At 40.3% G+C, this 143466-nt stretch overlaps 7 protein-coding genes, 3 long non-coding RNA genes and 1 pseudogene across 17 annotated transcripts in view; 7 read left to right on the forward strand and 4 right to left on the reverse strand.

The window, feature by feature from the left end:
- Nucleotides 1–1704: 1704 nt before the first annotated feature.
- samsn1b (SAM domain, SH3 domain and nuclear localisation signals 1b) lies at nt 1705–26220 on the forward strand. Of its 4 annotated transcripts, none has more exons than XM_082550206.1 (15): nt 1705–1981; nt 13758–13892; nt 14055–14098; nt 14188–14228; nt 14345–14425; nt 14769–14845; nt 18591–18708; nt 18789–19177; nt 22613–22690; nt 22817–22942; nt 24318–24450; nt 24697–24848; nt 25147–25335; nt 25443–25593; nt 25914–26220. In XM_082550206.1, exons 2-15 carry the CDS (start codon nt 13776–13778, stop codon nt 26102–26104), a joined length of 1887 nt encoding a protein of 628 aa, XP_082406332.1. In that variant the 5' UTR covers nt 1705–1981; nt 13758–13775; the 3' UTR covers nt 26105–26220. The 4 variants fall into 4 exon arrangements, with proteins under 4 accessions (XP_082406332.1, XP_082406330.1, XP_082406331.1 ...); XM_082550204.1 differs by lacking the exon at nt 1705–1981 and adding an exon at nt 12612–12858; XM_082550205.1 differs by lacking the exon at nt 1705–1981 and adding an exon at nt 12612–12858 and having other exon boundaries at nt 18792–19177.
- Nucleotides 26221–26619: 399 nt separating this feature from the next.
- Nucleotides 26620–60963, reverse strand: gdpd5a (glycerophosphodiester phosphodiesterase domain containing 5a). 4 transcript variants are annotated; one of them, XM_082550200.1, is made up of 17 exons: nt 60497–60963; nt 50843–51016; nt 40435–40538; nt 39978–40071; nt 39839–39898; nt 39649–39747; nt 38718–38811; nt 38293–38438; nt 34902–34984; nt 34522–34672; nt 34010–34240; nt 33566–33711; nt 32469–32616; nt 32034–32116; nt 30612–30626; nt 29084–29196; nt 26620–28359 (listed from the first exon to the last, which is right to left on the reverse strand). In XM_082550200.1, exons 2-17 carry the CDS (start codon nt 50957–50959, stop codon nt 28268–28270), a joined length of 1776 nt encoding a protein of 591 aa, XP_082406326.1. In that variant the 5' UTR covers nt 50960–51016; nt 60497–60963; the 3' UTR covers nt 26620–28267. The 4 variants fall into 4 exon arrangements, with proteins under 4 accessions (XP_082406326.1, XP_082406327.1, XP_082406328.1 ...); XM_082550201.1 differs by having other exon boundaries at nt 34019–34240; nt 60497–60962; XM_082550202.1 differs by lacking the exon at nt 30612–30626.
- A 3263-nt stretch (nt 60964–64226) lies between these two features.
- On the forward strand, nt 64227–67884 carry serpinh1a (serpin peptidase inhibitor, clade H (heat shock protein 47), member 1a). The gene is made up of 5 exons (XM_082548079.1): nt 64227–64437; nt 65276–65899; nt 65987–66085; nt 66960–67192; nt 67273–67884. Exons 2-5 carry the CDS (start codon nt 65302–65304, stop codon nt 67573–67575), a joined length of 1233 nt encoding a protein of 410 aa, XP_082404205.1. The 5' UTR covers nt 64227–64437; nt 65276–65301; the 3' UTR covers nt 67576–67884.
- Nucleotides 67885–69347: 1463 nt separating this feature from the next.
- Nucleotides 69348–78561, forward strand: acer3 (alkaline ceramidase 3). Its single transcript, XM_082548777.1, has 11 exons — nt 69348–69566; nt 71520–71630; nt 71790–71842; nt 71980–72032; nt 72279–72360; nt 72459–72494; nt 74757–74815; nt 74946–75047; nt 75356–75460; nt 75543–75588; nt 75702–78561. The coding sequence occupies exons 1-11, from the start codon at nt 69464–69466 to the stop codon at nt 75753–75755; spliced, it is 804 nt and encodes a 267-aa protein (XP_082404903.1). The 5' UTR covers nt 69348–69463; the 3' UTR covers nt 75756–78561.
- A 12365-nt stretch (nt 78562–90926) lies between these two features.
- Nucleotides 90927–97867, forward strand: LOC309716102 (matrix metalloproteinase-18-like; annotated as a pseudogene). Its single transcript, XR_014280704.1, has 9 exons — nt 90927–91058; nt 93087–93352; nt 93736–93884; nt 93997–94122; nt 94471–94632; nt 95673–96060; nt 96170–96329; nt 97255–97355; nt 97728–97867. The product of XR_014280704.1 is annotated as a matrix metalloproteinase-18-like (transcript).
- A 2564-nt stretch (nt 97868–100431) lies between these two features.
- Nucleotides 100432–103411, forward strand: LOC309715185 (collagenase 3-like). Its single transcript, XM_082548081.1, has 10 exons — nt 100432–100659; nt 100823–101070; nt 101159–101307; nt 101463–101591; nt 101702–101863; nt 101993–102116; nt 102208–102341; nt 102445–102604; nt 102713–102816; nt 102990–103411. The coding sequence occupies exons 1-10, from the start codon at nt 100561–100563 to the stop codon at nt 103097–103099; spliced, it is 1419 nt and encodes a 472-aa protein (XP_082404207.1). The 5' UTR covers nt 100432–100560; the 3' UTR covers nt 103100–103411.
- On the reverse strand, nt 103002–104378 carry LOC309715186. Its single transcript, XR_014279162.1, has 2 exons — nt 103725–104378; nt 103002–103114 (listed from the first exon to the last, which is right to left on the reverse strand). It is a non-coding gene; the product is annotated as an uncharacterized lncRNA (long non-coding RNA).
- An 11248-nt stretch (nt 104379–115626) lies between these two features.
- On the forward strand, nt 115627–118536 carry LOC309714988 (collagenase 3-like). The gene is made up of 10 exons (XM_082547757.1): nt 115627–115784; nt 115948–116195; nt 116284–116432; nt 116588–116716; nt 116827–116988; nt 117118–117241; nt 117333–117466; nt 117570–117729; nt 117838–117941; nt 118115–118536. Exons 1-10 carry the CDS (start codon nt 115686–115688, stop codon nt 118222–118224), a joined length of 1419 nt encoding a protein of 472 aa, XP_082403883.1. The 5' UTR covers nt 115627–115685; the 3' UTR covers nt 118225–118536.
- On the reverse strand, nt 118127–119417 carry LOC309714989. The gene is made up of 2 exons (XR_014279116.1): nt 118850–119417; nt 118127–118239 (listed from the first exon to the last, which is right to left on the reverse strand). It is a non-coding gene; the product is annotated as an uncharacterized lncRNA (long non-coding RNA).
- Nucleotides 119418–126596: 7179 nt separating this feature from the next.
- On the reverse strand, nt 126597–136711 carry LOC309716409. The gene is made up of 2 exons (XR_014279424.1): nt 134995–136711; nt 126597–127339 (listed from the first exon to the last, which is right to left on the reverse strand). It is a non-coding gene; the product is annotated as an uncharacterized lncRNA (long non-coding RNA).
- A 6556-nt stretch (nt 136712–143267) lies between these two features.
- Nucleotides 143268–143466, forward strand: part of LOC309716413 (collagenase 3-like) — a 2910-nt gene continuing 2711 nt past the window's right edge. The window contains exon 1 of the mRNA XM_082550211.1: nt 143268–143425. Coding sequence (XP_082406337.1) covers nt 143327–143425 — 99 coding nt within the window. The 5' untranslated portion in view covers nt 143268–143326. The remainder of the gene's footprint in view (nt 143426–143466) is intronic.

The following is a 143466-nucleotide window of genomic DNA, read 5'->3' on the forward strand; positions in this document are numbered from 1 at the left end:
AAACTACAACTTGGTTTCTTCATAAAAGCATAAACATGTAAAAGGTTCCTGTTTGTCTTCTACTGGTTCTTTAGCTAGGCAGCATGGTGGTTAGCACTGTTGCCGCACAGCAAGAAGGTCCTGAGTTCAATTCCACCATCAGGCCGGGGTCTTTCTGTGTGGAGTTTGCATGTTCTCCCCGTGTTTGCGTGGGTTCCCTCCCACGCAAACACCTTTGTCATCTTACAGCCATAACTGCTTTTATGGCTCTCACAGACGCACAGTGTAGGTAATTAGCCCTGCTGTCACCATATAAAGGCCCTGCATGACCCCTGGGTCACTCTGGATCAAGGGTCACTTTAGGGCTAACAGTATGAGTGGTGAGCAAACATCAAGTGTCCACCTAATTTCACACTGTATGGATGTCTTAGGTCTGCTGTACCTCATTATATTTTTCTCAGTGTATCTCTCAGTTTACTGTCCTACAGTGACACGATGAATTATGTAAAAGAGCAGTAAACAGCGATCTTAAGAGAGCCGGAGAGGAGTTCTGGCTGCCCTCTCCTCTGCTCGAATACTGTAAGGTTGATGGGTGAACGTGGCCCCAGGGACGCGAGCCAATAGATGGTGATGGGCTTACTGAGAGTGACATTTAAGATAGAAATGACATCAAGTACGGTACTGCTGTGCCCTGCGGCAAGCCACCACATGGAGACAATGTCAGCGTGATCTGACTTAGCCCCAAAATGCTATGGACTCCCACCCCCTGTGATGCCGTGAACACACCCACACACACACACACACATGCACATTTCTCTTACACATGTCAGCTGCTTCTCATGTCAAGTGACACTTAACAAGATGTGCCACCTTCCAGATGTGTATGTGCCGCTCTCCCCTTGAGGCGGATTTAGCTGCATGATATTTACATGAAGTATGCTTTTTGGGCTTTTTTCTTATATTTGTTATTTTTTAAATATTTGGAGCATTAAAGTAAAGCTCAGACTGTTGTGTTTAACAGCACATACGCGACCGCTGTATTCAGCTAAACTTAAGCTAAATAGGCTGAGTATGAGCAGAGGTGTTACTGTAACAGCCGTGCTCAGGAAAACAGATTTTATATCATGTGAGATCAAAACGGCAGGAAATGAGTTACAGTTGTCGGGGTGAATAGCTGCATCACCGGGTAAGCTTGGAGTATCAGCAAACCACAAAATCCAATTATCTTATTCATACGTGACACAACGACCTTTGACCTAACATTCAAATGGTCCATTTCTGCAGAACTCGCAGCGCCACGGGAGGCGGGAGAAATTGTTTTGCCTTGTGCCGAAAGCTTATCTTGAACAGGGGTTACATTTTGTAAGAGATCTGTTTTGTGTCCTATATAAGTCATCAGAACTACAACTCCCAAGGAGAATAGAGATCAGATAGGGAGGTCCGGCATCAAGGACAGGGAAGCCATTTAAAGGTGACATTTCAGTCAACCCAGCAGATGCTGCCAATCTGTCATAGCTGGGCTCTATCTCCTGCTCTCATTTTGCATCCCTATCTCGTCCTCTCTGCCTCTCGCTGTCTCTGCATTACTTTTTCTTTTTTTTGCCACTGTTCTTCTGCTTTCCTCCTCTTTCTCATTTTGCTCCCCCTCCACCTCTCCCTCCTTCCGCCATCCCCCGCTCTGCTGATGAGGCAGCAGGGAGGAAGCGGCGTAATAAAAGGAAGCGCTAATGAAAGGTTGAGCGAGGTCAGCAAACTCGCATACCTTTGCCAGGCAAAGGGATGAGAGGTCATTTATTCCAAGGGGAACAGAGTGTTTCGCTTTTTGGCTGTGGGGTGTTGAAAGTTCAAAAGGTCACAATAAAGAGCACAAGGTCGTAGCCTCTGGGCTGCGATTCTATGCGTCCTGGGGTCAGAGGTCGGCGCAGGAATGCCGGGAAAACCAGAAGCTGTGAGCCGGGTCAGAGCTGTGGTCTCCATTCCCCGTTTGGATGAACATGTCTGAGTGAGTGAGAACTGAACTCGGTGTTATTCTTGCAAGTGGAGATCAAACTTTACCTACAGCAGCAGCAGGTTTAGGCTGAAGGTGTAACTGGGATTTAATCTTTAATAATTACACACAGTAGAAGGTATATTATGGGAATTGATGGATCACATTATATTTAATCTGTCAAAAGAAGAATTACAGTGTTTAATTAAACCTTTCAGGATTAACTGTTGCTGCATTGGATAAAATTTATGCAGTTAATATAAGATCCCTCGACAGCCATTCTTACAAGATTCTAGTGGGTTGCATAACTTATTGCAAGACCAAGGCTATTCAATAATTCAGAAAACATGTAAAAGGTTTAAGATAGTGGACAATAAAGTAGATAGATACACTCCTCAGATGTTCTCTGAACATCACTTATAACAGCAGAAGGCTGTGAGATCCATCTCGCTGAGACGGGCTCAAAGCTGCAGTGGAATGAGTAGGTGTGATACTGCCACCTGCAGGAGCAACATGAAACAGCCAGGGTGGTGCCAGCTTTGTTACACACTGTACCAGTGAGCTCTACAGAACATTACTTTTCTAGGAGAGTTTAATGTGGTGACACAAAACAAGAAGGCTGCAGCAGAGTGACTGAAAATGTGAATCGCGGTGATTTAACGTGTTAATTAGACCCTGCTTTCAGATGTAGATCTCTCTGTTCTCGCTATAAGAAAACCCAGACACCAAACTGCTCCTTATTCACTCAGCTACAGTCAATAATGGCTAAAATGTTACATTTAACACTTATAACTGCTGATAGATTGTGCTCTAAAACCCAGAGGCTGATCTCAAATCTGTGCTCGAGCCTCATCCGGACAGAAAAAAACAACAAAGGCTATTTTTGTCATTGCTGATTATTAGGTTGGAAGATTCAAGGATTAAAGCTACTGAGGTTGGGAATTTTTGAAGTTGCATTCCCAACTTGTTCCACTAGAGGGCAATACACAAATATTCAACATGAGATGAAAATGGCTAAAAGCTGCATTTTGATGTGTTTAGGCTTTAATATTCATATAAGAGTCCATATAAAACAACATCAAAGCATTACAAATCATAGCTCACACCATTGTGCAAAAATAGTAACACTATACAAGAACAGCTTAAAAAAAGTTGTTGTTTCTCACTCTCTGGGCAGTATTTCTGTTTATGGGAAGAATATTGTATTCAGTAAACTTGATTTTGTTTTCTTTGTTCTTTATAAATGTACTTTAATAAGTTTATAGTGCCGTACAAATCAGATAAGTGTAGCATGACAGATGTTTGCTTTGAATACACAAACTTTATGCAGGAGTAGGTAATGGATAATAGCTTTGTAAATACCTGAACATGAATAACTTCAAGCTCATTATATAATATTATACTACAGTATCTTTCTAACTAACCAGGCAGCTCATTCTCTTTTTCTTGACAATACTTTTTTAAAGACAGAACACATTTTGTGTCAGCTTGAAAAGAAAGGCAGATGAGATCAGAGGTCAAATGTGATATTTAAAATTCCCACATATACCAGCATCATTTTCTAAATGTTGCCAATACAAACAAAAGCAGTAGAATTTTAAACATAGTTTTAAAGATAAAAGACATTTTATGAAAGTTTGACCTTTTTCAACCTCAAAGAAGAGGTCAGAGGTCCAAAGTAAGGCGATATTTAGAATCCCCATATATCATCCCTTATATGTTGTCAATACAAACAATGGCTATAAGAGACATAGTTTTAACATAGCTGTATATAGGATTATTAAATCAGATCAATCTATTGGCCCTGAAGGAGAGGTCAGAGGTCAAATGTTACATGATATTTTAAATCTTTATAAGCTACTATACGCCAGATTTTAATTGATTGTTAACATGATCCCACTCTACACCCTTACGAGGTTTTCTCGGAATTTATTCTAAACTTTTTACGTTATCATTTTTACAGACAGAAAGAATAACATGTGTACAAACATAACCTCCTTTCTGGAGGTAATAAATCTAATATAAAGGTCAAATGAAAAAGTCATGAAGATTAAAAAAATGTTTGTTTGTAAATACAGATTTTTAGCAATCAGATAGAAAATCTCTATTATGCAGTAATATTTGGTTTTGATACGATACAATTTAATTTCAGTTACACCAACAATTCATCAGACATTTGGAGAGGTGCTCATTTACGTCGCTGTACTCAGTAAACTTTGTGATTCTATTTTGTTTACTGACTCAATTCCAAAACTTTGGGACACTGAAAAAACAAACAAACAAAAAGAAAAAAAACAGAATGTAATGATTTGCAAATCTTATAACTTTTTTTTTTTTGTAATAGAACACAGAAAACACATCCGATGTCAAAACTAGCAAGTTTTAAAACTTTGAATTTGATGGCAGCAGCTCACCTCAGAAAACTGTGTTTACCACTGTGGCCATAAACATCTGGGAACTGGTTAGTTGCTGGAGTTTGGGGACAGTCTTCTCTGATAGAGGATTCTTGCAGTCCTGCGACTTTTATGTCATCTATTTTATTTCATGACACAGCAAATGTTTCACCTGGTCACAGGTCAGAGAGGTAAAGTACAAAGTTCAACACGGCTTATCTGATCTGATCTCAGAGTGCTGAGACTCTGCAACATCACCAAGAGAACTTCAACATTAGATGAGCCCCTTTGAACAAACACTTGGTGACAATGGAGAGGAAGAAATTCCAGACTTCTTTTTAACAGGAGCTCTAGCAGAATCTGAGAGGGGCAGTCATCTGCCTCAGCTGGCTGGTAAGTCAGGAGAAAGAGAAGAGAATAAAAAAGCAAGGCAAGGCAAGTTTATTTGTATAGCACAATTCAACAACAAGGTGATTCAAAGTGCTTTACAGAGACATTAGAAACAAGAACAAATAAAAGGCATGATTTAAAATTGATTAAAACAAGCAAACAAACAAACAAACAAACAAACAAACAAACATACAAAACAGTTTATAAAATCAAAAATCAAAACAGATAAAATCAGAACAGTAGATAAAATCAGTAGTTAAATGTAAGTTTTGAAATTTAAGCTTAAAGTGTGGATTTGGTGCTTTATTCAAATGCAGCTGAGAACAGGTGAGTCTTCAACCTGGATTTAAATAAACTGAGTGTTTCAGCTGATCTGAGGCTTTCTGGGAGTTTGTTCCAGATATAAGGAGCATAAAAGCTGAATGCAGCAAAATAGATCAGTGACACAGTTTAAATTCAAGACTCTAAACCACGATTTCTACACCAAATGTCCTTCTGCCTGTGGCAGGTGTTCTGTAGCAAGCATCCAAATCCAGGTGCAAGGCACATGTTGTAATCTGCGCATGCTACAGAAACCAGATTGTTGCTGAATGGGTGCTCCCAGGTGTGAGTGTGTTCAACTGGGTGAGTGTGAAGTAGGATGGAAAACAGCTTTCATGCTCACTGAGCTGACCCTTACAACAGCAAGGAAAAAGTGAGGAATATATCTGTGTGTGTGTGTGTGTGTGTGTGTGTGTGTGTGTGTGTGTGTGTGTGTACATGTTTAGACATCTTTGTGAGGACAGAAAATTGGCATGGTATTATACTTATGGGGACAAAATGCCGTCCCCATAAGTTTGAAGGCTTTTTTGAGGCTCAAAATGTGATTTTAGTTTTAGGGGTATAACTAGGTTATGGTTAGGTTATGGTAGATAATATGGTTAGGATTAGGCATTCATTTTTGATGGTTTCTAACCAGGCTTTCATTAACGTGATCCAGCGAGGAGTACCGTGCTTCTTCCCTTTAAATAGTGGCAGGCAAATGAGGTACAGGTGAACATCATCCTTCTCAGGTGTGTAGGCCAAAGGCAGGAACCCGTAACGAGTTCCGCCCAGGCGACAGGGGGAGAGAGAAAAACACAAACAAACCCTGCTGCCAGTGTGGGCCAGCCAGAGAGACACGGGACCGTGATATTATAAACAGTTTGCGAGAGCCTGAGTGGCAGAATGAGGAAAGAGCACTGAGATTTAAACCATGCAGAATGGATGCTGATTGGCTTGGAGAAGGTGGGCAAGGCAATTATTGCACTAGAGCAATGAGTGTGGGAAAGTTGAAGTAATGTGAAGAATACACTAACAGAAAAAAATCCAGGAACACCCAGCTTACACATAAGCTTCATTAAAAGCAGGACACAATACAGGTGTGTAAATAAGAGGGAAACAGTTATACAGTTAAACAGCAGTAACAATAAAGATGTAGTGAGGGCAGACGATTTTAACCCTGGTGAAGGAGAAGGTTTGGAGACGGTGGTGCTGACAAAAAAGACAGGACGCTGACCTGAACATGTTCTGCTCTTCATTGAGAGTGACAGAGATGGGCAAGATTAGAAACTAGTACTTCAGAGGGACAGCTCAGGTTGAGCAGTTTGGAGAAAGAGTTAGAGAGGCGAGGCTGAGGTGGTTTGGACATGTGCAGAGAAGAGAAAGTCAATATATTGGAAAAAAGATGCTGAGTATGGAGACACGAGACAGGAGGAAGACAGGAAGACTACAGAGAAGATTCATGGATGTAGTGAAGGAGGACATGCAGAAGCTTGGTGTGAAAGAAGATGATGCTGGGCATCAGGAAAAGCCATTATTATCTGTATAAAATAAATGGTTTTAAAATGTAAATGTTCTACAAGATTCTTCAGTATTCTTTCTGAAAAGAGAACAAACTGTGAGTAGCATCGTTGTTTCTTATTAGCAGAGAAATATTGTCCTCATTTTCTGACCTAATTTTCAGCCCAGCCCCGATCACAGCAACATGAAAGCTCTTCTTTATCTCTGGATGAGAGACAAAAAGACAGCAGGGTAGGAGAAGTCGCAGACAACTGTACCGTGGAGCAACGGGGGACGGGGCTTTAAATCCAGACATCAGTAGTAATTGTAACAACGTCATTGTTAGAAGCTGATTCACCTGCAGAGAATGAGACCAACCTCAAGATCTGAAACGATGTTTATCCTCAGAATAGATGAGAAGGAGTGACAGGAATAAGAGGTTTATATTTAAGGATTTATGGGATTTGTCAGAGTGAAGCATAGTTATTTTGCAAGTGGCACAGTTATGAAAATAGGTTCATGCCAGTGAAGCTCCCCCGTCTCATACAGTATGATAAACTACTGAAATTATGCTTTTTTCCTCCTGATTTTCTTTCTCTTCGACATTTCTAATTCATTCGTTTTCACCTTTTTTGTATTTCTGTTCTGTTAAATGGAGCCCTGTTCCATTCAAAATCACAGAAATATTTTTAGAAAAGTAAAAGTAGTAGTGTTGTAGAAAAAAAATACATATTCCTGGCTGGTTGATACAGTCCTGTGAAAAACAAAGTGTATACCCAATGATTCAGTAACACGTAAAACCACCTTTACCAGCAACTTGGAGTAATCCCTTTCTGTATGACTTTATCTATTCATATTAATTTTTTTCTATGTTATTTTCAGGCATTCGTTTATTTACAGCTCTCTTAAGATCCTGCCACAGCATTTTAATTGGATTGAGGTCTGCACTGGGCCAGTGCGACACCTTCTTTCTTTTCTTTTTTTATAGATTCGGTCCTCTGCTTGGGATAATTGTCCCAAACATGAGCCAGTTTGGCTTTAGCTGTCAGACAGATGGCCTTACATTTGACTCTAAAATATTTTGGTATGAAGAGGAATTCATGGTGACTGCAAGATGCCCAGGTCCTGTGTGTCATGTGAGGGCTGTGTGCAGGCAGGAGTGGTAGAAAGGAGGACCCAATGTGCAGACTAGGGATGGGTATCGTTTAGGTTTTATCCGATACCAGTACCAAACCGGTACTTTTGAAACGGTGCCGGTGCTCAAACGGTGCTCAAACCGGTGCTTAAAGAATGGAGAACACAAAATTGGTCCAAAAACCTCTCATGTTCAGCTGGTTTTTTGTAAAAAGATAACAATGTTAGCCTTTTCTGCAGCTATGGGGCATATATGGTATCACTCTTGGCTGGAAGCAGTGCTTAAACAATGGAAAAAACACAAACTTTGTCCTAAACCTCTCATGTTTAACTGTTTTCCACTTTTTCTTTGGTCATTTTAGCCTTTTTAGCCAGGGTGAAGGGAGTATCTGCCATCAAACAAGAAGACAGCCGCATGTAGCTATGATGATGTTTGCTAGTTCACCTTACATGCATTAATGTAATAACGTGGTTAGCCTACTCAACGTAAATTAGCTACTCACGCAGAGAAGAACGGCTGCTGCTGCATCATCATCCTCATCATTTCTGCTACACTGGCAGGGCTAGGGGCCAGGACTCTCCTCTTCGTGTTTTTGGGGGATGTTGCATAACAGCCAACCCACCCGCAGTAGATGTGCTCGGTGTGAGGTCTCACAGCAAGCTGTCAAATACGGCGCATTTCTGGGCTTTTAAAAAAACGCTATGCGTCGCCAGGTGTTTCATCGGATTCGAGGTGTTACCTCCTTTGACAGTATCACAGTATCAGCTTAAAGCACTTGCAGGCTGCTGAGTTTGCATCTTTTGCTGTGAAGTACAGCCAGACTTTTGACCGCTTCGCCTTGGACATTTTTAATCTGTAGCTCTGCTCTAACAGAACGTACGTACCTGGCCCCGCCTACTATCCTCGGAAACGTAAAATGATTGGCTAGAATCTAAAGTGTATCACAGCTCAGGAAAAAAAAGCACCGAAATGTGCGCTGCTTTTCGGTCTGGTTACTACCGTTTATGTCAGAACCGGTGCCATCATGGCACCGGACACCGGTACCCATCCCTAGTGCAGACACTTGGAGGCAAAAACATGAACTGAAAACAACTTTAATGCTGAACTCAAATATAACCAAACTGAGAATACAAATAAACTTACACAGGCAGACAGAACATACAGCATAGGATGAGGGTAGATCGCAACACGGACAGAGGAAAACACAGGGCTTCAATACACAGAGGGAGCAGTCAGGGAATGAGAGACAGGAGGGAAACAAATGGGACAAATCAGGCCTAACAAGACAAGGGAGGCAAAACCAGATACTTTAACATAGGACACAGACTTTCAAAGTAAAACAGGAAACAGAACACAGAGACGCGGACTTGACAAGGGGATACAGCAGACAGGGGAGACAGAGCAACTAAGGAACACAGACAGAAACCAGAAGGCAGAAAAGAAACCAAAAGACTAGAAATGATAAATAATGGCCAAATCAAAGTTCAACAATAATGACAACTCGAAACTCTGGGGCGACGACCCAGGTTTCCTAACTCTGTGGCTACAAGAACACATTATTATTCCTTTACCGTTATGTTTAATACTGTATATGAGGTGTTTTTTGTTGTTGTTGTTGTTGTTGTTGATTTTTTTTGCCAAATATCCCTCTGTACTTTATGGCCAAACATCTCCACTTTGGTCTGTCCAAAGAACACTGTTCAGAAGACAAATCAAACTTTGCACACCTTAGATATGTAATTAGTTTTACATAGGCCTGTATAGAGTCCTGTGAAAAGTGTCTTTTTCACTTGCCTGTATATGACTGTAAATATGCATCAGCACTGTTGTTTAAGGTGGCACTGTTTTGCGTGAGGCCATTCCTACAGATTTATATCTCCAAGGTCCAGGCAGTAAACACACTCTATACTGGAACAACTCTGTATTCAAACATGCTGCCAGACTGTAGTCTCTCCATCAGTCTCCATTTCTGATTGCTGCCAGCTTGCCCTGCTCCACTCTGTTATGCTGCACTTCTTCAGCATCAGCATCTCTCTCAAACTTCTGCCTTCACATTCTATCTCTGCACACACTTGCCTTTCCCAGTTCTCAGTCATCAGCCAAGTCATCACGTGTGGTTTCCTCTTGTCTGCTGGCAATCCACAGCCCTTTCAGTAGAAATCAATAATAAATCAGTTAGGTCTTTCTCCTCTGTGACGGTATTTTCATGCACCTGGGTTCACCTGTTTGTGTGTGTAGGTGTAATCCAGGCCTGATGTGTCTGTCTATTCCATTTCTTCCAAATGTATTAAGAAAGTGAAAAAAAAAATCTTTAATGAACCCTCACTTATATTCCGTATCATAGCTCAATTATCTGGAAAATGACTTAGTCTAGTGTCTAATTTGTGAAGACAGCAGTACCTTTGATTTATCACATACTTGTGTAATATGCTTTGCAGCTATTTAATTTGCAGTGAACAGCATTAGGCCTGTTTGGGTTTTATTGAAGTCCAAGCTGTTTTATTATAGACCGATTTCATTCAGTGACACTGTGAGAAAGAAGAAGAGCTGCAGTGATATTTGTCAGTTTTGGGGGTCTTTGAAAAAAAAGAACTGTTAGCTGAGAGCAGTGAGCGAGTGCCCACCAGATGATAGATTAGCAAAAGAAGACTGAGTGTTTTTTGATATTCAGAGGGGAAGTAGTGCATTTTCCACCAGCCTGGTAAGAAACACCACTTTCACTAATATTTCTTTTCACCACGTCACCAGGTGATGGCACAGACAGAAAGACAAACTGCAAAAGTTATACTAATACTGTTAGTTAAGGACATACAATGAAACAACAAAGTACAAAAGTAACCCGGGAAAAGAAATAAAATAATTTTAAAAAACAATCAAAATTTAAAAATCACTTTAGTGACAGGAAGCAAATGCAAGAGGAAAGAAAAGTGTCAAAGTCTGTGACCCCGTGATTTCAGTTGGTTTTGATCTCTTATGTTATATTTTGAAGATAATGTGGAGTTTGGGATTATTAGTCATTGAATTTAAATTTAGTCTGTTTCACCCAGGCCTTCTGTGCTAGTTGTTATGTATTTCTCATCCGCTCGTTTTATGTTGTCAAGCCTGTGTTGTCATGTCTACGTCTCTCCATGTTTCCTGTTTTATTTTGAAAGTCTTGTGCTTCTTTGTTCAAGTTTTACTCCCATCATTTGTTTCATTTGTTTCAGCTGTTTCCCAACGTGTTTCCACTTCCCCTGTGTGTATTGAGTCTGTGTGTTTCATTCAGTCTTTGGCTACGTTCACTCTGCAGGTCTTAATGCTCAACTCCGATTTTTTGATCAAATCCGATTTTTTTGTCTGCTCGTTCACACTACAAATAAAATGCGACAGCAAACGCGCTCTAGTGTGAACGCTCAAAGCGGCCGCATGCGCAAAAGAAGACGTCACACACAACGCGCTCTGTTTAGACCCAGAGCAAACAGTATTGTTTGACCGATGGCCCTTAATATAAAGACTTCGGACTTTACGTTTCCCAATTTTTGCTTTAAGTTATTTTGTTATTTACATAATAATGTAAATAACCTAATAATGATCCTTATTGCTGTTTTAGAGGAGCGCTGCTTCAAAGGATAGCTGCAGATTTCTGTCAGAATCTGCAGATTATACAGTACAAATAAAATGTTCACATTCTCCAACGTTGTCTTCCCAACAGTTTCACTGACATCTACACTGGATGGCCAGGAAGCGTTCACGATGTCTTCTCCGGCGCTGATAATTGGCGTCTGTCTTGTGTCAGTGACGTAAAAGACGGATTTAATGCGACTTGACCATCAAACAGCAGTCGCTTTCTAAAACATCGGATATGTATCGGATTCAGGACCACATACGAAAGTGACCCAGATCGGATTTGAAAATATTGGATTTGTGCCGTTCACACTGTCACACCATGATCGGATAGATGGGTCGCAAAGGGTCAAAAAAATCGGATTTGATGCGCTTTCACCTGCAGTGTGAACGTAGCCATTGTCAGGCTGTCTGTGTTCTTCCCTTCATATCATGTCAAGTTTCAGGTAATTCATGATTCTGTTCAGGTCATGTTCATGTTTATTCTCATAGTTTCCCGCATGCACCTGTTATGAATCATGTTCATGTTTTTGTCACAGTTATCATAGTTGAGTTTTTCCAGTTTAGGTTCTAGTTTAGTTGTCGCCCCGCTCGCCTTTGCTTTGTTTATGTACTCTTGTTATCAGCCACAACAAACGGCTCACTTTTTGTTCTAGTCACGTTTCACGCCCTGTTTTTGGTCTGCATTTGAGTCTAGTATTCTCTCCACAAAGAATCAGCTCCTGCTGATTGTGACAAAAAGCAAAGCTGTTGTTTGGTTTTACCAAAATCTGCTGTATTTATTTGCTTATTTATGTATTGTTACATAAGTAGCATATTAAAAATCTCTGATGGGCAAATGACAACAAACTGGACTGAAATTTCACAGACACACACAGCTCCCAGTATTGCACATGTGCGCTTCCATAAAAAATGCCATATTTCTGATGTCTATGAGAGTAAGTAGTTTCTCATTGTCTAATAAACAGAGTACAATAAAATCAAAATAAAATTGTAGCTGCGTACTTGAGTAACACAAGGTTAAAGTATTACCTAAGTGATTATCATCTGTGTAAAGCATGCTTGACTTCAGCATGTGTGCAGACATAAAGACACATTTGATAATGCGATAAATCCTGATATTCTCCCTGAATTACATCCAAAACACTTTTTAACTGAGTAAAAAAGGTCACTGGAAGTTTAACCTCACTCAGCGATTACATAATCTCCATGAAGTCATTATCATAATCATTTTAGACACGAGCAAAACAAAGGCAGCCTGTGTGGTTTATTGTCTTCTTGCTATAGGTGTCCTGATGCTTTCTGAGGCCAGCGTTGGACAGCAACGGCTCACTGCATCTATTGGATTAGGTGAGGGATTTGACTCTAGGAATAGGCCACAGGCTGGAGACAGCACAGGGGCTGCGTGAGCCTTTGCATCACGGGGGTGTGGTAGGGTGCTTGTGTGGGTTTGAGATGGAGGATGGCGCGTGAAAGTGCGCTTACGTGACCCGGAGGCTAAGCCTGTCTCCACTTGGTTTCGTTGTCTTCGACCCAGACCATCAGCCATGAACCTGTTCTGCTTCACACTGGTAAGATTCATCTTTTGAACTGCTCTAAACTTGAGGTTAGCCTGTGAGGAGACACTTAAAGGAACTGGTGAACAGAGGAAAGTCATGGTACTCTTATGGGAGACACTGCTGATGTTATTATTGTTGACAGGTCTCTCTGCGGGATGAGACAATACAGCAAACAACTTTCCTCCAAGATTCGTTCCGATTTCTTTGATGCAGTCTTTTTCTTCTTTACTATCCTTCTATTTCCTGCATTTTGTGCATTTTGTTGGATAAATGATTCCATTATTACAACAGCGTTAGAGAATTGATTATCATATCAACAGATGAGCTTATAGTTGGTCTTGATGTTTCATATAAAATAAATATTAATATTAAGGAGCAGGGAAATCATCATGTGTCAAATTTTATTTGTTGTTGGAAGTGAGACCTTCATGAGTGGGAACATTATATGGTGTAGCTGATCTCACACACCGAGGGGGCAGTAACTCTATCTGTAGATGACTTTTTTCAAATGTTGTATTATCTTATTATAATGAATGATTAGTGCGTATATGTCTGCATATATCCTATTGTTGCCTTAACAGGTGGGTCAGTCTGAACTAAACAGACATCAGCACACAGGGAGCAGCTGTTTGATTTTCCAATATAATATTTTCATTTCATCATCTCTCTGGGAATGTAATGTCGTGTTCCCCATTTATTTATTTTTATTTTTTAAGTGAGCCCGTACATAACTTAACGGCCACCAACATTTGTATCCACGACTGAATTTTGTTTGAATTAATACGAGTGGTTTTTGCATAGCCTGTAGCAAAAATGCTACTGATTATGAACTTGTCCTGATTATTATTAAAGTTCTTAGGTGGGTCAAATACTACAGTACTTAACAACATGCGTGCTGGCTTTCTGTTTAGGAGGGCTCCACAGAAAGCATGTATGAACCAGCAAACAACCAAAAGCTCAAGGAAGTCCTGCCCAAGTACCACTGCAGTCCTGTTCTTCTGAGGCGCAATGCTGACTGGGGCGGCTCAGATCCTTCAATTACTTCCGTAAGTCTGCTGCCTCTGAGCTTTTATAGACGTAATCAAATACTCAAACGTTCACTGTTACATTTAACTTATAAACACACAATGCAAAACACATGGAATAAGTGTGTTCACAATTTTTGTGCACATTTGCTTACTAAAAGTTGTGTTCTTTGTTTTACCAAGAACCGACCCCTGGGAAAGATGAAGTTTAAAAGAGAGAGCAAAAGGTGAGTTTTACATATATTTTTATTATCATCTTGAGTTTATCTCAATTTTCAATTTCATTCAGGCAATAATTATTTACTTGTGATTTTAGATCATGCGTGCCAAAATCAGCCTTGGACAATGAAATGTTAGGTTGGTGCAAAAGGATCACGTCTCAGATGTTCACATTTCTATTTCTAATCGTAGCTGTACCTTTCTATACGGCTACAATGTGACAGCTTCTTCCCTCTCCACCCCGTGTGTTGCAGAAACAGACATTCATCATACCTGCTGGTTGTCATGTGGTGACAAGAAGGACTTGTTTCATCAAATGAAAGTCCAAGAAAAAGGTACAAAAAAAGAAAAAAAAATATGTATATATGTGTGTGTGTGTGTGTGTGTGTGTGTGTGTGTGTGTGTGTGTGTGTGTGTGTGTGTGTGCACATCGCCTAAAACATAGCACTTAGCAGAAACCAGAAGTCCAGTGAGGTTTACCAAACAGCTGATGCATTACAGGAGAATTTACCACTGGCAGCAATGGCTGGGGTAAAATAGCAAAGTAAGGAGAATCAGCTCCTCTTCGATATGTATGATGAAAAGCAATTTGTTAAACTGCATTACTCACTTGATTGTTGGACTTCATACAAATTAAGGTGAATAAATTATTATGCAATATGTGGATTGATCCTGCAGAGATGTGTGACAGCAGCAAACTGACAACAGAAGACAAAGTGAAGGATGTGAGGTCTGACAGGACACAGACTACTCAGGTACAACCACATCACTTTACAGCACATTTATGATGAGTATAAGACAAAAGCCATGAAAACACAACTCTGTAGTCTCTCTATAATGATTACATTTTGAAATGGAGCCAGAGCACACAGGGCAGTACGTTGTATAATAGGGACTCTCACACTCGTCTTCTGATAAGGAGGCAATCACTTTAGCACCACAAATGATAGTTATTTGCAAAGCCGTGCAGATGGCAGAGTTAAAGGTCTCGTAATCCTGTACCCACATGGATGCGAGTGCCAGACAGGCTTACAAATACCTGGCATTCCTGGATGTTTGTGCACTTGCCATGTGTGCATGTGAGCAAAACGACTGTGCATGTTTATCCTTGCTCACGATCCACGCTCTGCTTATGTAACCAAGGAAAAAGGGGGATTCGATAAAAACAGTGTCAAGTACCAATAAAGATATAAGAATATAATACATCTGTCAGATAATAATTAAATTATAACAAAAGATACGCTTCGTAGGTTCGGATGGAGGTAAGAACTCAACATCTCAAAAAAATCTCTGAGAGGTCAAATGTATGTCAACCAAATCAGATACAGAGTCCACTGTAATCTGCTCTGTAATCTTTAATCTCCTTTATAAGGACCTTTTATATCTTCCCCGAGGTCTTTAGAACACCTGAATTTGATACCGTTTACCGCATTTCATGCCAGCTGCTGATAAAGTAGTGGAGCATGGAACATTGCTAACATCACAGAAAAAACAAATACACAATGAGGCAGCATATGCATCAAAAGAGACCTGTGTACACCACGGCTACACTTTTTGAATGATATAACTGGAACGTAGGCAGGAAATGCTCGGATCTTTTACTTTAGCAGTTGTTCCAGTGGTTACCAACCTATGGAGTTTTTGTCCCTTCAGTGCTTTAAGTGACTGTAACTGCAACATGACAAAGTAGTCTTTAGATTTAATTAATCCAGAAGATTGTAACACCTTATAATAAAGATCCCCACCTATGAGCACGTACCTGGTGACAGAAGGAAGGAAACACTCCCTTTGAACAGGAAGAAACCTCCGGCAGAACCAGGCTCAGGCAGATGACCCCCAACCAGTCATCTTTATAAACCAGTTGTAAATTTACAATATCATCCAAATAATACCTTACATTTTGTGTAATTAGTACCAGTAAAAAATATACACATATTTATAACGGTTATTAAAGAGTGTCACCCCGAGGTTTAATGGGACAAAGTCTAATCGATCGTGGCTCAAGAGTTGGGAGTTCGCCTTGTAATCGGAAGGTTGCCGGTTCGAGCCCCGGCTTGGACAGTCTCGGTCGTTGTGTCCTTGGGCAAGACACTTCACCCGTTGCCTACTGGTGGTGGTCAGAGGGCCCGGTGGCGCCAGTGTCCGGCAGCCTCGCCTCTGTCAGTGCGCCCCAGGGTGGCTGTGGCTACAACGTAGCTGCCATCACCAGTGTGTGAATGTGTGTGTGAATGGGTGGATGACTGGATATGTAAAGCGCTTTGGGGTCCTTAGGGACTAGTAAAGCGCTATATAAATACAGGCCATTTACCATTTAATGAATGAGCCTCAGTTAGATCTCACTTTCACATAAGCAGTAGCGAGTCAAAATATCACATTTTGCAAAAATTGAAAACCTGGAAACGGGACATGCAGTTGGTGCAGTCACACCTGCACACTAGTCTGACCAGCTCTGACTGTTTTTTCCTTGTTTTGGGCAGATGTGAGGAAGCAGCAGTTTGGCTGCGGTATAAAATGAGCATACCAAGATCACTGGAATGATCTCAAGCCCTGTAGTTGTTTGTGGGAATGAGATGTAGCCTCAAACTGAATGTCAGGTGTACCAGCAATTCAATGCAAAAAAGGTGCTTTATGATGTCGCTTTCATTTGGAGGAACAGTAGTGGTTTATGGTACAGTAGGTTTCTAGACATATTCCACGATGCAGCTGGTAGTGTTTCTACAAACTAGAAACACTACCAGCCACGCTGTCATGTCTTATAATCATAGTGCTGGGGAACAGCTGAGAAAATCCTGAGGCTGTCAGGAAAGCCAGGCAGGTGGGACCCATTGATCCAGTGTAGAGATATGATATATATTACCTATATGTGCTATAAATATAGTTGACTAAACTGTATATAGTGGATTCAAATCAAAGCTGTACTGAAACAAATTACAATGTGGGCCACAGATTTTAATCTTCTTAGTATGATTCGAAAATTAACATGAATAGGTTCGGCAGCAGTCGTTTAGCATGAAGTAAATCATTGTTAAACATCCATCCATCCATCCATCCAGCCATCTTCATCCGCTTTATCCGGGGCCGGGTCGCGGGGGCAGCAGCCTAAGCAAAGAGGCCCAGACCTCCCTCTCCCCAGCCACCTCCTCCAGCTTATCCGGGGGAATACCAAGGCGTTCCCAGGCCAGCCGAGAGATATAATCTCTCCAGCGTGTCCTGGGTCTGCCCCGGGGCCTCCTCCCGGTGGGACATGCCTGGAACACCTCACCCAGGAGGCGCCCAGGGGGCATCCTTGTCAGATGCCCGAACCACCTCAGCTGGCTCCTTTCGATGTGGAGCAGCAGCTGCTCTACTCTGAGCCCCTCCCGGATGGCCGAACTTCTCACCCTATCTCTAAGGGAGAGGCCAGCCACCCTTCGGAGGAAGCTCATTTCTGCCGCTTGTATCCGCGATCTCGTTCTTTCGGTCACTACCCACAGCTCGTGGCCATAGGTGAGGGTAGGGACGTAGATCGACCGGTAAATTGAGAGCTTCGCTTTTACACTCAGCTCCCTCTTCACCACGACGGACCGGTGCAGCGTCCGCATTACTGCAGCTGCAGCCCCAATCCGTCTGTCGATCTCCGGCTCCCTTCTCCCATCACTCGAGAACAAGACCCCGAGATACTTGAACTCCTCCACTTGGGGCAGGAACTCATCCCCGACCCGGAGTGGGCACTCCACCCTTTTCCGGCTGAGAACCATGGCCTCAGATTTGGAGGTGCTGATCCTCATTCCCGCTGCTTCACACTCGGCTGCGAACCGCTCCAGTGCGAGCTGGAGGCCCTCACCCGATGAAGCCAACAGAACCACATCGTCTGCAAAAATCAGAGATGAGATTCTGAGGCCACCAAAGCGAAAGCCCTCCGCCACTTGGCTGCACCTAGAAATCCTGTCCATAAAAATTATGAACAGAACCGGAGACAAAGGGCAGCCCTGGCGGAGCCCATCACCCACCGGGAACGAGTCCGACTTATTGCCGGCAATGCGAACCAAGCTCTTGCAACGGTTATATAGGGATCGAATGGCCCGTAGCAATGGGCCAGACACCCCATATTCCCGCAACACCTCCCACAGGACACCCCGAGGGACACGGTCGAATGCCTTCTCCAAGTCCACAAAACACATGTAGACTGGTTGGGCAAACTCCCATGCACCCTCAAGTATCCTGGAGAGGATAAAGAGCTGGTCCAGTGTTCCGCGACCAGGACGAAAACCGCATTGTTCCTCCTGTATCCGAGGTTCGACCAACGGACGAACTCTCCTTTCCAGCACCCTGGCATAGACTTTATGTTAAACATAGAAAGTATTATACTTTACTGGCAGTAAGGTGGAAGACCTCATAAAACTAAAAACCCTATTACTCTAGTATTTAGTGTTGTTCTATCTGTTCTGGAGACATGGTTGGTGTTGAATATTTGTACACTGCACTGAATGTATGCATTTGTTTTTATTTGCTTTAATCTAGGAGAGTAAGACATCAGCTGATGCATCGGAATCAATAAAAACTACAGCAAGACTAAGGAAATTACAAAATTTTGTGCAAGCAAGAAGTGGAAAGGGAAAGAGCACATCTAAGAGTAACGGTGAGCTACTCGTGAGGATGCTTTCCAGTTTTTCAATGAATCTGTTTATAATACATGCAATATCTGGTGATCTCATGTAGCAGATGCAGAAATTGTGAGCAACAACAACTCAGTCCTAACCTGCATCGGCCGGAGGAGGAAGACTGAGAGGAGGCTCTCCAAAACTGCTCCGCTGCCACAGCAGCTGTTACAGCAACACGCCAGGAATCTCCATAAAGATCCAGAGGAGGATGAAGCTTGGAGCACAAGGGTTGGAAATTACCTGTGGAGCCCTTTTGACTATCCACAGACTTTCTTCTCTCAGACTTGCTACCAACCTCGACATGGACTTTGTGAGCTGCCACAGACCACAGAATGGGATCGTTTTGAGACCCTCGTACACTGGACAGAGCTGGATAGAAAACAGTCGGGTCTGTCTCCTCCCCAAATGATCCGCTCCATCACAGATTTGCATCTCTACCAAAACACTGTAAGTTATAACCTTGTCATTATTACCATCCATCAGTGAAGCTTCTAAGCAAATGAGAGAAAACAAAGCTGTAAATCAGGAACTAACAACATTTGATTGGGAGTATCTGTGATATGGGCCAGGATATTACGGCTCGTAGTCAAATGCCATGTCCTAAATTATATACTATCATATCCAGACCATAATTTACACAATGAACATCAACTTGCATTTAATAAGACTTGAAACTTGACCAAAAGCTCTTTAGGAAAGTCTAGAGTAATTTATCCAATTCAATGCAACACTTTAGAAGGTCGGCTTATTTACCTCCTGGCAACTCGTTAGCTGAGAACATTGGTGCATCATTAACTTTATTAATAATTTGTAATAATTGTTAACTTAAAGCATAATGGTTTTTTTTTTAAATTAAATCCATAAAAATAACAACAAGTTGTGTTTTAAAGTCCTTATACCAGATTATTTGGGAGCATATGGTATAATAAAGCAGTTTCCCTGTTCCATTACTTTATGCTAAACTAACTAGTAGCTTACAGTGGTACAAGTATTTACCAGACTGGCAGAATTTTTTTTATCAAATGTAATTTTCCCCAAATGATTATGAATTTAAATCTCTTTTTCTTTTTTATATTTTTGGAAACCCCCCAAATCCCCATAATTGTGATGTCCTTACCTGGATGATTGAGCATGCATCAAGATACACTGATGGAGTTATGTCTTCCTGTCAGCCAATGAAGCTTTCTGTTTGAATGAGCAAACCAATCCAAGATACCTACTTCCTCCTCCCAGCTCTCCTAAGTATCATTATTCTGTGCTTTGCAGGGCTCGCCATCAGTGTTGCCAACTTAGCGACTTTGTCGCTATATTTAGCGAGTTTTCAGACCCCTTAGCGACTTTTTTTCTAAAGAAAGTCGCTAAAAAAGACATGAAAGCTCGTAACGCAGTCAGTTCTTCTTTTACTCTTATGCTGTTTTGTGGATCACAAGGTTTAAAACTACTTATAAACACACACACAAAGTAACTCCACCAGAGTGCCTATTTCGGGTCACTTGCTGGTCCAAGCCCAGGTAAAGGAGCAGGGTTGGAATTGTGACATTAAAAAAAACAATAATTGCTAAAAGAAATTTAATTTGTAGTTCTAAATAAACTCTAAATGCATTTAGGACGTTTTTTACTCACTTTATGTCTCTTCCACGATGTTATTTCTCTCTCCAACAACATAGGTTACAATTAGATTAGCATTATCAATTATGCAAATTAGGCGATGACATCATTTGGCAACTTCTAGCGACTTTTAGGACAACCAATAGCGATTTTCCTTACTGAGGAGTTGGCAACACTGCTCACCGTTCTAAATGTGCTTCAGGGCTCTTTTGGGAACATTTAAGCTAACTGAACTGTAACTGAAATTAGCGCTTAGCACTTGTGTTTCATCATTGTTTTAATGAAATCAGGAGGTTTTTAAGTACTGGTTTTAATTTCCAGCCTCAGTTATCATTAATGTTTCGTTAGCTCTTCAAAACATCATAATCATAATTTTTAAAATAAATCAATAATGGACTGTTTCTATGAAGGGATTCCACACAGTGTTGAAAGTGGCTGGTTCAGAATGTAATGTTTACACATTTAGGCTACATCCACACGTACCCGGGTATTTTTGAAAACGCAGATTTTTCTATGCGTTTGCACCTTTCGTCCACTTAAACGGCGTTTTTGGTCACTGAAAACTGAGATTTTTAAAAACTCCAGCCAGGGTGGATATTTTTGAAAACTCCGTTTTTGCATTTACGTGTGGATGAGAAAAACGCAGAAAACGCAGCGTCAAAGGTGTGCGCATTTTTTGACGTCACACAGTGCGCCACGTTATTGTTTCGGTGAAATGAATTTCTACAATACTGTTACTGTTAATTCTACTCTCTGCAGTGTTTAAATGCTTACATATACACACACAGTTACTGTCCCTCCACACATACGACTCGGTTCTGCTTCTATGCCCCAGCTTTGTTTACTTTTTCCCACCGAGGCTTCTAAACTTCTTATTGGCCAACATTTCTGCACGGTTAGGAATATATCGCCACCTGCTGCTTTGGCATGTTCATAGCAGTGTTTTCCTTCATTTCTGCCTTTATGTGTGGACGGGATTATTTTTTAAAACGAAAACAGAAAATCTCTGTTTTCAAAAATACCCGTGTACGTGTGGACATAGCCTAAGTTTGTAATCAGGAAAAAGCTGCACTGCATTGTGGGTAGGGTAGATTTGCCATTTGACTCCCACTGAAGCCTAAACCTGCAAATCTTGCTGCTATTTTGATTTCCACAATTCATTTTTGTTGTTGTTAATGTGCATGTTGTGATTGATGTGATAGTAGCATTACATACAATTTTATCAGTAGTGTACACTGAAACGCTTAATTTCACAATATCAAAGTAATATTATCACTCTGCAGTTTATACAGTCTGTTGTCATTTAAGTAAACCTAATCTATTCTAATACTGCAAGATATTAGCCTGTGCTCGTTTTAGACATCGACTGTGTAGACTTAATTTGTCCGTATAATTTGGCAACTTAGTGGAGTTTTTTGAACAGCTTCAACTTGCATCCAGACTTACAAACACTCTCAGATATCTTTCAGTTCCCTCTGTGCCAACACCAAAAATCTATAATGGTAAATGACACATTCATTGAAGACTCGAGATCGTGATGCAATCAAGTAACTAGTAATGAATTATTTTTAAAGTCTACCACACAGCACCTCAGGCTGTGACAGTAACCACAAATCTTGTTCAGTGGCTTCAGCCTACATTTAAATTATCAAGTGGTTCTTTAGAATTGAGTTAGAGTGACTCTCGAGACTACAGCAATATAATTTTGCCAATGTGGCCAAATTACTGACTGAAATCAGACTCAACATCATACATCAGAGCACATAGTTCAGAGAGCAGTACTGATGAAGCAGCAGGACGGTCAGGAGAGGCAGATATTTACTTTTCAGAAACATCTGCCTTATTATACTTGTTTCCTGTATGTGGTATTAAGAGGTGCTTATCCAACCACTCAGTGCATGACAGCGAGGGCTCAGTTTACGTCCTTGTTGGGAAATTAGCCAACACACACTGTAACAGATTTCTGAGAGCAGCACCGAATTACTGCTAAGCTGATGCTAATGGGCAACCTGTATAAGAAAGGATGCTTTGCTTCATGCTTCACCAGCTTCAGTGACACTTTAGAAAATATATGCAGCTGATCAAAAATAAGCACATGTAATTAATAACTTGTAAAATGTATATTTAAGAAACTCCAACCACAACAAAAATAGCATTTCTGCAAGCTGTGTAGCTTCCAGGGTTTAGCCTAATTCAGAACACAGGTTTTATATTGTTGGTGTTCATGTTGCCCACCAGAAAACACACATTTTAATCTGTCTTTTATTCAAACAGTTGACCAGATTTGAGAGATTTGAAGCCTTAAGACAGCACTCGCCTTTAATGAAACCACAGGATAATGAAAGTTGTCTGGTAAGAGAGCCCAGCCTCCTCGTCCTGCCAGCTCGTTCGTCTACGGATTCAAACTTTCTTTCTTAAATGTTTATTTTCAGGAGCTGTGTTGGATCCTTCTGTTTACAGTGTGCTTTGTTATTCAAGCGAACGCGGGAGCAGAACGGTGAGCTGACCACATCGAGAGTGCGGAGGACAGAGCTGGAACATCTATCTCAGAGTGACAGGAAACACATCGAGGACTCACCAGAGGGAACACAAACTATCATCTCTGTAAGTCATGCATCTGCAAATGTTGTGTTAATGCAGAAATTTGTTCATGGCTTCATGTAATGAAATAACAAACAATAGTAGGAGAGGGACCAAAATGATCTAGTTATCCAGGCTCAGCTGTGAAACACATCTTCACACTCCAATATGAAAATAATTTTTCTGTTTAAATGCATTAAATGACATCCTATCATCAGCTAGCATTACTAACATTTTCAGCTCAGTATGATTGGACAATGCTGGGCCAGGTTAGCCTTCTGAGGGAACTTAAATTCTTGTTAGCGCCCCAGAATTTTTCTTTGCATTGATCATAGACACACGATGAATGCATAGTGATCAGTACTTATAGGTAGTTTCTTTAGGATTACCTTCACAGCACTTATTTAACTGACCAAAACTCAGGACAGTGTGAAAGAGAATTGTAGATTTGCACATGTTGGGAGCCAGATACTTATAAGACGTATATTTGGAGGTGTAAAGATGAGGCTTTGTCCCCACTGTCAAGCATTATGCTGTGTTTGGCTGCCAGTAGTACAGGTATAATGCACAAAGTAAATGAAATAATAAAGGACAAGGAGTACCTCAAAATTTTTCAACTTCACCACAAATTGCAGCTACATGGTTGAAACTTGACACAACTGGGTTTTCTAACAGACAGTGATCCCAAACTCACATCAGAACTGGTTAAAGGCTAAAGTTAAGCTTCTGCAATGACTTTCCCCAAGCCCCGACCACAACCTCAAATATCCAGCCAAATTATTTCAGACGCTTGTTGATGGCTACCAAAAGCATCTGGTGGAACTTGCTAAAGGTTACTAACTGACTATTAGTGGGGTTGTATGGATATGTATTTTTGACCATGTGTATTAAGATAAAATCCCCCAAAATGTACACTTGTGTACCCAATTCTTGTTGTTTTTTTAATCATTTTGACATGTATGCAGTACAACCATTGCACCCTGTAAAAAGTGCAGTTTAAAGAAATCACTTAAAGATGATGTGCAGTATACAGTTTAGCCAAACTCATTTAGATTTCAGACTAAGAGAAGCAGGATGTTAAAAGCTGAGCACAGGAAGTTGGGGATTAAGCTCACCGCACAGCTCCTGGACTTCTGCTATAAAAAGCAAAGCAGTGTTTGCAGGATTAGGTATTTTGCTTGCCAGAGGAGCTGACGTGTCTGGGATACTGAGCTGTTCAGTCACATGAGGAATCAAACACAGCAGCCTAGGGCCCTGACTCAGCTTTCTGCTTGGTTAGCTTTGTCTTTTATTTATCCTAAAATTCCTGTGGCACAAAATCGACAGAGAACATGACAGAGAACCAAAAGCATATACTGCATTGGAGATAACAACACGAATGAATGTTTTTACTGTGCAGAGCAGAGACATGCAGAAAGGTGAAGCAGAGAAGACGGATGCTGACCATGGGAGACCAATTACTAAAGCGCACCATAGGTCCAGTGTCTCTCTGGAAAGCCTCTACAGCCTCAACAGCAGACAAAGCTCCTCAAGTAAGCACCTCTGGGCACAGACCCAAGCACATCCTTCACACCACAACCCAATGAATTATGCAATCCTTGTGTTCTGAGTATCCTATTACCCCTCTTCTGATGCACTAATTTGTCCAGCTACACTGACCGCTGACATATCAAAAACAGAATCCCCATCTCACACTTGTGCTGCTGTGTTACTGAAATGTGGATGAGCATTTTAATTCTGCTGCCCTTTGCTGAAGCCTCTTGTGTTCTGTTTCCCAGGTGGAGTCACCAGTGGGTCAGACTATTCCAGTAACAGAAACAGTCTGAAGCTAGAGGACGATCTGCTATGCACAAGACAGTTTTGTGGCAGAGCCAGAGTCCATACAGAGTATGTGCCAAGTCCATACGACACCGAGTCCCTCAAACTCAAGGTAAACAAGTACGGCAAGCAAATGGAAAATTATTATATTACTATATTATCTTTGATATTTGTGGATTTAAGTTATGACTGATATTCAGATGCTAATTTTAGGGCAATCTCTGCTGGATTTTGAGCCATGCTGGCTACAGTTTTATCACCTTGGTCCTTTCTGAAATATCTCAACAATGATTGGCCCAAAACGTGTACTTGCTCCCTTATCTTTGAGATTAAAGTTTGAATCTTTATCAATGTTCTATACGTACTATTATCTATTAAGAAATGTAATAAAATGGAATGATTTTACTCAGGTGGGAGATGTCATTGACATCATAACCAAGCCTTCCATGGGAATATGGACAGGCATGCTGAATGGGAGAATAGGAAATTTCAAGTTCATCTACGTGGACATACTGAGGAAGGAGAACTTGGAAACACAAATCCACAGAGTGAGACACAAATCAACTGTCCAGGAAGTGCTGAAGCGTCTCAGTCTTGAGGTATTTTGCTCTTATTTGAACTGATTTCAGTGGTAACCCAACCATCCTTCCAACAGGAAGCTGTTCCTTCAGCTTTCTTCTGAACGGTACCATTTTTTCTTTTTCAGGAATATTACACATGTTTGCAGCTGGGTGGTTACCAAACTGTAGACGACTTGATGAGGCTGAGGGAGAATCATCTGATGGAGCTGAATGTGACTGATCCAGAGCACAGGCAGCGTCTGCTCGCTGCTGTCAACTCCCTGCAGCAACTGCGCTGTGAGTAATGAACCCCAGACAAGGTCATTGAAGGACAGATGTGCTATAATAGAACCACAAAGAAATATGCTGGGATGTTTGGATCCAGAAAGGAAAAAGAACAAGACACATTAATCCTTTCCTAGACGAGACTGGAAAGGTACCAAAGTTAAAGAGATTAAAGACAACAGGTCTTTGAGTAGTAGCTCTAAGAATAAAGGAGACAGATAACCTGTTCGATCCTAATTCACAGAAATAAAAGTGACTGAATGATTACCGACTGCTCGTCAATTGAGCTCTGCAGCAGTACGTGCGACCAAGCAGTCTTCTCTACTTTGCAGCTGATTGTCAGTTGGAGAATGAAGCTGATCAAAAGGCCGAGAGCTCCACTGAGAACATGAAGGCAGATGTGAGTAACTGCCCCAGAGACTCTGGCTGCCCCATGCCATCTGACAGCCCTGACAGCATCACAGAGGAAGCAGACCTTCATTTTCTCTCTGACCATGCTTTACCAGCCAACGTGACGGCTTAATAAGAGAAAACTATTCCTTGACATGCTTGTTTTATTTCTTCTGTTGCTGTTGACTTGTTTTTCCCACAGCTGTGAAACATGGAAACATACAATAAAAGGCACACTCTGACCCAATACCTCCGCTATGTGTTGGCTTGATTTCTAAAGTAAGACATTTTATAAACCATTTAATTTTTTTCACCATAGTTACCATTTTTATGGAAATGACTCAGAATCAGAGAGAAACACTCCATGAAATGTGCAAATGGCAAAAACGAACAAACTGAGCGGCTATTGGTCTGTGAATCAAGGTAAACAACTATGTGAAATTTAGCCTGGTAAGTGTATATATGCATGTAAAATGTGCCTTCCTCCTATACTGGTAACTCTAACCAGTAGGCAGCAGAAAACAAATCCAGAATTATCACACGATATTAACGTAATGACTATCATATAAAAATAAAAGTTGCAGTCAAGCACCCAAAACACACGAATGGAAGTTTGTTGTCTCACTCAAGAAGAATCCACAAAACAGATCATTTTTCAAGAATTTCTCACTTTTATTGAACAGTCAACTCACCTGTAGCTAAATCTGTAGTTGTCACTTCAACATTTTGCCCTATTATAAAACTAAGATGAAAATATTCTAACAAAAAGGCAGCCATGTGAAAGTTATAATACTTGATACGTCTAGAAAAAAAACCAATCATGGCGTAACAGAAGAGGCAGAGGCAGATTGGATTAGCAAGGAAACAGGTTTCCACATGTGCCTTATTCTGTCTGTCACACAAGGATAAAATATACAATTTCAAATAAGTCCGAGTCCTCTCAGAGGGGGAATTACAATAGAAACATGTAAAGACCACTCTCCAGTCTGTGTCCTCTTATAAAACCAGAGTAAGGTAAGTGTCGTGGAACAATCCAGCTGTACAGCTTTATAAGTATGAGTGAGACTAATCAGGGATTTTTTTTTCAAATCTTTTCTTTTTTTTAAAAACCAATTTTGACATAACTGGCTAAAATTAAACAAATAAATAAAATAAGAATTCCTTTCTAACTCTGGTACCATAATGTTTTGAGAGCTTTTGCCCATTAATTAACCCCACAGGCACATATCAGCCAATGATAAACTCGTGTTCTATTTTAACTTTTGTAAACAGATTTTAAATACCGTATTTTCTGCACAATAAGGCGCACTTAAAATCCTTTAATTTTCACAAAAATCCACAGTGATCTGGTGCACCTTATGTATGAATTCTGGTTGTGCTTACTAACCCTCGAACTGATTTTATGTGCTGCACAGCGCTCAAAAATCTGTCAAAAAATGTTTTAGTACGACTTTGCTAAGCTACGAAGCCGCACCGCTTGATGGATTGTTGGAACATTACGGCTACCGTAGTCAGGAGCCTCGCGGAGTAATCTGGGTCCTAAACTCCGTCCATTTCAGGTCTCAAAGTCAAATGATCACTGAGAGTTAAAAACTGTCTAAATTCTTTCATCTTTAATAAAATGATCAGCGTTGCTGCTTTACCAGGTGTAACAATTAAGTTTAACATCCAGGCAGTTAGCTTGCTAGCTTCCACCTAAACATGATACAGCATGTTCTGACTGAGAGATTTCTGAAAATTAAACGTACAGCTCTGCTATCACTTCCAACATAAATGAAGACAGAAAACTAAACAGCAGTGACGTTTGTAGGGTTACTGAAGTTGGGCTAGCTTGTTTAACGAATCAATGGTACGGAAGTGGAGGAAGCAAGAAGAATGAGTAAAGTTTGACTTATCTGACTTTTGTTTCGCTTAATGCGCCTTATAATCCGGTGCGCCGTATGGTCCGAAAAATACGGTAATTTAAGCCAAACAAATATCTTCTTAGAACATAAATGTTAATGGCTAACCATATCAGAAGAATTTGGCTGAAACTGGTAATAGTACATAGAACAACTGAGAAAACCCCCAAATACATGATATTAAAACACTCCCAAGTTTGTCATCATGGAGAAATCACTACCCAGTGGACAATTATGATGGAAGATTAAGAAAAGTAAGCAACAGGCCATAAATGGAAAACTTTTAATTGTCAGGACTTAAACGTGATATGTGCTCAGCAGATCAGTACCCTGATGAAAGAAGACGTGTCAGATCTCTGACGTCAAACTCAAGTTTGCAGCTGTGGCTGTTCTGGTCAGCGACTGAGGCCTCCATGAGAATATCTGACGTAGCCATTCTCGGGATACAGAGAAAGTTCCTCTGTACTGCTGAGCCCATTGTTAAGCTCTGGAAATAACAACAACAAACAGGATTCATACACACTGCAAAGTCACCTTCAGTCAGGCCACAGCATGAACACGCATTGGCAAAGCGTGTTAGCTGGATTTGTACTTAATAGGTGTACTAGGGGTGGCAAACTCCAGGCCTCAAAGGCCACTGTCCTGCAGGTTTTAGATCTCACCCTGGGTCAACACACCTGAATCAAATGAGTAGTTCATTACCAGGCCTCTGGAGAACTTCAAGACTTGTTGAGGAGGTCATTTAGCCATTTAAATCAGCTGTGTTGGATCAAAGACACATCTAAAACCTGCAGGACACCGGCTCTTGAGGCCTGGAGTTCCTCACCCCTGGTCTAGAATTAAGTTTAGGTCATCACATATCCAAAGACTTTTGGTCAATATGGGCCAAATTAATACCAACAACAGTATCCACAAACAAAAAGTGTTTTTTTTTTAATCCACCAGGTTCAAAGGCTACGATACAAAAACTCTGAAGTTCATTCTTGGGCTTCTATGAAAATTAAACGAACAGCTTACAAAAACATAGCCCACTTAAACCCAGACAAACAGAGTTACAGCTCATTCTTTTGCTGTTGCTCTTGCCTTGCTATTGAAGGTGTGTTTTCGCATTATAAACAAATCTCTACAGGCTATAATAAAAACAGTGTGTGCCTCCCACAGGAGCTGACTCGATAAGTTGTGATGATGTGCGACTGCTATCTAAGCTTCACCTGAGAATATGAGCTTCTCCTTCATGATGTTGACGTCACGACTGGACCTTCGTGCTACAGCGCTCAGCATGATGTGTTCTGGGTTATAGTTTTGCATCCCGCTCATCCTCCACCTGTTACAGCACACACACAGATAGATTCTTACATCGCATGAAAGGCAGCAACTGCAGCTGTTATCAAGACCAGAGATGGGCAGTAACGCGTTACTGTAATCCGATTACTTTTTTCAAGTAACGAGTAAAGTACGGGATTACTATTGTAGAAACGGTAATTAGATTACCGAAAGAGTGAGTGTAAACACAAAAAAAATATTTTATTTTATGTGCTGGAATGTGCAGAAAATAAGTTAAAAGGTTAAAACTAATAAAACAAGTTTTAAAAAGAGACTTTTCCATTTGATTACATTTTCTATGATGGATTACGCAGAAAAAGTAGAATTGGGCTGAAAGATCTATCGCTTTATTACCTATTCAGGTTGTAAATCGTGTTAGTAACTAAGTAATTAATTACTTTTGAAAATAAGGAATCAGTAAAGTAACGGGATTACTTTTTTGGGGAAGTAATCAGTAATTAGTTACTGATTACTTTTTTCAAGTAACTTGACCAACACTGATCAAGACATCCTTTAATTCAGTAATATTTTTACACATAATATATACACTTAGAATAATTACTGAAGCCCTGCTGAATTTGTAAGTTCGCTCAGTTACAAAGAAATGCACTTGTGTTGGTCTGTGCTCGATCATCCAGGTAAAGAAATCCCACTCTCATCCGAATGTCTTCTTCAGTCAGTCACTCGCACGAGTGATAAGCGTTTCTCTCACTGAAAGCTCCACATCCAGATGAACAGAATCAACTTTTAAAGAAATGAACAGTTTCTAATTTTTATGGCAGTTTTTTTTTTAATTGAGAGAGACAGAATATCAAACAACAATCAAGAAAAAAAAAACACATAAAAGTCATAAATTGACCTGCATGTCACTTAAGTATTTTATCCCCAAGCAAAACAACACTTAGTATTTGGCTGAGAAACCCTTGTTGGCAAGCAAAAGCAGTAAGTTTATTGTAGTTGGAGACTGAAGCCACCCCATGACCGTAATGCGCTTCTTCTTTAGTCACTTGCCTTGGACTTGTTTTTGATGCTGGAAAGACTCATCATCATGACCCATCTTAGTGTTGTGGCTGAGGGAAGGACGTGTGCACACATGTGCACACAGCCAGTCAGTGCGAGCCAAAGCTCCAGATGCGTTGTAGGATGTTTCACTCAGTGATATGTAAATCCATTTATAACTTTCTGTTTTTGATTGCTATTCTCTCTCTCTCCGTTAAAATGAAACTACTACAAAATTAAAGACTGTATTTCTTTGCAAGTGAGCAAATGTACAAATCTAGCAGGGGATCAGTGTAAAAGGCAAGGCAGTGCAGTGAAAGATAGGAAGGGGACCAGCTTTGGGGTGTTGGGCGCAAAAAGCACAAGGAGGACAGACAAGGAGGCAGAAACAAAGGCCAAGGCAGACATAGCAGTTACCTGATCATATGATAGCTGACAGATGCCAGAAGGCAGCAGAGGAAGGTTGCATGCAGATCAGGTAGAGCACAGGACAAAGAAAGAATGTCAGAGGAGAAAGAGAGGACAGTAAGACAGGGAGAGGTTGTAGAAAGGAGAAGAAACATGGAAATACCCAGAGGACAAGGAGAAAAAAGAAAGAAAAGAAAGAGTAGAATGAACAGTCAGTGTCGAAGCAGCAGACCAGACAAAGCCACAGCTCAACTCAAACTCAACCCGGCTGATGTTAACACGGTGAATGCATTCACAACACCGACAAACATTTAGACGCACCGAATCGTTCAGAGGTTTGAATTTTACATTTCAAAACTGCAAAGTAAATGAAGTGATTATTATGAACAACTATACTCCCACACACAACACTGATCTAATGATGTCACATATCCAGTTTACCCAAATGTATGTTTTCTCAGGGCCCTCTACTAATGCCTCTTTAGTTTCATTTCAAACTCTGCACTGCAAATAAAATTGTATTAATCTCCATTTTGGGGGCAGAAAAACCAAAAAAAGCTGTATAATTTTTAACAACCATGAGTCATTTTAGATAGTGACCTTAAAATAAAATAATACTATTATTAAAATAATTCAGTACAGCGGTCCCTCATTTATCGCGGGAGTTACATCCTAAAAATAACCTGCTATAGGTGAAATCCGCGAAGTAGTCAACTTTATTTTTTACAATTATTATAGATGCTTTAAGGCTGGAAAACCTCTCACTACACACTTTATACACTTTTCTCTTTTGTTTAAACTCTCAAAGTTCAAACCTTGTAGAAACATAAGTCCAGTATTATAGAATGAAACCAAAGGCAGGAGCCTCTGACGGTGCAAAACGTTTCATCGGCGTCGTTGTGTTTGATGGGAGAAAACGTACAACATACAGTACAGCACAGAGTCACACTGCTAGCGATTGCAGATGTATGTAAATTTGACAAGCTGACATTCTGTACTGTACAGGAGACACGGCACGAGATTGATTGACAATGGTCTACAGCCAATCAGGATGCAGAACACAATGCGCTGTAAGAAAAAAAAAAAACATGGAAAATTGCACAAAAAAAATATCCGTGAAACAGCAAGGCCACGAAAGGTGAACCGTGTTATAGCGAGGGACCGCTGTATTGGGAATTCTGTACTCCTTTCCCACCCAGTTGTTTCAATCATTCATTTATAGGACTGACAGAATAGCAGTAATATTTCTTGTCCCGTAAATCATCTGCTGTCATCACCCAGACATCTATGTCTTTGTAAAGAACCATTCTTAGGCTGGTATCTCATGTATTATGGAGCATGCATGAGTCACTTGGATGGTATTCATTAAATTATTATTGCGTTATACTGTGTTTAAAGTCCCTGTTCATTACATGTATGTGTTGTACTTACTTCTGAAAAAAGAAAACCCCTATGACTATGGCGACGGACACTAGATCTGAAGTCATCCAGATGAAGTTGTAAGCGCTCTGGCTCTGCAAGACAGGAGAAGAAGAGTAGTTTCTGCTCATTGCCATCAGAGGTCCCCATAAACACTGATGTCTTCTAGAGCAGTGAGTAAGGCTGCAGTTTTCTTCAGATCTGTGCCCTTGTCTTAGATTTTCTCAGACTTTTTTGCCAGGGTCCTTTTGTTCTATAATGTCACAGTGCACCTAAAGCCCACTGCTGGGCTCATATTTCTCTGCGCCTTAGCCCTCAAGTCTTGCTGGGCCATCGTCAGTCTCTGTCCGCTCTCCTGCTGTCCTTTCATCTCGATGTGTGACCTTGTTTGCTTGTGCACTGTGCGTGTGTGTGTTGCATCTATTGAAAGAACGGAGAGCTGTTTACCATGAGCCAGATGGGATAAGGCACCTTTCGGAGGACATGGGGGGCATCAGAAGACACAGAAGGCACCCCACTACACCACAGAATAGAGTAGAGCCAGGGCTCATTCACCGGGTAGACAGTCACACTCACATTATTGGCCAGGTACTCCCTGGGGGAAAGAAAAATACAAGTCAGCACTGAAAAGAGAGAAAGAGAGGTCCACTTCATTTCACCTCTTTACTCCCTTGTCAACATTCACCTCTTATCATTCTGCAGCCACTGGAAAATATTGTGTGCATCGTGAAGCTGACTTTGTTTCATCTAAAGCTGCAACAGAGGTCCCAGAGGAGGGTAGAGCTTGTGTTCAAGGACCATAACAGTGTAATTCTGCAATTAGAAGTGTGCTGGGCTTACTTGGGTATTGTAGCTCATTGACCAGACTTTCCTGTTTTTATAAAACAAGTTTTTGCTAATTCAAAGAAAACTGTCTTTTTTTTCTTAGGTGCTGTGTAGAATCCATCCTCCAAGTTTAACATTGTAGAGCAAATGTAATGCGAAGTAACCAGTGTCTTGGTAGTTGGCAGTTTAACTCTCCTGTTTAATGTGTAGAAGACACAGCACCCAGTAGACTGCAACACTGCTACAGCTGTCAATGAACGGGGCACTAACTCTACCACTTTTTAATGATGACATGAGAGTCTCTGAGGACTGACTCACCTTTGGAGCCAGCTTAACGTTAACCACTAGAGGAAGTTCAGATTTTAGCACTTTTAGGTCATTCTTGGTGTAATTCTTCAGCCCTGGAGCCCTGAGCTTGGTACTGATAAATGTCACTTGAAGCAGCTAACCTGGAGCAGAAATAGTGAGCTTTTTAAATCCAAAACCAGTCAGAAGATATTCCCTTTAGTGTTAACTATATTTAACTGTTTCAGGGATTAGTTCCCCTTTTAAATACACTTTTATCAAGCTACAGAACAAGTTAAGCAAACAATTAGGTTTGTAAATTGTTGTTGTGTTTTTTATTTTGCTTAAAATAACACAAAACGCCTCCTTTGACATGTCTTTAGAGTTCTTCTGAGCCTTTTTTCCTTTGCTTAGTAGCAGCTGCTTGCTCTTACTGTAGCTCTTTGTGGCTAGCCTTGCTGTAGTGGAGGGTCAGACTTGTAATTCCTCTCTGCCTTATCGCTTCCACTGACAGCTTCTCACTTGTGGTCTGGTGAAGCCCTCGCACCCTCCCCCTGTCTGTGTCGGGGGTCCACGTCACCTGGGACAAACACATATCACATGGAAAGACTCAGATCAGATAAAATGTAGTTTTAATTGCTTTGCGAGAAGGTGCTTATTATAATATCATAAGCTGTCATACACTGGTATACAGTATTTAAGGAAAACAATTAAAATATTTGTCACACTTGCTAAGGACGAAAGATTTGTCACAACAATTCACAGAATCAATTCCTCATTGGAATATTTATAATATTTAATATTTAGTGTGTTTAAAGGGGGAACACTACTACAGGCAACAGCTAAATTCATTTAAGGATTATTGTGGAGGGACCTACAGTCCTCACCCTCTTCAGGGGAATCCCCGCTTTCTGCACAGCCCGCAGCGTGTCCATGAACCAGCTGCGGTAGCGTGGGTGCTCTGGTGGAGGTTTGTGAATGTTGAGCAGCGCGGAGCTGTTGGCCTTGGCTGCCAGACGAAGCATTTCCACCAGACTGCAAACCGTCTGGTTGCCTATTCTGCTCCGCTCCTTCGCTGTCAGTGATGCTGCTGTCCAGTAGGGGTCACTCTACAAGCAGAGGAAAGAAACAAGAGCGAGGTAGACACTGAGGTGGAGCATATTTGTTTATCTTTCCACATTATATGCAGCTTATTGTAGCAGTTTGAAATTGGCATTAAATTATGTTTGATAAAATGTTCTAGAAAATTTTTAAAGCGTCTGCAGATTTTAGATCTTAATCCTTTAAATTCTAAAAGGAAAATGAGACACACAGTTTTGCTATTTGAGGGCAAAATTTATTTTAGAGCTGATGGACTTGAGGTGGCTTTAGATGAAGTGGATTTTAGTACCTCCAAAAACCACTGGCCTGCATTGAGAGAGCGTATCTCTGTCCAGTTGAAAAAGGAGGCATCTTCATACTGTCTGGCTGGAAACACCTTAGTGACATCTGTGGTCCGCCTCAGAGTGTGGTCTCGCATGAGGAAGGGAACCCCATCGACACTGGAAGAAGTAAAGCACTTTAAAATTTATAGGAAAACTAAACATAACATAGTTTAAATGAAAAAGCAGCAGCGAAATGTGTTAATAATCACCAAACACTGAAGGGCAACAGATCTGAATCACACATTTCTCTCGTAATTTCCCATTAACTGTAATTATTTCTACCACACAACCTGCGCTTCAGCTACATGCATTAAATGCAAACAAAAGTGAATGTGTGATTTATAACCTTATGGTGACATCAGCCTCCAAGGAGCTGGCACCATGCTGCAGGGCTCTGTTAAAGGACACCACGGTGTTCTCTGGAGCCAGCTAGAGCAAAGAGATCACAGAAAGACTACTGTCAGTCACTTGATGTCAGTCACTGTCAGTCACAAAACACACACCAAGAGGAAATAATAGAATTATAAGAACATTATGTTCGACTTGTGCAAAAGGCTTCCTTCCCTTCAAATTAAAAAAAAACAAACAAAAAAAACAAATTTCCCACGTGTGGGACTAATAAAGGTTATCTTATCTTATCTTAAATCTAGTCATCAAACATTCTTTATGAGCCAAGCAGCTCATTATTTTCACAATCCTATGTTTAAATGTTAATATCACAACTTTCTCACATTCTTCTCATATGTAGAGATAATACTTTTTCTTCACAGGATAAAAACCACAAAGTGCTTCACAATAATATAAAACATAAACATAAAACAGCACAAATCTAATTAAAAGCTAGTCTAAATAAATAAGTCTTAAGATGATGCTTAAAAGAATAAATACAATCCAGGCAACGTAAAGATGGAGGGAGAGAATTCCACAACCTGGGGGCCACTGCTCTAAAAGATCTGTTACCTCTGGTTTTAAAACATGTTCGGGGGACGACCAACAGCCTTTGATTAGATGATCTTAGGCTGCGAGAGGGAGCGTGAGGTTCTAAAACATCAGAAATATAGACAGGAGCGTCACGATTCAAAGCTTTAAAGGTCTGTGTTAAGTGAAAATGAATTCTAAAATGTACTGGAAGCCAGTGTAATGAGCGTAACACTGGTGTAATGTGCTCTCTTTTTCGTGTCTTTATTAAAAGCCTTGCAGGAGCATTCTGGACTGACTGGCAAAGAAAAAGACTGTTACAATAATCTAAACGAGAAGAAATAAAAGCATGAATAATCATTTCTAACTCAGATTTAGACAAAAAAGTTTCCAGTTTGGAGATATTTCTAAGCTGAAAAAGGCAGTTCCTAATTAACTGTTGAGAGTATTGCTCTAGAGACATGGCAGAATCAAAAACAACACCGAGATACCTGAGGCTCATGTGAACAGATGATCCAAGAGAACCAAGATGCTGTTTGATTATAGATATCTGGCTGTCAGGGGCAATAATTAATGTTTCTGACTTCTCAGAGTTCAACTGCAAGTAGTTGTCTCCAAGCCACTGTTTAATGGAAGCTAAACATTTTATTCAAGAAGACAGTTTATGGACTTCCATCGGCTTAAAAGAGCAGTAAAGCTGAATATCAACAGCATAGAAGTGATAAGACACATTAGGGCAGGGGTGGGCAACTCCAGGCCTCGAGGGCTGGTGTCCCTGCAGGTTTTAGATGTGTCCTTGAACCAACACAGCTGATTTAAATGGCTAAATTAGCTCCTGCAGTTCTCCAGAGGCCTGGTAACGAACTAATCATGTGATTCAGGTGTGTTGACCCAAGGTGAGATCTAAAACCTGCAGGACACCGGCCCTCGGGGCCTGGAGTTGCCCACCCCTGCATTAGGGAATTGCCTAATGGTAAGTCCTAGGGGTAACATGTACAGGAGAAAAAGGTCCCAGAACTGAACTGCTGGGTCTGCGCTTCCACAGGCTCCGCTAGTTTAGAGACTTATTCTCGTGAAGGACAAAAACAAGACAGAACATCTTCAACCGGTCTTTTACTTGCTAGTGATGGAAGACTGGTCGGAACCAGGCTCTTGGGGCTCAACGCTCCTCACCTGTCTTTAAACCAGCTTCTTCAAAGAGCAGCCCTCCTCGTAGCCTTTTATTCCCATGACAGTTACAGTTTGCACAACACAAGCACCTCCCCTCATAAAACCCCCCTATGGTTCTAAAAGATAAGGCAGTATGTGTGTGTATGTGTAAGCACCTGTATGCATGTGCAAGAACGTGTGTGTGTATGTGAGAATGTGTGTGTCATAGGTGTGACCTCCTGCTCACCAAAAGGATCATAACAACAGGAAGCTTACAACACAAGAAACAGATCTTTCATATAGGATGTGCCTAAAATGAAGCCTCTTCAGCCTCCCCCAGCTCCAGAGTAGCTGGAGAGGTGGTCAGAGACAAAGGAATGTCTTTGATCCTGCTGCTCGCACTAAGACTTTACAAATTTAAGAAACACAATGACAACATTCAACAAATTGACTCCAACATGAACCCTGTGGGACCCCCCTCAGGTCCTTAGAGTGCGACATAAACTCATTTGCAAAAACACTAAAAGATTTAAGTATGAAATACAAATAACATAACAAATTATAGCGCTCCATGAGCACAAACCGAATCATAGTTTAATAATAGTTCAAAGGCTTTTTGTAAATTTTTGACCAATAAATCATCAAGTAGACATTGAAGACCTTGGAGGATCTAAGCCAAGTTTGAATGGATTGTTACCATGACCCAACTCAAAGTTTTACCAGTATTCATTCAAAGCTTTTCAAGCTATCATGTTTACAGACAGAATGACACGCACACACACAAACGTGATGGAGATAATAACACTGAGATGTACAGTACAGTATGTGGTGTAGTTGAGCTAAACCTGAATCACACACTAATGTTTTTACTGTATTTTGTTTCTATATAAATGATGACAGGCTCAGACATACACCTTGCAAAACTGATACATTATTTAGTCTGTAAACAGTCCTGTGAATTATGAATTGTTAAGGCTGTTTCAAACAGATGTGTGCAAATGGTATGTCAGCAACATTGCCTTGGTTTTACTATGACACCTACACAACACATCATAGTTTAGTTCCATAAATTACATTACAATTGGAGTAAGGGACAGGCAGAAGAAATATAAGAGTTCTTCATTATCATATCAACGCATGCTGTTCGTTACATACGAGGGTTATGTGCAGCAGCACGATCAATGTGAGCGTCCACTTACAGAGAGAGAGATGCATTTTATATTAGTCTGTGTTGATTTATCTAAAACCTACGTGCAGTTTTGGTACACTGCACTGAGGTGAAAGCAAGGCATATCTGTGAATATCACTGTTTGTAGAGCGCGTGTGCCTCGAGAAGGAAAGCAAACACAGCTCTGAACGTCTCTGTGCATCTCTTATCTACCTGCCCAGCTGTGAAATGACAGTATGTTGCTGACGCACTCTCACACTGAGCCTGACACTATCACTTGTGTTCTGTAGCTATACACCGCATTTGTTGTACAGAGTGTACAGAAAAATTCTTGCATCTTCTTCTTTCTGTTTTTTCCTTTCTTTGTTATTACCCAAACAGCTTTGTGGAACCCAGCAAAAACCGAACACTTGGTACTCCTGGCAGCCACGCCTCTCCACAAAGAGCCGATTTGAACAATTAAGTGGATCAGGTAGTAAAGTCTGGCAAAGCCCCAACTTACCATAGGAGCTCCTCTTCGGCCAATGACGCTTGGTCGCGGTTTGAGGCTATGACGGTCCATGATGCAGGGGCAGGTGAATGTGAGCGGTGCCAAACAGAGAGCAAGGAGGACTATAATGTAGATAAACAACACCATCACCTGGATATCTAAGAGAGTGCAAAAAGGGTTGTTAGTGTCATAATGCAACTTTAGCTCATTCCATCTACTCCTAATAACAAACAGTAGTTAGCTTTGTGTGCTTTGATGGGTGGTAAGAGTGCAGGCAGCTGCTTGAATAAGGAAAAACAATCCACTAAAGCAGGGTAAATTAGACAATGACATACGTGTACAGACAAATAATACTGAATGCAACTTTACGTTTCAAATAGGAACATCAAAAGCAATCCCCAACATGATATTTACTTGAAACACAAGGCAGCACTTACTGGATTTCTCTCTGCGGACAACATATCCAGCTACCAGCCAGCTGATAGCTGTCACTGTTACCAGGGCGCCAAGATGCAGGAAAGGTGCTGTGTACTGATAACAAAGCGTAAATGTGAAATGCTGGCCTTAAAAGATGGTTAGTCATTACACAGCATCAGAGCAAAGCTTTGCCACATTGTTATGATAAATACACACACAGTATAATGATTGAACAGGAGAATATATCAAATGTTACGTTCCATAGAACAAATAACTTTGCATTGTAAGGTGAAGGCCCTACAATAACAGAGAGAAAACACCAACAATCAAATGAACACTTACGAGCAAACACTTGGCAACAGTGGGAAGGAAAAACTCCCTTTTAACAGGAAAGAAACCTCCGACAGAACCAGGCTCAGGGGGACTAACTAAATAACAAATAGTAGGGGAGGAGTTGATATGGATTCTAAACACTTGGACAGGACATCTGTAACACACTTGACATCATATCAATGCCTCAAAGTCACCGATCAGAGAACAATTGAGAAGATGTTTATGAAACCTACATGTTTATATTTTTGTAATGAAAGTTATCTGATCCAGAAAACTGCATAGAATTAATTGAGCATATTTGCATATTTGGCCATATTTGACCCACCTCACCCTAACACCACTTGCCTGTAGACCTGGCAGAGCTTGAAACATGAATCCAGTGCAGAGATTTTTTATTTGGAAATTCTTTTTTTTGCAATAATGTTTTTGAAAATGCAGACCTCACCATCCCAGTATAAATTCCAAATAATATATGCTGAAGCAGTTCAACTCAGTTTATTCTTTATTTACAATTGAATTATTTTCATGGAGCATTAAATATATAATTTTAGCCAATTGGATCGGAAAAGTAGAGAATATAATCAACTTTTAGTACAGTGTTGTTAACTGTAGACGAACCTGCAGTGACGCAAGCAGAATGTCCCACTCGTCTCCCCATAAGTCATCGACAAAAATGACACCAGAGATAGTGGTGAGCAGTGTAGCCAGCACCCCCATCTGTGGAGAACAGACACCTCGATGAACCTGACTTTGCTTTGAAAGCATCAGAGGAGCAAATCAATGGCAGGATTGTTTTTTCACACCGTACCTTGTGAACCCAATAGAGATTCAGCTGCTGGCCCAAAGATATGTGGAAAAGTGCTAAGATCTGCAAAAAGAGTAAGATTCGTTAAGTTGTATGTCTTAACTGATCAATGAACAAGTCTGCTAACATTTGCGAGTTTTACCAATAAGAATGTGACGTAGCTGAATCCCACGGTGGTGGAAGCGAGGATGGGCATTGTCTCATCTCTCCATTCTCCAGAACGGTTGTACACCAGCCTGGAATGAGCAGAACGAATGTTGGTGGTATGACTAATTCAGTTTTGTCAAATAGAGTAATTTGCCTTAATTGCACATGACATCGTGACACTCATGATGCTCCCTGTCCAGGATGTGTACATCCTCATCCTTGAAAGTGTCCACGTGGACACTCCTCATCACTGAAAGACTGTGGGATTTACTTACCTGCATGCATCAACCTATTTGTCCGTGGTATTTATTTAAAATACACATGCTGAAGGGGCTTGCTGCCACCCCACTGTGGTAAGGTCACCACTCTGCTGTCCTTGATCAACCATTACCAAACATGCAAGTCTTAAACAGCTTTTCAGCGAAAGTAATATAATGAAAAATACGACTCACCAATTGAAGTCATTAAAATCATTTCGAGCCATCAACCAGAAGTAACCCCAAAAGAGAAGCAGAAGAAAGGAGCTGCACAGGATGACGAACCACGTACACTCCCACTGGAAGAGGACACAAACAGCTGATTGTGGACTATGTGGACATAATTTCTCTTCAATTTGTTCTTTTATTCATTGTTTCTGGGAAACATTTGTAACATTGGTTTTGAAAAGTGCTACACAAATAAATCTGAAGAGTTAAAATTGACAGATGTTTTTCTTTCTAACTATCAAAGTCTTGCTTAGACGAAATCATGTTCATCCAGTCGCCATATATGCAACTCCAAAAGATACTTCTTTTTTATTATTATTAATTTTCAATCTTTTGCATTTTTTGCACACCTTTTTGTGAACCTGAATAGATCTTAAACTAACTAATGGCCCATTTGGAAACTGCAGTGGTTAAAGACATAAGTAGACCCAAATATTTCAGGGTTTCCACAGTAGTAGGAAAAACCCCCCTTTAACAGGAAGAACATCTGGCAGAACCAAGCTCAGCATGGGGCAGCCATCTGCTGTGACCGATTGAGGGTGAGGGGAGGGAGACAGGACAAAGACACACCGTGGACGAGAGCCAGAGATTAAATGCAAATGGTTTATGAGCACATAAAGAGTAAAAAGAGGTGAATGAAGAAGACACACTCATCATGGGAAGCCCCCAGCAGACAAGGCATATTGCAGTGTAACTAAGTGAGGGTTCAGGGTCACCTGATCCAGCACTAACTGTAAGCTTTATCAGAAAGGAACGTTTTAAGCCTAATCTTAATCTACATGCTTGCTGGGGCATGTGGGGCAAAAACAGAGAGGAGAGCCTGAGCAGCCAGTCAAGGACTCTTCCCTTCACTAGTTAACAGGCTAAGGAGCTAATTCCATATAAGGGGAGGTGTAGAGTATGATAGGCCAGTCAACAGATCCTATTGAGCACTGATCAGCTTTGCATCACACCGTGCCTGGACTCACCATTTCCAGTGGCTTATGTAAGAGGTTCAGAGATTATTACATGGGCGTGCAGGTAGAGACCAAATGGCCGCACTAATGAATGTGTTGAGCCATCAGTGAAAAGCCTGTGAAAGGTTTTAGCCAGGGGAAGAGAGGCCATCCATCAGTGAAAATCTTCTTGGCCACAAAAACATGACAGCAAGGCGGAAATATCACAACAGCCAGAGGATCTTTTTAGTTTGTGTAGCAGCTACCGGGATCTTAAAGTAGTGAGCATATAATAAAGAACTATGTGACACTGAGCCAACGTCACATTTACCTCGTGCTCCCGTGGAAACGCAGTCCAAGCTATGAGTCATTGTTATGGAGTCAAAATGATCTCTTTACAAAAATACAGCATCCAAAGCAATATCCAGTCCTCACCTCTATAAAAAACAACCATATATTTGCTGGACAAGGGTTCTAGTTCCTTAATCTACCACCCGCTGTTGGTAGGATTAAGGGGTCACTCATGGGGTCAGAAAAGGGTTGTGACCAGCAGCTGAAGTAATCTCCGGCTGAGAAAAGTCCTTGGTAATGAAAATGGTAATAGAGACAAGCGTGGCAAAATTGCCCTAGGTAAGGGCCTAAGCCAAGTGTACCATCAGTGTACAACAGACAACATATAACAGTATTTTATGTAAAGTTAATGGACAAAGTAATGAAGATGATGGAATTTGTTTTATTTATATGTAAACAAAACTGAACTGAACTGAATAAATAAAATAGAGAGACCTTCTTTGTTATATAGCTTCTATTAAACATATTTCTTTTCATCCACTCTTCCAAAGCCTGGTTGTTGTTTTCACTTTGTAACCTTTAACAAGTCATTCTCATTGTGCAGTTTCAATTTACTTTGAAGTCTAGCTGTCCAGCACATGGTGCTTTCTCCTGAGTGATATATGGCTTTCAAAGATCCCTCCAAGTCTCCATTTAGCACTGCTGGTACCCATCCACTGACAGTGCTTATAGGTCCTGATCTTCTTACTCCACTTGACTTCACAACACCACAAACCTCTGTTTTTAAGGTAATTCATATTGGGAAACCTAAATGTACAACAACATACAAACTAGGTGGAGTGAGAGCTATCGCTTATCGATTGAATGGAATCAAAGTATTGATCTGAGTGGGTCAGATCAGCTCCAAACGAAAGGGTTAAGGAAGGAAATCGAGAAGCAGTTCTTGTGGAAGTGGCAGTGCGGTCATGGGAGTGTTACCTAAACGTTGCAACGCAGCCAGTTAAAGAATGTTAGCTACCGCTCACCGCTCGTCTGCAGGCTTTATTTAAATGGAAAACTTCCACAAAAAAAAAAGCTTTTTGCTAAAAAAAAAGATTTAGAGCAGAAGTTTTTTTGCACTGAATTTTAAAATGAAAACATATTGCATTTATTTACAATTAAAGACACAGAGCAGAAAGTGTGTTACTGTTTTACATCCACAGACACACAAGAAAAGAAGCAGGCAACATGAGGTCAAGTTATGGCAATTTTATTTTTGTATTTCAGTACATGTAGATTAGAGTTTTTAAAAAACAAACAAATGTCACAAGAAGAAGGATGGGGAGAAAGAAAAGTGGAGAGAGGAGGAAGAAACTATTGATCTCCTCAAACTTGATGCTGCTGGGTCAGTTCTTTCTCAGCAGTCTGCTCCAGAATCCCCTCCTGTCCTCGGCTTTCTTTTCTTTTTCTTTTGCCTTCAGTTCATTTAAGGTTTTGTTGAGCTGCTCCTCGGCATCTTTAAATTTTTCTTTCAGCTGCTGTTTGGCCAGTTTCACTTTGTGTTTGAGGAGCTCTTTAGCTTCCTTTTTGTGCTTTCGCATTTCTTTCAGTGCGTCTTTGCAGTCTTTCTTGGTCACCGTCATTTCTTTCTTGAATACCTTCACCTCAATTTTCTCTTCTGCAAGTTCTTCTTGCACTTTCATCAGTTCCTTCTTCATGTTTTCAGTGTGACTCTTTGTATCTTCCATTTCTTTCTTTGCTTCCTGTATTTTAATTTTCTCTTCCTCCAACACTTTTTGAGCTTCCAACAATTCCTTCTTCAAATTTTCAATCTCATTTTCTGCCTCGTGTTTACGTTTTTTCTCCTCTTCAAGTTGTTGCTTCACATGCAGTAATTCCTTCCTTAGTGTTTCAGCTTCAGCCGTTACATTTACAGCTTCTTGTGTTGCCAACTGCATTTTCTTTTTTCCCTCTTCAAAAGCTTCCTGCACCTCCTGTAATTCCTGAATCACATTTCCTGCCTCCTTCTTTGCAGTTTGATATTTATTTTTGGCTTCTTGTGCTGTGCTTTTCTCTTCCTCCAATGCTTTTTGAGCTTCCAACAGTTCTTTCTTCATCTTTTCATTCTCATTTTCTGCCTGTTGTTTTCCCATTTTCTCTCCTTTAAGTTTGAGACCCACATGCAGTAATTCCTGCAATACTACATCAGTTTCAAACTTTGAATCTTTAGCTTCTCCTCTTGATTTTTCTGCCTCTTCTTTTAATTTGACATTTTCAGCCTGTATCATTTGAAGTTCTTCTTGCAGGTTAATCAGCTGTACTGAATTGTGAGGTGAAGCACTCGCCGATCCTCTTCTTGTTCTCCCTCGATTCATTTTGGCCTTTTAAACAAAGGAGCCAACGTTTTGTAGAGGAGTGAAGTGAAGTTTTCGATGTTTTCTTCGTCAACTGTCGTTTGTCCTGCACAGAGATGCTGCTGTAGATGTGTCTCTAGCTGTGTCTGGATACAATGAAACATGCTGGAACTAAGTGCTTGTGTTGCACAGTTCTACTGAACATTCCATTTCATGCATGCTCCGCCCACATGGTCAGGAATGTCAGGTGCTGCATCACCAAATGCTGCTCCCGTTGCCTAGCAATAACAGCTGTTTACTTTTGGGGTCTGGTTCATTATTTAATAAAGAAAACATGTCCAAGTACTGGGTGCTGAGGCTCAGCGCATATTCTAGCCTGCTGTGTGGGTGGGCAGCTAGAAATCACTGGTGGGCAACATGAGTGAGGAGAAAACTGGAGCAGCCAAGCAGGGAGCTGCAGGTTGCTGGTTTGAGTCTCTGTTCAGATGCTGGTGTCTCCTCTCTCTGAGATGTCTGCAAACAGTCCCAGATAAAACAATAAAGATAATAAACAAACACGTGACTAAAATAACAATTATGACTCTGATGTGTTTGATATGTAGCAGGATGGCCTCTATACAGCAGTCGCTGCAAGCATCCACATCGCCACACTCACTTTTCTTTAAGCAGGCGTGCTGGGCTCCTCCTAAGGAAAGTTTGAAACTTCATTTCCTTCATGCTGGTGAACTTTTTACCAAATATTTTCATCAAAGCTTCTCCATCACTGACAGGGATTGTTTGGATCTTCACACTCATCTCCACCAACCCTAAAAAATGAGTCTCACTTTGCTCATATAATGCCAGGAGTGTCTCCATATTCCACAAAAGTCTGTGCAAACATGTAACAGTATCCCATATTCATATGAATATTATTGATATTATAACAAAAGCTGTCACCAACACAATTGTCCCAAGTGCTTTTTTTATTAGTTATTGCAAATGCTTGATTGCAGTTCTTGCTAGATGACAAAACCACTTATTAGGTTTAGAAGGAAATGACTTTTTCTACATGAGGTAAAGTTGGAGCTGTTTCCCCAAACTAAATGAAATCATCATTTAAAAAACTACAATCTGTATTTACTCTGAACATCTGTGTTAACATTTGAAATTGGAAACATGTAAGTGTAACAAACATGTTAAAACATAAGAAATCAGGAAGGGGCATGTATAGGAATTTCTTTTACTTATGTATTAATCACATTATTTTATTGTATGATGCCTTGGTGCCACTGGATTTTAACATGTCTCGCACTCATACAGTAAGACAAATGGTGGGGGTCTAGTAGGGAACTTTAAGATCCCGGTAGCTGCTACACAAACTAAAAAGATCCTCTGGCTGTTGTGATATTTCCGCCTTGCTGTCATGTTTTTGTGGCCAAGAAGATTTTCACTGATGGATGGCCTCTCTTCTCCTGGCTAAAACCTTTCACAGGCTTTTCACTGATGGCTCAACACATTCATTAGTGCGGCCATTTGGTCTTTACCTGCACGCCCATGTAATAATCTCTGAACCTCTTACAGTTGGAAGTTGGAGAAGGTATTTATATACACTACAGACTGGTCTATATCAGACCAGTATGAGCTGAACATAGTCACTGACAATGCAAGGACACATATACCCTCAAAAAAAATTAAAAAAAAAGGAAAACTGAACAATTTGTATACAAATAAAGAACAGGTTTTATTTTTTTCCCCTCAATTTAAAGCAGTTGTTTCATTCTGAGGAGTCAACGATTTTTGGTAAAATGTGAAAAAGTGAGCAAACAAAAAGAAACAGTAAGCAAATTATATAAACTATTATAATTTATTATTCTGATCAAAAGTCAAGAACTCTTTTGGCCAAAGACAGTATAGCAAACTGTAAACATACCACTGACCTTGCTCAATTAAAAGCTACCATTCAATATCAGCTTTTCAGCCAAGTCCAGACACCATCCGGTGTGCATGATTTTGGTAGATTGTTCCAGCTCTGATCACTTACTCTGCGTGCTCTGTAATTTCACCATGAACCTTAAATTTGTACAATTCTTCTCTTACAAACTGACACAAATTTCACGTGGACATCCATTCAGCTACCAAACAGTCTTTAGCCTAAACGTCCCGTTTCCGACATCAAAGGCAACATTAAATCAAACTGAAGGATAAACCGTGGAGGAGTTTCAGCGTCCGCTATAGAGGCAGAAGTGCAAGAGGACATAATGAGACTTCCACAGATGGAGCTTAAAATAGCTAACAGGCTGAAAAATGATCCTTAATGGGATGTCAGCCAGATTAACTCAGATAAGGTTTTTGATTTTTATCATCCAGCACCATCATTTTCAGCTACCAGATACATAGCTATGTTTATTTGTATGTGGCTGTCTGGGCAGGGTAGACCTAATATTTATTCTCATATTAGATGTGGTTTGGTCTCAGGTTCATTAGCTAAATGTTCGGGCGATCGTGGCTCAAGAGTTGGGTGTTCGTCTTGTAATCAGAAGGTTGCCAGTTCGAGCCCCGGCTCAGACAGTCTCGGTCGTTGTGTCCTTGGGCAACACACTTCACCTACCGCCTACTGATGATGGCCAGAGGGGCCGATGGTGCGATATGGCAGCCTCGCCTCTGTCAGTCTGCCCCAGGGCAGCTGTGGCTACAACTGTAGCTGCCTCCACCAGTGTGTGAATTAATAGTGGTATTGTAAAGCGCTTTGAGGGGTCCCAAAAAGCGCTATATAAATGCAATCCACTATTATTAATATGTTAACTGTTCTACTTTTTAACAAACCTTGCTGTATGTTAATGGGCAGGTATGAGAGCTTTTACACTGAAACACAGGCCTTCTGAGGCTAATGAGAACAGAAAGACTCCACCAATATGATTTAATACCTACTATTACATTTTTGCTTCACACACCTTTAACCATGTCAAATTGTAAAACTCAGAGAGCCCATAGTAAAAAAACTAAACAAAACAGAAGTTCATGAATCGAAAGACTGTCTACCAACAAAATACAATCAAAGCGTGTGTAGCAGACTAAGCAGACAGCCTTAAACTTAATAAATTCAAACTTCTCTAGTTATATTCAAGCACAGTGTGTGTCACTACATGAAGCTTTGTAAATGAGACAGAGCGGGGAGAGAGGCAGCTGTGGGCTTGTTTTTTATCCTCTTGCTCAGCACATCATCAGTGCCCGGCTCACACATTCAGTAAATAGACTAATTTATGGGTGAGCCACTGGCTCTTTGTGATAAAGACGACATCCAGCAGCAGGAGCTGTGGCTGCCCAGTGGGTATCCAATACAGCTGGGTGTCTGACTCTGCTCTTCACATTCCAACACTGCACTGATTCTATCACTTGCTTTGCAGTGAAGATTGTTTTCCCCAGTTACTAGGGCTTGGTCTAGAAGTCTCTTAGGAATTCAACTGAAAAGAGTGGAATGACTAATAGATTTATCTTCAACCTTTAGGAATAAAAAACTGTAATTGTAATTGAATTGTAAAGCTGTTACAATATTAGATGGAAATTCCAACAATCACACAACTCCCTGTGAGCAAGCACTTGGTCACAGCTGGGAGAAAAAACTGCTTTCTAACAGAAAGAAACCTCTGGCAAAATCAGGCTCAGAGAGGTGCACCCATCTGAAATGACCTTTTCGAGGTGAGGGGACCAAGATGAGAGCAAATGAAAGGCAAACTATGGGAGAGACAGCCACAGTTTAATCATTGCTAATGATTCAACACAGTCCTGTTGAATAAATATAGAAAGTTAAAAGAGATGAGTGAATGAGAAATACTCAGTGGATCATGGAAAACCCCACAAAAGCCTGTTGCAGTTTAACAAGTAAGCCTGTCATGCCGCTGGATCTTAGTTTAGGGGCGATCGTGGCTCAAGAGTTGGGAGTTCGCTTTGTAATCGGAAGGTTGCCGGTTTGAGCCCCGGCTTGGACAGTCTCAGTCGTTGTGTCCTTGGGCAAGACACTTCACCCGTTGCCTACTGGTGGAGGTCAGGGGCCGATGGTGCCAGTGTCCGGCAGCCTCGCCTCTGTCAGTGCGCCCCAGGGTGGCTGTGGCTACAACGTAGCTGCCATCACCAGTGTGTGAATGTGTGTGTGAATGGGTGGATGACTTGATGTGTAAAGTGCTTTGGGGTCCTTAGGGACTAGTAAAGCGCTATACAAATACAGGCCATTTACCATTTATCTGTGACCCCATGTTTTCTAGTTTTTGGACATTTTAGGTTCTCTTAGGTTCTTGTTTCTGTTCCCTGGATTCAGTCAATGTCTCATGAATGTGTGTCTCATGTTTCCTGTTTAATTTTGATAGTTTCTTGTCCTGTGTTCAGCGTATCCAGTGTTGCTTCCTCACTGTCTCGTTACATCGGATTCGTTTCAGCTGTGTTTCCCTCCTGTTTCCCATCCCCTCGTTATGTGTATTTAGTCCACTGTCTTGTCTTGCTTGTTCTCAAGTCCTCGACATTAGCTGTGTGTTAAAGGGAGTGGTTCATGGTCTCTCGTTTACATCAAGTCATAAGCTCCTTTGTTGGAAGAGTCTTTGTTTCTATTTTATCTTTTGTTTGCTTCTTTTAGTGTTTCTTTGTACTTTGTAGTTCGTTTACACCAGCGGTCCCCAACCCCCGGGCCTCGGACCAGTACCGGTCCGTGAGTCGTTTGGTACCGGGCCGCGAGAGTTGAGGCTCAGGTGTTAAATGTCTGGTTTTCAGGGGTTTTATCGGTTTTCAGCGTTATTTTGTTATCGTTTTTATCGTTAACTTGGTTTTCCTGGGTCTTTTCACGTGTGTTATGAATAAATCTTCTTTTTTTCGGTACCGGTACTAGTTTTATTTTGTTGTATTTATCCGCGACACCTTAAAGGCCGGTCCGTGAAAATATTGTCGGGCATAAACCGGTCCGTGGCACAAAAAAGGTTGGGGACCGCTGGTTTACACAACAAATAAAGCTGCTGCTTTGGGTTCATTTCTTCCCTTTATGAGTTCTGCATTTGGGTCCTACTCTTGCCTGCCACACAGCCAAACCTGACAAAACTGAGTGGAAATGTAAACGATTCCATGAAATACGCCTCCTCACTCTGGACGACACGCTGAGGGACAGCTAACGGGTACAAAGCTACTGGTTTTGGCTACAATGGCTACTGGGGTCAGGCTAGTTACAGGATTATTTGCAGCGGTGTAGACCTGGGTCTCTAATTCACTGAGCCTGGTGTCCAAAGGTACAAACAAACTCCCGTTTGACACACTGAGCAGGAAGATGCCAGTGAGACAAATAAGAATACATGCTAGTTTAAGATTGTGTTAGTTTTTAGTAATATATAACAATGAATAATTATTATCATTTTAAGTGGCAACTAATTCGACATACACCATACTTTGGATGAGAGTGTATGGATTGTACAGTATAATGCACTTGATAATTCATCCATACAAGATATAAGAGTCACTGAGCCTGAAAGATCTTCAGCAGATGCTATTCAGTCTGCATAAAAACTCTATACTGCTTCCATCAGTGTGCTTTTGCACATTTATAGAAAATACACATTATGTATTTGTACGCATGTGGTTTGTATGTACAAACCATGATTTGAACTTCATATTCAAAGAACTTCCTGGAATTTCAAAAAAGAATTACATTGCCTGTAAAGTTGTCAAAAATTATATTGTTTTTTAACAATGACTAATGCCTAAAGATAAAGGGTGATAAGGGTATAAATACAACAGGACCCTAGATGAACATTACATATTAGGCTCCCGTTGTGTAGTCACCTTTTTGACAGCCTGATCTACTTATCTGGCCTTAGAAACCACAACATTGAAAATAGTTCATTTATGCCTGAGGTGTGCTCAGTGTCAGTGCAGCCTAGGCAGGACTGTGTTATGTGATTACCAGTCTGTTATGTGATAATTGGCATATTAGAATAAGGTTACATAAAGGTTTGCACACAGTGTTGCCAACTCCTCAGTAAGGAAAATCGCTATCGGCTGTCCTAAAAGTCGCTAGAAGTCGCCAAATGACGTCATCGCCTAATTTGCATAATTGGTCATGCTAATGGAATTGTAACCTACGCTGTTGGAGAGAGAAATAACATCGTGGAAGAGACATAAAGTGAGTAAAAAACGTCCTAAATGCAGTTTGAATTTATTTAGAACTACAAATTAAATTTCTTTTAGCAATTATTGTTTTTTAATGTCACAATTCCAACCCTGCTCCTTTATCCAGGCCTGGACCGGCAAAAGTGACCCGAAATTGGCACTCTGGTGGAGTTACTTTGTGTGTGTGTGTTTATAAGTAGTTTTAAACCTTGTGATCCACAAAACAGCATAACAGTAAAGGAAGAACTGACTGCGTTATAGTCAGTGCGGAGCAGCGGCTTCGCTCATGCACGATTCATTTGCCGTTTGGATGCACAGGTGTGAACGTCTCCTGCTCTGATAGCAGCTGGGGGAGGACTGTCCTCCGCCTGTGAGCGCTTTGGCACGGGTGAGGTGCCCAAGGCACCACCGCTGCTTGTTGAGAGTAAGAGCGATACGTTTTCACGTCAAAAAGTCGTCATAAATAAGTCTCCAATAATACCAGAAAAAGTCGCCAGATTTTTCGCTAGTCGCTTTTTAGAAAAAAAGTCGCTAAGGGGGTCTGAAAACTCGCTAAATATTGCGACAAAGTCGCTAAGTTGGCAACACTGTTTGCACAAAGGTCATGTTGTTGATAGCACACTTCGAAGACAGCATTTGCAATGTTCTAACTATTATTATAGCATCCATACTTTATGGTTAGAGCTATATTCTTACCCTGGAGCTTTCATCCTGGGAACGCTGGTATCGCTTCCAGCGGCAACCATAGATCCCAGTGACAAAGGAGACAAAGACTTGCTTCTCATAGACCTGTAAGGGTTGGTGCTTCACCATGCTCCTTCAGCCTTAACGTGACACCAGTCTGTTAACATCCCACACAGGACTGGGAACCTGAAGAAGAATAAGAACTGTTACTAAACAAAACAAGCCTTCGAACATTAGCTCAGACTTCACATATGTAATTACCCTTTTCAGCAACATGCCGTGTCATGTCATGTCGCTGAGGTATATTTTCACAAAACAACAAGAAGATGTTGACAGCCCTGCACCCTGTTTGGAGTCACAACACCTGTGAGAGACCGTCAATACACCAGTCAATAGTAAGCCTTGTCTCAAACAGCCATAATAATATGGTGCATGAATTACAGTTGCTGAGTCAGTCTTTACACATGTGAGGATTTATGGTTGTTTAAGAGTGGCAAATAGAACTGAGAAGGCTGGTACCACATGTCTGTGTGGTATAGTCTGAGCCCTTGAACATCTGTAAAAAAAAGAGTCAGAAGGAGACAGCGTGTTGCACTCAACTCACGTCTGGTTCAGAGAACATCTTTCTGCTTTGGTGCTAGCTAAAAATGCTGCCATAGAAAGCACTGTTTTTTAAGGCTCTCGAGGAGTTGGTCTCTTTGTCGCATTTTTCCGGGATTTTTTAATTAGAATTTTCAGATGGTTTCTCCATGGAATAACCTCCATTTACTATAATGAATCAGGTAACCTAAGGTGTGTCAATTCTATCTATAATTAAACCTGGATCCTGGGAATAGGTTTATGTTCTAAGCATGTGATCTTAGGCCCTTTAGGTTTATAAAACACCTAACATTGGTGCTCTAGAGAATGAAATGTCTTCAGATGGTTTGTCACAGCAGAGAGAAAGAAAAATATAAATTTTCCCAGGAGAGCAATAAGTGGTTGTGAAGTAGTACCGGTAAGTCTTTTTTGTAACGATAAAGAGGTAAGTGCTTAAATCTAATAACAAAGTCTCCAAGTGAGCAACTATAAAGTGAATATCTGACGCCCAAACCTTCAAACCAAATACTCAATAAATATCCAAATAATACAGGATTTGGGTCCTAAATGACCCCATTCTTCAAAAGGTGTACAGCCCAATGGATAGGGTCATTCTCCTGCTTTATAAAACAACGAATTCAGTCATTTCAGTGTTAGAAAAGATTCCTAGAAAGTGCGACTGTAGAGCAGAGCCCTCTGCATTCATCAGCTTTATCAGTGGCCTCGCAAAAGACTTACAAGATTCTCACACTGCCTATAAATCTCAAGCCAGATGTCCCACTGATAACTGCTTAACGATAACAAGGGGCTAATGTGGCTAACTGGTAATTGCTAATAGTGGAACAGCTAATGGTGACATGTGCGCTGGTCAGGTCAAAATATATAATTTAACTCCTTAATACTTCGATGTATCTGAATATGGAGCTTCACAGACCTTTTTGTAGTCCTCCTAAGTGTTGCTCAGTGTTATGAATGCAGTTTTATGCTGTTTTTGTCACGGTCCGGGGCAGCGGCCGTGTGGAGAGTGGAAGGAGGACTCAAAACGCAGCACTTATTCAGGTGTGAGGGTGATTTATTGATAATATCAAATATAAAGTGGGGATGGTAAAACAGAACTAAGGATGAACTAACTGGGAGAAACTACACAAAGAAATAGCAAACCTGAGCATGAAGGGAGAACAGCAGGGAGAGCACGCAGGGGATTACACCAGGTATGAACACAGACGACGCGACGAGGAACAGAGGCAAACACACACTATAAGTACACAGAGAGACACTGGGAAATCACACACAGGTGGGAGACACAGCTGGACCTGATTAACCTGACGAGACAGGGGAACACTAACACCAGGGACCAATAGAGGGAGCACAAACCCAAAACCCAGTATCTAAAATCCCAAAACACAAACCATCCCAAAACAGCCCATGAATAATAAAGAGAATAATAACAATAAGGGACACAAACACAAAGTCACTCAGTCATGGGAAGGCAACGGCGGCCGCTCAGGCGAAGGCGGTCCGGGGGCCGGCCGTGCGGAAGGCAACGGCGGCCGCTCAGGCGATGGCGGTCCGGGGGCCGGCCGTGCGGAAGGCAACGGCGGCCGCTCAGGCGATGGCGGTCCGGGGGCCGGCCGTGCGGAAGGCAACGGCGGCCAGTCAGGCGATGATGCAGACACGAAGGCTGGACCAGACGAGGATGCAGACACGAAGGCTGGACCAGACGAGGGTGAAGCCGGGCCGGGCGAGGCTGAAGCAGAAGCTGAAGCTGGGCCAGGCGAGGATGAAGCTGAAGCTGGACCAGGCGAGGATGAAGTTGGACCAGGCGAGGCTGAAGCCGGACCGGGCGAGGCTGAAGCAGAAGCTGAAGCTGGGCCAGGCGAGGATGAAGCTGAAGCTTGACCAGGCGAAGCTGAAGAGGACGCTGAAGCGGACGCTGAAGCGGAGGCTGGACCAGGCGCTGCGGGTGAAGATGAGGATGCTGTGGCCGAGGATGCGGGCACGAAGGCTGGACCAGACGAGGATGAAGCCGGACCAGGCAGGGACGAAGCCGGACCAGGACCGGGCGAGACTGAAGCTGGACCAGACGAGGATGCAGACACGAAGGCTGGACCAGACGAGGCTGAAGCCGGACCGGGCGAGGATGAAGCTGTAGCTGAAGCTGGGCCGGGCGAAGCTGTAGCTGAAGCTGGGCCAGAATCAGGCGAGGATGAAGCTGAGGATGAAACCGGGCCAGGCGTGGATGAGGCCGGGCCAGGCGTGGATGAGGCCGGGCCAGGCGAGGATGAAGCCGGGCCAGGCGAGGATGAAGCCGGGCCAGGCGAGGATGAAGCTGCAGCTGGACCAGGCGAGGATGAAGCCGGGCCAGGCGAGGATGAAACTGAAGCTGGACCAGGCGAGGATGAAGCCGGGCCAGGTGAGGATGCGTCCTCAGGCTGAGGTGTGGCCGTAGCAGGCGGTAGCACTGCCGGTGGTGGTACTGCAGGAGGCGGCGCTGCAGTCACAGGTGGAGAAGCAGCCACAGGTGGAGAAGCAGCCACAGGTGGAGAAGCAGGAGGCTGGACGGGCTCCTCGGGCCCCCCAGCAGGCGAAACAGGAGGCTGGACAGGCTCCTCGGGCCCCCCAGCAGGCGAAACAGGAGGCTGGACAGGCTCCTCGGGCCCCCCAGCAGGCAAAGCAGGAGGCTGGACGGGCTCCTCGGGCCCCCCAGCAGGCGAAACAGGAGGCTGGACAGGCTCCTCGGGCCCCCCAGCAGGCAAAGCAGGAGGCTGGACAGGCTCCTCGGGCCCCCCAGCAGGCAAAGCAGGAGGCTGGACGGGCTCCTCGGGCCCCCCAGCAGGCGAAGCAGGAGGCCGGACCGGGTCCTTGGGCCCCCCAGCGAAAACAGCCGCAGAACCAGCGGGCACGTGGGCCTCCGGCACACACGAAACAAAACCAGTAGGCACGTGGGCCTCCGGCACACACGAAACAAAACCAGTAGGCACATGGGCCTCTGGCACACATGAAACAAAACCAGTAGGCACGTGGGCCTCTGGCGCACGTACGGAGGGCTGCAGCTGCGCAGAGCACTGACCCTGCTCAGGCAGTGACAGCCCGGTGCAGTTCACAGCCGGCATCTTGGCCTCCAGGGGTCCAGAGTAAGCTGAGGGCAGTAACCCAGCCTCTGGGGAAGCCCCGGAGTGAGTAACAGTCACTAATGTTGCCAGCTGTTGAGGAACAGGTCCGTAGCGAAACAGTTTGTCTCCCTGCCCAGAAACAGCGGTGGAAAAACAGTGCGAAAATTGTGGCTCAGCCATTACCGGAACTGTGGGCTGTAGCGATGCTAGCGGTGGTGGTGGCTGAGTGGCTAACCGGAGCGGCGGCAGAACGGGTAATTGAGCCCTTAGGGAGGCTAATGGTTGAGCCACAGACCTGAGAGCTTGTGGCCGGACACAGAACTGAGCCGGAGAATGGTGAGTCCTGGCTCAGAAGGAGCGGCAGAGAAAAAGTCTCTCGGTTTTACAGAGGGTTTGTAGACGGCCACTTGCGAAGGATCCGTTACCACGAAGGTAGGTAAGCTATCTACACTGTCTCTCATCCCGCTCTGAATAGCCCCAGAAAACAGAGTCCCGGAATCTGGGGAAGCCAGAACATGTCGCTTGCTCACCGCCTCAGGCTGCTCGAAAGTAAAAGCAGACGGGGGGTGAAGTCCGAGGTCCAAAAGGAGGAACTCCCGCTCCCACGAACAAAGCGAGCCCAGAAGCCATGGGAGACCGGTCACCAGACGCTGTAGCCGCCTCTCTATAGCGCGCTGGGACGTGCCACCCGGGTTTTCCAGCCACCGGTCGATGAGCTCCTGTGTGGCATCGATGAGATTTTCCCGTAGCTCCCTGGACAGGTTAAGCGCTGCTGGGTCCATGTTGTGGTCGCGTCGTACTGTCACGGTCCGGGGCAGCGGCCGTGTGGAGAGTGGAAGGAGGACTCAAAACGCAGCACTTATTCAGGTGTGAGGGTGATTTATTGATAATATCAAATATAAAGTGGGGATGGTAAAACAGAACTAAGGATGAACTAACTGGGAGAAACTACACAAAGAAATAGCAAACCTGAGCATGAAGGGAGAACAGCAGGGAGAGCACGCAGGGGATTACACCAGGTATGAACACAGACGACGCGACGAGGAACAGAGGCAAACACACACTATAAGTACACAGAGAGACACTGGGAAATCACACACAGGTGGGAGACACAGCTGGACCTGATTAACCTGACGAGACAGGGGAACACTAACACCAGGGACCAATAGAGGGAGCACAAACCCAAAACCCAGTATCTAAAATCCCAAAACACAAACCATCCCAAAACAGCCCATGAATAATAAAGAGAATAATAACAATAAGGGACACAAACACAAAGTCACTCAGTCATGGCCGCAGGACCATGACAGTTTTAGTAATCAGTTGATTTCAACATAGATTTTTTTAGAAGACTACTTTCAAACAAGTCATACTTTTTTATTGTACTTTTGACAGCCACCAAAAAGCTTTGGGCATAATTCTGCCAGGTTAATTAACCAGTCTTCTTGGCAGAATTGGTAGAGTTCATTTAACTGGGGTTCCTGGGATGGAACTAAGTTTTAAACACAGTCCTCTTTTTAACAGAGTTTAAGTGGCTTTAGGAAGAATCCAGAATCTTAATGTTAGCCTTCTTTATCTATTTCAAAACTAGTTTTGAAGTGTGTTTGGGATCATTGTCCCAAACGCAGTTGTGTCTAAGTGTGTGCATTTTGTCTGTCTCCTCTGTAGAAAGCACCAGTACCACTAGCAAGAAAACAGTCCCAGATTATACTGATGCTTCTTTCGTGGTTGGCACACATAGCAACGTAAAACTCAGAGTTCACAGTGGACAGTTACACTGGTGTTCAGACAGTTTCCGGTCCATTGCATGCATAAACTAATTGCTTCTCATCTGAGGAGATGGTTTGGGTCTTTTTCCAGGCCTTAGCAAAGCTATGGCACATCTGAATGTCTTGCACTTATGTATAATTGTCTGTCTGATGGAGCCATTATTTAGAAATGGCTCCGTCAGACCTTCTAAACTTGTGTAGATCTTCACTGAGTTTCTTGGACTTTCCCTTTGCTCTGAGTATTGGTCAGTTCAATAAGTTCAAAAGACCAAAACCAATTTTTTTTATGATGACAAAGAGCATTAACTACTATTAACCAGTAGGTTAATAGGCATTGTGGAGAAATTAAGAGATTAGATTAGAGATTATATTATAGATTCATGCTTTACAGTCATTCCAGGAAAGAGCTGTTCAACAAAGCCGCAAATTACCATGACATTCATGTCCATGATGAGTCTGTGTAAACTTCTCAGCAACTGTATGTGGAGCTGGAGCCAGCATAATACCCCCCCCATTAAACTATACTTGTTGAGTAATGAAAGTGTCTTACGCTAAGGACTGTGAGCTGTGTATTCAGGGCTTCTCAGTGTTTAAGTGTGAATATTTGTCTACCATTTACTGCTAATTTAAAACTATAAACAGTATTTAAAGAGGAAATTGTTCACATATCTCTGTCCTTTTATTGCTGCCTGGCTATTACATGGAAACTCCCAGGCCTGAAGAAGGCTTGCGCTGGCAGATTTCCAGCATTCATAATCTCACCCTGTCCTCAGACAAGGGCCAACTGGAGCTGAAATCACAGTGGGCTTATTCCAGCCAGGTTAGCCTATTGTCTGTCTGCGTCACCATGGTGCTATCATCACAGAGCTGTGGTCATTATGAAGTAAACTAAGGACGGCCTACATCGGTCAGATTCTGGGTGCAGTTTCTCAGTGAGTTCACCCTCCTTTAGAGAGAAAATATTTCCTCATAGTTTTGGACACCATTCAGACACCTCTCACAGTTATCAGGAATATGGGGGAAAATTATATAATAATTTGTAACTGACGTTCAAAAATTTTCCATAACTCCTTGCATTTTATTTATGGTTTAGGGTTTCCACCCATGATGGCTTGGACCTCTGAGGGTTGAAGGACAGAATTACTATACTTTCTCTTCTCATATTCACCCACATACTGTATGTGACATAGGCATAAACGGGGCATAAGGAAATAAAACTTTGCTGGCAAGAAGTGGTGCCTCAGTACGTGCGCTAAAAGGGAAAACTGTTTCTGACACAAGCAGCAGTGATGTGGGAACAGAAAACTAAGCCACGGTGAAAGCAACAAAAACTGCACATCTTCTAATGTCCACTTACAGCTCAGTTATTCAATTCTGCTTTTTTTTTTCTTTTTTTTTTTACAGCTGTCTTCACTAATTCAAGTCACCGCGCTGGGCCTCTCTACTTAGTTTGTGGTGTTGGTGCCATTTGGAACATTTTTAATGTAATTATATAACAAATAATATATCAAAGGGGTTCACTTTGGAAAAGTTAAGTAACCAAAAGTAGTGATTAGTCTGTTACTTAGCACTAATTAGCAGGTACCTTCATCTTATGAATTCAGGTCACGAGCCGTTTGTGATAACTCAGCCCTCCAACATCTTTTTTTTTAAAATTATCAAATAAAAAGAAAAAGAAAAGCTGATAACACCGAGGCTTCAAAACCTGTAATAAAAAAACGTCCCATGTCACAGTCCAACGTTTATAAAGAGTCTATGGGCTGATGTCTGGCTTAAAGCACTGTGGTCTGATATTTCTGACCAAGCTAATCATTGCAAAGAACAAATGCCATGCTCAGCAGAACAAAAGATATCCTAACAGAGCTCCAACAAAAGGTAGAGTCGGTGCAACCAAAGTAAAGTAGCCTGATGACAGACAGAATTGTGAGCATATCACATGCAGTTCACTCTGACACTGCATACGTGGAAACACATTTTCACTCGATTTAAAACAGAGACCAACACTGATGAGCAGCCTCACCTGAATTCTGCTATTACTCTGTTTTCAGGGGTGTTTCACCGTTTGCTTTGACACTTATTGGACAGACTTTTTATTTTATATTTTATGTATTTATCTATTCATCTATTTTTTTTAAACCTAAAAATTGCTGTTTTGTGACACGACACAAGATAAAAGCAGTAATCTCAATAGATATGAAACGTTCAAAGGTCTGGAGCCAGGCAACAGGTAACGTAGTCCCGCAATAATGACTTTAACCATCGTTCAAGGGGAAACAAAAGACAGCTTTGAATACTCCTTCAGTTAAATGTTTGCAGTGAAAGTTTGACTAAAGTTTGAGTAAAAACAGTGTGAACAAGCACACAACAACAGTCCTGACTAGTAAATGTAAATTCTGATGAAACTGCATTGACTCACTACTAGTTATTTTCACTAGTTAAATGATAATTAGGAGTGCAGTGTGGTTTATGACATTGTCTATAGAAAATGGGCTGTAATGAGTCATCAGTATTAGCTCATTACAGCAGCTGCATCCTGCTGATACTTACAGCAGCAGGTGCTGTGCTGCTGGACTCGCTGGTCTAATATGTTATTAAATATTAATGAAACTTCTCTTGTTTCTTTTAACTTCTGTTACATATTACTGTGTGTCACAGTGTGTCCATTGTTTCAGGACAGCACAAGCCTGGAAACGTCTCATTTTAAATCTGTAATGCACCCGGGTCCTTCTATCATCAGCTCTCCTTCTCGCCAGCCTTTCAGATGGCTTTGGGCGAATTTTCTCCCATGCACATTCCCTTCACCTGAGAGGACTTTACTCCTCTCTTTGCTTTGTTGCCAGCTTCTAGAAGTAGCTTGGTTACTTTCTGGAAGCCTGTGAGGCCACAGGTTGTCTGTTGAGTTGGACACATGCGCTCATTGAATAACAATACAATAATCCACTAAATCTCAATCCACCAACTGCCACAGAGCCACTACCATATCTGCCTATTATTAGCCCTTTATCTCGGTCACTGTTTCCTTTTTTTAAGCTTCCATTCTTCACTCCTTCATGAAATTTATATATGCATTCATTAATAATACTCTAATCTTTCAGTGGGTTTTGCCCAAAATAGAATTTCCATTAGTGTCACATACATGTTATGCACTCAAAAGGAGGAGGAGTGGGGCAAGGGCTAGAAACAAAGCCTCTCTGGTAACCAGTGAGCTCTGATCATCAGGTGATCAGAAAAAACATCTTTTAGAGTGAGATCTAGTTCTCCTATCCAAGCAGCACCTGCTAGTCTCACGAGGCAGTCTTTAATTTGTTAAATGTGATTTAAATGTGACAAATAACGGAGGTAATGCTGCAGGATGGCCAGGATACACCGACAGATAAAAACTGATGGTCAGATATGTCTTCCACTCACATTTGGAAGCACAAAGAGAAAGAAACAGGTGCAATTAAAGTTTATGAAGTTCGATAGATGATGATGTTGTAACTTTAAAGCTTCACTTGGGAAGAATTAGCTTAACAGTTTTGTAATTTACAGTCTCACAACATTTACTAAACCTGGTCCAATGGCTTTCAAGAATTCAATTCAATTCAGTATGTAGCCCCAAATCACAACAACAGTCGCCTCACATTCTAAAGTCGCCTTATATTCGAAGGTAAAGACAGCACAACAACACAATTCAATGTTTCATACCTAATTCAATGTCAGTTAGACATGAATCTATTATTTTCACTGTTTATTAATCTGACATTCAGATCATTTAATCATTTTGTCCATGAAAGTCTTTAAAAGGCTATAATACTTCCAGTTCTATTAAAGTAATGCGCCATAACTGGGATGCTGGGCTCAGCATTCAAAGAAAGAAAGTAATTATTCAGTTATCCAAATAGTTTGAAAGTATTCACCTGTGGACTTCTGGCTCTAGCCTGTCAATTCATTACAGTTTACTCGATTAATATCACGCACAGACTGTATGTTCATCTTTAGCTGCCTCATCTGCCATTTATCTGTGCCTATGTCGAAATTACACGAAATTAACATAAGCATGTATTGGAAAAATAGATTATTTGTGGGGGACAAACGGGACAGATCACTCAATTTAGTGTCACCAACTGATCGCACAACAGAAACAAAGCGATGCAAGTGACAGTTCTGAGGAGCAGTCACTTGGCTTACACGACAATAATCCCATAAAGCGCACAAACACTCACCTCGTCTTCACTACAGGCTGTTTTTCACTGGCACTGCTGGAAAAGTCTCAGTCCCTCTGTTAGTTAGTCAGTATTTCCATGGATGCTGACATAACGCCGTCTCTTCGCAGTTTATGGATCCACACAAGACTTTCAGGTTACTTTGAGTGGCAGTGTGAGAGACGCAGCGGCATCAGTGTGTTTTATATCCGGACAAGAGAGCTAATGGAGAAAGGAGAGGGGAAAAAACAACCCTTGTAATAAATGGAAGGCTTGCCTCTGCTTGGATACAGATGCACCTACATTAGCGTTCATAGCAGAGTGAATACTAACTGTAATCCCTGTGACACTCCGTGGGCGGAACTGTGGCCCACACTGCAAGAAACATCCTGTCTCCGCAGTTTTTACACCTGACCAATGCACGGCAGCACCTGTTGAAATGTGGGTTATTTCTTGCAGTGGGGTAACTTCTCTCTCTCTGTCGGGTAAGTGGACCTGAGCAGCACTTTCACTCTGAGTGGGTCTGGAGATCCCGGTCAGTGGATCCCAGTGAGAAATTTGCTGCACATTTTTGGGCAACTGATAGCCCAAAATGCTAATGCTAAAAGCCAAATGTGCTGGATATAAAAATCCTCTTATCTGAACAACAATTAGGTCCATAATCTGTTGGACAAAGTTTTACAGTGTCTGTAGTTTTCCCTCTGTGCATCACTGCTGTGGATTTTAAATGAAACAATCAAGATGCGAATAAAGTTCAGGTTTTCGGTTTTAATTCAAGGGGGTTTACTGAAATAATACCTTATATGTAATATAAATATATAGTGTATGTCTTATATATAAAACACCTTTGGAATTTACATTTTACAAATGAAATAAATCTGAGATTTTTAAATCCACAGTAATGAATTTCATTTTTTATTTCTCTCAAAATTTAAACTGAAAACTATCCAAATAGTCCTTCGTTCCAAGCTGAGAAGGCTTCAGATTGAGTTTTCTTTTAGTGCAGACTTTCCATAAATATGACAAGAAATACTTTGTAATGATGCAAAAATCAAACTATGTAAAAATATTCTCTTCAATAATTTCAGAGGACTTTAAGACTACAAGCTTTAGGATTATTGTTCACAATGTGTGGCTACAAATGTGCATCTTTACTTCTTCTCTGCACACAAAAACAAAGCAAAATGTAACACATTAGAATTTGCTGAGGGCAGAGGGAGATGCAGAAGGGGACGACAAGGTATCTTGAATCAACCAAGATGCACACATTTGGTTACTGGGAGAGATCATCGGACAAAGAGGAAAAATGTGACAGGAATTATCTCACATTTCTCAGGGAGTTGAGGGACATTTGCACATTTAAAGTGTGGGTGGAGATCTCAGGAAAGGAGGCTCAAGATAAGAGCTCATAGTGAGAGAAATGACTTAATTAAACCTCTGCAGGGGAGGGTGCTGAGGTTGCCAAGGAGGGAAGCGTGACATCAGGCTCATGGAAATGTCCACGTTTCCTGGAATTTACCAGACAACAGGGTCAGGGTCGGGCGGCTGCCAGATCTCAGGCTCAAAGGATGACATGCAGGTGCAGAAGTAGGGAGTCATAATCATTCTTGTAATTGTACCATTTTTCCCCATCCCTGCTATTTTACCATTTGTAAAATTCCTGCTAAGACTGACTGTAAAACACACTGATAAAATGAGTTATCAGCAAAAACTAGAAAGTAACACGACATTTGCATCTGCATTACATTTCTCACATCATTCAGTTCCTTTTAAAGCCTTTTGTAAGTTTAAGTGTTCAGAAAAAGCTCTCAGCATAAAGAGACGCATGGAATGAAACACACCAGTACTCCTCTCTCCATTCTCCTTTCAGACTGTTCAAGCAATTGAAACGATTGTTGTAATATGAACATAATTATGTACACTGCCACAGAGGACTATGGCAGCAGTGCCTTACCTCAACACCTGGCAAAGCGGGAGAGGAGATGAGTAAAGTCTTGTAAGAGATCTGGCTATTCCAGGCCCAGCAGTCAGAGATTAACACTTGGCTTTGGATAATTACATAAGATCCCTTTAATCCTTGGCAATTTAGCAGTGGCAATGAAGGTACCTCAGCTAGAACTTCTTTGCACATGAAATGCACGCTCAGGTGCAGCGTTTTTAACCAAATGTTGAGGACGACAAGAACTTTATTGGAATGTGAACAAATGCCATGAGAGGGATTTTGTAAAGCCTGATATTTGTGATGCTTAAAACACACACATGAACACACACAAAAGAAAACCTACTACACGTTTTTGTGAATAGAAATGAATTAACAAAACTGTGCTGAGTAAGTGGTTGTAGTGGCAGTGACAGCAGGAACGCTTAATAAGAGGATTTATTTTCATCTCCTATCTATAACTAGCTCTTTGTTGGCCTCTAGTGGCCATGGAAAGTACAAGGACTGTCAATTTGAAATCTTTCTGCCGCCATTAGTCGTAACACATTCAATCCACAAGCGGAAGGTCACTGGTTTGATTCAAGCCAGAGACACAAATCCCCTTTAGGTTTGCATCAGTAACAGCATCTGGTGTACAACTCTGCCAACTCAGAGTTTTGTCGTTATTATTATTATTATTATTACATTATTATTTCAACAGCTGTAACAAGAGAGTCTCTCAAACACGAGAAAGATACAGTTACTGTTATCCTGTCTTATTTGAATGGTAATAAAAATGATAGTTGCAAGGACTTTCTCAGCTTATGTATTTAAAATAGCAATGTTTTAATGAGAGTGATCTACCTATTGATATGACCGCGTCTCTCTGCAAACCATTCATATCGAAAAACGCTGCCAAGAAAGAACAGCGTGCTGTAAAAGCACAAGGAGAGTGTTATACCGGACGTGCTTCCACTGCTTCTGTAACTTCCTGCTGTCTGATCCACTTCTAAACACAGAAGTGGGAGTGTGAGAGTGCACATGACACGAGGAAGAAGGAAGGATTCATGGGGGAAAAAGCTACTCAGACAGTATGGGGCCTAAATACTGTTTTGACTACTGACACAGCTATCAGAAAGAATCAGATATGGTATTTAGTGAAGCTTGTTGTGAAAATCAGACCATCTCTGCAGATTTAATCTGACGGTATTGTGTACAGAGTTCACCACTTACAGCAATACTAAAGTGCAAACGCCTGCCAAACTACTTTCTGGACAGTCAGTCTTCTTATTGTGTAATATGTACCCGGCAGTTATATCTAGTTAATGTTGATTTTAGTTGCAGTTGTACTGCTTCACAGAACTTCCTGTTGTATTCAGTGGTGTTCTCCACATTCCGCTGCCCAGTGGTCTGTGCGGCTTTCAAATCATGCAACAGAGGAGGAAAGAACAAGATGAGGAAGAGAGAGAAAAAAAGTTGAGGGGGGGCAAATACTGAGATAATTATAAAGACAGTTAATTGCCACTATGGCAAAAACACCTGCGCTGGCAGGCATGTCGTTTTATCGTGAAGAAGAACAGTAATGAAGCTACCACATAAACAGGACTATATTTATGCATACTGGTTTCTTCAGCCAGACGCCTCTCTGTTACTGAAAGTACAACATACATTATGCAGATTTTGTTAATGATTGGGAGGTCTTATACAGTTAGTCACAGGGAGTAACTTTAGTAGAGGTCATGAGATGGTAAGTTGAGTATTTAAGTGTTAACTGTTTGATTACTCTCCGTGAAATAAAGTTTTAGGCTTTAGGACCTGGGAGGGTGAGGATTCTTCACCCACTCATCCACATGGGCGGGACTGGCCTGGAAATCTGATTCCAGGGCAGAGATTTTCATGCTCTGGGGCCTGGGAAATCGTCTCATACACTTCTGTCTTTGCCATCAGATACTTTCACTTAATACCGGTCAGGTCAGTGCTGGGGGGATCTTTTTGTAAGCAGCTTGACGATAAACCTGCCGAGTTATTCAAAGGACCCAATAAGGTAAGATGAATGTGCTCGGAGCACGGGAAGCATGGAGAGGGAGGGAGAGAGTAGAGGGCGTCCATCAACTGGTGGGAAATGTCCAGGCATGTGAAAAGAGGCCAAAAAGTCTGTCTATCTTTAACATGGTTAAAGATTCCTTTACAGCCATGTAGTTCCTCCAAGTAGTGCGAAAGCAAAGCAACTGCTGCACATAACTAGAACTGCATGACAGTCCAGACTTTCAGGGAGTTGGCTACACCTTTTGACCTGATTTAATCTGTAACAAGGGACACCTCTCCTTCTTTTATCTACATGTTTTAAATGCCAGTGTCATTCATACTAAGTCACATGTCCAGAAAAATGAACTGCTTGTGACCTGCTCAATTAGACTGATGTAAACATCTCTGAACTACATCTCTAAGTGGTGATATGCATAAAGCCTGTCCTCCCTAAAGTACACGTTCGCTCTATGTACATGAACTGCTCTAAAAAACGCGTCTTTTGCTGTAGGGGTGTGTCATGCGTCAGTGAGTGGCCACTTTTCCCTCACCACAAGTAACCAATGAGCATCAACCAGACTTAGTCCTCCATTAGAGAATGTTATGTATGTTAAGTTTTTTCCCACTCCCAAGTCATGAACAACTCAAATCTTGCTGACCAATGTTTTGGCTTAGACACAGTGCACCCTGAAGCTGCCTACGTGGCTGTTATACAAGTCATTGCTTGAGGTTTGCACAGAGAGCTGCTTTAAATGGCATGGGCTAAACCACACTTACTAGCCTACCACAGCTTGCATCTTCTAAATCTCAAGAGTAAACCCTAAGTATGTACTGTTTGTCTTCATGTCTTCTCTTAGGTTTTGTCTTTTAGTAACATTACACCATGTGGGCAACAAACCTCGTATCTCTCGTCCTTCTGACAACTGCAGCCTCGGCAGCAACCTCCACATCAAAAGACAAAGTGTTGAGTAACCATGCCACCATCCTGGCTGACAGCACTGCCAATTTGGCTTTCAGTGTCTACCAGAGCATGGTAAAAGACAAAAATGTAGAGAACATTATCATTTCCCCTGTCGTCGTGGCCTCCTCTCTGGGTCTTGTGGCTCTTGGGGGAAAGGCCTCCACTGCCTCTCAGGTAAAAACCATCCTGAATGTAGCTAAAGTTAAAGATGAGCATCTCCACCCCAGTTTGGCTGAGCTGCTCATAGAGTTGAGCGACCCAAAGACTCGCAACATCACCTGGAAGATTAGCAACCGCCTGTATGGACCCAGCTCTGTCACTTTTGTGGAAGACTTTGTCAAAAGCAGCAAAAAGCACTATAATTGTGAGCACTCAAAGATCAATTTCCGAGACAAGAAGAATGCTGTGAACTCCATCAACGAATGGGCAGCCAAGTCTACTGATGGCAAACTGCCTGAGGTGACCAAGAATGTAGAAAAGACTGATGGGGCGATGATCATCAGTGCCATGTTTTTCAAATGTGAGTGGATAAGGCTGTGTATACATGTAGTATTCTATACTGTTCCCTAAAAGACACCTAAAATTAACTGAATGTTTTTTCTCTCAGGTCACTGGGATGAGCAGTTCCATCATAAGATGGTGGATAACCGTGGATTCATGGTGTCACGTAGCTACACTGTTTCAGTACAGATGATGCATCGCACAGGTAGCTGGAGACATTCCTATCAGCTTGTTCAGAAACACAGTTTGAGACTAGGAATGGTAGAACATTTTGGGAAAATCGAAAAGTTACTGCTCCAGAGGATCACAGGGCTTGAAAAAGTAGCACCCGCAAACCCACAAACAATATAACTCCACTCTTTACATGTGCATGTTTCACTAGTGAATGAGGGAGTGACTAGGGACTCATTGCCTTGAATAGAGACATCAAGTCTCTGCCACAAAACTTCTGGTAGAAGGATTTTTAGCTAGCATAGCTAAGCTAGCTTTCTGTTTAGTCTTTATGCCAAATTCAGCTAAAACATAAGTGCAGTGACCTATAAAATCAGTCTTTTTCGAAAAATGTGAAAGTATTTATAGGTACTACCATTACTGATACTACTACAACTTTAAGATCACAACACATGTTAATTAAACATAGATATTGATGAGTAAATCTGATATTTCTCACTACTGTTTACTGGGGAGATGAGTCCAAATAACTGCAATAATGTCTGGGGAAATATTATTATCATACTGTATCTGTAGGTAGGAACTTGATTCACAAAAAAAAAAAAAGATCATAACTCGCTGAATTTTCAACTCACTAGTAAATGGTTTGAGTAGTTACAAATGCCGGGCACAGTAAGATTATTTCTTCCCATTTATACAGAAACAATTTCCAGTATATACTATCTAGGGAGTTTGTAAAAACTGTGGTTAACAGCTGTGCATTTACCGGTTCAATATCCAACATTATGCAAAACTAAATATGAGTAATAAATGTAACACTTTCTTTTTTTGAAAACTGTAACCAGCAGAAATTTTAAGAGACTCTCATGGACAGATTGATGATATTTGTAATTAATTTGTTTCATCAGGTCTCTTTGGCTTCTATGATGACAAAGACAATAAGTTATCTATCCTGAGCATGCCTCTATCTCATAAGAAGTCCACTGTGGTATTCATCATGCCCTACCATGCGGAACCTTTGGATAGACTGGAAAAGATGCTGACCAAGAAGCAGGTGGATAAATGGATTGGTTTGCTACAGGAGACAGCTATAGCTGTGTCTCTGCCCAAAGTCAGCATGGAAGTCAGTCATGATCTGCAGGTAAACAATTTAAGAGTTTGTGCCTTACCACAGAACACTCTTTTACATTGTCACTATAAACATTTCATGTTACTCCTCAGAAACACCTCCAGGAGCTGGGCCTGACCGAGGCTGTGGACAAATCTAAAGCTGACTTTTCCAACATCTCTGGGAAGAAGGACCTCTACTTGTCAAGTGTGTTCCACGCCTCTGCTTTGGAATGGGACACTGATGGAAATGAAATTGATACCAGTATCTTTGGCACAGACAAGCTGAAAAACCCTAAACTGTTCTACGCTGACCACCCCTTTATTTTCCTAGTAAAGGACCAGAAAACAAGCTCCATCTTGTTCATTGGCAGGATGGTCCGACCAAAGGGTGAAAAGATGAGAGATGAACTGTAACCATGTGTGTAAGTTAGATGTTTGGCTGTTATCATGAGTGTAGATTTTATACTGCAGCATGTTGAGAAATGAAGAGTACATCTGATACTATGTAAGAGCACTCTTTTATGTCACATGGCAACAACATTCCATAATACACAACTTAAACATTTGTCTTGTAATTACTGTATGAGGCGATGTGCACATCTTTGAATTTGGGACAGTTGTTAATATTTCAGTGTGTGTGTGTTTGTTTGTATGTTGGCATGTCACATTATGGACTGAATACTTACATTAAGTATGACATATTAAAGTTTTTGTTAAAGCACACTTTGTTTTAATAAAGTAGCAGTAACATCAGAATTTGTGCACGAAAAAGGTTTCTGGTGTCATTAAGTCTTAAAAAATTATGTAAAATGTGCACATCCTACAAGCTTCCTTACCTTTTTGTGTCCACTTGTCTTTGTTTGGAGTCACCCTGAATGCAGTTCGATTTGTGCGCACATGGTTTAGCAAAGCAAAATATGATTGAGCTGTTGTAAATGTCCGGTTTTTGCAATAAAAGTATAAAAAAAAGAACTAGCAGGTTTTATCCTTATTTTAGGATGCTGCCCTTTACTTTGTGACCTAAATAACATCTGGTTTGCTTGTCAAGAGTAGGAATTTGGCCTTAGGCGAGCAGAGTTTTAGTAGGATATAACAACTGGAAAAATCCATTGGAGGTGATCATATAGCGTTTTGGACAGCTCTACCTTCAAAGGGGACGAGACCTGGCTTCTGAATGCACAAACTTAGGATATTTAGACCTCAACTAAATATTTGACAAAATATTCTGGTATAAACACGTGGCTGCTGCTCCAGGACATGGTTATCGTCACATCAGCAATTTCCTAATAACAACTGCTCCAAAACATAAAATTAATGGATGATCCATCATTTGATTGGCTAGAAAACCGGTTAGGTAAGTAAGTAGGGCCTAAGAAAGCATGCAAGAATCAATACTAAAGATAAACACTGTCATTGTCCACAGCACAGCACAGCTCAACACACCACCTAAAGGCCATCTGTATTTATGACACATGCACAAAGAAAAATAACAATTAGACAAAAGACATGTGTTTCCTTTCTGTTGCAGTGTGTGCATGCCATTTTTAATATATTGAACACAGTTCTTTAACATGGATTGCACTGTAGCTTACTTAAAGTCAATGGTGAACGGGTGGTTAATTGCTCTGCCTTTCATATAGAAACACACAGCTATGTAGAGATTTATATAACAGTGGAAGTATCAGTCCCCGCCCCGCCTATTGTTTTATCGTCACTGTACACACTGTTTACATTGTGTTACTGATTTGTTCAGACTGTGTCGTTCAGTGGTTCCTCTTTGCTTGAGCTGTGTGACACATTTCTGTCTAATTGTTGCTGACGTAGTAATAACGTCTTGATACTGTTTATTGTTGCTATGACTTAACATAGTCCACACTTTAATGTGTACGGGAAGAGAACAGCCCACCATGCCAACCCTAACCTTGTTTTGGTAGTAGAATGGTGGGATTGTGTATATTTATGGAGTGAACCAGCAATAGCATTTTGCCATTGCAATCTTTTTTAGGTTACAAGTCTAAAAAGTACTATGATGTTTACATATTTACAAAGAAAATATATAAAATATACACGAAATGTGCACTTATACGTTACATGAAACCTTCGTTTTTAATACCTTCAGGGTGTGCTTTCACTTTTGTGTATTTGTAGTGTGTATTTTCGTGTGTGTTTTTTTTTTAGCAGCAGCTCAACTGGCTCTCGCTATCGCCCTCTCCATCGCGCGTGGAGGAGGGCTCGCGGAGCGCTCGTGCACTGTGATGGGACTACAAATCCGTTAGCGCCTACAGCCTCCTCCTCTTTCATCATGGCTCCCTCGATAGACAGGCAAGGATACTGGGGGCGGCCGACCTCAACACTGGACTGGTGTGAGGAAAATTATGTCGTGTCCTTTTACATCGCGGAATTCTGTAAGTAAAAATCTGCCCGCACCATCATTTACTCTAAAAACGGTGAATTTGGGGGTTAATGAGGCTTTAGACTGGGAGAGTCGTAGTACTTCGCCCCTCTAAGGTAAACATAGGAAGAACTGGTGTAACTGTAATGTAGTGCATATCTATTATTGTGTTATCTCGGCTAATAACATGATTTTCTCCGTGTAGTGTAAACGTTAATCTGTACGGCTACCGGAGCTGTAAGTAAATGAGGAAAAAGATACGCTGTTTACAGCGGATATATTGTCAACCTGTTCTGTGCATCGTAACGCTAGCCAGCACTCGCTACACGTATCGAACAACCTTTAAACCTGTATGCAAAGCAGCTCAGCACAAACGGCTCACTTCATATTATTTCACGTTGCCAGCCATTTGTGTTACAAGTCCGCTGTTGAACGTGTTCTTCCTGTAAGACAGTACGTTAGTCAGTCACGGGCACCACTGGAAACTTGATAAAACATTCCCTTCACATTATCAGGGCGCCTCTCTGCCTTGTCCACCGATAAAAAAAAAAACCTGTTCCTCTGGAACCGTAATCTTAGATTAAACCGCTGTTTCCATCAGTCTTATCAAAAAGCTGTTGTATCAGCAGAAATGACAGGACAAAGGCTTGAACATTAAGGAGACAGTAAAACTCTTCGAAATAATTTACTCTAGCCAAACAAGCGAACAGAAGAATGACCCATTCCTGTGCAGCAAACAAAAATGTTTACCCAGCCTATTAATAGTTCATGGCGACAGTTCGTAACATAAAGTGATACAAATGACTGTCGTCATGTGTGACACAGTGCAAAATCCATGTGTCCAGCAAGTTCATTGTAATACATTGTAACTGTTACAGTACTTCTCCTTTGAAGGGAAAAGGTTCACTTGCTGTTGTCAGCGGTGTTCAGAGTTACTGTATGGTGCAACAGTTGATCCAAAGTTGGCTCAAAGTGATCTTAAGCGTTGCAGTTTGGACTCCTTTGTCATCTGTCTTCCTCTGTCTGACACACATCTGCCTAGCTGCAGGTTTTCTGCTATAGTTTCGTGTGTCCTTTATAGTAGACTGCACTTCTGGTATGGGTAATTTTTATCAGTAACCAAAATCTGCATATTTTGGTGGCTTTAATCAGGAATCTGCAGATAAAGGCATGCTGGTTTCTGGAGATTCTAGTAAGTTAGTTTTCAAACAATGCAATGTCCTGGTAAGTCTGATTGTTTTCCACGCCTCAGTGCATACATAGCCACACCCACAAAGTGCAAGGTTGTGTTCAGAGTTGAGCTCTGTTTTGTCAGGTTCCCTGTGGACTAGATGATGTGCAAGCAGTGCTCCATGCACACGTTAATGACCTATGGGGGGAGGGAGGTTCTCTGCCTGAACAGTGACACCGGTTCAGTCAGAGGACACATTTGTATATCAAGCGTAGTTTTGCTCGGCGTAATTGGTTGAATCATTTGAATCAGAACTGACCACTACAACCCTACTACAGGTCGCCCTCATCTGTCTGTGCCACACTGTAAAACATAGTGGGGAAAACACAGCCTATAAAATTAGGATCTAAAACACAAGATTGTAACATGCTGTGTGAAAAATGTGATTTCAGGTTTGAGTGTATAGGTGTCATATTAATTTGTCAGTAAAGGGGTCGGGTAGTTTTAGTTTTGACTAGCTAAGAAGCAAAAACCCAGATCAGTCTAAATTCAAACTATTTGCATATTTGAACAGTTTAAATAAACGAAACCTAGTGCTATTGCTTCTATATCGTATAATAGAGATTTTATAGCTGTGCACCCTTTGAATTTTATGCTGCAACCGTGGTAATGCGATACCATGCATAACACTCGTTGCGGCCATGTCACGTTTTCTCTGAGCTTTTCAGAGATGTGCAGTTATCTTAAAGGTCATGTCACCCGACTTTCATTTATCTATGCTGTCTTTGCTGACAGGGAACACTGTCAGCAACCTGATCATGATTCTCCCTCCCATTTACGGGGCCATCCAGACATTCCGTGACGGCCTCGAGTCCCGCTACATCTGCTCTTTTCTCGGACTGGCAGGTTGGTGCACTGGCTCTGCATTAATGCTGTGATTGTTGCGAGAACGTGCTTGTGACAGTTATTGAGAGTAGTGGCTCAGTATTTACAGCAAACGCCTCCGGCCGAATGTCCTAACTTTGAATTTTTGTGTCTTGTGTGTACTCTTCCCCCACACCCAAGCTGTTGGTGTTGGTTCCTGGTGCTTCCACATGACGCTGCTGTATGAGATGCAGGTGGGCTGCAAATCTGAACATGTCAGCAAAAGCGGGCATAAACTGAACTCATGAGCATTTGCTACTTGACCAAATGCTTGCTTGTACAGTGATGTAGTAATGCGTGTTTCTTTTCTTTTCTGTCTCGTCATTTGCAGTTACTGGATGAGTTGCCTATGATTTACAGTACCTGCGTTTTTGTCTACTGTATGTAAGTGCCTTCATCTTTTTGGATCAATTGTTGCAGCACTCACCTGAGAACAAATCCAGTATCACTGTAAAATGAACCAGTGAATCCTTTACTGATAACTTGATGCCTTAAAAAAAACCAGCCTGTTTTTGAAGATTTGTTTCTAGATTTCACTTTCATTTTAGCTCAGCTTATATTTGCCCTTTGCCCTTTGGTTCTCTTCTTATCAAGATCAATATAAAAGATAAATATTAATTTGTTTTTCAGATATGAGTGTTTCAAGCAGGAGAAAGGTGTCAGTTTATTTCCTATTGCAATATTATTTATCTTCAGTGTCTCAGTCACTGTGGTGAGTATACATGTTTTCATTACCAGTTTACTCTGAAACTGAACTCAGGAAGAAAGCATTAACGATCGTCCTGTCCCTGTTGACTGTTACTTGTGTAGGTATATTTGCAGTGGAAGGAGCCAGTGTTTCACCAGGTAAGGGAGTGTTTTGCATTATGTTCACCTGACTCATGTTGCTCATTGTTTGCAATTAGGGTGCCTTAGGTCTACTTTGGCTTGTGTAAACACTGAGCTTGCCAATGCGGCATGCAAACTCAGCTTGGTGCATTGTGGGTGTTAAATGTATGGCAGCATTTCACACCAAAGCAGAGGAATTTCAAGTGTACCATTAAGAAAAATGATCCAGAGCCCTGAAAAAGAAACAAACCTTTAACTGTGGCATTAAACACGTCAAACACTTGTTGCCAGGAAAGAGATAAATCTAATACGCCTAACCCTAAAAACCATTAAAGATAAGCATAGCCAAGTATGTAGGGCTGCTGTTAGTGTTTGTCTGTACCTGTTATAGTCTCAGGTAATGTGCTGTGTTACAGCAATAAAGACAATGTGACAAAGTGGCCTTTGTTTAGTCCTTGGAGCTGTATTTGTTTACTAATCACACTGGTCTGTAGTGGTTGTGATAACACTCCCTCTGTTCTAGCATGGTGAGCCAACACATCCATAAACATGCACAGAAACATGATGTCAGTTTAGTTAACAGTTGTGTGCTGCTTAGCTGAAGAATGTTTGCTTTATTTTTAAATCTTACTCAAAAATCTGACAGTGATATACTATTGCTACAACTACCGCTATTGCTAGTAATAGTAATAATAATAAATGGTAATTAACCCAGGCCTGCTACTGGCCCAGTTCCACTGGCAGCCATACACAGCCTCCACCAAATGTAACAGATGATGTAGTATGCTGTGGACTATGAGCTTTTCCTATCTGTCTGGTTTATTTAGTATTTCCAGCCTGATGCTGGCCTCTTTCACTTGCATCAGCATTTCTTTTGACCTCATATTAACCATTCCAGTGAAAACACTTGAACACTTTAAATCAACTTAATTCCTATATCTTTACCTGATACAGCTTGCTAGCCAGTTGTCAATATATTTTTGAGCCTTAGAGTTAAAGTTAAATTTTTGCATCTGAATCACATTAGGCTGTTTTGTTTTTAAATTCCACTGTGGAGGGTAAACAGAGCTCTGTATAACCTCCAACTAGAAAAAATAGAATTAGAATTGTCCAAATACTTATGGACCTAGCTGTATATACTGGTTCCTTTCTTTAGTTATATTCTAATTTGCTACCATATTGTTCCTTTTTATCTGTTGTTAAAAAAGAGCCAAGTCAATAATGCTACAGGTCAAACACAACACAGTCTAACAGGGATTAGTGAGTCCTGAATTATGGGCCTCAATTACCTGTTAGTTACAGTTCTGTCTAAAAGTCTTGAGCCACCCTTAATTTCTTTATATTTTGCTTTCAAGGAACCAGACGTATAACTTTTTGAACTGTTCTTCAGTAATTGTTCTCCAGGCTTTGTGAAGGTCTTTCAAATGTTTAACTTTGTCACCGACTTGTTGTCCCTGACCATTTTCAGGGAAATGTTTCTTTATCAGCTTAACAAAAAATGACCTATGATCATTCAAGTATAAAAAGACACCTGACACCTAAAGAACCTGTTTTAAATTGTATCTTTAGGCACTGTGTTACTAGCAGACTGTTGGAAAAACACAGAAGATGTTCCCATTTGTTTTTCAGTTAAATTAATGAAAAATGCTAAAATTACCTTTTTATGATTGGGTGTGTGACACATTTACAGACTTCTGTTTCCAACAGGCTTTTTCTGCCTTCTGGTGAGCAGCTGTTGCTCAGAGTTAGAGCGGAGGGTCGATCCCTGCACAAAGCTAGTGCAGTGTTAGACCTTTTAATAAATGTGTCCATGCTTTTCACAGCTCAGCTAAAGCCAACATGAAACAGAACTTGAATATGATTATTGGGCTTGGCTAGATTTAGTATTAGAAATCTTTCTGGCTGCATGTTCTTTTTCGATTATAAGGAACTTCTCAGATATGCCACTTCCTGAGCAGAAATAAAACTGCTGACAATTCTGATTAGAAAGCTCAAATGATTTATATCACAAAAGGTTAGCAGTTGGCTACAATGTGCATGAAACACCAGAAAACAAAAATGTTAGATGAAAGGAGATTTTACATGACCAACATCATATGCTAATAAGCTGTGTTATTATTTGTTGTGCACAAGCTCGGGCTGTTTCCATCGGAGGAATTTCCTGTCAGTTGAACTCTGCTGACTCAGTGGAAATGTATAATTACTGAAAGATTGTATCTGTATCCATATCATGCATGATCCAACTCTGTTTCAAATCCAAACACCTGCCCTTGTTTCCAGGTCATGTATGGTGCTCTAGTAGCTTGCCTAGTATTGCGTTCTATCTTCATTGTTACATGGTAAGTTTGCCACAAGGTCCATTAAATAAGAAACATTAACATATCAAAAGACGTGTTATTCATTAATATTCAGTAAGGCAACAACATGCTGAAGGGTGTTTTTTGTTGTTGTTGTTTGATTTTCTTTCAGGGTGTACCCATGGCACAAGCCACTGTTCTACACCTCTTTAGCTATCTTTTTGTTGGGTTTCCTTCTTTGGAACATCGACAATATCTTCTGTGACTCTTTAAGGTGAGTAGTGGAAGTTAAGGTTAATTGTGAAATTCTGAGAACCAAGTTAATTATTCTCCACCTAACAGTTGCAATGGTAAAAGTGTTCACTTCAAAGTCATAAACTGTAACTCCGATGTTACTGCAATCAAACCAACCGACACTGTTTCTCTAAAAAAAAAAATGCATGTTTAGGTTTAAATGTCCATGCAGCTGTTAAATCACGATCTTTGGGTCAATTTCTTATCATTTTTTGTTGTAGTTGATAAAAATGTTTCACTTTGTTAATGTCTCGAGTTGTTGGGTAAACACTTACTTTTGAATCCCAGAGCCAGTAGACAAACACTGCCCCCTGGTGTTGGAGTGGTAACACAGTTCCATGCGTGGTGGCACATATTTACAGGTCTGGGGTCTTACCTACACATACTTTTCAGGTAAGCTTCAGTCACAGGAGATTACAGCTGCAGTGCGGTTTATTGTCCACATGGATTCAAATCAATTGTTCTTGTTTTTTAGTTTGCAGATCAGATCAACCTACCTCAAGTACAGGCCAAAAGTAAAGGTACACCCAACTCTTTGTCTGCAGGATATTGTGTATGTTATGTAGTGTCACGTGTTTGTTTGAATATTTGTTATCTCACTGGTGACCTGTGGCTGTATCTTAACATTGTACAGTTTCTATGTGGAGTGTGGCCCACATTGCACATTGAACCACAGAGGACAAGCTGAATGAAGGAAAGGGGACCAACCGAAGGATTGTGACTGCCAAAGGCAGACATCCTCGGCACCGGGACCTGCCAATGTCACCCTGCAGCTGCTGGGGGGACCCAGCCAGGGGGAGGGTGGGCCCCAAGACACCACCCCAGGGACCCTTCAGCTCTGCACAGTGGGGATTAAGTACAGTATAGCACTGAGATCAGTTCTAAGAAATTATTATTTTTTAATCACCATAATTTATTAGACTAGTTTTTCTGTAATTTTATTGGAGTGTAGTATTTTATTTGGTTATTAATTTTGGATGCAATGAAGTGATCTGTTGAAGTGACTAATGCTTAAAGGGTTTTGGACTTTAGCTTGGGTAGGGTTTGGGAATGGGGTAATGAGTGTCATTAATGCAAAAGTCACATGACATTGCCTTTGTATGTTCAGTCCTGTGAATGTTTAAATCCCCTTCAAATGCATCCCTGTTAGTAGCAAGTATAGATCAGAGTACTTTGCTTATCGGTAGCTGAGAGAACACTACTTACAGCACATCCTGTCCCTAATGTAGTTTCGGGATATGCTTACTACAAATGGAGTAAATGCCAGCTAGAAATCTGATGCGGTGTAGCTCAGATGTCTCAACTCATCATAGTTGTTCACTCATTTGCTTGTTTGTTTTTTAATATTCTAACGTTTTAAGTTACACTGGGAATCAAAACACACGTGTGATGTGTGAGGTATTTTAATAGTTCAGTGCTCGTACAAAACAAAAAAATTATTGACGAAGTTAAGATTTTTCCTGGTGCAAGGCGCAAGACAAATCACTTTCTACATCTCCAGTTTCTCTGAACAGACAGAAAGCTTCCTCTTCCTGCTAAAGCGATACTCTGAACTAATTTGTGCTTTATGAAGAACTACAGCCACCACGGGGGTAGGTGTAGTGGAACCATAATGAGACTACCTCAGGGTTGTTATACAGTACAGGACAGTCATACTTGAAACGTTGATAGTGAAACTAGTTAAAAGTCTGTCAGTAGAACTTTAGTTGTTGAAAGTGAATCAAAGGACCAAGTGAATGACTGGAACATGTCTGAGTTGTTACATCTTTATGAGCTGCGGTGAATGAAGAACTGGACTTGTCCACTTCTGGCTTGCTAAATATCTCCTTCTGCATTAGCTATCCGGTCTTTAAGCTTGAGTCTGAGTCATTAGCCGTGCCTGGGCCCAAACTCCACTGCAGGTCTCAAAGTCACAAGATCACTGCGGCATCAGTGAGAGTTAAAACTGTCTAAATTCTTTCATCTTTAATAAAATAATCAGTGTTGCTGCTTTACCAGGTGTAACAAATAAGTTTAACATCCAGGCATCCATGAAAACAGAATTTATGAAATTTAACAGTTAGAAGTTAGCAGGAAGTTAGCTCGCTAGCTTCCATCTAAATATAATATAGCATGTTCTGAGTGAGGGATTTCAGAAACAAATTAAGACGTACAGCTCTGCTATCACTTTCAACATAAATGAAGACAAAACTAAACAGCAGTGACGTTTGTAGGGTTACTGAAGTTTGGCTAGCTGGTATATAATGATGTGCTACTTGATCGCTAGCGACACAGCTATGTTAGCATAACATAAACAGTAAAGCTAGAGGATAAATCAACTTTTTTCCACTCAATAAAAGTTAACGTGAGGGTTCCCGAAGGTTAGGGACAAATGCAATCTTTTGGCAGGATGCTGTAAACGGACTGAACTTCAGTCAGGAGAACAACTGAGATAAACTTGTTGAGATTAAATAGAACAAGATACAAAGCATTAAAACATGTAAAAAGCACAAAAGCCTTATTAAACGCAGAGTAGTTTGGGCCCAGAAGCAGGATTCATCAGGCCATCACTTAAAGACCGGATAATCCCCTCAATGTTCATTGATCATTATGTTAAAGAACAGTAATATGGCTAAGTGTCCATAGTAATTCTGAGAAAACTTTCAAAGTCCCATCTTTTAAATTATAGCCAAACAATACATTTTATTTAAAAAACAACAACATGACTTTATAATGACGAGGCAAAGTGTGCAAATGCACATCTACAGACGCCTTGTGATACAGTTTCTCATGCAACCACTAGGTGGCTGTAAATTTCCAGCATATTTCAGACATTGCCAAGCTTGTCATTAAGTGTATGAAGAACTACCTATCTGCTCTAGATCTGGCTGTTAGGATCCATGCTTACATTTGTGTGGTGAAATGAAGGGCTTTTTTCTTTCCAATGTTTTTGTTTGGTTACTGTGAAACCATGGAGATGTATGTAAAACTGGAAGATGCACAACACTACAGTAGTGAGAGATTCTTTGGCATTTGCTGTGGCCTCAACTGCTGTGCACTGGATCTTGAGACAACATGTAGTATTTTCATTTTTTTGGTGTTGTTGTCATAATTAAACGCTGTGTCACCAACTCATGCTTGGGTCTAATAAGTACACAGACCCAGTCTCGGAAAAACATTCGCAAGCACAATGTACAAAAGAAAAGTATTACCGTTGTCCACATGCGTGTTTGGAAACATCACTGTATGATATAGCTTGAAAACGTTGCTCATCAGTATGGGTGATCAGGTGTCAAAGAAGGTGCCTTATCGTTTTCCTAGCAGTGTAATCCGAGTTGCCTTGATGTTTGTGATAAACCATTCAGTTTGTGTTCTGCAGTGTGCCCTTCCCCTGATTATTTGCAGTGAAGAAGAGCAAATTCTGCCATGGTTTTTGTTGTACTTTGATCATGTGCCAGTCTTTTACGGTGTCATGTATTGTCAAATAAAAGAAATGTCAAACTTCCATCACCATATACCATGTGGATCGTGAGTATTGTGTGTTATTGGCATGTTGTTAGTCAGTCGGTTGGAGTCATTCAAACCTAGAGTAAAGCAGTAATTTACTGTGACGCATATACACTGGAAAATGTGGTAAATACATCCTCAGGTGAAGAATGCACAGCATATTAAACACTGTCATTAGGACAAAACACAATATGGAAGTACACCCCATTATTCAGTAGCTTGCACAACCACCTTTTGCAGCAATTTATTAACATATTTCAGTGAGGCTGAGTTTTGGACTTTGTCATTGCTACATTTAGGTTTTTTTGTGTTTTGGCTAAGCTTCGCTTGTCACTGTTTGACAACCTTTTTTGACTCTAGAATACTTTGTTATATAGCAGAGATCATGGTGGACTAAAAGACTGCAAGTTGCCCAAATCATGCCCACCCCATGTTTTTCTGTGCTATGTGGTCAGACATCTGATGTAACTTTGCAAACCTAGGCTGTGCCAAAAAGAGGCTTTCTGCTGGCAGCCTTTTCAAACAAGTTATTTTTGATCAGTCTTAGTGTGACATTCTAAACTTTAACATGTCGCTCATGTATTTTTTGACATTCAGTTTCACTTTGTCTGACTTTGGGATAATTTTTTTTCTGTAAAATGAAAGACTTAAAATGAAAACAATTTCCAAAAAAATGTTTGGAAATGACCCTTTCCAGATTAATGAGCACTGAGGGATTTGTTCTCTAAGATCATCACTGGTGTCTTTCCTGCTTGGCATTGTGGTAACACACAGCTGAATGCTTCAGACCAGCAAACTGCCAAAACGTTTGCTTTTGTAGTGCTTGTGATGAGAACCACCTGGCTGGAAGCAGTGCTTAAACAATGGAAAAAACACAAACTTTGTCCAAAAACCTCTCATGTTCAGCTGTTTTCCACTTTTTCTTTGGTCATTTTAGCCTTTTTGGCCAGGGTGAAGGGAGTATCTGCCATCAAACAAGAAGACAGCCGCATGTAGCTATGATGATGTTTGCTAGTTCACCTTACATGCATTAATGTAATAACGTGGTTAGCCTACTCAACGTAAATTACACACAAACAACATTAAGCTAACAACAACAACAACAATCTTTATTTATAGAGCACATTTAAAAGCCTTGGGCATACCAAAGTGCTTTACATAAAACAATAAAAGGTTCAAACATTGATAACGGATAAATAAAAATAACGAGTTATGTTCATAGATAAAAGCTACCAATAAGAATGACTACAGCACATTCCATAATAAAAGACACCAATAGAAAGATAGGAGGGAATTAATACAAGAGGTCAATAGGTCACAGCAACCAAACAAACAAACAAACCAGCAATTAAAAGGTGGAGAAGGCAAGTTTAAAAAGATATGTTTTAAGCTGTGATTTAAAAGAATGAATAGAATCAGATGCCCGGATGCCAATCGGGAGATTGTTCCACAGCACAGGTGCGACAAGAGCAAACGATCGATCACCTCTAGTCTTAAGTCGAGATCTGGGCTGAGCCAGCAGTAACTGTGACGATGACCTTAAAGCCCTAGCAGGAGCATAAGGGTTTAAAAGGTCCTTAAGGTAGCTGGGTGCAGTGTTGTTAGTAATTTTAAAAGTAAACAACAAAATTTTAAATTGAATACGATATTTGACAGGCAACCAGTGCAGATCGGCAAGGACAGAAGTAATGTGGGCAAACTTGCTGGTTTTAGTTAGAATGCGAGCTGCAGCATTCTGAACTGTCTGTAATCTCTGTAAAAGGGAAGAGTGGAGACCACAATGAAGTGAATTACAATAGTCTAGCCTCGACGTTACAAAGGCGTGGATGAGCTTTTCGAGGTCTTTATGCGGGATATAGCGCCTAGCCTTAGAGATAAGACGAAGCTGGTAAAAACTAGATCTGACAACAGCAGACACTTGTTTGTCAAGTGAAAAGGAGCTGTCAAATAAGACACCCAGATTCCTGACAGTATCAGAGAGAGAACAACTAAGAAAACCAAAGGCATCGCGGAGTTTGGCACGAAGGGCATTACTACCAAAAATCATAATCTCGGTTTTCTTCTCATTAAGGATAAGAGAATTCGACAACAACCTCTTCTTGGCCTCAGACATGCATTCTCGGAGGCTATTCAGAGACAGAGCAAGATCGTCGTTTAGCTCAAAATAGAGCTGGATATCATCTGCATAATAGTGATAAGCAATATGGTATTTCTCAAAGATGGCACTTAAAGGAAGCAAATATAATGAGAAAAGGGTAGGGCCCAGCACAGATCCCTGGGGGACACCACAGCAAACAGGTACAGCCGAGGAAGAGGATGTAGCCAGATGTACCGTAGAGAGCCGATTGGAGAGATAGGATTTAAACCAATCCAGGGCAGCGCCCTTGATGCCTACAGTGTGCTCAAGTCTCGCTAATAAGATATTATGGTCAACCATGTCAAATGCCGATGATAGATCCAAAAGCACTAAGACTGAGGGGCGTCCGTTGTCAGCCATTAGTAGGAGATCATTGAAAACACGAAGCAATGCTGATTCTGTGCTGTGATGTTGTTTGAAGGCCGATTGAAATTTATCATTTATATTATTCTCATCAAGGTAGGTCTGCAGTTGGAGTAGAACCACCTTCTCAAGTATTTTAGCCAGAAAGGGAAGCTTAGAAATTGGCCTAAAATTGGCAAAATCACTAAGCTCAAGGTTCCTTTTTTTTAGAACAGGTTGGATTATGGCATGCTTGAGAGCTGAAGGTACATAGCCAGAAAGCAAGGAGAAGTTCAATATGGACAATAAACAAGGTCCAATTACACTGAAACAATCCTTAACAATACGGGATGGGAGAGCATCATGTACACAGTTAGTATTGTTCAATTTATCAATTAGACGCTTCAGAGTGGAGAGAGAAACGGGTTCAAATTGATAAAAAGTGGCCGAACAATCAGGAGTAGACATACAATCAGTCACCAGAGGAAGAGTAGATCTAAGGGATAAAACTTTATCTAAAAAATAGTTTGAGAATTTTCCACAAAGACCCGGGGAAGACAGCAGTGGCATAGAGGGACGGGGGTTCACCACAGAGTTAAAAATTTTAAATAGAATTCGTGGATTATCACCATTAGTGGTAATAATTTTAGAGAGAAAAGCTACTCACACAGAGAAGAACGGCTGCTGCTGCTGCCATCATCATCCGTCATCATTTCTGCTACACTGGCAGGGCTAGGGGCCAGGACGTGTTTTTGGGGGATGTTGCTAACTCCGGGTCCGATAACAGGCAACCCACCCGCAGTAGATGTGCACGGTGTGAGGTCTTGCAGCAAACTATCAAATACGGCGCATTTCTCGGCTTTTAAAAAAACGCTATGTGTCGCCAGGTGTTTCATCAGATTTGAGGTGTTACCTCCTTTGACAGTATCTGGCTGCAAGTGAAGTTAGTTTTTTACACACTTCTTCTGCATTTTGGCTTATTTTTTGTTAAATAATAACTGCATAGTGTAATAGGTCATGTGTTGTTGTACATCTGGAGTTGCACTGAGCTAATGTTAATACTTGGAAAGGACCTGATTATTTTTTTCAAATCATTTTTTGATATGTAAAACATGGCATATAAAAAATGGAACCTCGTAAAATAAAAGACATGTAATAGCTGACACAGCATAACCAAATGTTGACAGTCCAAACTATGCAGAAGCTGAGAAACCTTTCAGTACATTGAGGAAGAATGTTTGCTATTGTACCTCTGTGTAAGGCATAATAGTAAAAGAAGGCTTGGTCTGGGTTAAAGAAGGTGACAAATCTCAAAACGCGTCACCACTTTTCTGCGCTGATTGAGGTCACTGATTTGCTCCATTAGTCACTTGAGCCTGTTTCAGTGAAGTGCCAACAGGTTCCAGAAATCTAATAAAGGTGTGTGTCTGTGTTTGTATGTGGCAGAGCATGCGCCAAAAAAAAGCAGTTCAGCCACATGTCATAAAAATTTGGCATAGTTATAGTAATATAAATGTAAAACTGCATCTCTGAATAAAGTGTCTGAACTTAGTGTAAAGCTGGTTTCACCTTTTCTTTACTGCTCTGTACGCGCTAAGTGCTTGATCAGTAACACACAGCCCAAATGTGTCCATAAAAAACAAACAGCAACAACAAAACAAAACAGATACTTGTCTTTCTTCTCAGCGTAGTTTACACGGAGGAATTTGACTCTCAGTATCAATCAATCAATCTTTGATTGCTATAGCACATTTAAAAAGGACAGTGTCCATCAAAGTGCTTCACACAAGGTAGCAAAGCAGATTACAACAAAGGCAACAAGAACAGTTAAAAACATTTAAAAACAGTTATAGTTACAGTTACATAGCACATCTGCAGACCAGGTGGATGTCCAAACTAATTTGCTTCAAAGTCTAGATTCCAATTGAATGGAATCTGACATGCGGACATCGATAGGAAGATTATTCCAGAGTTTGGGTGCAGCAATTGCAAAAGCTCGGTCCCCTCTAGTCTTTCGTCGGGGCCTTTGTTGCACTAAGAGCAGTTGGTTAGAGGATCTGAGCGCTCTCTTGGGGCTCTACACGTTGAGAAGGCCTGTTAGGTAACTGGGTGCCAGGTTATTTAAAATTTTAAAGTATACAAAAGGATTTTAATATGGTATTTAACAGGGAGCCAGTGTAGATTGGCTAGAAGTGGGGGGATGGGATCATGCCTTCTGGTGCCAGTTAAGAGGCGTGCTGCGGCATTTTGAACTAATTGCAAACGTTGGAGGGGAGAGAATTGGAGGCCCGTGTACAGAGAATTGCAATAGTCTAGTCTCAAAGTAATGAAGGCATGGATAAGCTTTTCAAGGTCTTTATGTGGAATACAGGGCTTTGCTTTGGAGATTTGACGTAGCTGGTAAAAACTCGTTTTCACAACTGAGGCAACTTGTTTGTCTAACTTGCGTGAGCTGCCCAGGACCACGCCAAGATTTCTAACAGTATAAGAGAGATGGCTGGCATAGGACCCCAGTGTATTAGTTAGCTGGTCCAGGGGAATGGGACTGTCAAAAACAATAATTATCATTTAGAGTTAGAGAGTTTTGTAATAGCCAAGCTTTAACTTCCCGCAGATAGTTGAACAAAGGCACTAATGAGGACTGGACATCCTGATTCTGGGGGGAGTCAATTTGGATGTAGCAGTGAAACGAGATATTATGCTTTCTGAAAATGAGTCTCAAGGGCAGCATGTACAAAGAACATAATGTAGGACTTAGCACCGAGCCCTGGGGGACACCGCAACGGAAAGGGGCAGAAGAGGAAGAGTATTTCCTCATTGTGACGGAGAAAGACCTCTCAGATAAGTATGATTTAAACCATGAAAGGACATTACCTTTAAGTCCAGCTACATGTTCTAGCCTTGCCAGGAGAATATTGTGATCAACCGTTTTGAAAGCCGACGTTAAGTCTAATAAAACTAGGACCACTGAGCGCCCTGAATCAGCAGTTAAAAGCAGTTCATTAAAAACTCTTAATAGCGCTGTATCGGTACTGTGGCGCGGTTTAAACCCAGAATTTCTCACTGATTCCATTAGTCTCTAAAAAGGTCAGCAATTAATGAAGGACTATTTAGGATAGTACAGGATGTGTGATGTGGTGTTGCCATATATAATCATGTCCAAGGTGACAGTGACACAATTATTATAATTTTGACTGTGTAGCACACCGCAATACATGGACTACTGCTCTATTGGCAGCTGTGTTGCAGATGAGTAATTGGAAAACTGACAGTTACGAAGTATGATTGTAGAATGGCCACTCGGTAGCTCTCCTTATAACGCTGCTTTATTGAACATGTGCTCGGCATCAAAAAAACTGCCACTAGGCCACCCTGCCGCAAAAGCATATCAGATGGCGTAAAGCCGCAATACACCACAGCTCAATGTAAACACTAACATAACCCAGTGTATGACAATGATAGTCAACTGTGACAAGTTTTCTTCTTAATTCATGATACATTAAGGTGATGAAAGGACCTGAGTTGATGCAAAGTGTGAAACACGAGTTTCCAAAATGTGTTAAGGCAAGAATTAAAGATCAATATCGGGCAAAACAAACAAACAAACAAACAAACAAACAAACAAACAAACAAACAAACAAACAAACAAACAAACAAACAAACAAACAAACAAACAAACAAACAAACAAACAAACAAACACAGCTGTCTGCAGCATAAACTTAACTCAAGGCCTAATCAGGAACACTAGGCCAGGAAGCCCATTGAAGGCAACTAAAGTCAGAAATTGAGAGATTTCCTTATAAATATAACTACAGTCACTTTACCTCAAAACACAAACAATACTCAAGAACAGAAAGGCAAGATTACATAAGCTTTCAGATTAGTCATGCAACAACAAGGAATCAAGATTAAATTCTATACTACCGAATACCAAGACGATCTAAAGTATATCACACCATCAAACTTGTATGGGCAGTGTGATGATGTGATATCCTTTCCAATGGAACTGGCTCACAGGAGTTTATTTATGCTGTGTCTGCCATAGGAAGTAACACACTCAGTTTGGAAGTTTATGTTTTGCTCAAATTCAGGTTCAGAAAACACTTTACACTACAGATGGACAATAACTTAGAAACATACCTCAAAAGCAACCTTCTAGTTTTTGTGTTTACAGGTTGCCTCAGTCAGTCATCTGCCTTTATTTCAACCAATCCCTAGCATCTTCTGCATATCCTCCTTCACTACATCCATGAACCTCCTGTGAGGTCTATTTTTCAGCTGCCTGGCAGCTCCATAATCACCATCCTTTGTTCAGTGTATCCACTATCCCTCCTTTGCACATGTCCAAGTCATCTCAGCCTTGTCTGCTCACTCCCAGTGAAAATCTTATCTTATGCTTTGTGTAGATCCAAAAAGACAGTGCAACTACTCCTGACTTTCTCTATAGTCCATCAATGCTCATAAGGCAAACATCACATCTGTAGTACTCTTTCTTGGCATTAGGCCATGCTGCTGCTTGCTGATTGTCACCTCTCTCCTTAACCTAGATTCAACAAGTCTTTCACATAGCTTCAGGATATGACTCATTAACTTTATATCTGTAGTTAATAAAGCTCCGCACATTCCCCTTGATCTTTGATATCGGGACACTTTTACAACCCATCCAGATATAAGCACAAACTGAGTGAGGATGTAGTTAAGGCCTGGCACAAAGTCTCCCTTTTTCTTTGATTTATAAACACACTAATGAGGAAACTCCAAAAATGTCCTCGTCCAAATACCGAGCCAGAAGAGTGTCTTCTTTGATGTTGTCTTTTGCCCAATATTTTAACTGTCTAAGACCTCTTACTGTTAAACTGGGTACATCTAATTCCATTTTCTTTAAATTACTTTTGCAAGGAAGATGAGTTAAATCCTGATATTTAACAGCACGTAAGTAGGTCAGTGTGCCCACATTTATTTGACTGCATTGTACTTGGAATGGACTGTTATATTCTATATTACAACATAACTATAACCTCAGCTTCATAATTACAACCTCAGCTTCACTGAATAAGTGTCAGGGTCCCTGTGCCTACCCGGTTGGCTCAGTATGGCTACATATGTTTTTATTTTCATTTTTGTTCCTGCTCTCTCCCTTCCTCTCTCTCCCTCCTCCCTCTGCCTGGGCGGAGCTCACCTGTGGGCTCCTGCCCTTGGCCCACGCACCTGGTCGCAATCACGCACCTGTGGCTCATCACCTGAGAGTGTTCCAGCTCCTTTTTAAGATGGCAGCTCTGTGTTTCTCGTCGCTGGACCGTTGCCGACCCTCGTCAGTGTAACCCCAGCTCAGTTCACTCTAGAGTGTTTCTCAGCGATCTTCCTTTGTAATCCCTTCATGTCTCTGTGTCCAGATTCCCTGGACCAACCCTTGTGTTTCCCGAGCGATCGAGTGTGCGTGGAGTGTGAAGAGGAGCGTGAAGCGTGGATGGAGTGTGTGTGGACTTTCAGCATCTTTCCCCATTTGTGTGTGGACCCCCGGAGCCTAGCTTTCCCCTCACCTTTGTAAATAGATCACCTGGTGTTGCTGTAATAAAGACTCTTGTGTTTTCAAAACTTAGAGCCTGCGCGTGAGTCCGTGCAGTCCCGTTGTGACAATAAGTGTTTGGGTATCATCCACAAACACTGTGGTATTGAGGTATCCTTCTAGAGTCAGCTCATTTTCAGTAGGGTTGTGGTATGTGGGATGTTACTGAAGAAACTGTCATATTATCCTCATCATAAGCTGTAAAAAGACCCATAGGGGAATTCCACTAAGTTTTATGGATACATCTGGCACCACTAGTGTGGTGACAGAGAGGCGAAAACACCACTCAACTGAAGTGAGCAGTCTGTAAAAATTCCCACTCTTATCCTGTTGGCTGGGATGTATAATTTCTCTGTTTCTTTCAAGTTTCAAAGACTCTTTTTGATATTAATAGCTGACGTTAAATAAATACAGATAATTCTAAATAGCTGGAGGAGGTGGCTGGGGAGAGGGAGGTCTGGGCCTCTTTGCTTAGGCTGCTGCCCCCGCGACCCAGCCTCGGATAAAGCGGATGAAGATGGATGGATGGATGGATAGTTCTAAATAGTCTCTGTTATACTGTCAGAAAGAAAGAACTATAAATTATTTCCATATGTTCATCTTTCTCAAAGTCATGCGCAACATAATGTGCACCATGCATTCGTAACACACGTTATATACTATCAGTTAGACAAAGGGCTAACTTTAAATCAGGATCAATCACCAGATATTTCCAAAGAACAACAAGAAGAGGTTTAAGCCTGTGCATGGGGACAGCAAGAAGATATCTGAGCCAGTATCATGATGTGTAATCGAGCCCTAATGAGCGTGATTTACAACTTTTCCCAAGTTTCCCATTCCCTCTGACTCAGTAATTGCTCCTCAAAAGCTGGCTGGCATGGTGGCTGTGGTGCCGGTTCAGGTGGGCGTCCCACAGATTACTTCTGGGTGAGGCATTGTCAAGCCAAGATGACTCATGTTGGGAATGCCTGAGTTGCTGTAAATGCCCAACAGCTAAAAAGAGCTGAGAGCACCTCCAGCATGTCTGCTGGCTTTGACGTCATCCAGGAACCTGACACACTTTTTATTACTGAATACATGTGCAGTTGTTCTTTGTCTGTTCATGAATAATATTTTAACTTTTCCTACTGGGCTTAAATAAAAAATAATGAGAAAAGAAGAAACACCGATAGTACTATTATTGTTATTTTTTTAGTTGTGGTTTCCAGTGTCCCTGCGTTAGGGTTTAACTGGTATTGTGCAAACATAGCCAAGATTACTGTAGTGATGAATCACATCCGGGCTGTGTTCACATTCAGCGTAGCTGTTAAAATGAATACAGCGGCAGTAGTATAATTATGGGATGCACATAGTGAAGCAGTTATGACAAAGCTGGTATGTTGTTACAGTTTAAAAAAACAAAGCAAGAACACTACAGTGACAACAATCAGCTGACAGTATCATACTGTGACACTTTACACTAGATACACTGTAAAATAACAACATTGTCAGTAATGTATTGTAAGTGCTGCTGCAGTCTTTCATTGTAATAACAGCACTATATCACTGCACATTAATTGCTTGCAAAATGTATTTAAATGATCAAAAGTAATAATCATAGCCCTACAATTATTGATTTTGTTGTTAGTATCGTATGGACTCTTTGAAGTACCTTGATGATTGTTGCTTTGTGTTTATACTGTGTTGCGTGGTTTCCAGTGTTTATGGGGCCAAGAACAATATTTAGCTGCTGTCAACAGTGGCAGTTTTAAAAATGAGTCGTGTGTGATGCAAGCAGTGACTGACTCATGCCAAACTCGCACACTCAAGAAAGCAAGAAACCTGAAATTGGGGATAAGACATGCAGTTATAATAAACTCTTGCTGGAGACTCCACTTTGAACACTGAAATAAAGTCAAATGAAAAGCAAATCGCTAAAAGCATTGTAACATAAAGTTACAATAAGGAACTATTGGATTGCAGTCACAGACACTGTGAAATAACACTTTAATGTGAGCAAATGGAGCTGCCAGGAAATTTTCGAATATTACAGGGGAACAGTTACGTATTTTTGTTGATGAAACTCAATTAAGTAAAAATTTGAGAAATGAACAAGTAAGTATAATAACTGAATTAGACGACTAATTTATTTCTGCTCTGTCTTGCCCTTTGAATGCTTACCTGAAGCAAAACATTTTTCATCCCTTCTCTCCTGTGAATCTCTGCCAGTTCAAGATTCAAGATTTTTATTTGCCATTGGCGCCTAGGACCAACAGTCCATGCACATTGGAATTCTTGTGCAACGCTCTCCAGGTCAAGTTACACTTGGCGCCCATTTCAGACTACACTACACTAATTTCTCAAGAAAGCAATTACTCTAAACGTATCCACATAGCCAGCGTTATCTTGTGGCAACACAATAACATCAGCAGATAACAGCAATCAAAATCAACCAAATACTGAGTCACTGTTGAAACATTTGTGCTGTCAGGGGCTGGGTCTGACCCAGCATTTTGAGTGTGTTTTGTAAATTGTGTTTTCTTATAAATATATGTGTAGTTCTGGTGTTGCATTATTAGTTAGGTTTTAGATGAGTCTATTCTAGTTTAGGTCCATCTATGTCCTCTACTGTAAGTCTGTTCTGGTCTTCTCTGGGTGGTCTGTCATGTATTTCGTGCCTGTGTGTTTAATGTTGTCTCGTTTGTGCTCCCATGCCTACGTCTCTGTGTTTTTTGTTTTATTTTGAAAGTCTAGCGTTCCCTTCTTGAATGTGCTTACTTTTACACTTCCCCTGTGGTGTCATTATGTTCATTTGTGTCAGCTGTTTCCTCTTGTGTTTCCACTTGCCCTGATCGCCCCTTGTGTGTATTTAGTCTGTGTTCTATTCTGTCTTTGTCACAACGTCTGTGTTACCACGTCGAGTCATTGTTATCACAGTTATGATGTTTAGTCACAGTTATCTTATTTATGTTTCCCAGTACTGGTTACAGGTTAGCTGTCGCTCCTGTGTTCACCTTTTATCATGTTTACCGGCCTAAATAAAACAGTTTGCTTTTGGTCCAAGTCTGCTCCGCCTCCTTCTGTGTCCACACCTCTGTTTCACGCTCTCGCACAGTCGGCGCCCGTTGACAGTGACATGTGCATTTAAATTTGACTTTATTTTGGAATTGTTAATCCTTTTAACATGTCAGCTTGATGTTCCAACAACATTAGCCAAAAATTTTAATATGACACATAATCTATACACGTCCTTACATTCACATCATTTTTTTTCCACTTCAGCTGATTTATTGTCTTATTTGTGACATCATTATCATTTTCTTTATTTAAAGGAGACATGCGCACAAAAATAAAAGCAATGCAGGATAACAGCATAGCTGTTTTTTTAACTGGCAGACATTTCAGTAAAGGTAAGTACTATCATTAATGCATGCCTCTGGGCTAGCTGTCGTAGTTGTTGACTCTCGGTTAACCGCGATGATTAAATGGATGTTCCATAGCGCTTCAAATATGCAAATTCATGGATAATGGATTAAGTAAACAAATAGAAAACACACAAATGATATTATAATATGTGTAAGGTTTTATGGACAAGAAAAACTGGATAATAATTTGCATTGTCCAATCATGATGCTTTGGTTCTCTGGCAAGTCAAGTAAAACCTATTCAGTGTGGTGATATCAGAATCAGAAAGACTTTATTTATCCCCAAGGGGCAGTTAACATACAACAGAGCAGCATGACGTTGAAGATAAGGACAGGGCATAAACAGGCAATAAGAGTGAGATAATAAATACACAGAATATACAGTATATACGCAAATTACACAGATATGAGATATGATATGAGAGTAGTAGCGTCTCAAATTTGAACAGCTTTAACTGGAACTTTATCCAACTCAGGAACTGAAAGGAGTTCTTCTTCGTAGCATGGACAGTGTTATTCAGATACCATAGCAAGATTATGCTTAATGGAGTCATTCTAAAGAACTTTGAATTTAATCTTTGTAGCATCCGTTGTGATTTTAATTTTGCAGGATGTGATAGGAGTAGCTACTATGGCAGGAATGTTGATAAAAAAGCAGAATGAATACATAAGAATTTTGGGCCAGTTAGGACTGTTTTCCTACACTTTCCTGAGAAGCTTTATAAATAAGGGCTTTGGTGTTTCTTTGAAGAAACTTTCTGGAATACCATGCTGTGTACTGAAACACCTTCCTGTTCTTGTTGGGACAAGAGCACATAATTAACATGTGACCCATGCCACAGCTTTGCATACAGCACTGTATATCAGCAGCTGTGCATCTCAAACACATACTGACTTGCTGGGATACTTGACAGTTAAAGAAGATGCTCTGGTTTTATTTCCTGCCTCTTGTGATGTCCAGCCAAACTCTAATGATGGCTTTGCCTCTCTGGATAGCAGATCTGCCAAAGAAACCTCCTCCTGGACCATCTGCAGCTGACCAAGAGTTTGCAGAGGTATTGTGCATTTTTGGAAGGATATGATCCCTGTAACAAAAAAGAAAAAACAAAAGAGAAAAGAAGGCATGCTGCTATATTTGTAGGTCTTTGCACTGTGATATTGTTGTTTTATTCATAGAGGGGTTTAATCTGGAACCCCACTTTATTGTCTACTTCAAGTGCAATATTGACTGCTGCTTGTAGGAATTTGCTGTATGTGGGGCCTGGTCACTGTGTATTTCAAGGAGTAAAACATTATCAAACTGACATTTTGTGAAGAAAGTCAATAACCTAATTTCAGTGTGTATGGGTAGGACATGCAGTTATACCTGACTGACAATTTGTGCAGATTACACTATCAACACTTTTTTCAAGTAATACTATACTGTACATCTGTGCTCTACTATATATTTTTTAATATATTTTTTTCGTTAAGAAACTGTCGTTTTAGGTTGGAATTACAGACACTGGAAAATAAGAGTTAATATTGATAAATGGTCCTGCCTGGACTTGAATTTAAGTTTTTTTTTTATAAACTGCATAGAGTCGGCTTCATAAATATAATTAGATTATACTTTTAGATTATTGCACACAGTTAATTATTTTAATGACTTAAACCAACCAACTCTTCTCTCTCTCTTTTAATAAATAATAAGTTGTTAGAAATCTCTTTGATATAGTGACTTGATTGGATAACTAATTCATTTTTGGTTTGTCTTCTTCACCTTTGATGCCTCGCCTGAGGAAAAATGTGGTGCACTGATAATGATTCTTTATGAGGGTGCCCTGTGAATGCCTGTGAACCACTTCTGAAGAAAACATTGACTGCAAGATAACACAGCAGTCAGGAGACAGCAGCAGTGAATAAATAACACTGTTAGAACTCTTGTCATGTTCATGCTGAAGCTGATTTCAATAACAGAATTTTTACTATTTGATGAAGTGCATTTGAAAGTTTTACGCTTTATTTCAAACAAGCTTTAAAAGACATCTTTATCAAATCCTTTATGAACCATTTACTTACTACCAATTTTAAAGATAAATTTGATGTGTGCTCCTGGTGTCCTTCTATGGAGTTTTAATAATATTAATAACAATGATTCTACTGAGGGAGAGTATGAAACACAGCTACTTGTACACAGGTAAGTCTGAGTGTGTCTGATGTTGACACCTGCAGTTACATGAGTGCTAAAGTGTTTCTGCACGGTGCTATCATTAAAGGTCTGAGGACATTTCTGGAATTCTTACTGTAAAGTTACTTCAGGCCTGGTTGCGCATTTGTGTTCCTCCACAGCAACAATGGCAATGTGTGAACATTTGTACTTTATACAGTGCTATGGAAAAAAAGCATTTTCCCAGCCATCATTCCTTATTTTTTGTGTATTTGTCATATTTACATGTTTCAGATCATCAAATGAATTTTGATGTTAGACAAAAAAAATAACTGAATACAAAATGTAGTTTTTTAATGATAAACTCAGTTGTTAAAAATACAATACAGGTTGTTATACTCATAAATATTCATTGACTAGTGTGTAACTACCAGCAATACATTCTGAATTAACTCCTCCAGGAGTGGGCACCAGTTTGTGGAAGCCACCATGTTGCCCCACCATCTTGAATACAGTGGCAATGATTGACATCGTCATTCTTCCTAATCACATCCTATATATCTGGTTAGAGACTAGCCACATACTCCACATACAGTAATACCCCAAAGGTGGAGGAGAACAGAACTTCAACATATGAAGTGTATGGTTTATCAACTGAGAAGGGTCTGCTTCACCAAGTGACGCCACATTCTCACATCATATGAGAGTATATTTGCAAAGTTTCAGAGCACCGCAGTGTCAGATCCACTTCATAGAAAGTTTTGCTAACACTGGCTAGCAGCAGCTAAGGCGTGATGGGCAGGTGTGTTATAACTTTAAGTGTGTCAAAAATGCAAAAAAGGTAATGATGAAGGGGGGAAACACTTTTTCACAGCAAAGTAAAGATGTTTATTTCAACTGATTTACTTTAGCAATACCGGTTATTTTTCTTCAGGAATATCTGCGGCATTTCTATGGCTACCAGCCCAAGGCAGAAAGACAGAAGAGGACCACCGACATAAGTAAAGATGATGATTTGACAACCGGATCCTGTGATAAGAAGACAAAGGTGCAGGAGATGCAACGGTATTTTGGTTTGCTTCCAAGTGGAGAGCTCACAGAAGAGACTCTAGCAGTGATGAAGAAGCCACGCTGTGGACTGTCAGATGTGGAGCAAGTTGGAGAAACAGTTCGCTGGACGAAGAAGAGGATCAGCTACAGGTTAGAAACAATAAAACTGATTTCTGTAGTCAATATGGTAAATGCTACTTCACAAGATTAGCGTTCACAGCGTTAACTAGCTTAGCTGTTAACAAAGTACAGCTGAGGCTGATCAGAATGTTAGCCTCAAACATGAGTCTGATGCTGTTTTGGTTATAAATCTCAGTACTGGTTAAAAAATAGAGCAGGGTAATAAATGATCTACCAGGTTTCAGCTATGTTATGGCAGGAGACAGCAGATTGAAGTAGGGCTGAATGAATACCATGAATGACTGTTCAGAATTTTAAGGGTGTCAGTCTCTCAAAATAACATAAAAAGCATTCAAATTCAATGTGTCACATCAGTAAAGGTGAATCCATTTAATGGTGATTTTTATCATTAGAACAGTTAGCAAGAAACTCCCCATCCCAGCACTGAAGGCTCAGAAAGTCTTTAGAAGAGCATGGAAGCTTTGGTCCAACGTCACACCTCTGAAATTTCGCAACCGGATCATGACCGTGGCTGACATTGACATCTTTTTCTATAGTGGAGGTAAGCTTTAAAGACTGTTCTCCTCATCCATGTATAATAATGAAGCAGATGGTAAAGCGAGGCGTAAAGGATTTACTAAATAATAAAATAATAGCACCCTGTGTTGTTGCAGATCATAATGATAGTTCACCTTTTGATGGCAGAGGAGGAGTCCTGGCTCACGCCTTTATGCCTGGGCTTCACATTGGTGGAGATGTCCACTTTGATTCTGATGAAGACTGGAGTTTTAATTCTACCGGTATTACCAGGGCAAACCCCCCCAAAAAGCAACAATTTAAAAACATGTGTCACAAATTTTTCTCTGAACATGAAGCTAGACAGAATCAACGTGGTACCTGCATTCTTATGAACTTTTTGTAAGAAAGCAGCAGCAGGTGTGTTTTGTGTGTCATAATTGTTTGCTTATTGTCAAGATGCTGTATGACTGAAATACAGTGCACTTTACAGAAGTTACAGATTTGGTGGACTGAATGAGAACATTAATTTGACCTAACCTGGAGTGATTTAGTGAAACATGGGTGGGACTTTTGTGTTACAGCCTTCCTGCATCACACGAGTACTAACATGATGTGCGCTCCTGCTCCAGGTATCAACCTGTTTGCTGTGGCAATCCATGAATTTGGCCATGCGCTTGGCTTGTCCCACTCATCTGATCCTGGAGCTATCATGTACCCAGCATATAACTTTGACCCCAACTATGAGCCCCAGCTCTCCTTTGATGATGTCAAAAACATCCAAAAACTGTATGGTGAGTTGCTGCTGGATACTTTCGATGCTTGAGCTCAGAAATGTTGCTTACCATTAGCCGCAGTTTCATTACAAGATATTAAGCAAAGCCCGCTAGCCTCAGAATAACTTTGAAGTTTTAAAATGGAAAGTTTGTACATAAAATAATAATAATACTGACAAAAGAACAGCCACAAGAATTTTGGCTGGTTTTGCATTAAACATCCAATCCAGCAATAATTCAATAACAAGAGGTCATTTAGAAGAATTGAACATAATTTATTGAAATAGAGAAATGAATATATTTGGCGATTAGACTAGATGTTAGGACAGGACCCCCCCGGCTTGAATGGAGGTCTGAGTAATGTGTCTGTGATGGAGATGGGGAGGAGGTGGGTTGTAAGAAAGAGGGTCTAAAAGCAGAGGTTGATTGGCTCGAAGGAGGCAGGCAAGAAGATGATTGGATTAGATTAAGAACATGAATATTGAGATTGACAGTGTGGGAAAGCTGTAGACATGTAAACAACAGAAAAGAAGCTCATCACCCAGTAAAGCAGCCAGATCAGTGATTACAGATCTTCCTTAGTGAAATCACACATAAGCTTAATTTTGTTATGTGTAACAAAAACTTGCAGTGATATTGATTTGCTCAAAACCATTATAAACTGGCCACCATCAGTTATTTAATATCCGTTCATATCTTATATTTCAGATTATTCTGTTTCTTTTCAATAGTTTAAGTATTTTTTAATCCTCATTATTATTATTATTGTTATTAGTTTTAGACATTATTAGACAATTACAACAATTGTTTTATTTTGTTTTCTTATAAGATTAAATACAATTTGGTTAAAGAACAACGGATTGAAATCATTATGGCAAAATGACGTCATGGTGTAAAACATATGACAGAAACAGTAAAACAAACATTTCAAGTAATTTTCTTTTTATTCTTGTTTCCTTTTTCTTTGTTTTCTTTCTTCCTTTAAAAAAAGATATTTACAATATTTTATTTTCAGGGGTAATCAAGTGTCCTTTTCTATTCCTCTCTGCTGTGTACAGGAGTCAATCCCAATTTTACTTCACTGACCTCAAAAAGGCCTCCTCCAAAAACACCTACAAAATGTGATCCGTATTTGTCCTTTGATGCAGTAACAGAACTACAACAGGAAGTTTTGTTTTTCAAAGACAGGTATGTAAATCTGTGCAGTCTTGGACATAATTCTCTCAGTGTGTCTCTTTGGTCCGAGGATTACAGGAAAACTGAACTGAAAAACTGAATATTCATTTGAGATAGCCTTCCTGCTTTTCAGGTTTATGTGGCGCAAACATCCTGAATTTGAGGAAACGCGTGTCTCCTTGATTAGCAGTCTTTGGCCAGACACTGTACCGGCCAACTTGGATGCCGTTTACGAGAATACGTGGGAAAATGTTGTTGTGTTTTTTAAAGGTAAAGACACAAAAAGGGGTAAAAAAAAATCTACAAACCCATCGGTTTAGTGTCTGGCAGTAGATTAAAATACATGTGTACATGTGTTATTATAGTGTTTTTGTTTCAGGTAATCAGTACTGGATGCTGAGGCAGTTAAAGCTTGAGGAAGGATTCCCTAGAAGCATCTCAACCTTGGGCTTCCCTTCCAGAATAAAATCTGTAGATGCTGCTCTTCACTTCAGAGATGAGGGCTATACTGTGTTCTTCACTGGTGATGAGTGTTGGAGGTATGTAAGATCATAAAGCTCTTTAGTCCGGTTTTCAGTCTTTATGCTGACCACCTACCTACTTCAAAACGTGAAAGATCACCATACCTAAAATAGTTAAAAACAATATACAGCCACGAACAAAAGTTTAAGACCACTTGTAAAATGGCAAAAAATCATATTTTGCACAGTTGGATCTTAATAAGGCTCCTAGTGGAGCTTCAGCATGCAGCAAGAAGAAATGGGAGTGAGACAAAACATTTTTTGAGCGTGTAATTTATTGAAAACAACGCTTAAACTGAAATATGCAAAGTATGATTTTTTTTGTCATTTCACAAGTGGTCTTAAACTTTTGATCGTGGCTGTAGCAAGACTTGTCTGATCTTTAACCATTTCATTTAATCTTTACTGACTGATGTAGATGGAGAGGTGTGAGACATGTTTATGTACTGGAATCACCTTTATGCAATGAGATGACAGGAAACTATTTCCACTGTTGGCATCTTACATAGATGGGTGTTCCTGATAGTAGATGAAAGAGCAATCAGATATATGAGATCCAGACTGTCCTCTTCTGTTGAAAACTTTAAAAAAAATAAGTAAAATTTACTTTAAAGAATTTTGTATGGCTATGTGTGAGTGCTGTTATTATTTCACACATAGAAACAGAACATCATTGCGTGAGAACCAGTCTAAACCAGACAGGCTTCCTGCTTACGCTTTGATGTAATACAAAATTACACATCTCTAGTACAAGTGGTTGCAGAATCAACTGTTGTCACCAACTTGACTATTTGTCATCAAAACGGTGCTTTAAGTAAAGTAGTCATGTAGTTTATCACACTTCCCATGGAAATGTTGTCATCCATAAACAAGAAAATACTGACATTAATCTCTGCTTTTCTAAAATAACTATTATATTTTATTATTATATGTGATAATGTAGATACAACGAGGAACAAAGGTTGATGGAGGGATCACCAATGTCTGTTGAGGAGCAGTGGCCAGAGATCCCAACGCCTATAGATGCTGCTGTCTTCTATGATGGTACTTACATCACTTTTCTTTTAGAGCCCTTTAAAATGTCAATTTCTCATAAAAAGAAATTCAATCCAACAAAATTTACAGTACATTTACACTAACACTTCATAGTTTTCTGCTCCTTTGCTGTTTGACTCTCAGATTAATAGAATATCTTCACTAACTGTGATTGGAAAATACTTGCATATAGACATAGAGTAAAATGTAAGGTATAAAGGTTTATAACCAAGGCAGTACTATCCAAGGTACTTAAACCTTTTCATTATGAATACTTTTGAATGCACTGTACACAGACAGTCCTTGCCCCATACAGCAAACACAGTTTGCCACAATACATTTTAAGTTTCAAATTCTAAATGAATATTGATTTCCCCACAGGATCTGTGCACTTCTTCAAAGGAAACTTGGACTACAAATACGACTCCAACTTCAAACGTGTGCACTCCATCAGTCGTGTTAATGAGCTGCTGGAATGTGAAGTGAAGGAAGGCAATGAAACAGTGACAGAGAGGAGATAAGTGAAGTAATGCTTTCCTTGGAGCTTGACGGTGCTGTGCATGCGTACACAAACTTTTACGTCCAGTAATAACCACAATGTATCGAACAGAAAATAGAGAAGTGGTTAGTGTGTGGTTAGTCTTACCTCAGTGTGTAATACAGTGATGTAACATTGGAATTTGTACAGTTTTCATGATTTGAAATGTGTGTTTTAATCTATTTTTGCTGCTAATTTTAATTTTTAAATCTCTCTATACAAACATCAACATGTGATATAGAGCTATTCAGCCAAACGTAACATTTATTTTAAGCTCGTGTCGTTCCATCAGAGGGATTTATTTTTTACTTAGCAAAGAAAATTTGATATTTTCCTGATTAAAAAACATCTTTGCTTTTATGTTGAAACATATTCACTGTGTGTGTGTGCGTGCGTGCGTGCGTGCGTGCGTGCGTGCGTGCGTGCGTGCGTGCGTGCGTGCGTGTGTGTGTGTGTGTGTCTTTTTACTGCTGTTGCCTAATTTACCTGAGGCTGAACATTACTTTATAAAGTCAAAACTCTTCATCCCTGTGTCCAGTATTGTGTAACACTGACAGAAATGTAGTTTTTCTATAACACTGACACAAAGTGTTTGGGGATAATTACAGGTAAGGTGGAAAACACCCACCTGCAGTCGACTCACAGAAAAAAAAAGTTTCAGTTTCCAAAACTTTGTGCGGTTGGGCACTATTGAATGTGTAGAATAAACTGACTTGAATTTTTTTATAATAGAAATGTTGACAATGTCATGACCAATTCCTGGCAAAATACTTCTTTTCATTTGGAATCATGTTGGATCGTGCAAAAACCAAAGTGTTCATAATAAAAAAAACACTTTCAATTCCTCTATTGAGTCTTTGACAGAATATTAAATTTATGTTAACACATCCATTACAAGAAAACACAGGTGAAAGTGTTTAATGTGACAAGAACATCTAACTGTGATAACTGTTCTGAGCTTATTAAGTCCAGATACCAAATACCATGTGTGAATGTGTGTGTGAATGTGTGTGTGAATATGTGTGTGAATGGGTGAATGACTGAATGTAGTGTAAAGGGCTTTGGGGTCCTTAGGGACTAAGTAAAGCGCTATACAAATACAGGCCATTTACCACTGAGAAAATAATTTTTAAATAATTACAGCTAAGAATTAAACTAGCTCTGGAAACTAAATTACAATAAAGTGATAAAAATAGTAATAATTCTGGAACAAATACACACAAAGAAAATCCTCAAATATGTTTAAATCTGCTTTAAATCAGCTATAAAGTCAATTCTGCACAAGAGCTTGAAAATAGGAATAGTTTTTACCCTCTACACCACAGACTTCAGCCACTGCACAGAGACCTGCCATCTTCAGAAGTTTTCTGATGACTCTGCGGTGGTTGGATGCATCAGCAGGGATGATGAGACAGAGTACCGGGCTGTGGTCGACTCCTTTGTCACGTGGTGTGAGCAGAATCATCTGCAGCTCAACGTGGCAAAGACCAAGGAACTGATCGTGGACTTCAGGAAGACCAGGAAACACTTGACCCCTGTTTCAATCCAGGGGGTCAGTGTTGACATTGTGGAGGACTATAAATACCTTGGAGTACACATTGACAATAAACTGGACTGGGCTAAAAACACCACAGCACTTTACAGGAAGGGCCAGAGTCGTCTCTATTTTTTGAGGCGACTGAGGTCCTTCAACATCTGCCAGAAAATGCTGAGGATTTTCTATGAGTCTGTTGTGGCCAGTGCGATCCTCTATGCTGTTGCATGCTGGGGGAGCAGGCTGAGGGTCGCAGATGCCAACAGACTTAATAAACTGATCCGTAAGGCCAGCAATGTTGTGGGGATGGAGCTGGACTCCCTCAAGGTGGTGTCGGAGAGGCGGATGCTGTCCAAGATAAAGACAATGTTGGATAACACCTCCCACCCACTCCATGACATGCTGGTCAGTCACAGGAGCTCGTTCAGTGAGAGACTGAGATTACCGAAAAGCACCACTGAACGACACAGGAAATCATTCCTGCCTGTGGCCATCTCCCTGTACAACGCATCCACTTAACACACTGTTTGCTGCTACAACTACACATGTTTCTTTTCCAACTATTTATTTATGAGTGACTTATGTATGTATGTATGTATATATATGTATATATTGTACTATTCTTAGTTAGCGTATTGTCTGTCTTGTCTTAATGTTGGTTTAAAATGGAGCACTGTAACAAAAAATTATTTCCCCCAGGGATCAATAAAGTATTCTGATTCTGATTCTGATTCTGATTTTAATTTTATTTCTAGAACTTTCATAAAGTTGAAAGCTGAGCTTCTGTGAGCTTCATAAAATCATTAAATCAATTTGATTTTCTTCACACTGTGGGATATGGAAGTCAGATCTGAATAAAAATCAAATGAACTAAAATCTGATAATTACATATTTGGGGCTGTTCTAATTATCTCATGAACAATTTCCTCTGCAAACTGCAACAATGATTCAACATCAGTGTTTTGGGGGTTTTTGTACATGTAACACCGTCATGAGCAATCAAAGCCAGAGTTCCCCTCTTCACCATAAAAGGAGCATTTCGTTAGTCACTGACGGCAGGTAGTTACTCAACACATCCAAACTCCAGCCTATATAACAGCTTCTCACAGCACTGAGACACAAGTTGCACACAACGAGGAAGCATGAAGACTTTGACTCTGAGCATTCTGCTTGGCCTGGCAGTGGCAGTTTACTGCATGCCAGTATCTCAGATTACTGGGCAAGATGAAAGTTTTGCAAAGGTATGTGTACTTGGCTGTTTTTTATTTTTTGGCATAGGCTAGAGTGGACAAACGTTGTGATTATTTTAATTGTCCATCCCATGTTGTTATTTGTCTTGTTTCTTGAGCTTAAACATGCTGACAGATATTTGAGTGTAAAGCTCTGAATATTTCTCTCTTCCAGAACTACCTGAAGAAATTCTTCAACCTCACAGAGGAGGAGGGTCCAGCTGTCAGAAGGGGCATCAGCCCGCTGAACAAGAAGCTGGCTGAGATGCAGAGATTCTTTGGTCTCCAGATCACCGGGTCTCTGGATGCTGACACTTTGGCCATGATGAAGAAGCCCCGCTGTGGGGTTCCCGATGAACAGGTCGCTCGTTTCTCCACTTTTGATAACAACGCTAAATGGCAGAAAAACAGCCTCACATACAGGTGAATGATCTAAAGACACAACATAACACACAACGTGAGAAAATGTGACCACACTAATGATTTTCTTGGATATTGTTGTGCTCTGCAGGATAGAGAACTACACACCTGACATGTCTGTGGCAGAGGTGGATGACTCCATAAACAAAGCTCTGCAGGTGTGGGCCAAAGTCACTCCACTGAGGTTCACAAGGATCTACAGCGGCATTGCTGATATTATGATCTCCTTTGGTCGCCGGGGTGAGTCTAAAAACACACTAAGTAATATAATCACTGAACGTTTTTATTGTATTATTGCACAAGACAGGATCATCCCACCTATCAGTCAGGAACACTAAGCTTTTTTAGTGTCTGTGTTTTGTTTGGCCAACCCTGAAACTACTATCTTCTAACAGCACATGGTGATTATTACCCCTTTGATGGCCCTGATGGCACTCTCGCCCACGCATTTGCTCCCGGTGATGGCATTGGAGGGGATGCCCATTTTGATGAAGATGAAACGTTCACGTTCCGCTCAAACACGGGTAAGTTTGTTTACTTTTATGAACTGTGGTGTCCAAATTATTACTCTGTAGTGTGCGACCTGAGTTATCCTTAGCTGTAACCAATTGTCATTCTGTGTTTTCTACTTCAGGCTACGTCCTCTTTATGGTTGCTGCCCATGAATTTGGTCACTCTCTGGGCTTGTCTCACTCCAATGACCCCGGTGCTCTCATGTACCCAGTGTACTCATACAGTAACCCTGACACCTATATTCTTCCCCGGGATGACGTTAATGGCATCCAGTCCCTCTATGGTGAGTGCTAAATTCTTTTTTTGGTTTTATTCAATTAAAAATATTTGAGTTGACCAAAATCTTAGAAGAGCCTGTGCATAAATAATTTTACAACTTACAACAGTGTGATATTTATTAAATTACCTCCAGGTCCAAATGAGGATATCATTGTACCTGGACCTACAGCCCCCACTACTCCTGATGCCTGTGATTCAACGATGGTTTTGGATGCTGTTGCCACACTGCGAGGAGAGATGCTCTTCTTCAAGGACAGGTATCACAAAATAAATGCATGAATACCTGAGCTACTGAGATTTGCTGACTGATCATTTACATTAATGTACATTTTCTGTGTGTCTTCACAGATTCTTCTGGCGCAACCACCCTCAGAGCAACACACCTCAGCAAACTCTCATCACAAATTTCTGGCCCGATGCCCCTGTTGACATTGATGCTGCTTATGAGAGCCAACAATCAGACCGTGTCTTACTTTTTAAAGGTATGCTTTCTCAGTGTCCACCTAATGCAGCACTCCTTTGAAGTCAGCATTTTTGTGCCTTTACATAGCTTTACTATAAAGTCTACTTCTTATTTGTTCACAGGTCAGCAGGTGTGGGCTTTCAGCGGCTATGATCTTGTAAGTGGCTATCCTAAATCAATATCCAGCTTTGGTCTGCCTAAAAAAGTGAAGAAAGTTGATGCGGCCCTCTATGACGAACAAAGTGGGAAGACTCTGTTCTTTGTAGGCAGTGAATACTACAGGTGTGTTCCACTAAGACCTGAGAAAATTAGGCAACTGATTTTCATACAGCAGCTTACAAGTTGTATTACAAATGTTAGATGAATCTAAATACATTTTTCTTTTCCCAGTTATAATGAGGCCACAAAGAAGATGGATAAGGGATTCCCCAAACAGGTGGATGAGACCTTCTTGGGAATGACCTCCAAAGTGACTGCAGCTCTGCAGCAAGGAGGTGAGCAGCAATTCAGGCTTGAAGACCACTGAAACGAGACAATGATTTCTGTTTTTGATATTTCTGTTTTTATCTTTTGAGTTTACATGTAATGAATGATTGCTATTTTAACATGTTTAAAAATCCCTCTGGTCTGTTATGCAGCACTAACATGTAGCATCTCTGTTCTGCAGGGTACACCTACCTCTACAGTGGACCACAAATGTTTGAGTACGCCATGTGGAGCGGGAGGCTGTACCGTGTGCTGAGGAACAGCTACTTCTTGCCCTGCACCAAATACTAGAAAAGATTTTGAATGCTAAGGCACAGTAAAAAAAAAGAAAAGAAAGAAGAGTAACTGTGTCAATATATTTTTGGATATTTAATTTTATTGTTAAAAAGTTAACAGCAGCGTATGTACTTAATACTGTTATTGTTATGTTAACTTTATTAAGCTTTACCATAACTTTTTATTTTGTTTTATTTATGTCACACTCATTATTTAATTTTTCCGTTCGCTAATTGTTGTTGTTGTGTTTTGACCTATTTATGTACACAAAAGGTCAAATGGAGTACAGTAAAAATAAATTGACATCATCAATAAGCACATTTTAAATGTGTTACTGTTGTGTTACAATGTTACAACCATAGGTGGATAAAGTACACACACTGGTAACTCAAGTATAAGTACAGATCTTCCTGCAAAAGTTGAAGAACTGCTTCTTTACTCAAGTAATAGTATCGTATTTTTCGGACCATAAAGCGCACCGGATTATAAGGTGCATTAAGCAAACAAAGCAGTCATATAAGTCAAACTTTACTCAACTCATTCTTCTTGCTTCCTCCACTTCCGTACCATTGAATCATTAATACTGAATTCTGTCGCAGCTGCTCTATTCCCGTGTTGTTGCAGTATATTAATGACTAACCTCGTATTGTGGATGGATTATCTCAGTTGTTCTCCTGACTGAAGTTTGGTCCGTTTACAGCATTCTGCCATGCCATTGCATTTGTCCCTAACCATCAGGAACCCTCACGTTAACTTTTATCGAGTGGAAAAAAGTTAGCGTTCATCCTCCAGCTTCACTGTGTTTATGTTATGCTAACATAGCTGTGTCGCTAGCGATCATGTTGCACATCATTATATACCAGCTAGCCCAACTTCAGTAACCCTACAAACGCCACTGCTGTTTAGTTTTCTGTCTTCATTTATGTTTGAAGTGATAGCAGAGCTGTACGTTTGAATTTTTTCAGAAATCTCTCATTCAGAACATGCTATATCATGTTTAGGTGGAAGCTAGCGAGCTAACTTCCTGCTAACTTCTAACTCCATTAAATTTACTAAATTCTGTTTTCATGGATGCCTGGATGTTAAACTTAATTGTTACACCTGGTAAAGCAGCAACACTGATCATTTTATTAAAGATGAAAGAATTTAGACAGTTTTTAACTCTCACTGATGCCGCAGTGTTTGTTTGACTTTGGGACCTGAAATGGACGGAGTTTAGGACCCAGATTACTCTGCGAGGCTCCTGACTACAGTAGTCATAATGCTCCGACAATCCATTAAGCCTGTGGCTTCGTAGTTTAGCAAAGTCGTACTAAAATGTTTTTTGACAGATTTTTGAGCGCTTTGTACCACATAAAATCAGTTTGAGGTCAGTAAGCACAACCAGAATTCATACATAAGGCGCACCGGATTATACGGAGCCCCGCAGGGGACATGGGAGAAAAAAAAAAATTAAGACGGACTTTTGCGAGATCTCGCAAAACAAACTCAGGATCTCGCAAAAGTTTTGCGAGATCTCGCCAAAGTTTTAGCCGCATTCTTCGGAGGCCGCCAGCTCGAAGCCAACCAACTACATTCACGCCTCAAAATATCTTAAAAGTGTATTTTGTGACCCAGAAAGAGTAATATTACAACTAAGTAGCTGCCGCCATTGTTGGAATTCAACTTTTGTGAGATCTCGCAAAAGTTTTGCGAGATCCCGAGTTTGTTTTGCGAGATCTCGCAAAAGTCCGTCTTAATCTTTTTTTTCTCCCATGTCCCCTGCGGGGCTCCGTAGGATTATATGGTGCACTGTCGATTTAAAAAAATAAAAAATAAAAAATTAAAGGACTTTAAATGGTAAATGGACTGGTTCTTATATAGCGCTTTTCTACTCTCACTGAGTACTCAAAGTGCTTTCTACATCTGGTGCATTCACCCGATCATACCCATTCACACAAGCACATTATCTAAGGTTTTTAGTGCTTCTATCTGACATTCACTCGAATTCACACTCCAATGGATGCATCAGGGGGCAACATGGGGTTAGTATCTTGCCCAAAGATATTTGGCATGTAGACTGGAGGAGCCTGGGATCAAACCACCAACCCTCTGGTGAGTAAATGACCCGTGATTTTTAGCTAACTGAAACACAGTTGGTCATATTATAATAAAATTCCACAACAGAAAAGAATACAATTTGTATTTTAACTTGGAATTAAATTCTTAGGAATGTAGGGTAGCAGAACAAGTAGAATAAAAGTAAAATACAAGAGATAAATGATTCTAAAAAAAGCCTGCACTAGAGTGCCTCTTTTGTTCAAGCAGCCTTTGAATAACACAACGTTAGCATACTTTGTTTTGTTTTAAATGTTGCTTCACAATATGCAAAAACAGAACTTCAGCAGTGACAGCACAGTGATATAGTGGTTAGAGCTATTGCCTCACAGCAAGAAGGTTATATTTTTAAATCCATCCTGGGATCTTTTCCCTTTGTAGGTACTTCAGATTTCTCCCAACAGCCCAAAGACATGCATGTAGTTGGGTTAATTGGTGATGCTAAATAGGTATGAATGACTCTGGTGAAGCCTGACACTGGACTAGATAAGTAGACAAAATACAGCAGCTGCACCTTCGACTTACAGATATATGTAGCAAACTACACTGAAAGAGTTGGTGTTTATAGATGCACAGTGACAGGAAACAACTCACCTCAAATATCTTAAACCTAAAGTAATGAGCTGTTTTGATAATGCAGTTATACAAATAGAGATATTTCTGTAAAAATGTAGGAAGTGATAGTCAGAAAATAAAGAAAAATGGTAATAGTAAAACTATCTGCGAGTTTTACACCTGAAACTATTACAGCTTTGTGCTAATGGATAATGGTGACTAGCATATTCTTATGCTTAATATTTAACGTATATAAAAAATAAAATAATTATCACATTTAACCCTATAGCTTTAGCTAGTACACAAGCATGCTAACGCTTGCTAATTTGCACAAAACACAAATGATATGTCAGCATTTTGATGTGATGAGGGAAGGTCACAGGATCACCAAAAATATTACAAGTCATTCTGAGTACTTTTATTCGAATTAAGTTCTAATTATTTCATAATGGAAGTGGCTGAACTACAGTAAAATCATATAAAAAATATCATATTAACTATTGAGAGAAAAATTCAGAAAATATCAGCTTTGATTTTGAATACCGTGATCATTAGTTCATTGGTCTCAGCTTACATAGTTCACAAGTAAAAACAAAGATTTATCAAAGATTTCTAGTTCTTAGGTTTTGTTCCTGTGCCCCTGATGTTAAGTGTAGGTTTAATTCTGTCATGTTTATTTTCTTGCTCCCTAGTTGTGTCTCATGTCGCAGTTTGTTACTCCTGTCCCTGTGCGCCGTGTTTGTCCTATTCAGTGTCAAGAGCGTGCCTCTGCGCCTGTCGTGTGTTTCCTCTTTTATTTTGATAGTCCCTGTCCTGTGTGCAGTGTGTCTGATTTTGCTTCCCTTGTCTCATTAGGTCTTATTTGTCCCAGCTGTGTTGCCACCTGTTCCCAATCGTCTCATTGTCCTGCTTGTGTATTTAAGTCCTTTGTTTCTCTGTTAGTTGTTCCATTGTACCCTTACTGTGCTGTGTTTTTTCCTCTGAGCTCCCTGTGATCCTCGTCCTTAGTCTCTAGTTTTCAGGTTTCTAGTTTTCTAGCTTCCTAGTGTTAGTGATGGCCAAATGAAGCTTTCTGAATCATTGAAGCTTGTGTTCATTACTCAAAGCTTTTCAACACAGTCGTCTTTGGTGACATCTGGTGGCCAAAAATATGAAGAGCAGCTTGAATCCACAAAATAAAATGAACTGCTTCATTATGACTGCCCATGCTACAGAGTGGAGTTCACAGTTGTTAGGTTTATGTTGGCACAAACCTGTTGCTGACTGAGACGAGCGCTGTTCCTGCCGCTCGAACCCCAGTCACTCTCAGTCAGCTCCCCTGTAGCACTGCCTTTTATTGTGGTTACATGAATATGCATAGGTTCCTTAACATATGACATCTTACACATTGTGAACAAAGAGTACCTCGTCTGTGTGTAGTGTAGGTATGTGTGTGTGTGTGTCAAGATGTGACCCTGTGAATGATCTGCTGGCGCCCGTGAGTCCAACAGTTCACCTAAACAGACACAGAGTAGGTGTCCTCCTATACTATAAATCAGAAAAAGAAGGTACGACCTCTCTCATGACCTTAGGATGTGTGTGTATGCCAGAGTGCTCTGGAACGCACACAGAGTCTTTGTAGACTACTAAGGATCAGACATCCTGTCATTATACAATCGATTAAATACCTCTAAGCATATATGATTATATGTTTCTAAGCAAAAATAACAATCCAACAATATAACTCTGACAGCAGATCTATCTGATGTTGGGCCACCGTTGTGTTGCTTTGAACATGTATTTTTGGGGGTGAAGAAATTGTTATGTTTATTTGTTTAATAAATAATTTTCATCAATAAACTTTCCTTGTGCCACGGTGTGGTCTTCCTTTGCTTGTGACTTCTTGATGTTGGTAAATACAATAGATTAAAATTGCATATAATATACATATAAAAATGCACAACTCATTATGGAGTATGCTTCTGTTGTGACCAAAATCAACTCAAAATACTCCCACATGACAGAACCTCCTTCCACCCTGGCTGGCTGCATATCTCTCAACAGAATAATCACTGGTTTGCTGTCTCTCACCATCAAAAAACTCCACAAATCCCGCAAATGATTCACTTCCTTATAAACCACCGAATCAAGAACCAAAGCATTTAATGAAGCTTTTTAATGACGTCACTGATCACGTGACTCTGGCCAAATGAATCAACTGCATGGTCCTCGTCCAAGTCTCCGGTGATCAGAATGGGAGGCTCCCTGTCAACATTCACTACTCCTCCAATCTCCAGCTCACCACCTTCTCTGCTGTTTGAATCCCAGGCCTGCAGCGGCGGCTCGCGACGAACGAAGAAGGATGGTGAAGTGAACAATACAATACAACTTCATTTCTATAACACATTAGAAATCTTGCCTTTCCCTCTAGTTAATATTTCTTTTATGACTTTATATCATGCACTTTTATGCTCATTTAAATTCTTGTTTGCTCTGTACCTGTTGCTTTCCTATGTATCAGTGACAGTTATCTTCTTGCATACGTAGTACTTGCTTTGGTCCTATTTCTATTATCCTCCTCCTATACTCTCTTACTTGTTAAGCACCTTGGCATACCCTTGGTTTTTAAGTGTGCTTTATAAATAAAGTTTATTGTTATTATTATTATTATTATTATTATTATTATTATTATTATTATTATTATTTAAAGACCAGAGGTACACCAAAGTGCTTCTAAATACAATAGTAGGAAATAAAAATAAAATTACATAAAATTAAAGGATAAATCAGCAGTCTAATGTAATGCAAATCAGTTTAACAAATGCAATAGTTATCAGCTTCTTCTAATTCAGGAGAATAATGCAAACTAAAACTACATAATAATTCACAATCTTTAGTTAGGGGTATAACATGGCATAAAATAATATTATAATCTAACAGATGCAATAGTAAAGTGCAAAAAACACTACCAGATGAAACAAAGCACTAATTAATCGGCAATGCTAAGTTAAATAAATAAGTTATTGATCGTAATTTAAAAGATCAAATAATTCAGACACGGGAATATCAACTGGAAGATTATTCCGGTAATATAATAATATAAGTTAAGATTGCATATAGGTGCAATTGCAAAGTACAATGAATACTACCTAATAAAAACTCTAACTAGCCAGGAATGCTAGATTAACCCTTTAAGACCTACCATAGAACCAAGTCCGCCAGAGCTTATATTATATTTTTACATGCTGTGGAGCCATTTTTGGGAGCATTTCAAGTTGCTGTACATCAATACAACCATTATAGCCCAAATTTTAATAATATGTCTGCATTAAGTGCATAGTAATTACATAAATTACAAAAAAGTGCAATAAACTACAAAAAGATTGAAAATCGTTTTTGTTTTTTTAACATATATTTCTAGTTAGAGAAATTTAAGAGGCTTATCTCTCAAAACTGTAAATACAAAAAAGTTGCACAAAATAGTTTCCCACCACAGGAAATTTATTTTGAGTGTCTTAATAGGTTTATTTTTGAAATACACCAATTTTTATACACTGCAGGAAAAATGAATATAAATATAAAAACTACAGGCAGACGTTGTTTTATTACAAGAGACAAACAGACCTGTCACAGCTATAAATGAACTTAAAGTACCTGAGTTTCCCACTGTGTTCTTCGCCTCCTACAGCTTTAGACAAAGGGGAGAAGCAATTTTAATACATAAAGATATTAATTTCTCAGTACTCACATTTATAGATCCAGAGGGTAGATTCCTAATCATTAAATTATCTATACTTAACAAAAAGCTATGTAAGTACATAGCTTCTTCCACTTTTTTTTAGTGCACTCTCTGAACACCCAGATTGCGCACTTCTTGGGGCAACCTCAACTTTGGACTACATGAAGAAATGGATAGGCTCAATACAGCAGGAACTCAGCACAATTTGCGGTCCACAAATATAATAATCAGACAGTAGATGAGCGACTTTGGTCTTGGCGACGCATGGCGCTCCCTTCACCCCAACTATAAGGAATATACTTTCTTCTCATATGTCCATCACTCCTACTCTCATCACGATTATTTTGTAGTCAGCAGCTCACTGTTGAGTGACATTTCAGACACTGAGATACACCCTATAGCTGTCAGCGATCATGCTCCTCTGTCGTTAACACTAATACATCAGAAGAACATTCCACCAAGTAAAAACTGGAGATTAATACATCATTGCTCAAAGATGAAGAATTTATTCAACATTTTATAAAAGGAGTGGACTTTATATTTAGACTATAATGACGTTGGAACATCAACATCTGTTCTCTGGGAAGCAGGGAAAGCTGTGATGAGATGTAAAATAATTTCTTTCTCATCACATAAAAAGAAAAAAAAAAGAATATTCAGGAATTAGAAAAAAACCCCAAAATCTTTAGAAGAAGCCTACGTGTCCCATCGGGAACAGGAAATGCTGAACAAAATACACAAAACAAAACTAGAATTAAATGAAATTATGAATAACAAAACCCTCAATTCTTAGTACAGAGACTTCGCTTGCAAAATTTTGAACACCAGGGCCGTGCAGAGATGTTGAAAGGGGTGGGTGCTCAAAGTTAAAAAGGGGCACATAGAACCAGGGTGAAGAACAACAACACACATTCATCAAGAATCTAATATGGAATCTCATCACACTATATCACTGTCATCAGGGCTGCCACGATTAGTCGACTATCAAAATCGTCGACGACTAATTTAATAGTCGACGCGTCGTTTGAAGCTTTGTAAGATCCCAAGAGACGCAGGAATAAGTAGCAGGATTTAAGAGTGTAATAACGGACTGAAACAGAAGATGGCAGCACTGCATGTACAAGGATGCCAGCTGCCGTTAAACCCCGAAGAAGAAGAAGCTGTGTCCCACAATTCATAGCGCAGCCCAGCTCAGTTTCCAACAATGGCAGCAGCTAGTTAGTTTTAATATTACTCTTATTATTCTTTCTGGGTCACAAAATAAACGTTTAACATATTTTCATAAACTTCACCGAAACTATCTGCAGATTTCATTAAAATTTAGTGAAATATCATCTTGTCTTTATTTTTAGTTAGCACAGACCTTAAACACTTAAAGATGTAAGCTAATGATAGTTATATAAGAGCAGATGCTGCTGGTGCAATAAGCTGTACGTTTTACGTCCATTTGATGCATGATCTGATTAGTCAACTAATCAAAAATAATCAGTGACTAGTCGACTATCAAAATAATCGTTTGTGGCAGCCCTAGGTACAATGTTGCTGTTGAGGGGTTGCTGCTGCTCCTGCTGCTGATAGTGCTGAAGGGCAGGGCTGTGTTGATCTGAGACTGTAGACATTAAAGAATCCATAGGAGAGATGGTAGCTGATTACAGTTTTTCTTGATTGCTTAAACACATTTCTTGAAACTATGCCTCGTATTCCCAAAACAGTAAACACAAATCCATAACGTCTCACCCAATTTCCCAAACACCGTATTGTTAGGTCAAAATGAAGCTCTATACTCAAAACCAATCACTCTTGCTGAAAAACCAAACTTTGCCACAGACAGCATTCACAAGGCCCCAAACACACACATGACAACATAATCTTACACATTGGTGCAATAAATGTAAAACAATATTCCCCAAACTGCCAAGTTATGTTCCTTGTGGTTCTTCCCCTCAAAAACCTTTTCAAATCATGAACAAAAAAGATGAAACCAATGTAGATACAGTGGCACATTTTTATTCATGTACCATACAGTATAACACACACCAAAAACATTAGTCCACCTCAGCATCCTGTCTGTGGTCTGGGTCAGGCCAGAGAATCTCATCCACATCACAGGCTATATTGGCCCTAGCCAGGCAGCGGGGTTAAAATCCTCATGCATGCCTGATCCACACTGGCATGCATATACTGATATGTCAAGGTAGGCATCTTCCATGGCCTGGAGGAGGTGCACATGGACATATGGTTCTTTGTCGTACACTTTCCACCGCCATGCCCAAAATACTCCTCTATCAGGTTTAGAAACGGAGAGTATGAAGGCAGAAAGATGTTAGAACACCAGTCATCAACCATAGCAATGCGATGGAAGCTAATGTAATCCCAAACAACAACGCAGTGGGACTGCTCTGGTTGGTGCTGGTTCCCTGCAGTCCCGCTGGAACATATGTTATCTCAGACTATCAAGAAAAGCAATGAGAAGCATAGCGTTATAGGGTCCTAGAATGGCATGGCAGTGGAGTAACCCTCGTTGGCTGATGGCTGCGCACAGAGTGACATTCCCTCCTTGCTGACCAGGGACATTTACAATAAGCCAATGGGCAATTATCCAGACTGTCCTCTTCTGTTAAAACCAGCAAAAATATGTTAAAGAGTAATAATAAAACAACAACAAGCTGCAGCCAACATAAAGTGGAAAAGACTGCTTACACCTTCATATGGGTTTGGGAGAATATATTTACTTTTTAAAGATTGTGTCCAAAGATGTTTTACACAAGGTTTATGTAAAGCGGCCTACTTGGGTTCTAAGCACAGTTCGTCAGTTCTAAATAGGAACTTGAATTAGAAGTTTAGTTCCCCGTTTGGACTTTGGTCATTATTTTCACGTTGTAGAATACAACAAGGTTGGTGATAAGTTGGTAAGGTGGTCAGTGAAGACGTGGTTGCATTAGTAAATGGGTCAAACAGAGAGCTCTCTAAACAGGATTGTGACCCATTTATCTATTTTAAACCTTCAGATTAAGAACATTGTGATGGAAATGAAAAAACACTAGCAGGTATGGATTAATTCAAATACATTTCATCTATGTAGCGGTGCACTGACAGCAGCCATCATTCCGCAGTTTTAAAATTTACTTTAAAGAATTTTGTATGGCTATGTGTGAGTGCTGTTATTATTTCACACATAGAAACAGAACATCATTGCGTGAGAACCAGTCTAAACCAGACAGGCTTCCTGCTTACGCTTTGATGTAATACAAAATTACACATCTCTAGTACAAGTGGTTGCAGAATCAACTGTTGTCACCAACTTGACTATTTGTCATCAAAACGGTGCTTTAAGTAAAGTAGTCATGTAGTTTATCACACTTCCCATGGAAATGTTGTCATCCATAAACAAGAAAATACTGACATTAATCTCTGCTTTTCTAAAATCACTATTATATTTTATTATTATATGTGATAATGTAGATACAACGAGGAACAAAGGTTGATGGAGGGATCACCAATGTCTGTTGAGGAGCAGTGGCCAGAGATCCCAACGCCTATAGATGCTGCTGTCTTCTATGATGGTACTTACATCACTTTTCTTTTAGAGCCCTTTAAAATGTCAATTTCTCATAAAAAGAAATTCAATCCAACAAAATTTACAGTACATTTACACTAACACTTCATAGTTTTCTGCTCCTTTGCTGTTTGACTCTCAGATTAATAGAATATCTTCACTAACTGTGATTGGAAAATACTTGCATATAGACATAGAGTAAAAAAAAAAAAGATGTAAGGTATAAAGGTTTATAACCAAGGCAGTACTATCCAAGGTACTTAAACCTTTTCATTATGAATACTTTTGAATGCACTGTACACAGACAGTCCTTGCCCCATACAGCAAACACAGTTTGCCACAATACATTTTAAGTTTCAAATTCTAAATGAATATTGATTTCCCCACAGGATCTGTGCACTTCTTCAAAGGAAACTTGGACTACAAATACGACTCCAACTTCAAACGTGTGCACTCCATCAGTCGTGTTAATGAGCTGCTGGAATGTGAAGTGAAGGAAGGCAATGAAACAGTGACAGAGAGGAGATAAGTGAAGTAATGCTTTCCCTGGAGCTTGACGGTGCTGTGCATGCATACACAAACTTTTACGTCCAGTAATAACCACAATGTATCGAACAGAAAATAGAGAAGTGGTTAGTGTGTGGTTAGTCTTACCTCAGTGTGTAATACAGTGATGTAACATTGGAATTTGTACAGTTTTCATGATTTGAAATGTGTGTTTTAATCTATTTTTGCTGCTAATTTTAATTTTTAAATCTCTCTATACAAACATCAACATGTGATATAGAGCTATTCAGCCAAACGTAACATTTATTTTAAGCTCGTGTCGTTCCATCAGAGGGATTTATTTTTTACTTAGCAAAGAAAATTTGATATTTTCCTGATTAAAAAACATCTTTGCTTTTATGTTGAAACATATTCACTGTGTGTGTGTGCGTGCGTGCGTGTGTGTGTGTGTGTGTCTTTTTACTGCTGTTGCCTAATTTACCTGAGGCTGAACGTTACTTTATGAAGTCAAAACTCTTCATCCCTGTGTCCAGTATTGTGTAACACTGACACAAAGTGTTTTGGGATAATTACAGGTAAGGTGGAAAACACCCACCTGCAGTTGACTCACAGAAAAAAAACAACTTTCCAGTTTCCAACACGTTATGCGGTTGGGCACGATTGAATGTGTAGAATAAACTGACTTTAATGTTTCTGGTAAATGGACTGATTCTTATATAGCGCTTTTCTACTCTCCTGGAGTACTCAAAGTGCTCTATACAACATGCCTCATTCACACCCACTCATACAAGCACTTCTAAACACAAGTGCAAACTAATCTGCATTCACACACATTCACACTCCGATGAATGCATCAGAGGACAATTTGGGGTTAGTATCTCAAGGATGCTTGGCACGCAGACTGGGGAAGCCAAGAATCAAACCACCAACCTTCTGATCAGTAACTGATCTGCTCTGCCATCTGAGCCACCCCACTGATAACATTAACACTTCACTGTAGCAATTTCAAGACTTCAGGTAGTAAAGTGAATCTGATCTTGTCTTGGCTCTGTGTGAGGCACACGTTTAAAGTACATGTTGTGCATTAAGGACAGGGTTTTCAAGAACTTCAGCTAATAGACTTCAGCTTGGTCCACGGGTTTGTTCCACGCACCTCAAAAGGTGGCTCATTGTAGAAGATGTGGTTGCACAATTGTAACACAAATGGTGGCAATGTCAACATTAATCATCCTTTCCTGTATGTGATGTGCAGCACTTGAAACCCTCCATGACCAATTCCTGGCAAAATACTTCTTTTCATTTGGAATCATGTTGGATCGTGCAAAAACCAAAGTGTTCATAGTGAAAAAAAACCTTCCAATTCCTCAATGCAGTGTTTGACAGAATATTAAATTTATGTTAACACATCCATTACAAGAAAACACAGGTGAAAGTGTTTAATGAGACAAGAACTGTTCTGAGATTATTAAGTCCAGATACCAAATACCACTGAGAAAATATGAAAGAAAACTAGTAACTAAGTTTTAAATAATAACAGCTAAGCTAAAAGAAGGAAACCAGCTTTGAACCCTATATTAAAATGAAGTGAATCAACAACAACAACAATAATAATAATTGTGGAAAAAACACACAAAGAAAATCTTCAAATATGTGATTAAATCTGCTTTAAATCAGCTATGAGGTCAATTCTGGAAAAGGAAAAATGGACGCTTGTTTTCTTTGTTTGAGAGCTTGAAAATAGGAATAGTTTTACATTTTATTTCTAGAACTTTCATAAAGAGGGAAAACAACTTTAACCTGAGTTCACTGAGCTATATAAATCCAATCCATTATTATTATTATTATTATTATTATTATTATTATTATTATTATTATTATTATTATTATTATTATTATTAAAATCTGATAATTACAGATGTTGGGGCTGTTCTAATTATCTCATGAACAATTTCCTCTGCAAACTGCAACAATGATTCAACATCAGTGTTTTGGGGTTTTTTGTACATGTAACACCGTCATGAGCAATCAAAGCCAGAGTTCCCCTCTTCACCATAAAAGGAGCATTTTGTTAGTCACTGACGGCAGGTAGTTACTCAACACATCCAAACTCCAGCCTATATAACAGCTTCTCACAGCACTGAGACACAAGTTGCACACAACGAGGAAGCATGAAGACTTTGACTCTGAGCATTCTGCTTGGCCTGGCAGTGGCAGTTTACTGCATGCCAGTATCTCAGATTACTGGGCAAGATGAAAGTTTTGCAAAGGTATGTGTACTTGGCTGTTTTTTATTTTTTGGCATAGGCTAGAGTGGACAAACGTTGTGATTATTTTAATTGTCCATCCCATGTTGTTATTTGTCTTGTTTCTTGAGCTTAAACATGCTGACAGATATTTGAGTGTAAAGCTCTGAATATTTCTCTCTTCCAGAACTACCTGAAGAAATTCTTCAACCTCACAGAGGAGGAGGGTCCAGCTGTCAGAAGGGGCATCAGCCCGCTGAACAAGAAGCTGGCTGAGATGCAGAGATTCTTTGGTCTCCAGATCACCGGGTCTCTGGATGCTGACACTTTGGCCATGATGAAGAAGCCCCGCTGTGGGGTTCCCGATGAACAGGTCGCTCGTTTCTCCACTTTTGATAACAACGCTAAATGGCAGAAAAACAGCCTCACATACAGGTGAATGATCTAAAGACACAACATAACACACAACGTGAGAAAATGTGACCACACTAATGATTTTCTTGGATATTGTTGTGCTCTGCAGGATAGAGAACTACACACCTGACATGTCTGTGGCAGAGGTGGATGACTCCATAGACAAAGCTCTGCAGGTGTGGGCCAAAGTCACTCCACTGAGGTTCACAAGGATCTACAGCGGCATTGCTGATATTATGATCTCCTTTGGTCGCCGGGGTGAGTCTAAAAACACACTAAGTAATATAATCACTGAACGTTTTTATTGTATTATTGCACAAGACAGGATCATCCCACCTATCAGTCAGGAACACTAAGCTTTTTTAGTGTCTGTGTTTTGTTTGGCCAACCCTGAAACTACTATCTTCTAACAGCACATGGTGATTATTACCCCTTTGATGGCCCTGATGGCACTCTCGCCCACGCATTTGCTCCCGGTGATGGCATTGGAGGGGATGCCCATTTTGATGAAGATGAAACGTTCACGTTCCGCTCAAACACGGGTAAGTTTGTTTACTTTTATGAACTGTGGTGTCCAAATTATTACTCTGTAGTGTGCGACCTGAGTTATCCTTAGCTGTAACCAATTGTCATTCTGTGTTTTCTACTTCAGGCTACGTCCTCTTTATGGTTGCTGCCCATGAATTTGGTCACTCTCTGGGCTTGTCTCACTCCAATGACCCCGGTGCTCTCATGTACTCAGTGTACTCATACAGTAACCCTGACACCTATATTCTTCCCCGGGATGACGTTAATGGCATCCAGTCCCTCTATGGTGAGTGCTAAATTCTTTTTTTGGTTTTATTCAATTAAAAATATTTGAGTTGACCAAAATCTTAGAAGAGCCTGTGCATAAATAATTTTACAACTTACAACAGTGTGATATTTATTAAATTACCTCCAGGTCCAAATGAGGATATCATTGTACCTGGACCTACAGCCCCCACTACTCCTGATGCCTGTGATTCAACGATGGTTTTGGATGCTGTTGCCACACTGCGAGGAGAGATGCTCTTCTTCAAGGACAGGTATCACAAAATAAATGCATGAATACCTGAGCTACTGAGATTTGCTGACTGATCATTTACATTAATGTACATTTTCTGTGTATCTTCACAGATTCTTCTGGCGCAACCACCCTCAGAGCAACACACCTCAGCAAACTCTCATCACAAATTTCTGGCCCGATGCCCCTGTTGACATTGATGCTGCTTATGAGAGCCAACAATCAGACCGTGTCTTACTTTTTAAAGGTATGCTTTCTCAGTGTCCACCTAATGCAGCACTCCTTTGAAGTCAGCATTTTTGTGCCTTTACATAGCTTTACTATAAAGTCTACTTCTTATTTGTTCACAGGTCAGCAGGTGTGGGCTTTCAGCGGCTATGATCTTGTAAGTGGCTATCCTAAATCAATATCCAGCTTTGGTCTGCCTAAAAAAGTGAAGAAAGTTGATGCGGCCCTCTATGACGAACAAAGTGGGAAGACTCTGTTCTTTGTAGGCAGTGAATACTACAGGTGTGTTCCACTAAGACCTGAGAAAATTAGGCAACTGATTTTCATACAGGAGCTTACAAGTTGTATTACAAATGTTAGATGAATCTAAATACATTTTTCTTTTCCCAGTTATAATGAGGCCACAAAGAAGATGGATAAGGGATTCCCCAAACAGGTGGATGAGACCTTCTTGGGAATGACCTCCAAAGTGACTGCAGCTCTGCAGCAAGGAGGTGAGCAGCAATTCAGGCTTGAAGACCACTGAAACGAGACAATGATTTCTGTTTTTGATATTTCTGTTTTTATCTTTTGAGTTTACATGTAATGAATGATTGCTATTTTAACATGTTTAAAAATCCCTCTGGTCTGTTATGCAGCACTAACATGTAGCATCTCTGTTCTGCAGGGTACACCTACCTCTACAGTGGACCACAAATGTTTGAGTACGCCATGTGGAGCGGGAGGCTGTACCGTGTGCTGAGGAACAGCTACTTCTTGCCCTGCACCAAATACTAGAAAAGATTTTGAATGCTAAGGCACAGTAAAAAAAAAGAAAAGAAAGAAGAGTAACTGTGTCAATATATTTTTGGATATTTAATTTTATTGTTAAAAAGTTAACAGCAGCGTATGTACTTAATACTGTTATTGTTATGTTAACTTTATTAAGCTTTACCATAACTTTTTATTTTGTTTTATTTATGTCACACTCATTATTTAATTTTTCCGTTCGCTAATTGTTGTTGTTGTGTTTTGACCTATTTATGTACACAAAAGGTCAAATGGAGTACAGTAAAAATAAATTGACATCATCAATAAGCACATTTTAAATGTGTTACTGTTGTGTTACAATGTTACAACCATAGGTGGATAAAGTACACACACTGGTAACTCAAGTATAAGTACAGATCTTCCTGCAAAAGTTGAAGAACTGCTTCTTTACTCAAGTAATAGTATCGTATTTTTCGGACCATAAAGCGCACCGGATTATAAGGTGCATTAAGCAAACAAAGCAGTCATATAAGTCAAACTTTACTCAACTCATTCTTCTTGCTTCCTCCACTTCCGTACCATTGAATCATTAATACTGAATTCTGTCGCAGCTGCTCTATTCCCGTGTTGTTGCAGTATATTAATGACTAACCTCGTATTGTGGATGGATTATCTCAGTTGTTCTCCTGACTGAAGTTTGGTCCGTTTACAGCATTCTGCCATGCCATTGCATTTGTCCCTAACCATCAGGAACCCTCACGTTAACTTTTATCGAGTGGAAAAAAGTTAGCGTTCATCCTCCAGCTTCACTGTGTTTATGTTATGCTAACATAGCTGTGTCGCTAGCGATCATGTTGCACATCATTATATACCAGCTAGCCCAACTTCAGTAACCCTACAAACGCCACTGCTGTTTAGTTTTCTGTCTTCATTTATGTTTGAAGTGATAGCAGAGCTGTACGTTTGAATTTTTTCAGAAATCTCTCATTCAGAACATGCTATATCATGTTTAGGTGGAAGCTAGCGAGCTAACTTCCTGCTAACTTCTAACTCCATTAAATTTACTAAATTCTGTTTTCATGGATGCCTGGATGTTAAACTTAATTGTTACACCTGGTAAAGCAGCAACACTGATCATTTTATTAAAGATGAAAGAATTTAGACAGTTTTTAACTCTCACTGATGCCGCAGTGTTTGTTTGACTTTGGGACCTGAAATGGACGGAGTTTAGGACCCAGATTACTCTGCGAGGCTCCTGACTACAGTAGTCATAATGCTCCGACAATCCATTAAGCCTGTGGCTTCGTAGTTTAGCAAAGTCGTACTAAAATGTTTTTTGACAGATTTTTGAGCGCTTTGTACCACATAAAATCGGTTTGAGGTCAGTAAGCACAACCAGAATTCATACATAAGGCGCACCGGATTATACGGAGCCCCGCAGGGGACATGGGAGAAAAAAAAAAATTAAGACGGACTTTTGCGAGATCTCGCAAAACAAACTCAGGATCTCGCAAAAGTTTTGCGAGATCTCGCCAAAGTTTTAGCCGCATTCTTCGGAGGCCGCCAGCTCGAAGCCAACCAACTACATTCACGCCTCAAAATATCTTAAAAGTGTATTTTGTGACCCAGAAAGAGTAATATTACAACTAAGTAGCTGCCGCCATTGTTGGAATTCAACTTTTGTGAGATCTCGCAAAAGTTTTGCGAGATCCCGAGTTTGTTTTGCGAGATCTCGCAAAAGTCCGTCTTAATCTTTTTTTTCTCCCATGTCCCCTGCGGGGCTCCGTAGGATTATATGGTGCACTGTCGATTTAAAAAAATAAAAAATAAAAAATTAAAGGACTTTAAATGGTAAATGGACTGGTTCTTATATAGCGCTTTTCTACTCTCACTGAGTACTCAAAGTGCTTTCTACATCTGGTGCATTCACCCGATCATACCCATTCACACAAGCACATTATCTAAGGTTTTTAGTGCTTCTATCTGACATTCACTCGAATTCACACTCCAATGGATGCATCAGGGGGCAACATGGGGTTAGTATCTTGCCCAAAGATATTTGGCATGTAGACTGGAGGAGCCTGGGATCAAACCACCAACCCTCTGGTGAGTAAATGACCCGTGATTTTTAGCTAACTGAAACACAGTTGGTCATATTATAATAAAATTCCACAACAGAAAAGAATACAATTTGTATTTTAACTTGGAATTAAATTCTTAGGAATGTAGGGTAGCAGAACAAGTAGAATAAAAGTAAAATACAAGAGATAAATGATTCTAAAAAAAGCCTGCACTAGAGTGCCTCTTTTGTTCAAGCAGCCTTTGAATAACACAACGTTAGCATACTTTGTTTTGTTTTAAATGTTGCTTCACAATATGCAAAAACAGAACTTCAGCAGTGACAGCACAGTGATATAGTGGTTAGAGCTATTGCCTCACAGCAAGAAGGTTATATTTTTAAATCCATCCTGGGATCTTTTCCCTTTGTAGGTACTTCAGATTTCTCCCAACAGCCCAAAGACATGCATGTAGTTGGGTTAATTGGTGATGCTAAATAGGTATGAATGACTCTGGTGAAGCCTGACACTGGACTAGATAAGTAGACAAAATACAGCAGCTGCACCTTCGACTTACAGATATATGTAGCAAACTACACTGAAAGAGTTGGTGTTTATAGATGCACAGTGACAGGAAACAACTCACCTCAAATATCTTAAACCTAAAGTAATGAGCTGTTTTGATAATGCAGTTATACAAATAGAGATATTTCTGTAAAAATGTAGGAAGTGATAGTCAGAAAATAAAGAAAAATGGTAATAGTAAAACTATCTGCGAGTTTTACACCTGAAACTATTACAGCTTTGTGCTAATGGATAATGGTGACTAGCATATTCTTATGCTTAATATTTAGCGTATATAAAAAATAAAATAATTATCACATTTAACCCTATAGCTTTAGCTAGTACACAAGCATGCTAACGCTTGCTAATTTGCACAAAACACAAATGATATGTCAGCATTTTGATGTGATGAGGGAAGGTCACAGGATCACCAAAAATATTACAAGTCATTCTGAGTACTTTTATTCGAATTAAGTTCTAATTATTTCATAATGGAAGTGGCTGAACTACAGTAAAATCATATAAAAAATATCATATTAACTATTGAGAGAAAAATTCAGAAAATATCAGCTTTGATTTTGAATACCGTGATCATTAGTTCATTGGTCTCAGCTTACATAGTTCACAAGTAAAAACAAAGATTTATCAAAGATTTCTAGTTCTTAGGTTTTGTTCCTGTGCCCCTGATGTTAAGTGTAGGTTTAATTCTGTCATGTTTATTTTCTTGCTCCCTAGTTGTGTCTCATGTCGCAGTTTGTTACTCCTGTCCCTGTGCGCCGTGTTTGTCCTATTCAGTGTCAAGAGCGTGCCTCTGCGCCTGTCGTGTGTTTCCTCTTTTATTTTGATAGTCCCTGTCCTGTGTGCAGTGTGTCTGATTTTGCTTCCCTTGTCTCATTAGGTCTTATTTGTCCCAGCTGTGTTGCCACCTGTTCCCAATCGTCTCATTGTCCTGCTTGTGTATTTAAGTCCTTTGTTTCTCTGTTAGTTGTTCCATTGTACCCTTACTGTGCTGTGTTTTTTCCTCTGAGCTCCCTGTGATCCTCGTCCTTAGTCTCTAGTTTTCAGGTTTCTAGTTTTCTAGCTTCCTAGTGTTAGTGATGGCCAAATGAAGCTTTCTGAATCATTGAAGCTTGTGTTCATTACTCAAAGCTTTTCAACACAGTCGTCTTTGGTGACATCTGGTGGCCAAAAATATGAAGAGCAGCTTGAATCCACAAAATAAAATGAACTGCTTCATTATGACTGCCCATGCTACAGAGTGGAGTTCACAGTTGTTAGGTTTATGTTGGCACAAACCTGTTGCTGACTGAGACGAGCGCTGTTCCTGCCGCTCGAACCCCAGTCACTCTCAGTCAGCTCCCCTGTAGCACTGCCTTTTATTGTGGTTACATGAATATGCATAGGTTCCTTAACATATGACATCTTACACATTGTGAACAAAGAGTACCTCGTCTGTGTGTAGTGTAGGTATGTGTGTGTGTGTGTCAAGATGTGACCCTGTGAATGATCTGCTGGCGCCCGTGAGTCCAACAGTTCACCTAAACAGACACAGAGTAGGTGTCCTCCTATACTATAAATCAGAAAAAGAAGGTACGACCTCTCTCATGACCTTAGGATGTGTGTGTATGCCAGAGTGCTCTGGAACGCACACAGAGTCTTTGTAGACTACTAAGGATCAGACATCCTGTCATTATACAATCGATTAAATACCTCTAAGCATATATGATTATATGTTTCTAAGCAAAAATAACAATCCAACAATATAACTCTGACAGCAGATCTATCTGATGTTGGGCCACCGTTGTGTTGCTTTGAACATGTATTTTTGGGGGTGAAGAAATTGTTATGTTTATTTGTTTAATAAATAATTTTCATCAATAAACTTTCCTTGTGCCACGGTGTGGTCTTCCTTTGCTTGTGACTTCTTGATGTTGGTAAATACAATAGATTAAAATTGCATATAATATACATATAAAAATGCACAACTCATTATGGAGTATGCTTCTGTTGTGACCAAAATCAACTCAAAATACTCCCACATGACAGAACCTCCTTCCACCCTGGCTGGCTGCATATCTCTCAACAGAATAATCACTGGTTTGCTGTCTCTCACCATCAAAAAACTCCACAAATCCCGCAAATGATTCACTTCCTTATAAACCACCGAATCAAGAACCAAAGCATTTAATGAAGCTTTTTAATGACGTCACTGATCACGTGACTCTGGCCAAATGAATCAACTGCATGGTCCTCGTCCAAGTCTCCGGTGATCAGAATGGGAGGCTCTCTGTCAACATTCACTACTCCTCCAATCTCCAGCTCACCACCTTCTCTGCTGTTTGAATCCCAGGCCTGCAGCGGCGGCTCGCGACGAACGAAGAAGGATGGTGAAGTGAACAATACAATACAACTTCATTTCTATAACACATTAGAAATCTTGCCTTTCCCTCTAGTTAATATTTCTTTTATGACTTTATATCATGCACTTTTATGCTCATTTAAATTCTTGTTTGCTCTGTACCTGTTGCTTTCCTATGTATCAGTGACAGTTATCTTCTTGCATACGTAGTACTTGCTTTGGTCCTATTTCTATTATCCTCCTCCTATACTCTCTTACTTGTTAAGCACCTTGGCATACCCTTGGTTTTTAAGTGTGCTTTATAAATAAAGTTTATTGTTATTATTATTATTATTATTATTATTATTATTATTATTATTATTTAAAGACCAGAGGTACACCAAAGTGCTTCTAAATACAATAGTAGGAAATAAAAATAAAATTACATAAAATTAAAGGATAAATCAGCAGTCTAATGTAATGCAAATCAGTTTAACAAATGCAATAGTTATCAGCTTCTTCTAATTCAGGAGAATAATGCAAACTAAAACTACATAATAATTCACAATCTTTAGTTAGGGGTATAACATGGCATAAAATAATATTATAATCTAACAGATGCAATAGTAAAGTGCAAAAAACACTACCAGATGAAACAAAGCACTAATTAATCGGCAATGCTAAGTTAAATAAATAAGTTATTGATCGTAATTTAAAAGATCAAATAATTCAGACACGGGAATATCAACTGGAAGATTATTCCGGTAATATAATAATATAAGTTAAGATTGCATATAGGTGCAATTGCAAAGTACAATGAATACTACCTAATAAAAACTCTAACTAGCCAGGAATGCTAGATTAACCCTTTAAGACCTACCATAGAACCAAGTCCGCCAGAGCTTATATTATATTTTTACATGCTGTGGAGCCATTTTTGGGAGCATTTCAAGTTGCTGTACATCAATACAACCATTATAGCCCAAATTTTAATAATATGTCTGCATTAAGTGCATAGTAATTACTGTAAAATTATGATATTATTTTATGCCATGTTATACCCCGAATTAAAGATTGTGAATTATTATGTAGTTTTAGTTTGCATTATTCTCCTGAATTAGAAGAAGCTGATAACTATTGCATTAGTTAAACTGATTTGCATTACATTAAATTGCTGACTTGTTGTGAATGAATGATATTGTTTTATGATGCATTATATTGCTGAGTTATAAGAAATACTGTTCGCAGAAGGTTATTGTCTAATTTGTCTGAGTAGAAGAGAACAGAGTGTGCTGGAGTTTTCTGCCCCATTTCAGCAGGAGCAGATAAACAGGGAGCCAAGGTCGTAGCTCAGGCGCTGTGTGAGAGAGAGCATGTGAATGTTTAGGCTTTTTATGATAAGGTGGAGGCACCAGACGCTATAAAAGTTTGAGCAATGCTCCACCATTTTGAGATTTTGAGGCTGTCTGCATCAGTGTCCATCTCCCACGTGTGTGATCATTAAATCATCGTTTGACTCAACCCGGCCGGACCAGTGTTGTTATTGTGGTTTTTTCTCTTGTCTCCATCCCCAATATTTTGAACCTTAACAGCTTGGGGGCTCGTCCTGTGGTATTGGGGTGGAATTTAAAAGTTTGGACGGTCCGAGGTTGTCGAACGGACAGGCACGAGCCAGTGGTCTGATGTGAGTGGACAAAAGCCGGCTTATCTAAAGGTAAGGCACTACCTGTTGAATTATTTCCAAAATGTGCCAAATTGGATATGACTAAATTAAAGTCTACTCACTGAAATTACTGGTAGAGTGTCTGTTTTGATTTTGATGAGAATCACCGTGTGTTATGCAGTTAAAGTTGCTTAAGAATGTTTAATGAAGTTGAAGAAATATGAAACTGTTCTGGAGGTAACAGATATAATGTTGGGTTTGAGTCCCTGGATATTGAGCTGAAGGCTCAGGTAGTTTGGTAGGGAAATTAGGACAGAAACTGTTCTGGAGGAAACAGAGACTGGTTAATAGTTTTACAAATTAGGTCAGAAACTGTTCTGGAGGTAACAGATACTGTTTAATTGATATGTTAAAATTTGTCAAAATTGTTTAGGTGAAAATTGTTATAGGACGGCACTGGAAGATGCTAAGAAGCACATAGCCCGGAGGTTACGCTCCCTCCTGGCCGTGGACGCGCGGTCTTGACCTGTCGGCGAACAGGGTTAGTTCAGTTTGGTTTAACTGTGGGGTACAGGGCATCCTGAAATAAGCTAGGAGTTAGAATCTCCTCACCGTTTTAAATGGTGTCATGTGCTTGTTTGGACAAAGTTAAATTGAGTTAGGGACTTTAGAAATCAGGCCATAGGCTGTTCTGGAGGAAACAGATACTGGTTAATTGATTACAAAAAAGTTAACTTTCTTCGGTTGGACCCGTTAACTTAAATTTGTCGAAATTTGTTAGGTGCTGAATCTGTCAGGCCTGTCAGTGATTGTAAATATAAGACGTCTTTGTAATATAAAATAGAAGAGTTTTGTCTGAGCTTTGTGTGACCCTGTGTGTGACGACAGCGCACTGCAGCGCTGCGAGCTATTTTTAGACGGTGTGTGAACATGCAAATGAGCTGTGACGCGCACAGAGGACTTTGCTTCCTGTTTACCGTGTTTTTGAGTTTTATAATTTTGATTTGCAAACAATGATACATGCCTGTAAGTAAAACGCTGATTTTGCTGATTATGATACTACAAATAAGGTGTTGAATGACTAGGGTGTGAATGATGTTGGAGTTTAAAGCGGAAACTCAGAGAGGAGTGTGTTGGGAGACTGGCATGTAGTCTGCAGTGCAAAGGTGGGCGTCTTGCCTGCTAGTCTATTTAACAGTGATGAAAATGATATTAAATAAATCTCTCAGTGTGTTGATACAGGTGGCTATGGGGCTGGACCAACTGCCCCCACAAGCACGGCGGCCGAAGCAAAATTATAGTAATGGAAACCAAACTCAGCAAAAATCAGCAGCTGTGGAAAAGACAGCAGCTAGCAGAGAATTAAAGGAGAAATTAAGAGAAGTTTTACACATAAAATTGCGGCCAACAGACTTGTGGAGGTTGGGAAGGCGCCTGGAGCATCACAACAAGAAGGTGAAACAAAAACACACACAAGCAGAGAAATGTGAGAGAGAGGCACGTGCTAGAGAAATGCCTCGTTTGAGAAAAAACGTTAAATTAGCCCATCTACAAACACACATACACGCAATGAAGAAACAGCTTACACCCATGAACACGTGAAGATTTTCCAGCAAGTTTAAAGCAGTGAAGCTTAACATACACCCGCCGTTACACAATAAAGTTTATCCACTACTAACAAATAAACCCTCTGGGTTGCAGGACAACAACTTAACTTCAAAAAAAAAAAAAAAAAAATCACAACCAGTGATAACACGACAAATTTAGTGGTTAATAAAAGTCAAATTGTGACATGTTTTCTTCTGATTGATTAATACAAGTGATTACTGAATGAAAGAAAATTCCATTTTTGTGCTTTAAACATGATCTTAAGAATTTTAACATGTACCTGTGTTGTCCTGTCAGCTTGGTGGGTTATGAGAGGATTATATGGTGAGAAAAAACAAAAAAAAGGGGGAGAGAAGGCTGACACAGGGCCTGGTCCCGTTGTTTTTCCCCTCTCTGAGTAACACAGCCAATACAACATGATTTTCCTGTTCGTTTGTTTTTGTTTTTGTTTTGTTTTGTTTTTTCTCTTTATGCTTGATTACAGGCTGCTTTGTCGGCCCGGAAAAGCCGAGGCTGACCCTGGACTCCTGCTCTCCCCTCTACCATCTTTGCTCTCTCCTCTACCATCTTTGATGTGACCCTGACCAAATGCTAAAGCAGCTGAACCCGCAACAACAACTTGAAAATGTCAACAGTGCTGCAGGAAAATGATCTCATGCAGCAGAGACGGAGAGCGGTAATCCAAGGCCCGTTTCACTACACGGGGAGATTTCTGTCAGCGTCTTTTCTTTCTGAGAAGACTGAGAAAGGCCCGGCTCCCACCACCGATTCTGACCACCTTATATAAAGGAATTATTGAGAGCATCCTGAGCAGCTATATCACTGTCTGGTTCGGGAACAGCACCATGCCGGACAGACAAGCACTACAGAGGGTTGTGCAATCAGCTGAGCGCACCATCCGCTCCGAGCACCCTGACCTGCACTCAATCTACAGCAGGCGGTGCTGGACCAAGACCAGGAAGATCGTGAAGGACCTCAGCCATCCCAACAACAGACTGTTCTCTCTGTTGCTGTGTACGTGACAAATAAACATCTGGATTTGGAAAACGAGGCACTCGCAAAGCCACCAGCATTGTGCCTGATTGGACACACCCCTCTCACACACTCTTTACATTCTTGCCATATGGAAAAAGACAGCTTCAGCTGACAGAGCTGTGACGAGACGCCCATTAAGCCCAGATGAAAAGTGAGGCCGAGCAAAACCATGCTGACCTTAACCACTCTGCATTAAAACTGTGCAGGACAGTGACGGACCAACAATGACCATCGGGCAGCAAAAAGGGCGTGCCAGAGACAGGAGGAGTAACTGAGGTCAGGAGGCACCTCAGAATGGACAAAACACCAGGAGAAAATAAGCTGAAGGCACAGGTGTCGGGGCTCGGCCAGGAGCTGACCTCTGAGAAGAGCCGAACAGCAGAGCCGCAAAAGGCCGTGGAGCAAAGCAAGGAAAACATCAATGGACTTAAATCTGATTTCTACGGAAAAGACTCTGAGGTTTCTGCCCTCAATAAGACCTCGAGGCATCAGAGCAGAAACTGAGCATGGCCCAGGAGGAGCTAGCTGAAAATCGAACCCATCAGGCTTGGAGTCCAAGACACCGGACTTGAAATCAGGCCGGAGCATCCTGGAGCTAGATGAGCAGTGTGATTTGTCCGGTCTGCTATGGAGCGAACGTTAGGGGGATGGCTTCCTGTCACCTCTGCCGTCCTCCGATCGCTCAGCGTCCTGGGCTGCCCAGCTCTGGACTGAACGCTCGGGCCGAGACACCCAAACAACCATGGACTCCATTCCCCTGGAATGGGACCACGACTACGACCTGAGCCGTGGGCTTGAGAGTGCAAGCAGGGATCCCAGAGAGCCTTGAGGCCTGTGTTAAACTAACAGAACAAAGATTGAGGTCTTCCACTGGGGAGGTGGAAGCTGCAGACTCTCCTATACACCTTCTGGATGTCAGCCGTTCCACCTGCAAACAAACGGACAGCAGTCGCACTTCTGCAAGCAACAAACGGACATCCAGACAATTGAGCTGCGTATCAAAACCCTGAAGGAAGACCGAAGCAAAAGGGTCAAGTTAAGGAGGAGCGAAATAAGGAGAAGATGCTGGACACTGGAGAAAAGGACTGCCTCAATTGGGGCCAGAACCAGTATGGACAGAACTCTGAGCAGCAGCACCAATGGATGCAAACAGACTGAAAAGGAGGAGGGCAGGACCCAGGGCACGCTTCAGGCCGTGGTTTATCCAGAACACTACAACAGGAAAGTGATGAACACAAACACCCACACAAACACACACATCTACATGCACCGACTCAGAGTGAAAAGAAACATACATATGAACATATGCACTCGTTGATTGAGGGAGAAATGACACACACACACACACAAATTAAAATGTTGATTCAATGAACTGAGAAGTGATCCACACACACACACGCTGATGCAATGAAGAATGCTTTACTAACAAATGCTGCACACAAACATCCAAATACGGAGTTGGTTACAACAGCAAGAACTGATTGATTATTTATTGCTTAAATGTATTTCATGCCACGCAGAGGGCATTTGTGTAGATTTAGAGGACATGGTCTGAAGCACTTTGATAATGAAAACAATGTCTGTGCGTGATGTCTGTTTATGGCTCAAAGCCTCCACTGAATTGTTTACTGTGCTTCACACAGTCTAACAAGGAGCAGTGGTACAGAGCGAAAATGATGAATGAATGGTGTGAGTTTTATTTCGAAGAGATTATGAAAAGGTTGTGTTGATTCAACTTAGTTGTTTACGTTTTTGCCAAGGTAAAGAGTTGGTGTGTAACTAGTGTCCACTATTGAGTCAAGTAAATCCAACATGTTTTGTTGGTGCAAAAAGGAGTTTTGGTTGATCTTTGGGTTTTGTTTGACACTAGGTTGATTCTATCAGTGAGGTTTGGATTGTTCTCTTTCTCTAAGAGAGAGAAAGATGGTTTGAACTTTGGACATGTTTGCAATGGGCCCCAGTATCTGTTATTATATGAGTGCTTTATTGTTTACGTTTGTTTTTGCTTTTGTTACAGTGCACTGAGATAAGAACATCTGAGAGGTGTGATCCACCGGTGGTGATATTTTGGTATTTTGTGAGTTCCTGATTTAACAAATCAGCTCTTTAATCCAGGCCTGAGAGATTGAACTTTAAAGCGCTATTAAATATTCTTATTGAAAACAGTCGCAAAGTATTTTTTCTCCATGATTATAATGAGCTTGGGAGAAAATTCACTTATATGGGACACTGATCCTGAAGCCTAAAAGGATTGCAGCGAGTCAATCCAGTCCAAAGAAGGAAAAACAAACAAGGAGTTGTTTCCTTTAAAATGATGACGTCATCTTGCTGGTGATGGAGCCTCGAATAGGCTGCGCGTGAGACTCCATTATCAGCAACTTTTGGTATGAATGTGTGTGGATGTATGCATATGACTGACGACTAAAAGTTTAACTGACTTGATACTGAGACAAAAACGGTGCTGACTTTAGGATTATTGAATGTCCACAGACAATTCACCCAGCCTATAAAAGAAGGGTGGATGTTTTGTTTTGCTTTGTTTTGTCTGCAAGAACAGAAGAATGACAGAGACTAAAGAGCTGTAGCTTCACAGCAGTGTGAACTGCAGACTGAACCCTTTGGTTGCTAATTTTGAGCTACTGATGTTTGCATTAAGGAAATTGTGTTTTAGTAGCTGTGTTTTAATTAAGGTATCACATTATATTGTTGGGAATATTAAATGCTAAAGTGAAGAAAAGGTTTGATCCCACTCATGACTGAGCATGTTATTATTAACCATAGTGGGTCACTATAGAGAGTCAATTAATTTTAGAAAAAAACAAACAAACAAAAAACCCTCCACCAAGGTCTATGAATAAGAGGGGAATGATAGACAGCCACACTCGAAATGGAGATATGTAATGATAAACACTGGTCCCCGTCTTTTGGGCGCTCTCTTGAAGTAGTCAACAATTTAAAAGTAAGATAAAATAACAGGGGCATGTGCTGAGGGGTGGTGCTGCACAAGAACAAGAGTAAAATAAAGAAAATATTGTTTTTAGAAGTGCAAATTAAAATGTACCATTACACTCAGAGGATCAATATGAAGCTTGATATTTGTTAATTTTGAATGAAGTACATGACTGGTGACTGTTCTGTCCTGAGCTTTTGTTTTTACAGCACCCGCTTGATCACACCAACAGTTTCTCGCCACCGAAGAGGGGTACTTGCAAAAATAAAGAACGGGGAGGAATATCATCAAAACTGGAAAAAGGTAATCCCCAAAGGGGGTGATAACGCCATAACTTTCACTATGGTCAAATTCTCAAAATTTGACCCTCAAAAATTCTTCAAACATTTAGACACAAAGTGGAGATTTAGATAAATATAATGTCGTAAACCACATAAGGATGAAGTATTTGATTCAATAAGATGGTGAAAAAACAAGCAGCAAAAGGTTGATCATGTTAATGGTGTTTATTCAAGGGTGCAGAGGAGATTATTATTATTAAAGACAACAAAGGAAATAACGAAAAGTAGAAGTGGAAAAATTTGCGTTAACGGTAATAAAATAAAAAAAAAAGAAATACTAACTAAAACTGTACTGAATGTTCACAAAACTAACTAAAATTAACTAGATTTATAGCAAAATGTGTTTGGTTGCATTGATGTGTGCGTGCCCTGCTGTAGTGAAATTAAGGTAGTACGTTAGTCGAGTCGTCTGTGTTGCTGCTCCGTTCACGCGCAGAATCAGGTCAGGAAAAGTCGGGAGACAGCGCCAGAATAGAATTGAGGATGATTTTTTTTTTTTTTTTTTTTTAAATGACATCAGAAACAGCAGTATGCGACATTACGTGATGGCAGAGCTTCAGTTCATCCTTTGTCTTTTTTTTTTTTTTTTTTTTTTAATAAATAGGACAGGGGGAATGAATGAGAGAGAGAGGGGGAGAGAAAGAAAGAAAACCAAAGGGGAGAAGAGACGGTGAGAAGGGGGGGGAAGAGAGACAAAAAAAAACAAAACTCCTGGGTCACCTGTATGGAGAAAAAAAACAAACAAACAAACAAACAAAAACAAACAGAGGAGACAGCAAACAACAAAGAGCAACATAATAATAGAGAAAACAAAGCACCATCACAATAAACTAGCTAGTCATAGATATCAGTATTTACTAAGTAATAAACGATATTGTGCAGCACGCAAGATAGACAGCGCACAGTGTGCTTTGAGGCAGCAGCTAAGAAAGCTTTAGTCCGCGTCTGTGAATACCCATGTGTGCATACCTGTGTGGATCAGCATGCTTGCATTCCAAAGGTTTCTTCATGTAATGATCTGCTAGGGAGTGAGAATTGAGGATGATTTTAATATGACTGTTTTGTAGACATAACAAGAGTCTTGTAGTGGAGAGGGACGTAATGTCCTCCTGAGACCCAGAGAATAAGAAAAAACAGGGAGAAAATATTTTCGTTTTTTCTTTTTTCTTTTTTTTCTTTTTTCTTTTAAATGAATCAAGTGTTATTAAAATAACAATCTCATAAGATGAAGATCAGGGACCAACCCAGAAGTCACTGACACTTCACTAGCTGTAAACTATTGGTTTAGGAATAAGTGATGGCACTGAACTTTCTATTTCACAAAAGTCAATTTATTTAGGATATCTGAGGAAGTACTGATTTTATTTGGAGACACAAAGGAACATTTGGCACTTCCCTCATCTCACATCTGTTTCATTGTTGTACCCAATCATTCTACAACTGAAATGCCTTGGACTGCTAACCATTTCAGGCAAGTGGAGTGAACCATATTTTGCTAGACTCTCATCAGATTGGGGCTTCCTTTTATTGATCTTTGGAGAGAAGTCTTCATTACTGGTATTATTCAGGTCTTGTTCACATGTTTGTCCCAGGTTTCTCAGCCAAGAGGAGCTTAAACTCCAGATACTGTGAGTTCCTTTCACACATTGAGATCACTGATAACTTTCAGCAACGACGTGATCTTGTAGAAACAATTAGGTGTTATGGATTCAACTATAATTGCGACTCTTATTTTTTACTTTACTGGAAAAGATTTCTGCATTTTACCCATATTTTATTTTTAACTCAAAATCAAAATTCCAGATTCTCCTACATGTTGGTTTTGCACCAGATAGGATGACAGATTTCAGGTGGCCCTGTGTCTTTCTCTATTACATCTGCCACTGCATCTCGATAATCTTTGTGTGGCTTCTAGTGGGTCCTGACCCTCTCATATTTTGAAAAATCTATGTTTGAATCTCCCTTAATAATTGTGTTAAGAATTCTCTCCGCCTTTGTCAAAAGTTGGGTATTAGGAAAAAGTGAAATAAATATAAATATAAAGTCCCAATGTGTAGAGCACACATTAATAAATTAGTCATGTTCCCTGTGAAAGTAAATGAGCCTAATTCTTAAAGACCCCTGAAATTATTTACTAGATGTTTATTTTTTGAATAAAATAAAAATCTGAGTTTAACAAAACATTTTAATTGTAAATATCAAGCTTACCTTTCTTTCTTCCATAAAATGTGCTTGTGGGCACGCCAGCCATTTTGAAAAGGTGGGAAAAACAATTGGCAAGGCCACACCCCCACACATGTGACATAATTTTAAAGGTTCTGTTGTCCTCTCTAAGAAACATCAGGACTTAGAGGAGTGGCAAGTAGAGTATGAGAGCTACAAGCAAAAAACTAAATGTGTACTACAGTGCGCAAAAATGAATTACTGGGTCATCAGGGGGTCTTGAGGGACATTTATAAAACAAAAAAAATCCCACAAACCTTAAAAGTGCACTTGAAAAGCTCACACAAGAAGGTTAACCTAGCTTACCTAGAAGACCTCATCAGGGGGAGCATACTCCCCCTCTTTTTAGAGCTCACCCACTTAACTCGCATCCCAAGAAAACAGCTAACCCCAGATAAGGCAGCGTGATGTATCCCGAGATAACAGGACTGGGACATCTAAATAAAGGTGTGAAACAATCGCCTTCAAAAGGTTATCAATTAACTTGAACCAAAATTAGGACCACTCGGTGCGGCAAGAGTTAATAGTTATTAGTCTCAACACCCAAGGATAATCAGAAGAGCATGATTGATATGATGGAACTGGGATTTTGTTACACTTAATTTTTGCAAAACACAAATAAAACTAAATTGAAACTAAGGATTTTCAGAAAATAAAAACTAGACTAAACTAGCAAAGAATTGGTAAAAACTAATTACAACTGGCAAAAAATTGAAAATCTGGAGTCGAAACTAAATAAAAAATAAAACCTAATGAAAATGGCGAAACGTTTAAAACCCTGGTGCAGAGATTGGCAAATCTGACCAGGAAACGTTATAAAATGGATTGTCAGGACAGTCAGCGTTAAAGCCACATTTGACAGTCCATACTAGGATGGCATTGGACATCTTGGGGGTGGGAAGGGGTTGGTGTGACCAAGGTGTGGTTTGGCTTGTTGTATGTATATTTGAGATCATATGGCTCTGGATGGACCAGTTACCAGGGCATGGAAGGAGGACAGACTCATTAAAGGAGGAGAAGGAACTTGCTGGGATTGGAGATCCTCTGGGTGAGTGGTTGATTAAAAGCATGCATAAAATAGAAGTTATCTGTTGTTATTGATTGGTAATAGATTGATAATTGGCCACATTTACAGCTGTATTGACTTGTTGTGGACGTAGTCGACTTCAGGTTTAAACACTCTAATTAACAGATTGAAAATAGTGACATTAAAGGAAGAGTATGCAGCACCACCCTGTCAGACGCCAGTGATGGTGGAGCTCACTGATGAATCAGATGAGCTGGATTCATGGCTGATTCAAAACTAAGATCCCCCTGCTGTGGTCAGTAAGGGGAGAAAAGGGGGAAATAAAATCAAGAATTAAAGAGGCATTTATAAACGTTTAGGTGTCAAGTGAAACGGGACAAAAGGGGGTGTTATACTGTTATTTTCAATGTCAGCATTATTATTGTATGAGAATCATGCAACAAGCATTGCATCGATGATCATTTATTGAAGCTTTTGACCTTATACTAACATCTGTGTTCCTGTGATTGTTATAACTTCTGATGAATCTTCCATTTACAGGTGTTAGGATAATGATATAATTTTTCATTGCAGGTGTAACCATGATCATTTTTATACATATTGCAACTTGTTGCTCATTGTAGAGTTGTGCTCAAGTTAATAAGGGTTAAAAGCTACAGTCAGCGTGAATGTCTGACTGATCTATTGAGGGGAAAGGCTTCGAGCATGGAGGGCCGCACGCGCTTACAAAACATTGATATCATGTTATTCTTTGTGATCTTTTCTTCAATTATGTCTTTAAGGTTAGTTTAAATAGTGGCAGTTAATTAAACGAGATTTATTAAAATATTAAATACCTGAGTCAGAACGTTACACGCGGATCACCTTAAGAGTCTGGGAAACTGTGTAGCTGCCTAACTTTTTTTTTTTTTTTTGAATGTTCTAGCTCCGTTGATTTGACACATTGGAATGTGTCAAAAAAGGGGGGGAAGGTTGAGCTTTAACATCAAACCAGGATTATTTGAACATTTTATAACTTCATTTGTGTCTTTAATAATTTAGGAATGGTAAAGCTTAAGCTAATAGCGGTCCGAGAAGACGGACCTTTTAGAGAATCAGTGAAAAAGCATAAACTATCACTTTCATGTTTAATCATTACTCATTGAAATGAACTGAATAGCGTTTAGAAGATTTGTTAATTTTTTGTCTTTTGTTAAAAAGAGGGGTTTCAATAATTTTCAGACACACCTTGCAAATGTGCTTATAACGAGTTGGCACTCGGCCTTTTGAAGGTCAGAAGCTTCGTTCGGCGTGACTGTCCGGACTGATAAAGTGTAGGAAATGCCTTGAGTGCAGAGGGCTAAATGCAAACATGCTTACACACACATAAGATATGATTAGAATAAGTCCCTGGGACATTCTGAATGTTTAGACCAATTCTGAATCACTAGAAGGTCAGTAGATAACAACATTAGATTATTAGGGTTAGGAAGAGAGGTGTTTTGGTTTTCTGTCTCTTACAGAGAAAGGAACAGACACCAGACGAGGTCACAGAGATGCGAGGACCCTCCGTAGCAGAGTCAGACACAGTGACTGCCGAGACATCAACTGGGTCCAAGGGTCATGGCGTTTGGGCTCCAGCTAGTCACCACAAAAGGATGGATCCCATAAACACAGCAATAACCATGAAGGGGTTGGCGGAAATCCGGGAACACCAGACCAACGAAGTTCGAGAGGCTTTTGGGCAAAAAGGGGACACCTTCCTGTTCCTTTTCTGGAGAATACACAGATCGTTGTTTGAAATCAGGGCAGAATAATCCCCTGATCTGTGTTACGACTGAAGGGTTGTCTAACCCCTAAGGTTGAAGAATTAAGAGCAGAGGATCACCCAACTGGACGACACTGGTAGCTGCAGCAATAGAATAAAGGCTGAAAGCAGTGGGAGACAAGGAGAGTGTCATCTGGACCTGCTACTGTTGGAATCCTAGTTTTTCTTGCATTTGAATTGCGCAAACACAGAGGTCATCTCACATATGGTTCGCCCCTCAGGGGGACAAAGGACCTCAGGAGTGAGAAGAGATGAACCCGGCCACACTGGGCTACAGGGTGTTTGTGAGGTCATTATTCTAATGACCTCATCAGGGGGAATTGTAAAATTATGATATTATTTTATGCCATGTTATACCCCGAATTAAAGATTGTGAATTATTATGTAGTTTTAGTTTGCATTATTCTCCTGAATTAGAAGAAGCTGATAACTATTGCATTAGTTAAACTGATTTGCATTACATTAAATTGCTGACTTGTTGTGAATGAATGATATTGTTTTATGATGCATTATATTGCTGAGTTATAAGAAATACTGTTCGCAGAAGGTTATTGTCTAATTTGTCTGAGTAGAAGAGAACAGAGTGTGCTGGAGTTTTCTGCCCCATTTCAGCAGGAGCAGATAAACAGGGAGCCAAGGTCGTAGCTCAGGCGCTGTGTGAGAGAGAGCATGTGAATGTTTAGGCTTTTTATGATAAGGTGGAGGCACCAGAGGTTATAAAAGTTTGAGCAATGCTCCACCATTTTGAGATTTTGAGGCTGTCTGCATCAGTGTCCATCTCCCACGTGTGTGATCATTAAATCATCGTTTGACTCAACCCGGCCGGACCAGTGTTGTTATTGTGGTTTTTTCTCTTGTCTCCATCCCCAATATTTTGAACCTTAACATTACATAAATTACAAAAAAGTGCAATAAACTACAAAAAGATTGAAAATCGTTTTTGTTTTTTTTAACATATATTTCTAGTTAGAGAAATTTAAGAGGCTTATCTCTCAAAACTGTAAATACAAAAAAGTTGCACAAAATAGTTTCCCACCACAGGAAATTTATTTTGAGTGTCTTAATAGGTTTATTTTTGAAATACACCAATTTTTATACACTGCAGGAAAAATTAATATAAATATAAAAACTACAGGCAGACGTTGTTTTATTACAAGAGACAAACAGACCTGTCACAGCTATAAATGAACTTAAAGTACCTGAGTTTCCCACTGTGTTCTTCGCCTCCTACAGCTTTAGACAAAGGGGAGAAGCAATTTTAATACATAAAGATATTAATTTCTCAGTACTCACATTTATAGATCCAGAGGGTAGATTCCTAATCATTAAATTATCTATACTTAACAAAAAGCTATGTAAGTACATAGCTTCTTCCACTTTTTTTTAGTGCACTCTCTGAACACCCAGATTGCGCACTTCTTGGGGCAACCTCAACTTTGGACTACATGAAGAAATGGATAGGCTCAATACAGCAGGAACTCAGCACAATTTGCGGTCCACAAATATAATAATCAGACAGTAGATGAGCGACTTTGGTCTTGGCGACGCATGGCGCTCCCTTCACCCCAACTATAAGGAATATACTTTCTTCTCATATGTCCATCACTCCTACTCTCATCACGATTATTTTGTAGTCAGCAGCTCACTGTTGAGTGACATTTCAGACACTGAGATACACCCTATAGCTGTCAGCGATCATGCTCCTCTGTCGTTAACACTAATACATCAGAAGAACATTCCACCAAGTAAAAACTGGAGATTAATACATCATTGCTCAAAGATGAAGAATTTATTCAACATTTTATAAAAGGAGTGGACTTTATATTTAGACTATAATGACGTTGGAACATCAACATCTGTTCTCTGGGAAGCAGGGAAAGCTGTGATGAGATGTAAAATAATTTCTTTCTCATCACATAAAAAGAAAAAAAAAAAAGAATATTCAGGAATTAGAAAAAACCCCCAAAATCTTTAGAAGAAGCCTACGTGTCCCATCGGGAACAGGAAATGCTGAACAAAATACACAAAACAAAACTAGAATTAAATGAAATTATGAATAACAAAACCCTCAATTCTTAGTACAGAGACTTCGCTTGCAAAATTTTGAACACCAGGGCCGTGCAGAGATGTTGAAAGGGGTGGGTGCTCAAAGTTAAAAAGGGGCACATAGAACCAGGGTGAAGAACAACAACACACATTCATCAAGAATCTAATATGGAATCTCATCACACTATATCACTGTCATCAGGGCTGCCACGATTAGTCGACTATCAAAATCGTCGACGACTAATTTAATAGTCGAGGCGTCGTTTGAAGCTTTGTAAGATCCCAAGAGACGCAGGAATAAGTAGCAGGATTTAAGAGTGTAATAACGGACTGAAACAGAAGATGGCAGCACTGCATGTACAAGGATGCCAGCTGCCGTTAAACCCCGAAGAAGAAGAAGCTGTGTCCCACAATTCATAGCGCAGCCCAGCTCAGTTTCCAACAATGGCAGCAGCTAGTTAGTTTTAATATTACTCTTATTATTCTTTCTGGGTCACAAAATAAACGTTTAACATATTTTCATAAACTTCACCGAAACTATCTGCAGATTTCATTAAAATTTAGTGAAATATCATCTTGTCTTTATTTTTAGTTAGCACAGACCTTAAACACTTAAAGATGTAAGCTAATGATAGTTATATAAGAGCAGATGCTGCTGGTGCAATAAGCTGTACGTTTTACGTCCATTTGATGCATGATCTGATTAGTCAACTAATCAAAAATAATCAGTGACTAGTCGACTATCAAAATAATCGTTTGTGGCAGCCCTAGGTACAATGTTGCTGTTGAGGGGTTGCTGCTGCTCCTGCTGCTGATAGTGCTGAAGGGCAGGGCTGTGTTGATCTGAGACTGTAGACATTAAAGAATCCATAGGAGAGATGGTAGCTGATTACAGTTTTTCTTGATTGCTTAAACACATTTCTTGAAACTATGCCTCGTATTCCCAAAACAGTAAACACAAATCCATAACGTCTCACCCAATTTCCCAAACACCGTATTGTTAGGTCAAAATGAAGCTCTATACTCAAAACCAATCACTCTTGCTGAAAAACCAAACTTTGCCACAGACAGCATTCACAAGGCCCCAAACACACACATGACAACATAATCTTACACATTGGTGCAATAAATGTAAAACAATATTCCCCAAACTGCCAAGTTATGTTCCTTGTGGTTCTTCCCCTCAAAAACCTTTTCAAATCATGAACAAAAAAGATGAAACCAATGTAGATACAGTGGCACATTTTTATTCATGTACCATACAGTATAACACACACCAAAAACATTAGTCCACCTCAGCATCCTGTCTGTGGTCTGGGTCAGGCCAGAGAATCTCATCCACATCACAGGCTATATTGGCCCTAGCCAGGCAGCGGGGTTAAAATCCTCATGCATGCCTGATCCACACTGGCATGCATATACTGATATGTCAAGGTAGGCATCTTCCATGGCCTGGAGGAGGTGCACATGGACATATGGTTCTTTGTCGTACACTTTCCACCGCCATGCCCAAAATACTCCTCTATCAGGTTTAGAAACGGAGAGTATGAAGGCAGAAAGATGTTAGAACACCAGTCATCAACCATAGCAATGCGATGGAAGCTAATGTAATCCCAAACAACAACGCAGTGGGACTGCTCTGGTTGGTGCTGGTTCCCTGCAGTCCCGCTGGAACATATGTTATCTCAGACTATCAAGAAAAGCAATGAGAAGCATAGCGTTATAGGGTCCTAGAATGGCATGGCAGTGGAGTAACCCTCGTTGGCTGATGGCTGCGCACAGAGTGACATTCCCTCCTTGCTGACCAGGGACATTTACAATAAGCCAATGGGCAATTATCCAGACTGTCCTCTTCTGTTAAAACCAGCAAAAATATGTTAAAGAGTAATAATAAAACAACAACAAGCTGCAGCCAACATAAAGTGGAAAAGACTGCTTACACCTTCATATGGGTTTGGGAGAATATATTTACTTTTTAAAGATTGTGTCCAAAGATGTTTTACACAAGGTTTATGTAAAGCGGCCTACTTGGGTTTGAAGCACAGTTCGTCAGTTCTAAATAGGAACTTGAATTAGAAGTTTAGTTCCCCGTTTGGACTTTGGTCATTATTTTCACGTTGTAGAATACAACAAGGTTGGTGATAAGTTGGTAAGGTGGTCAGTGAAGACGTGGTTGCATTAGTAAATGGGTCAAACAGAGAGCTCTCTAAACAGGATTGTGACCCATTTATCTATTTTAAACCTTCAGATTAAGAACATTGTGATGGAAATGAAAAAACACTAGCAGGTATGGATTAATTCAAATACATTTCATCTATGTAGCGGTGCACTGACAGCAGCCATCATTCCGCAGTTTTAAAATTTACTTTAAAGAATTTTGTATGGCTATGTGTGAGTGCTGTTATTATTTCACACATAGAAACAGAACATCATTGCGTGAGAACCAGTCTAAACCAGACAGGCTTCCTGCTTACGCTTTGATGTAATACAAAATTACACATCTCTAGTACAAGTGGTTGCAGAATCAACTGTTGTCACCAACTTGACTATTTGTCATCAAAACGGTGCTTTAAGTAAAGTAGTCATGTAGTTTATCACACTTCCCATGGAAATGTTGTCATCCATAAACAAGAAAATACTGACATTAATCTCTGCTTTTCTAAAATCACTATTATATTTTATTATTATATGTGATAATGTAGATACAACGAGGAACAAAGGTTGATGGAGGGATCACCAATGTCTGTTGAGGAGCAGTGGCCAGAGATCCCAACGCCTATAGATGCTGCTGTCTTCTATGATGGTACTTACATCACTTTTCTTTTAGAGCCCTTTAAAATGTCAATTTCTCATAAAAAGAAATTCAATCCAACAAAATTTACAGTACATTTACACTAACACTTCATAGTTTTCTGCTCCTTTGCTGTTTGACTCTCAGATTAATAGAATATCTTCACTAACTGTGATTGGAAAATACTTGCATATAGACATAGAGTAAAATGTAAGGTATAAAGGTTTATAACCAAGGCAGTACTATCCAAGGTACTTAAACCTTTTCATTATGAATACTTTTGAATGCACTGTACACAGACAGTCCTTGCCCCATACAGCAAACACAGTTTGCCACAATACATTTTAAGTTTCAAATTCTAAATGAATATTGATTTCCCCACAGGATCTGTGCACTTCTTCAAAGGAAACTTGGACTACAAATACGACTCCAACTTCAAACGTGTGCACTCCATCAGTCGTGTTAATGAGCTGCTGGAATGTGAAGTGAAGGAAGGCAATGAAACAGTGACAGAGAGGAGATAAGTGAAGTAATGCTTTCCCTGGAGCTTGACGGTGCTGTGCATGCATACACAAACTTTTACGTCCAGTAATAACCACAATGTATCGAACAGAAAATAGAGAAGTGGTTAGTGTGTGGTTAGTCTTACCTCAGTGTGTAATACAGTGATGTAACATTGGAATTTGTACAGTTTTCATGATTTGAAATGTGTGTTTTAATCTATTTTTGCTGCTAATTTTAATTTTTAAATCTCTCTATACAAACATCAACATGTGATATAGAGCTATTCAGCCAAACGTAACATTTATTTTAAGCTCGTGTCGTTCCATCAGAGGGATTTATTTTTTACTTAGCAAAGAAAATTTGATATTTTCCTGATTAAAAAACATCTTTGCTTTTATGTTGAAACATATTCACTGTGTGTGTGTGCGTGCGTGCGTGTGTGTGTGTGTGTGTCTTTTTACTGCTGTTGCCTAATTTACCTGAGGCTGAACGTTACTTTATGAAGTCAAAACTCTTCATCCCTGTGTCCAGTATTGTGTAACACTGACACAAAGTGTTTTGGGATAATTACAGGTAAGGTGGAAAACACCCACCTGCAGTTGACTCACAGAAAAAAAACAACTTTCCAGTTTCCAACACGTTATGCGGTTGGGCACGATTGAATGTGTAGAATAAACTGACTTTAATGTTTCTGGTAAATGGACTGATTCTTATATAGCGCTTTTCTACTCTCCTGGAGTACTCAAAGTGCTCTATACAACATGCCTCATTCACACCCACTCATACAAGCACTTCTAAACACAAGTGCAAACTAATCTGCATTCACACACATTCACACTCCGATGAATGCATCAGAGGACAATTTGGGGTTAGTATCTCAAGGATGCTTGGCACGCAGACTGGGGAAGCCAAGAATCAAACCACCAACCTTCTGATCAGTAACTGATCTGCTCTGCCATCTGAGCCACCCCACTGATAACATTAACACTTCACTGTAGCAATTTCAAGACTTCAGGTAGTAAAGTGAATCTGATCTTGTCTTGGCTCTGTGTGAGGCACACGTTTAAAGTACATGTTGTGCATTAAGGACAGGGTTTTCAAGAACTTCAGCTAATAGACTTCAGCTTGGTCCACGGGTTTGTTCCACGCACCTCAAAAGGTGGCTCATTGTAGAAGATGTGGTTGCACAATTGTAACACAAATGGTGGCAATGTCAACATTAATCATCCTTTCCTGTATGTGATGTGCAGCACTTGAAACCCTCCATGACCAATTCCTGGCAAAATACTTCTTTTCATTTGGAATCATGTTGGATCGTGCAAAAACCAAAGTGTTCATAGTGAAAAAAAACCTTCCAATTCCTCAATGCAGTGTTTGACAGAATATTAAATTTATGTTAACACATCCATTACAAGAAAACACAGGTGAAAGTGTTTAATGAGACAAGAACTGTTCTGAGATTATTAAGTCCAGATACCAAATACCACTGAGAAAATATGAAAGAAAACTAGTAACTAAGTTTTAAATAATAACAGCTAAGCTAAAAGAAGGAAACCAGCTTTGAACCCTATATTAAAATGAAGTGAATCAACAACAACAACAATAATAATAATTGTGGAAAAAACACACAAAGAAAATCTTCAAATATGTGATTAAATCTGCTTTAAATCAGCTATGAGGTCAATTCTGGAAAAGGAAAAATGGACGCTTGTTTTCTTTGTTTGAGAGCTTGAAAATAGGAATAGTTTTACATTTTATTTCTAGAACTTTCATAAAGAGGGAAAACAACTTTAACCTGAGTTCACTGAGCTATATAAATCCAATCCATTATTATTATTATTATTATTATTATTATTATTATTATTATTATTATTATTATTATTATTATTATTATTATTATTATTAAAATCTGATAATTACAGATGTTGGGGCTGTTCTAATTATCTCATGAACAATTTCCTCTGCAAACTGCAACAATGATTCAACATCAGTGTTTTGGGGTTTTTTGTACATGTAACACCGTCATGAGCAATCAAAGCCAGAGTTCCCCTCTTCACCATAAAAGGAGCATTTTGTTAGTCACTGACGGCAGGTAGTTACTCAACACATCCAAACTCCAGCCTATATAACAGCTTCTCACAGCACTGAGACACAAGTTGCACACAACGAGGAAGCATGAAGACTTTGACTCTGAGCATTCTGCTTGGCCTGGCAGTGGCAGTTTACTGCATGCCAGTATCTCAGATTACTGGGCAAGATGAAAGTTTTGCAAAGGTATGTGTACTTGGCTGTTTTTTATTTTTTGGCATAGGCTA

Source organism: Aulonocara stuartgranti, assembly GCF_965226115.1.
Source record: "Aulonocara stuartgranti genome assembly, chromosome: 10".
In the NCBI taxonomy this organism is placed as follows: domain Eukaryota; kingdom Metazoa; phylum Chordata; class Actinopteri; order Cichliformes; family Cichlidae; genus Aulonocara; species Aulonocara stuartgranti.

Excerpts from the sequence above, each read along its gene's own strand:
- samsn1b (XM_082550204.1), top strand. The coding sequence starts at position 12,835 with ATGAACCTGTTCTGCTTCACACTG. Across the intron at positions 18,709-18,788 it reads GAGCACATCTAAGAGTAACG|CAGATGCAGAAATTGTGAGC; the intron begins GTGAGCTACTCG and ends GATCTCATGTAG. Across the intron at positions 24,451-24,696 it reads CAGCAGACAAAGCTCCTCAA|GTGGAGTCACCAGTGGGTCA; the intron begins GTAAGCACCTCT and ends TCTGTTTCCCAG.
- gdpd5a (XM_082550200.1), bottom strand. The coding sequence starts at position 50,959 with ATGGTGAAGCACCAACCCTTACAGGTCTATGAGAAGCAAGTCTTTGTC. Across the intron at positions 40,539-50,842 it reads CCCAGGATGAAAGCTCCAGG|TGGGAGTGTACGTGGTTCGT; the intron begins GTAAGAATATAG and ends GTCCTCTTCCAG. Across the intron at positions 33,712-34,009 it reads CCCTGAAGAGGGTGAGGACT|GTGACGTGGACCCCCGACAC; the intron begins GTAGGTCCCTCC and ends TGTTTGTCCCAG.
- serpinh1a (XM_082548079.1), top strand. The coding sequence starts at position 65,302 with ATGTGGGCAACAAACCTCGTATCTCTCGTCCTTCTGACAACTGCAGCC. Across the intron at positions 65,900-65,986 it reads CAGTGCCATGTTTTTCAAAT|GTCACTGGGATGAGCAGTTC; the intron begins GTGAGTGGATAA and ends TTTTTCTCTCAG. Across the intron at positions 66,086-66,959 it reads ACAGATGATGCATCGCACAG|GTCTCTTTGGCTTCTATGAT; the intron begins GTAGCTGGAGAC and ends TTGTTTCATCAG.
- acer3 (XM_082548777.1), top strand. The coding sequence starts at position 69,464 with ATGGCTCCCTCGATAGACAGGCAAGGATACTGGGGGCGGCCGACCTCA. Across the intron at positions 69,567-71,519 it reads CTTTTACATCGCGGAATTCT|GGAACACTGTCAGCAACCTG; the intron begins GTAAGTAAAAAT and ends CTTTGCTGACAG. Across the intron at positions 71,843-71,979 it reads CGCTGCTGTATGAGATGCAG|TTACTGGATGAGTTGCCTAT; the intron begins GTGGGCTGCAAA and ends CGTCATTTGCAG.
- LOC309715185 (XM_082548081.1), top strand. The coding sequence starts at position 100,561 with ATGAAGACTTTGACTCTGAGCATTCTGCTTGGCCTGGCAGTGGCAGTT. Across the intron at positions 101,071-101,158 it reads AAAAACAGCCTCACATACAG|GATAGAGAACTACACACCTG; the intron begins GTGAATGATCTA and ends TGTGCTCTGCAG. Across the intron at positions 102,117-102,207 it reads ATGCTCTTCTTCAAGGACAG|ATTCTTCTGGCGCAACCACC; the intron begins GTATCACAAAAT and ends GTGTCTTCACAG.
- LOC309714988 (XM_082547757.1), top strand. The coding sequence starts at position 115,686 with ATGAAGACTTTGACTCTGAGCATTCTGCTTGGCCTGGCAGTGGCAGTT. Across the intron at positions 116,989-117,117 it reads TGGCATCCAGTCCCTCTATG|GTCCAAATGAGGATATCATT; the intron begins GTGAGTGCTAAA and ends AATTACCTCCAG. Across the intron at positions 117,942-118,114 it reads TGCAGCTCTGCAGCAAGGAG|GGTACACCTACCTCTACAGT; the intron begins GTGAGCAGCAAT and ends TCTGTTCTGCAG.